At 35.1% G+C, this 144,179-nt stretch overlaps 1 pseudogene; it reads right to left on the reverse strand.

The window, feature by feature from the left end:
- Positions 1–16,871: 16,871 nt before the first annotated feature.
- On the reverse strand, positions 16,872–17,520 carry LOC100049876 (GTP-binding nuclear protein Ran-like; annotated as a pseudogene).
- Between the last annotated feature and the right edge of the window lie 126,659 nt (positions 17,521–144,179).

Here is a 144,179-nt window from a genome sequence, read left to right on the forward strand (position 1 = left end):
ACTATTCAAATTGTTTTAAGAGGAAGAGTTTGCCTAGGGAAACTATCTTGAGAACAAAAGAGTGCATATTCGAATGTTTTATTCTCTTCAGGTAAAGTTCTAATTTGTTTACAAATATTACTTGGATTTGGACCCATTTAATGTAAAAAGCAGACTATAACCAAGGGCAGCCAGTAGGTTAGGTTTAGGAAACAAACATTTTTATAAGTTTCAGTGGCCTTTGTTCCTCAGCACTGATGATGAGGCTTTTGGTGCAGATCAATTCTGTCCAGTCGTATTGCCTAATCCACTCACTAGGGAACACCTTACTTTACGATTAGGTAGTATCCATTGGTTAGAGATTGGAAAACCATTGATAAAGTTTGTAAGTAATAGAAGACCCGAGTGAGACAGTTGCAATCATCCATCCCATCTCCATTTTGGTAACTGACACCTGGAGGGAGCAATAATAATGAATTTGTTTAATTTTCTCATTTCACTTTACGTAAGGTAAAAATAGTTTTTTGGTACTTCTCTGGCCTTAGAAAAAAAAGAATATATATTTTTTAACTACTAGTGTCATCTGTTTAATTAATCCATTAATGTCTCAGTTTTCCTAACTGTAGAATGAGGAATATTCACTCATGGCTACTTTTCTGGAGATTTTGGATGTAAATAATGGAGAAGAAAATGGGATAGTCTACCACCTGCTTTTGGGGAACCCATTTCCATTCTGGTGCTGTGAGTTTTAAAGTTAGAGGAAGACATCTGATAGAACTTGTTGCTGAGTGTATAGATGCTAAGTTATCCCCACCAGTTATACTAAAGGTGTTTTCTCTTTTCAAAGAGCACTCCTTTTCTCTGCTTTCAGGAACAGTGTTTCCAGTTCAATGGAACTCTAGACGTGCTGTGTCTCTGGGTCACATCTTTAACTCTTTCTCTATATTCTAAACCTGTAACAGCAGTGGTGAAGAAAGACTGATCCATGAAGAGAGAAAGTATGCTGCTGAGCAGAGGCAGTGCTGACTGCCTCACATGGAACACCTGCATTATCTTCTCAGGAAGATCTTGGTGAGAAATAAATCTACATCTAAGGATGGATAAGGTGGGGAGTTGGTAATCTACAGCTCTCAGGCCTGACACTGTAGCAGTGCTCCTCTTCGAGGACCAGCCCCCAGCAGCGTGTGGCCCCACACAAAGGCAGTCTACTCCGCCCTCATAGCCAGCATTCTGCTTGATAGTCATACTTGCATTCGCACCATATGGTGTGGAGAAATGGTAAAATAACCTGCTAAAACAGAAACTCGTGGAAGATCAAATTACCCAGGTAAGAAAAATTGGTTTAAGCCCTACAACCTGCAATGCATTCATCCACCGTCATCATTTTAAGCTTCTATTTCTTTCGTTTTGATATCAAAGCCATGATGACTAGGTAGGATGAAATGGGCTGAAAGATTTCTTTTAGAATACATTAGTCTCCATAAGTTTCTTCTTTTCAACAATAAAACTTTACTTTCATTGCAGAAAATAACTTATTTTCAATTTTTCAACAAAGTGTACATGCTCATGCTGTCATTAAATTTGAAGTTATTTAAAACACTGCAACATTGGTTGAGTGAAAGAAATAGAAGAGTAAGTATCATAGATTTGAGGATATTAGATATGACTCTGGCATTCAAGTTGACAAATAAAAATGGCAAGCAATAGGATATATTGGAGAATATGAGGAAGCCATTTGGTATAAACCTAATTCGGCCTGACCTTGTCTTTCCAAAAGGGCCTGACCGTGGCTGTTGAGCATGCATTGTATATCTGCTTTAGATATTCCCCATGGCAAGAAAAAAGGCCCTTGAGATAAAGGTGCAACTTCCCTCCGCCTCCCAACGTTGGCATCTCCTTAAGGATTAAGTGTCTTTCCTCAGGCTAGAAACTGATTGCTGCGCTCACCTGTGACCACCCAGCTTGAGACAATAGACTTGCCTCCTGCTACGCCCACCAAGATAGCAGACCCACTACCTGCTGTGTCCATCAAGTGCTGTGCTGACAGGGCAATCTTGTGACTATTGTGGGAGGGACATTTCAATCATATGTGAAACGTCCTGCTTGGGGGTATATAACCACTCTGTACACCTCACTTGTTTGGTGCCCTTTCTTCCTTTAGGAAGAAAGGCCCCAGGCCATGGTCCTCAGATTTCAGCTCAGAATAAACTCACCCAAATTTTCATTTATAGATTGGTTATGGATTATATTCGTCGACAAAATCATACTGGGTGAATAACATAATCTCATTGTGTCTTGCCTAATTTGAAATACAGAATAAAATGTGTCTAGAGCGGAATGCCCCATTTATACAATTGATTAATTTTAATTATTTCTAGCAAAATAAACTTAAAGGCCTGAATATATATGAATTTTGCAGATCAACACACAAATAAAAATTATTTTTCAGATGGATGATGTCATGTGTTTAGTCAGTAACGAACAGTTAACCAAAAGGAATAGGATATAATCAGTTTTACAAACAGGTATTACAAGCCCACACTTTGCCCTGGTTGATGTCAGTGGGTCACTTATTCCTCTAATAAACTTCCTTCTTGGTAGGAACTGAGCATATGGGAGATGCAGCACAGGGAAGTAGTTAAATGCACAGACCCTGGAGCTAAACAGTCTGGGCGTGAATCTTAGCTCTCCTCCTCACTAGCTGTGTGAACGTGAGCAATCTATGTAATCTTTCCATGCTTCATTTTCCTCTTGCATAATAAAAGTAGTACCTGCCCCATTCACTTGTGAGTATTAAATGAGTTAATAGATATAAAACTTCTAGAAGTGTGTTAGCACTGATTAAATGCTATAAAACATTTGCTGTTATAATATAGGGCAATATGTCATGCTGGTAATTTTTACCAAATTTTAGGCTCAGATAGATGGGTGTTCATATTCTACCTCTGTAGATATCTTTAATATTTTATTTCTTTTTTTTTTTGGATCTTGGGTAAGTAAGGAGACTATGGAGGCTCAATTTTCTTATCTGTAAAGCAGTCATAATGATAGGATCTACCTCATGCTTTGTGAAGATTAAGTTCTGCTACATAATCAATGCTTAATATATATAATCATTATCTTTAATATTTATTTACACATGGAATACTGCTGCCAGCCTAATATAGCTTATTGTCCTTCACCACATTCAGGATACATTAAAATCCCTTTGTTACAGATTTATAGGTTACAAAGAGGTAATGGGATATACTCCAGGTTCAGTGTGAAAAATACATTATTGACCATTTATTTTGCAGTCCAGAGTTCTTCTCCCTTGCCCCAACAAAGTCCTGAATTATATCAGAAAAACAAACATGACAACCTTAATGGAAATGAATTATGTAGACACAGAAAAGCCTTCCTACTGTTAAAAGATATTGGTTTTCTTTGAAAGGAAAGTAATATTTTCCTTGTGACTGACATAATTATATCTAAGTCACAGAGTGATCAGAAACTAGAACTTTATTGAAATTTGAAGATTTACTCTATTTTCAGCTTTTTCTTTTGTGGCCAAATGCACATTACTCTATGAAACAAAACATAAAACCTCACAGCCTAATTTTAATTTCATCATCACCATCATCAAAACAAGTATGAGCAAAGGACAGTGACTAGGGCAATACATATATTCATTCTGAATATGTGGAAGTGAAGGAAGACGTTTTTCTCTCAATTTATAAAATGCAAATTTTGAAATGATATAAATTCAGTGGTTACTGTTGTTCTCTCCTTTGAGCATATTTTATGTTTACTTTTCTCTTACCTACTTTTATATTTTCATATATACTTGGTTCCTCACGAGTTAGGCAACCACTTTTGAGAAATTCAGAAGTGAGGTGGAATCCACTCCCTGCCCACCTGCCCTTTTATTCCTGGGAGCAAAACCGAGACCATATCCTTGACTTCCCTTGCAGACTGCAGTGAACATAACCAAGTATTCTCCGGTGGAATGTGAGAGAAAGTGATATGCACATTTCCAGGCCCATTCCTATAAAAATCACCCATGAGAACTCCTTCATGCTTTTTTTCCTTCCTTCTGCCAAAATAGAAACTCCTAGAGTACCCCTACCCTACCCCATTCTTGATCGTTGACTTGGAACATCCCTAAACACTTGCATGAGAATGACACTATCTTGAATCATTACATGTTTAGCTCCATTGTCTATGGACCAGCTCACCCTAACTAGTAGAAAAATGATGATATCAAAGTGGAGTGCTGCTATAAAAATATAAAATGTTTTATAACACAAATTTTTGCTCTACCAACAAAGAACAAAGAAATAGTAGATGGTGAGAAAAATATATATAGCAAATGGCAAAGTGGAGGTTCGGGCTATGCAGCGGTCCAACATTTTGAAAACTTTCACCTGTAATCACTTGGAAAGTAGAAGTGCCTACTGGACCTGTAGCTATAGGGGAAGTGGTGAGAAAAAGCCGGAATGTTAATAAATGTGTGACTGCTATTTACTGCACTGAGCTATTAGTATGAGAGCTGAGCTGAGGCAAGAATTAGCTGGTTTTAAACAGAGATTTGAAGGGAATAGAGAAAGCCAGATTAAAAGCATCGTAATGTTGGAAAATGCAACTGCTCTGAACCCTGAAGAATAAAAGATAAGACTGAAAAAGCCTCTGAGAACCAAAGGCATATTAAGACAGTATAATCAAAGGGCTTCGGCTTGTACAAAAATCAGCTTAAGAGGGGTTGTCTTCTCATTCACTCCTACTGCTTCAGATGGCCTTAAAGGGATATCAGTGAGAGAGAGAGAGACAGAGACAGAGACACAGAGAGACAGAGAGAAAAAGAAGCATGGACGCGTGCAAGGAATGAAATTTGGCAGCATTTACTGGAACATGGAAATGGCTAGAACATGGAACTTATCAGAAGCAATGTTTAATGGAATTGCATTGCCTTAGAGACCACAAGCGCATAAAATTATTAACAATTTGGGAGTTTCAGTGACATGGATATGGGTATTTTAGCATTATTCTTACAACTTTTCTGTAAGTCTCATATTGTATTAAAATAAAAAGTTAAAAAGAAGCTCTCATCTCCCAATGAGAGAGAGAGTCTGTGATCATCAACCAACCAATGGATGCCAGGAATTTCACCAGCAGGAAAACAGCTGTCCAAACTGTGCAGTTTCCAAGTATGGTATTCTCCACTCCACCCACTTCAGATGTGGCCATTGAAGAAAATCAAAATGGAGGGACTTTTCAAAGGGCAGAGCCAAGGGTCACATGATACACCGAAGAAGTGAGTATCCCCACAGAGAGCAGACTCTGGATAGAATCAAAAACTTTCTCCAGGTCCCTGGGAAGGGCCTTTCGCAGGCAGTCCTGCCTTGCAGGATTTTATCCTGCCATGAACTAGGGCCTGTGATGTGTTTCTCAGTTTTCCCTTTCCTAAACAGGCTTTTTTGCACAACAATCCTGCCCTTGCTGTAATGTTGAGAGTGAAGGGACAGTATCCATAACTTTTTCAATTCGTTAGTCTTTAGCATATGAGGAACCAGATTCAAACCTAACAGACTTTGGGCAGACTTCTGTAACTCGAGGGCCATGAGATTGCTTCCCTTGGGAAGGAGGAAGTATGTTCTCTATGGGAAAAATTGTATCACGGGTGGAGGGACCAACTTGGGGGGTAGTTATTTGCGGTCCTCTAAAAAACGTCTTCTTCTTCTTTCCTGGACTATGTTTCCCAGCTCTCTTTCAGGTAGATATGTCCATGTGACCATATTCTATGAAATATGAACCTGCACCTCTCACACACCCCCAGTCTCCTCAAGGTCCTCCTCCACGCTCATTTCCTGTTCTGACTGACCAGGAATACGGTCCCCAGGGCAACCGTGGAAACTGCATACTGAAGTTTAGAGAAGTTGCCCTCAACTTTTATTCTCAAATGATTTTGGGGAGGAGACATGCCTCATACTCTGAAAAATTGGAATTTCCATGGACTACAGGAGCAAGCAATAACTTTTCATGGTGCTGACCTCTTACAATATTTGGGTCCAGTTGTTTTCTTAGTCTATCCTACGTGAATTAATACAAAGGATAAAATCTATAAAACCTAATTCAAACTGTAAAGATCTAAGAAATATGTTAATCTAAATTTATCTAAATGGGTTTAGGGATTAATTTAAAAATCTCAAATTACCTCCAAAATGTTTCAAAATTTATATGGTAAATGAAAGGAAAAAATTAGGCTAAAACACCTTGAAAAATGATAAGTTGTCTATATTTCCTAGCACTCTAATGATAACTCTTAAAACACATCTTGAGTTTGTCTTTGTCTTAATTTAAAAAAAAAAGAGATAAAAAACTGAAAATCATCCCCAAATTAATCTGTGCCTATATGTAGAATGAGCAGAAAACACTATCACTACTCGTCACCCTGCTATTGTATTCTAGGATACTGAAGTGTTGGTCTATTACGTCTTTTGAAAATAAATTTTTTCACTGTTGAATCTTCATATCCTTGGAAGGAGAGTTTTATTATTGTGATTCAGAATGTATATTAGCAATTTTTTTTTTTTGCAAACCAAGGAAAAAGTAATACAGAGTTTACCATTCATATTTGTTCCAGCTAGAAATTGTCTTTATGAACCTCATTACAGAAAATCAATAGCATGGAAAGGAGGTAAGTGTAACCAAATGTTAGATGTTATTCTAAAATAAAAATAAAAATAAAAATATTTAAAATTAATAGTTTTATGTCAGCAGAATACACTTTTGTAATTTTAATTTTTGACATGCTAAAATTATCTGTTTTCATGGAAACACTTTTTCCATTTCTCATTGTATTTTTAGGTGATCTAAATTAGAGTCTCAGGTGCCAATTTTTTTTAACTCATTTTGTTTTTCTTGATACATCCAGGAAATTGAAAAGTAAAATAGGAAACATAATGCTTGATAAAAAAAACAACAGGTCTTCTTGTGCTGAGGCAAGTGCAAGCAGTAATTCTGCCTTGCAGTTGGTGCTACAGGATCAATAAGGAGAGAACTAGAAAACAAATGGATCTTGCTGGAGGTTTAATCAGCCAGCAATCTCCAGTAGTGCCCTTCTGTGAAATAGTGTCATTTTTATGAAGAATTTATTAACTTACATTTTATCTTTGAATCGGTGCATGCGAGAGCAATGTCATTATTTAATAGTTATACTCTGCTAGTTCCTATATAGATCTAAAGATGTTCTAAAGGTACATCCAGGAGTGAGAGAAGGACAAAATGGAGAAGGGGCCATATTTCCCCCAAATAAAATATTTAGTACAATTTAGAATTAGAGCTGTTGCTCTTTTAAACAATTAAAATGTGATCCATTATGTAATAAAAGGTTTACAGTATATTTTTTAAAAATAATAAAACTAGTACAGATTCATCCTAGGAGGGTAAAAAGAAAACAAAATCTACCCTTAATTGCACCAAGGAATTCTTTCCAACTTCTTCCTCCCTCACTCCTTTCCTTCCTTGCTATCAATCTATCATCTGTCTATCTGTCTATCTATCTATCTATCTATCTCATCTGTCCTTTCAGACTTTCTAAGATTCTGTATGTATACACGTGATATGTATGTTTCTTTGTTTTTCTTTATTTTTACTATATTAGATTATACGGTTTATGCAGTTTTAATTTCTCCCTTAGGCACTCCACATATATTGTGAGCATTTTTTCATATTAAATATTCTTATAAAATAGAATTTTAGATTGCTTTATGGAATTCTTTATATAGGTGTACTACATATTCATCTATTTACCTATAGTCAGACATTTACTATTTCTAATTTTGTCTCTTTCTAATATCTTTTCTGTAAACATCTTTTTTCACAATTAAGTTTTTACTATTTTGTTATTGTAGATTCTTAGAGATGGAATTCCTTGGTCACAATGGAACAGCCTCTTTTAAAGGATCTTGCTGTTAACTGCCAAAGTGATTTCAGATTGTTACCAAACCAAAGTGGGTTCCCTCCTGGTGAGTTAAATCAGACTCTCCACCAGAAGTAGTTGTCTCTGGAAATAAAGCATATTTGCGGCAAAGAGGAGACCATGTGGAATCATTTCCAAAGTCATGGCATCCCTGAACAAAGGGAAGAAGGGACATTTATTTCAGATGGGGAAGGAATACTCAAAAGGGAGGAGTAGGTATTCACTTGTGCAGGCTGAGATGGAAACACGCCTCCACACACACTGCTGGTCATGGTAATAAGGCCTAAGCTCCTCCTGGAGAGCTCTTAGCATTAAAAATAAGGCAAAGGTCATAGGCACAGCTCTCTGGTCTGGCTTGGTCTGGTTCAGGGTGGTTGGCGAGTGCATCTCCTTAACATAAGAAAAGGGAAAATAACAATTTGGAAACAGTTCAATGCTTCCAAACCCACCCTTGAGTTGCCTTTGGGCATCTAGTCAGTGACAAGACCAGATGAAGTGATTGAATTCCAACCTGCAATGCCTAAGAAGACCTGTTCACTGTGCACTAGCCAACATTATTATTCTCATTATTAAAAAGTTTGATAATTGAATACTTAAACTGTATCATTACTATTTAATTGAATTTTTAACTCATAGATGACATTCAGGATATTCACGTGTTTCTCATTTGTATTTTTTCTTTACAATGTACAGTTTTCACATGAATGGTATAAACCAGAGTGATGTTTATAAATAGAAGTCATATGGGACATTTTTTTTACCTTTTGTTTCTGAATTTAATGGAACTGCCCTAAGGTTTAGCTGTAAAGTGTGGTGGTGACTAAAATCATGGGATTATAAACATAGCCTTTAGCTGAAGGGTAAAGGGAAAAAATCATGTGCTTATTTTACCTGTTTTTCTTTTAGTTATTTTGCTCTGCTGTTTCACTGCCTCATGTGTTTTAAAGGAAGCATTTTTAAAGAATAATTTATGTAGAAATTGAAACTGTCTTTGTCTGCAATGTATAACTGTATGGAACAAAGTAGTGTCAGGGATATTTTTCCTCACTAAAAATATGTATTCAGTTTAATATAACAAACATTATCTAAGTTAGACCTCAATAAACTAAGCTATGGAATTAATTACTCAACTACAGGCTAGAGCAAGTTAACATTTCATTACCAATTTTAAAGGTCTGGATATGCAAATTAATTTTGTAAATTTTAAAGAGAGTGATTCTTAAAGTACCTAAAATAAACTATTTTTAAGAATTTTAGAAATACGATTCACTTGCAAATATATTCTGTGCTAAGTTCAGCCATTTCTTGTCCGTTTAATAAGAAAGTCTGACAAAAGAGGCCAACTCAGCAATCCTGTTAGCTGATAGTTTGGTGTGTGCTATCGATTTTATTTCTAAATCAATTATACTTTTAAAAAAAACAACAAACGTGATGGAACATTTTCAAGTAAGTGTTATTTTCTCTTCAATACTATAACCTGAAAGTTTCTGTGCTGACTCTGAATAATACTATTGCTACTTAAAACCTTTTGAAATCTTCTCCTTTGCAACTATCTTCACTTGTCCTAAAATGCTATTTTGAATATTATTAGCTGCAATAGTATTTTGATTTTGCAAATCACAAAACCTTTTGGAGACAAGTAATTGTATTAGGATGTATAAGTGTCGTTCAAACACTGTTTCGCAAAAGATGCCACAAGAGCAATTGACTTTTTGATGAAGAATACTCTCAAGGGACATTCATATAGACTTCCTTAATTTGCATCAAATGTAATCTTCTAAATTCCTCAAAATTTAAAGCTAACAAGCTTGATTGATCATTTGACATCTTTTCAGTTTTTTGGTGGTATAATTGACAAATAGGAATTGTATATATTTAAGGTATACAACTTGATGATTTGATATATGTACATGTTGTGAAATGATCACTACAATCCAGTTAACTGATATATCCACCACCTCACGTAGTTATCCTTTTCTTTTTTGTGTTCAGAACACTTAAGATCAAACCTCTTAGCAAATTTCAAGAGCACAATATCATATTGTTAACTATATTCACCATGCTGTACGTTAAATCTTTGGAACATACTCGTCTTGTATAACTGAAACTTTCTACCCTTTGACCAACATCTCCATATTCCCCACGACCACCTCCTCTGGCAACCACCATTCTGCTCTCTGCTTCTATGAGTTTGACTATTGCAGATTCCACATACAAGCGAGATCATGCAGTGTTTTTCCTGCGTCTGGTTTATTCCAGTCAGTAAATGTCCTCCAGGTTCATCCATGTTGTCATAAATGGAAGAATTTTCTTCTTTTTTAGATTGAATAATTTTCCATTGTATGCATAACTATATAGATCACATTTTATCTATCCATATGTTCCTTATCCATCCATATTTTGGCTGTTATGGGTAATGCTGTTATGAACATGGGAGTACAGATATCTCTTTGTGATCCTGATTTCAATTCATTTGATTATATACCCAGAAGGGTGATTGCTGCATCATATGATAGTTTATTTTTTATTTTTTGAGGAAACTCCATACTGTTTTTCATAATGGCAGCATCATTTTACATTCCCATCAACAGTGTATGAGGGTCCCAATTTCTCCACATCTTCACCAACTCTTGTTATCTTTTGCATTTTTAATAATAGCCATCCTAACATGTGAGGTTATATCTCATTGTAGTTTTGTTTTGTTTTGTTTTGAGGAAGATTAGCCCTGAGCTAAAATCTGCTGCCAATCCTCCTCTTTTTGCTGAGGAAGACTGGCCCTGAGCTAACATCCATGCCCATCTTCCTCCACTTTATATGTAGGACGCCTACCACAGCATGGCTTGCCAAGGGGTGCCATGTCTACACCCAGGATCCGAACGAGAGAACCCCGGGCTGCTGAAGCAGAACGTGCTCAGCCAACTGCTATGCCACTGGCCAGTCCTAATCTTATTGTAGTTTTGATTTGCATATTCAGCATATATGATCCTTAGGGTTTTTGATCTGTGTTCAAAACATATATATCAGAATCTTAGAAGAAGCTGTGTTCTTATTCAAGTAAATTCACTTCCACATGTTTACATTCTGTCATTTCTGCCAAACCTAGTTAAAAAATATAACTGAGCATAGTTTAAAAAGTGAAATAAAATAGGATGTGACTCCTTTTCTAATGTATATGGAAGTATTTGGTTATAGTTAACTAAAGAGGTGTCTTTATGTAATTTAGTGACTTTGGCAGCAACATTGAAAATATACTGATTTAAAAAATGATGAAATTAATGACCAGTTAATTAACAATTACCTGCTCAGACGGATAAGCAGAACTAAAGATTTGAAAAATGACCTTAGGAAGTTGGAAACTAGAAACTTCTGATAAGTCAATAATCTCTTGTTTCTTAGGTTGGATAGACTTTCATGATTGTCATTCATCAGCATGATAAAGCCATGATAGTATGAAAGGGAAGAACACATATTTAGAGTGTTGTACTCATATTTTCCCCACTCTGACTCCAATAGAAAGGTTGTTACTAACATTTGTAAAATATCAAGTGGAATCCTCAAAGACCACTGAGGGTCTTGACTACACTAGAGTAGCAGAGTCTTCAGAGATAAGTCAGAGATTGAAGTTAACTCCCTCAACCAACCATTACAATATCAGTATTTTCCAAGACTCAGTCATAGTTTTTTTTCCCATATTTTCATCTTCCATGCTTTTCATGGATGCTTGACTATGAATACAACCTCTTCCTGAATGTTGTTGACTTCAGAGTTCATCTCAAGAGTTAACCTTTCTTGTGAACTCCAGACTTCTGAACCAAACTTTCTACTGGATATCTTCACAAGAATGTTCCACAAGCACCTTCATAATAATGTGTCTAACACCCAGCATCTTTTTTTTTTTCAAAATGTTTTCTATGGTGATTGCATCTGTTCCAGTCTAGACACTTATCATTACCCATTATCCAAAATTTCTCACTGGGATTGTTGCAATTGTCTCTTAACCAGTTGCCTTGTTTCTTGCTCTCTAATCAATTTAATATCTATATTGAGTTATGTTTCTGACACACAAATAAAACTGTGCCATTTCTGTACTTTAATTAAGTGGCCCCTGGGCTCAATGTAACAAATTAAAAATTCACAATATACTGTAGAGGACTACCTCAACTAGGCACTCTGCGCTCTTACTTTATCAAAATAGATGCTCTGCTCTAAACTTGCCAGCTTGCTCATGCCATTTTGCTTTTGCACATGCCTTTCTCCATGCCTGAAAATCTCTCCAGCATTTGCCTGACAACGAATTCAATAAATATTTTCTACATCTCAGTCAAAACTCATCAGTAAAGTCATCTCTGACTCCTCAAAGTAAACATATGTTCCCCTTCCACACAGCAAGGGTGCCACTAATTGCACTAGAGCAACTACTACCTTAAATTTTTATATCTCAATTTTCCTCTCCCTAGCTTTAAGTTCTCTTGAAGTAAAAGATCATGTTTTGTTATCTTGTACTTGCCTAAATAAGCATAGTGCTTAGCCTACGGGAGAATCTAGTACAATGATTTCCAATCTCTTTGGGGACCACAGTGGAGTTGGATATATTCACATGGGTGCTGGACTCTGATTCACCCATCACAGATTCTATTTGAGAAATTGCCCATTTATCTGCTCTACATGTTGACCTATAGCATAATATAGTTTGGAAGAAAGGCTATTGAAATTTTTAAAAATAATAGAAAAGGCACAAGGTTTGAACAAAGCCAGTTTTACTATAAACCCTTCTCTAGCATGTTTTAATTATTTATCCTTGGACAAGTTACTGAACCTATACACTGCATAATTGCTGTGAAAAGTAAAATGAAATAAGATAATGTTTTTATCATAAACTCATAGTTATATAGCTTATTCTTTTTTTATTAAATGATACTTTAAAACAGAACCAACTTTACAAGTTGGATGAATACATTTACACGTAAGAGATCTGCATTTATAAGTACTAAGAATCCTATATAGGGTGTCTCAGCATTTCTTAAACAGTAATATTACTGGAGAGGTCTAAGAAAAAAGTTAAACATTCTCTCTTTAAATATTTGGGTAACCAAAGTTGAACATACATATTTGCTATAGAATGTTTCAGTGTATTTAAAATATGCTAATGTACAATACTCTGTAACTCTCTTGTGTGTGCCATTGCATGAAGCATTTTCCCCAAGATATTTCACTATAGAAATTTTCCCACATATTTTTCATGGAACCCCATTTCACATTTTCACAGAACATAATTTTTCTGTAAGACTGAGTTTGGAAAGTCATATTTAACATCACAATTTCTCCTTTAGTGAGATATAAAATACAATATTCCATTAGGAGTAGCAAAGAAACAGAAAAGAATTTAGGTAATATTCCTGGTCATTTTACTAGCACTGCACAGTAGAACTTCCTGTGATAATGGAAATGGTCTATAATCTGTGCTGTCCAATACTGCAGCTACTAGTATCATGCAGCTATTAAGGATTTCAAATGTGTGTATTGCAATTGAAGAAGTGAATTTTTATTTTATTCAATTTTAATTGATTTAAATTTAAATTTAAATAGCCACATGTGGCTAGTGACTTTCTATTAGACACCTCAGTTCTAAGCAATTATTCTGTTGTGGACAATTACCACAAGTTACCTGTCATTAAGTGGTATGGATTAATTTTCCTCAATTTAACCTGAAAGTTGAATCATGCCCCAGTTTTTCTTAATAACTTTTTATAGTTCTATCATTCATCAATTTGATGAAAATCATTTTGAATCCAGTTTAATTTCCTGCCACTGCCACTTCTTGGAACAAACAGTTCTTTAAGTTTATTATCCACCATGAATAAGGGCTTCCTGATCTTTATTCCAAGATAACTTTGCCCAGTTTCAGTGCCTTACCTCTTATCTACTCTATCAGGGTTAGGCCAATAAATCCATTGGTAACTTATCTATTTTATTCATGTCTACAAAGATTTTGATCCTCTTTCTTCCATACCTTTACCTTTTTGAATTAAAAGATTACCATCAAGTGAATGTGTTATATGGCTGTGCAGAATGTTCTAGAAGCACATTGCTTTATATTGATTCAGGACAATGCATTTCAGTTTATTTCTACCAGTGTCATTAAAACACATAGGAATTTGTTCAACATTTTGGTTGTGCCAACACAAGAGTTAATAGCCTATGGGTGGGAGAAGGATGGCAAACAGAAACAAACAGCAATAGCAATAAAATCTACTATTATTACCTCTCTTTTTTCTGGATTATAGATAATTACACATAATTTGAATTTTGTGCTTTTATATTCTTTTATTTGGACTTCTCTACTCTAGAGTTTTGGCTTCAAATTTTCTGCTTAGTTGCACTTAATTGTGAGATCTTACAATTTTTTTCATCAGCATCTCCACTTATCAAAAAAGTTTGATGTTATCCAGCAAATTTAAGATTTCAAATCTTAGAGACTTTATGGCTTGAAAAGATTATGATATACCCTGATCTCCATATGTAATCCCAAATAAAAGCAAGGGAAAAATGTTAAATAGCTCTGCCAAAGTTCAAATCTCTTCTGATTTTTTTTCACAATCATTCCATAATCCTGAGCTTATACAATGTATTTAAAAGACTTTTAAAGAATTTTTGTAAAAATTTTAAAAGTTTAAGTAGATTCCATTGACCCCTTCTGCTGTGATCATTCCTTCTCGCCAATAACTATAATAAATTAATCCAACACAGTGTACTCAGATTTTGCCAAGGACTAGATATGTTGCTTTTGTCAGATCCCATAAACACTTCTAACAGTCATCTGGGTCTGGTTCCCTTCTTTTTCTGGGCATATTCCCAGCCCCTTGGAGTTAGATACCAATAAGTGACTCATTACGTTTGAGATGTTTGGGAGTTCGTGTTTTGTTTGTGTCTTGTGGTTACCTCTAATCTTTGAATTATTACTAAATTTTGATACTAGAAAAAGCTCTCATATTTAGAGTTTCATTTAACTAGCCTATCCTTTGTATCATCTCAGGTAAAAACCAGAGTTGAAGTCCATGTTTAAGAGAATAGATATGCTCAGCCTTACTGGATAAAGCCAAACAATTTTCCAAAATAGTTTTGTCAACTCACACTCTCCCCAACAGTCTGTGAAAGTTCCATTTGCTCCACATTCTTAACAACACTTGGTCTTGTCAGTTAAACATTTTAGCTATATTAGTAGATTTGCAGTGGTATAGCATTTTGGGTACAATTTACATTTTTGTAAACTTATCTGTGATTTGGATAGGCTCTTTTGAGAATCACCTAAGTCCTGTCCATTTTTTTTCCTTAATTGTGTTGTTTGTCTTTTTCCAATTAATTTTACAGATTAGTTAAAAATACATACGAATGTAAGTCTATTGTGGGATGCAGGTTTTGAAAGTACTTTCTCCTAGTTTGGGGAGTCCTCTTCTACTCTCTTAATGATATCTTTTGCTAATTTTAATAAAGTCCAATTAAAAATGTTTTACCTTATGGTTAGTGCATTCAGTGCCTTGTTTAAGAAATCTTGAACTACTCCAAAGTCATAAATATTTGTTCCTATAATAAATTATTCTCTTCTAATAGATACATCTAAATTATACTTTAGCTTTATCCCGATTTTGGATATGAATTAGTTTCCATTATCATCCACTTTGTATCATTATCATTCCAATTTAAGTATTACAGTAATTAGGAGTTTAATATAAAAATTAGAACCCACATGGATATGCGAAGAGGTGAGAGAGTGAAAGCACAGAAAGCTACAATTGTGCTATAGAAGAAATAACACTAAATGGCTTCCATGGAATATCTAGATATCTTGCAGAAATTGAAGCTTGAAGGAAATCCAGAAAGCTTCGCATTTAGCTGTTAAGTTAGCACTTTAAAGAGGAGCTCACAGAGAGATCTGTGAATGTTGCTATGAGGACAAAGTGAAGCTCGTGTGCAGGTCTGCAAGAACCCTTATGCATCACAGAACCACTGCACCTTACCACCGCAACCTTTCAAAAATAAGGGTTTCTGCCACATTTTCCCCTTGCCTCTATAAGCACTACAGGTGGTCAGGGTTCTTTAGCTGGGAAAGTGACTCGAAACAAACTTTCTTTTTTATAGAGTCTGAGCCATTAAGAATTCTTTTTGGGACATTAGCACTCCTATTTGTATTGGTCGTTGCAGTTTTACACTAAATTTATCACATGACATCAGAGCACTAAAACACTCCTCAGAGAGTGGGTTCCATTTCTCCCTGCTTGCATCGTGTAGTGGCAACCCAATTTCCTCTTGATATTCCCGTCCAGGACAGACAGTGACTCAGCTGGGAGCCTTTAGCCACCAGGACTCCTAACAAGAGAAAGAATGAGTGCCCCAGTCTAGAAGGAGTGATCTGGATACCGCACACATCATCTACTATTGTCCGCCTCTTATGCTGCTTTGATTTACTTATTTTATATCAGAAGTTCTGTGAGAAGCTCTGCTGTGATTTGGTTGGTCTGTTTTCCCGGGGAATAAGAGGAAGATTACTGAGAAGAACTACAACCCCTGCTGCAGCCGCTCTCAGAAGTGAAATTGATACATAGCATCTTCATTTCCTATTGTACATTTGGAATTGCCTCTTTATTTATTTCTCTATTTATTTTTGTGATGTGACTGTAACAGTCTTATATTTGAAACTGAAATAAGAATCAGTCGCGTTCCAAAATAGCTAAATATGCAGGTCCAAAAAAGAAGCTTATTTTTTTTTAACAGCCACATTCACTCTGAAGCCCTTTCATCTCCTTCAGCATCCCAAAGATTAAGAACATGCTCTGCTTAGCTATATAACAAAGTGGCAAACACACTGCAGCACTGACATCACAGGACAGTTGCCTGTAAAACTAGACTTCTGACACTGGGCTCCAGCTTCATTTTCTTACAGATCATCATCCTCATCCGGGAGACCAGTTGTTTGAGCAACCTCCAGATCATGCTCATACTGTGCTGCCAAACCTGGATCCATGACAACCTCTGGTGGGGCAAGAGCAGGCGTGGTGACAAACTCCAAGATAGGGTCTGCAATGAGTTTCTAGCAAGCCAGAGGAAGGGCTTTTCAAATTCGTAGTTACTTTTGGCAGAAATGTCGTGATACGGAAGATTCTTCTTTTGGTGGAAGACAATAGGTTTTATCGTAATTTTCCTGTCCTAATACCCACTTTATTGCCACACAACACGACAGGGATGTTTTCGCATACTTGTACCAGATTTCTCTGCCAGTTAGGCACATTCTTGTAAGTAACTCTTGATGTTACATCAAACATTATAATGGTACACGGGGCTTGGATACAATAACCAGCTCTCAGTCCACCAGATTTCTCCTGACCAGCTGTATCTCACACATCGAACTTAATAGGTCCTCTGTTGGTATGGAACATAAGGGGATAGACCTCAACACTCAGGGTAGCTACATACTTCTTCTCAAATTCACCCATCAGGTAACTTTTCATAAATGTAGTTTTTCCAGTACCACCATCACCAACCAATACAAGTTTAAACTGGACTTAGGGTTCTCCTTCGGCAGCCATCGTGATATTACTTCCAGAAGCGTCTCCAGGCCAGTCTGATTTGAGAGTCCCTCTTTTTAGATAGCACTTCTTCTGGTATAGGGTACCTACAAAGACCATTATGCCTTAGAATTCCGAACACATGGTCATCCTGACCTTTTCAAGCTGTTGCACTTGTCAATTTACCCCCCAAAATGGGCAAAGGAATATCAACATAAATGTAAATGGATGGCCTAGGTACCAAACATAATCTTTCCCATCTCTACATCTAAAACCCGTCCTACCTCCTCCTGATGATTAGGGTCAATTATATTTTCCAGGCTGATAACTCCTTTCCTTGCCTCCTTGTCTGTTGAAATAAGGAGTCTTAGTTCAGGTGATAACCACAGCTTAAAGTTTAGTATGACTCATCCTGTTCCCCCCAGGGAAACATTTGTCTCTGGGAACCATGGCATCTAAACCCATATTGCCTTGAGGTTGGGAAGTGCAATTTCTCAAAGGAAGACAAACATTGAGTTTGATGCTACTCAAGGCCACTATTACTTTTAACCAAATCCTTAGTAAGCAAATCCATGTTTATCCTACCAATTCAAGATTTGGAAGCATAAAATGGTCACTGATGTAGCATAAACATTGAATATTAAAAAATGTCTCCCCATCTTTGTAAGCTATCATTTCTAAACTGATGTGTCTCAGTTATACCTTCAGAAGACATTTCCATCACTCTGTCAGGTCATCAGCTTCTAAGAGGCAGTGAGATGGATAATAGGACCAATGGATCCTATGGACATATGTTAAATTTCATACCTTCATTTTTGTAAAGAGGACTTATATTATGTGGGATCATGAGTAAGTGGATCAAGCCAGATATGATTCCATCTGAGGTCTTGCAGGGAGTTAAGCATACCTTATTGGATATATGTATTGATTCCACTCAGGGTGAATCACTGCTCCTTCCAATTTGGAAGGGATCCAATGTAATTAACTTGCCATCAAGCAACAAGTTGTCTCTTCAAGGAATGGTATTGTATCAGGAGCTCAGAATTAGTGTCTATTGCTGACTTTGTCAGCAGTAGTAGGTAGGTAAACTTTGGAGATCAGAAGTCCATACAGTTGGATCCATACATAGTCTCTATTGCTGTTCTCATGGCTACTGTATTTTTGAGCCCATTGATATCATTTACAGCCTATTGAGACTATTCTGCCAGTTCTGGGGTGGACAATGACAGAGGCTGGTTGCTACTAACTGACCTGGCTTAGTGTATCTTTTAAAGTGGATGTTCTTTGGTAAGTGTTTTCATGCAAAATGAAGCTCTTCATTCCTTGTGCCCTCGTTTCATAGATCCATCCGTGTGCATCTTCCCCAAACTTCTTTGTTCCCTATCTTCAAATATTTCTTCTTCCAGGCTTCCGTTCAACCAGTCAAGTCCTTTACCATTGCCCAAGAGTCCATAAGTATTCTTCCCTTTCCACACAAAGTGGGTGATCAGTTGCCTTAAGAAAAGCTCTTCACTGGGGGGAGTCCTGAGCTTGGTGGGCTTCACTCACTTCTATCTTTTGGAGCTACTCCAAATGGGATTGTAGTACTGCAGCAGTTCGTTTTTTTCTATCATGCACACCTATCTCTAATCCATATTTGGCCTCAGTCAACTTATCCTAAATTATTGTCCCCCACTCCCATGAGATTATAGTATTAGCTAAGAGGGAAACATCAGTGTAACAGTGTTGGCTGTCACCGAACTCTGGATCACTTTCTGTTGCAATCTGCCTGTGCTCTCTATTTCTGCTTTTACCCAATCCATCTTACAATGGTCCTAGGCCCATTCATCCTTATGACATGGTGGGTCTGAGAGAAATCAAATAATTATGGGAAGATTTTCTGCATAATCTCTTAATGCCATGGTCAAGTTCTCCATCTATACTAGGGCCCATTAGCATGGAGGAGCTGTTTTAAAATTATGTATAATTATTCACTGAAGATAGTATGAGCTTCATCCAGGAACCTAGGAGTCTCCATTCCTCTTATTTCATTTGTGCTGGCTATACGCACCACATGGCACCTATTTCCACCATCAATACCTTAAATACTATAGAGTTTGCAGGGTTCTATGATCCAACAGCCAAGCCACCTCCACCATAGACTGAATCTCCTATAGAGCCCTTTTGTACCCTGTGTCCCATTCAAAACCAGTGGCCTCTTATGACACCAGGTAAATGGATTGACATAGTATTCCCAAGTATGAAATATGCTGCATCTAGAACATGCAGAAGCTGCCTTCTAAGTTGAAGAATGCACAAATATCAATAATTTATTCTTTACTTTAGAGGCATTGTATCAGTATGCCCTAGACCATTGAACACCTCAAAACTTTACTGACGTAGTGGGCCCTAGAATTAAGGTAATTCTTTTCTATCACCCTCTGAAGTTCATGTATCTTACCAAGACCATCAGTGTACTTACCACTTCTTGCTCATCTGGTTTGATTAACATGTTGTCCTCAATATAATGAATCAATGTGATCCTATAGTGTGATCCTATGTTCAATAATCCTTGAAATGTTGGATATTCAATTTTGTCCACTGTATCTGAATTAGTGACTATAGGTTCCTTTTGGAGAAAGAATGGGGAAATCATTATTCTATTCACTTGCCATGGGGTTGTAGATATCTTCCTCATGGAGACTCAGTCTTTCCTGTGGTTGTGGGTTTCAAGTTTAAAACTGACTCAACTCATAAAACTGAGCAAGAGACTGATTTTTGCAGGGGTAGCTGCCTTCAACATCCTAGCTATCCTTAATTTGTCTGAATGTTTAGATTGAGCAGTTTCTTTATTGATAGCCCATTAGTTTCCGCCTAGGGACATAGTGGTCTATTAACCATCTCCTTAACTCTCAAGAGGTCATGTTCCTTTGGTTGCCACTTTGACTTTCATACTCATTTAATCACTGCCATCTGGCTTACATTACTTAGCGTTCCTATAATTCACATTGCTGTCAGGGATCCCTGATCTGAAACAGCATCTCCTATTGTGTCCTACACCAATGAGTCACCTCTGAGCTTCTCAGCCATGGTGGTTCCCCTTTCCCTAGAACATTCCTTATCGCTTTGGTTAAAAAAGAAAGTGTCTTTTGAGCCCCCTATAAAACTTAGACAGTTGATGAGTTTTTTGACCTTAGGTAGCATATCTACTCAAGCATGTTCATTTCTCTGTGAATTTTAATCTCTTCTTCCACAAAAGTTCTGGCATTTCTGTTTATTTATGGTTAGCCATCACTTTCTCCAATTTCCAAGAGCCACCCTAACAGGATATGACTATCATATTCTGGAATTATTTCTAAGATGATAAATCTTGTGTCATGAGTCTCATATATATAAGCTCTCTGTTATTCACCTTTAAGTTCTTCCCCTGTTTATCCAAACTAGGTACGCGCCCGAGGATCTTGCCAGTATAAGATGGCTACATGTTGAATCTCCTTTTAGCTATACTCCCTTTCCTCTTAGTGGGCCCAGTACTTCCCTGGTCAGGTTCTGTTGTAGCTCAATGGTACTCATAGGCCTGCTGGTCCATAGGTGTAGTGAGGGTAGATCCTGAGGAAGGGGCATGCTTTCTTGCAGGTCAGAGGCTTCTATATCATCTTCAAGCAAGGGGGTGCACTCGCCTTTAACAGGGCATAGTAGGCCATTTGTAAGCACCACAGGGTTCAGAAGAGTCTAGAGATTCAAGATTTTTGTGAGTGTTAATCTAGATATCTCCATCTCATTTCTCAATGTCCCTCACCTACCCAATCAATGCCCTGAACTTGGTATTACATACTAAATGAGGTTGAGAATTCACACTCCTTTGTAGCTACTCTTATGAATAAACTTATAGATAATTCCTGGGTCAAATTCTTACCTTTTCATGCCGTCTGGCTGCTCAAGTTGAGAGTCTACTTACATGTTGCCAAGAAAGCCATTTAACTTTCAAACTAAGACTTTCATTGGTAAGTAATAACCTTCAGCCTTTCATTAACTTTCTTCAGTTCACTAGAAGCACCTAGAGAAAGCCATTCAACTCCATAGATACTATAATTTTTACTTACCCAAACTTCTTATATGCTTGTGTATTGCCCCCATCAGTACCTTTCCTTCCCTGGTGTCCCATATCAATTCACCATCAATGAAAGTTTTAAAAATTGCATAGCTACTGTATTCTGTTGGCTCCCAATGTTTCATCTACTCCCAGTAGGTCTTCCTTGCTACTGGTCACACGGCACCAAAATCCCATTTTTGTGTCTGTTTCCTCAGATCACTCCTGGCACCATCTGTCTTATATTGTCTTTCAGAGATTGATACTGGGGTTTTCATTCAATAAATTAATCGGGTAGTGCCCTTTTGGGCCTATGTGGGGGAGAGAAAGAAGTAGGATTGAACAGAAGAGGAATTGAACAGTGATTCTGTCTGAACAAAGGCCTTAGCTATTTCTACAAGAGTGTCTAGAGTTTTTCCAACTTGCAGCAAAGTTTACACCTCCGCATCAATCAGTTACTGGATACTGCCACCAAGGAGGTACTGTAACCTTGAGAAAGGTTGCACACTTTCACTGAGAGAAATTTCTGGAGAGTGATTCAACTGAGAGTTTTCAGCCATAGAAAAGCTCAGCAACTAGGGGAACGAGCTTCAGTCCTCAGAAGGGTACCTGAGGAGCATATCACGGCATCTACTACAAGGCATTTAGGAAGACTAATGGAAGCAGGTAAATAGTTGTGGATTTTTGTATCTTTTCTAATTCTTATGAGAGGGCCTCCACTCCAGAGGAAGTACTCAAATATCAGATAGACAGAATGACTTGTCAGATGGACATAAGGTAGTCTGTCTCCTTAGCCATTACAGTGTTTGCACAATGAAACCATAAACAGAGTGGCAATGGTGGCAAGCAAGGAGCCTATATATACCCAATAGCTTAGGCCCTTTCTTACTAAAACTGATCTAGATACTGTCCTTGGTGAATATCCCCCTGCCATTAGATGGGAACAAATTCCTTCCCACAATATCGCATCATTCTCTAGGGATGACCAGCTGGCTACTTAGTGGCAAATTTATTACATAAGCCACCTTTCACCCTGGAGAAAGTAGTGATTCAGACTTAATGGAATAGACCAACTCCAAAAATGAGTTATTTTCCTAGTCCACAAACTGCTGCCAGCACCACCATCTGAGAACTTAGAGAATGCCAGATTTGCTGACCTAGGATACTCATATACTATTGCCTCAGATAAAGGAAGTATTTTACTGCAAAGGACATGGAATAATAGGCACATGGCCATGATATGAACAGGGTCTACTGTATAGACAATCTTCCAGAAGCAGCCAATATAATAGGATAATTTAATGGTCTATTAAAAGCTCAACAAATGTGCCAACTTGAGGACAACATTTGTGGGAACCTTGTATTCCAGGATGTAGTATATTTGAATCAATGGCAAATATATAGTGAATACTGTGTCTCCAATTCCTAGAATCAAGAATCCATGAATCAAAGAATGAAAGTAGAATTAACTCATCACCAACACTTCCAATAACTCAGTTGTGTTCTGTATGTTTCCTGTCCTTATAAACTTAAGTTTTGATTAATTAGAGATCCTGGATAGAACACTTTGACCAGGTTACATATGCATGCTATTTATACTGGTGTACAAGAAGCCAAATAAAGGAATTAATATATTAATGGGATAATCAACCCTAATTATTTTGAGGAACTGTTTCAAGATTGGAGCATATATAAATATGTCTGGAACTCAGAGGATTCACTGGTATATATTTTGTTTCTTCCTTGTTTAGTAATAACAGTGAATAGGCAATTTCATATATCACAGGATGACAAAGGCAAAAAGAGTAAAGGTTCATATTCCTTAGGCATGGTAGACCATCTAAATCCTGGTCAAGCATGAGGAAATCAGAATTGTGTAAGACGTTGTTTCTATCCCAGAGTTTCTCTGATGACATGGATATCCAAAAATTCATGTGCATCTCACTTTGGAAAAGTGATCAGTTCCGGGGGCAACCCTCAAAAGAGAAGGATAAATCCTCCTTATAATTGATCTTTGAGTAGATTATTCTGAGAGACATTACATATGATTTTTTTCTTCACTCTTGGCTAAGTAAAATCATAGAGGTAGCTAGCTTGGACTCATCTTAGAAGAGACTTCCCAAAAAGGACGTTCTGGGGCAAGTGTTGTGTGAGATGGCAAGCATCGAAGTGAAAGGTGTTATTATTGGCTATTATTGGTTACTATTACAAATACCTATCTAGATTAAGATTCTTTTTCAATGACAACAATTTATGACCCTGTTTGCAATGGAAAGGATCCAATAATTTCAACCTGCTATTAGATGGGTGGAAGATTTTCTAGTGTTGGTGCCATATGGGGAGCTCAGCATTGCTGTCTGCTTAAAACAGAGTATAATAAGGAGAATTCTAACTTGAATTACTCAATGAGAGGAATTCTGTGTTATTAAGCTTGCTCATAACCTCCATTCTTAACACCATAAAATTTTATACTAAAGTCCATTAAGCAAGAAGCAGGGTTCCTGGTAAAAGAGGATGTCATATATAGGATGCATGATCTCATCTACCTGATTATGGACAGCCTCCCCTTCAGTGGATGTCCTATGGTGAATTTCACGTGGGAAACAAATATTTTCACAAGTTGTGTCCATTTTGAACAGTATACCAACATGCCCCTACTCTAGGCTTTCTAGTTTTAATGTTTTAAACTTATTCTCTTCATTTACATGACTAATTTTTTAAAAATGTTAAGTACTACCACAGATCAGTATATCTATACTTTTATTTAATTATCGTTACACCAAGAGTGGACTATCAGGAATATCGCCTTACGTTTTGTCCACTTGTACGATCTCTCTTCACCACTATCCTTCCTGGTCATATGGAAGGTATATGTGGCAGTATATTATGTGTAATCATCTATAAATCAAGCTTGATGTTTTTTCATTCCATAAGGAACTCTCTGTCTTTCTTTGTCACGAAGCCATCAGTGTAAAATGAAGGAAAGTGGCAATACAGTAAAGTCTGAACCACGCGCAACTTCCTAAGTCTTCTGGATCTACTCAAGTCTAATCTCACTTATACACTGTTCTCATAATAATGGATTGCTTCTATACACGCTCAATTTTATGTCCTGTTATGGAATGGAATGCTAGTAGTTCATGATGGACAGCTCCGTTTTCAGGAAAAAAATAATTAAAAAGCAATTTACAGTAAAATGATATTTCAATGTAAATACTCAGGCACAACTGCATTGGAGGACGTAACAAAGTAGAGGCGCTCTCTATGTGTCTGCTACAAATCTAAACTAACGTAGATGCACTATGTTGGTGACTTGAAAATTATGAGCAAAATTGTCATTGATGGAGAAATTTTCTGAAATAGTGAACAACTCGGCACATTCAGAACAAATAATGTGCAGTCTTCTCATGATTTATTTTGGTGATTTTTTTAAAATGTAAAACATAGTTAGGTTTTGTCTCTAGTTTTTAACCTACAGTTGACTCTAGAAGGCTGAAAAGAAGTTAAAAAATAGACAGTGCTGGAGTTGGGAGAAGTCGAAGAAAGGAAATGGAAAACGTGTATCAAGAAATAGGTGTGCCTGAGAAACCAGTGCTTTCAGGCCAGTGTACTGAAGCCTGTTGTTTACCAACCTAATTCTCTCAATGCAAAAATCTCTGCTGTAAAGTCATGTGTTAATAAAACATCATAGTGTCTGGAGCTCAAGGAGCAGATAAATTACTAGTTTAAGCCGCTCATGATCATTCAATTTTCCTCGTCAATAATTAGTTTGAGAAAGCAAATGGGACCAATACGGGCCAATGATAAAGTAGTTAAAATTTGCTAAAGCTGGGAGTTTCCACTGGTGTAAAAAGTAGTTAAGAAGAAATATCTCCTTTTCATTCATTGGATGTTGCTGGATCTCTATGGAATTACAATAGCCATCACGTGATCATGAAGAACACGTCTACACACAAAGGGTGTCAAATCAAAAGGAAGAAACATAGACCTTTGATCCTACAACAAGCATAAATTAAGCAACATTGAAATATTCCTGACATCTGGATTTCTTGTTTCTTGAATATATCCCCTTATTGTTTAAGCCATTTTTATTAGATTTTCTGTACCTTGCAACTTTTATCATTCTACTTGGTACAGTAAATATTGAACAGCTATTTAGCATTATATTTATCTTCAGTATTTAACCTAGAATCTAACATCAAAAGGTATTCAAATTAACCAATAAATGAAATATTTTCACAACTGAACCTAAGCAATTATATTAATAGATATATGAAAGAAGCATTTTTATTTCCTGTGTTCCCAGAAGCACTCAATAATCCATAGGGGAAAGAAGAGGGTGGACTATTCTATTTAATGTCTCTAAGATTAAATACTTTTCTAGTTTAGAGGTGAGTGAAAAATCATCTCTACATGATTCATAATGCATCTGTAATGCTGTTTATAGAATGATATTAATGAAGACGACATATTGGAATTTTATCTAAGGATTTGCACAGTATTAGGTTACATTCCTGGTGATAGTGAAGATTGGTTTTCCAGATTTTCAAGAGGTTTCCTAAAAATAAAATAAAACAAAATAAAAGTTCACATTTCTACCTGAATTTTATTTTGTGGTGAAAAATTAAAGTGTGAAACTTTAAAAATTATCTTAGGTGGTCTTATAATTAATTTTCTGTAGGTGGCCAATCTAAAGAAATCTTTGAGAAAACATGATTATAAATAATAAAGGGATAAGAGCTTTATAAGACTATACTTGCCATTGTCTTTGCTCTTGCCTACCGTAAGATGATCAGCAAGTGTTTTTATCAAAGCAATTAGATGAATATTTACTCTGAACGCTGGAAATTATCATTGGATCTGATGTTTATAAGAAATGCTGAGCAAAGCAAGAAAAAAACTCAAGATTTCCCCCAAAGAAGCTTTCTTACAGAAAAAGTAGAAGAATGGGCTTATCCTGAGTTTAATAACAACGGATGCCCAAGGTGTAAGGAAAAGTTTTTCTGCAATGTATGATTCAGTTCTATGTTTATTCAGAAGTGTTAAAGCTATATAGACAAAAATATGTTTTCATACTGTAATTACTAATGACATGTGTTAAGTGCCAACCCCCTGTCAAATTTGGCATTGTCCCTTCTATTGGATGAATGCAGCTTATTTCTTGGATGCATTTCATGTACTTTGTATTGGATGTAATATTAATGTTCCCAGAAGCACTTGGAAAGAGGTAATTAGTATGACGATTAGGAGAAAACATAAGCATCAGGAGACAGATTTTCCAAACGACTTTTGTTTTTGGTGTGTGAATCAGGCATAAAGTTTTAAATGCACGCTTCTTAAAAACTTAAGAGACTCATCTATGAGAGAAATAACAACAACAAAATTGGCCATCTCTTCCATACGGAGATTGGGATCTAAACCTGAATAGTGCAAGATATCAATGAGCCTTTTAAAAATATATATTATTTTTAAAGCTTAGTGAGCCATTTTGTGTTGGAAATGAAGGTGAGCCATATCTTGTGCATCATTTTTGTTGTTGTTTTTAAAAATAATTTATTATTGTGTCCTTGCATCCTGCTAAAATCTTCTGTCTGTCTCTGCTTCTCCAGTTAAGGTAGTAAATAGCAAATGAGGACATTACCTGAATTAGCATAAAACTCATAGGATAAACTGTACATGAAATTTTTATTTGATTTTTGTTTTGTTCTGTTTAAGAGTTAAGAGTTTGTAACACTTTGTATGACCTTGTGTGATAACTGATTGCTGGGTCAATATAAAATAAGTAGAAATTGACTTATCATACTGGCATTGCCTACATATGTGCATATCATCATTGCTAGTTAGTTCCAATGGGAGGTTGGGAACTTCTATTTTTAATCGAAATCATTATATTTAATGTAATAATTAAAGAATAATTTATGTATATCTAAACTTCTCACTCAGTAAATACTATATAAAAATATATATGATATAGATATAGATATAGATATAGATAGCACCCTTATCCATTTATTTGTTTCTTCACTTTTCATTTGGAATGAAAATGCTTGGAAGTTGAAAATAATTGAATTAATCACTTTCCTTTTCATTTGATCTCATATAATGATATGAAATTAGATTTTAGCACTGCAAAGAAATATCACTATATATCATATAGATATTAAATGGTGATAAGGGAAGCCTTAATACCAATAAATTTGACAGCTGCATGCACTGTACATATTTCTTAAAAATACGACTTGCAAAAACTGACACAAGATGAAATAGAAAGTCAGAATAGTTCCCTATCTATAATAAAAATTGAATTAATTATCAAAAAGCTTTCCACAAAGCGGGCCAGCCTGGTGGCGTAGTGCTTAAGTTCGCACGCTCCACTCGGCGGCCCGGGGTTTGCTGGTTCCGATCCCGAGTGCAGACATGGCACCGCTTGTCAAGCCATGCTGTGGCAGGCGTCCCACATATAAAGTGGAGGAAGATGGGCATGGATGGTAGCTCAGGGCCAGTCTTCCTCTGTGAAAAGAGGAGGATTGGTGGCAGATGTTAGTTCTGGGCTAATTTTCCTCAAAAAAAATAAATTAAATTAAATAAAGCTTTTCAACAAAGAAAACTCCAGGCCTAGATGCTTTCACTGATGAACTCTATCAAATATCTAAGAAATAAATAACAATTTTACACAAGCTTTTTCATTAAATAAGAAGGGAACACTTTCTAATTCATTTTATGAAGTCAGTGGAACTCTAATATCAAAACTTGACAAAGATGTTGCAAATTTAAGACTATACAAAAAAGTAGAGGGCAGCAATCACACTTTCTTGTGTTATTAAAATACTAACTAAAATCAAGTTTTACTAAAAGTGCAGTTCCATGTCCTATGACACGATTAAAATTATTTTTAAAAGCTCCTGAATTCTGTTCTTCAATATGTCAAAAGCTGATGAAGAAGAAAATTGAGAATTTTGATAACCCTGTATAAAAGTACAAATTCTTTGTCTTCTTAGTTCTGCTGCTGTTTTAAATAAGCATTGAACATTGGCAACTCCTTAATCTTAGAAAAAAGGACGAGAGATATATAAAGCGATCACCACATAATATTACCATTTTTATGTTGTAAAGTGTATGTAATCGGGAGCTACTTATCTGGAATTTTAATTGCTGATCACCTTGATCATTCAAAGGATAACATCCACCTTGAAATATGTGAAAAGCCTTTCTAGCAGGAGAGGACCTTTTAGTATAGCTAAGGGAGCTAAAGAAAGCTGCGTAGAATGCCAGCTTCATAGTGTGTTAATTGGTGTCATAATGGGAGAAAAGTTTAGTTCATATCAGTTATTTACTAAGTATACTGAGTGTCTACCATATTCTACAAACTGAAGTTTGGGGAATGAATGGTTGAAAATAATGAAATTGATGTGTTTATTAAAACTTCTAAATCTCCTGTATGCTATTGTGCATTGTGAATCACCAAGAAGGGGATAGGATATGCAGCTAAGGACAATAGATGGTTGTGCAGTGTTCAATGCACAAGATTGTCCAGCGGAGTTTGTAAGTGGGTGCTGAAATCCACTTGTGCTCTACTCAGTAATCTGTATCCTCTGCTCTCTGTGGATAAAAGGGAAAGTCTTTCTCTCTAGCTCATTCAAAGTTGCCTACTTTGCCTGCCTAGAGTGGAGACATTTTTTCTAATTGGTTAATCTGGAGTATTTTTTCCCAGTTTTATTGAGATATAACTGACATATAACATTGTATTGGTTTAAGGTGTACAACACGATTTGATATATGTATATACTGCAAAATGATTACCACGATGTTCAGTTAACATTCACCACCTCACATAGTTACAATGTTTATTTTCTTGTGATGAGATCTTTAAATTCCACTCTCATAGCAACTTTCAAATATACAATACAAATTGTTAACTATAGTAACCATACTGTACATTACATTCCCATAACTTACTCATCTTATAACTGGAAGTCTGTACCTTTTGACCACCTTCACCCTCCTCTCCCTGCCTTGGCAACCACCATTTGTTTTCTGTTTCTATGAGTTCTTTTTTTCTAGAGTCCATATATAAGTGAGATCATGCAGTATTTACCTGTGTCTGACTTATTTCACTTAGCGTAATACCCTCAAGCTCCATCCATGTTGTCACAAATGGTAGGATTTCCTTCTCTATATAAGCGTTAGTGGACACTTAGGTTGTTTCCATGTCTTTGCAATTGTGTATGATTCTGCAATGAACATGGGAGAGGGAATATCTCTTTGATATCTTGTTTTCATTTCCTTTGGGTATATTCCCAGAAGTAGAATTGCTGGATCATATGATAGTTCTAGTTTTAATTTTTTGTGGAACCTCCATACTGTTTTCCTTACTAGCTGCACTAATTTACATTCCCACCCACAAAGTACAAGTGCACTGTTCTCTACATCTTCACCAACACTTGTTATCTCTTGACTTTTTGATAATAGCCATTCTAACAGTTGTGAAGTAATATCTCATCGTGGGTTTGATTTGCATTTTCCCAGTGATTAGTGATGTAGAGCACTTTCTCCTGTACTTGTTGGCCATTTGTATGTCTTCTTTGGGAAAATGTCTGTTCAGTTCCTCTGCCCATTTTTTAATCAGATTTTTTTTTTTGCTATTGAGTTGTATGAGTCTTTACAAATTTTGATATTAGCCCCTTGTCATATATATGGTTTGCAAATATTTTCTCCCATTCAGTAGGCTGTCTTTTCATTTTGTTGATGGTTTTCTTCGCTGTCCAGAAACTTTTTAGTTTGATATAGTTCCATTTGTTTATTTTAGCTTTTGTTGTCCAGAGGTTTTTTTTTTTTTTTTTTTTTTGAGGAAGATTAGCCCTGAGCTAACATCTGCCGTCAATCCTCCTCTTTCTCCTTGAGAAAGAATGGCCCTGAGCTAACATCTGCGCCCATCTTCCTCAATTTTATATGTGGGACGCCTGCCGCAGCATGGCTTGATAAGCGGTGCATATGTCCACACCCAGGATCCCAACAGGTGAACCCGGCCCACCGAAGCAGAGCACACAAACTTAATCACTACGCTGCCAGGCCGGCCCCCAGAGTATTTTTTTAAACCGAAAGTTAACTAGGATATTCTGAGATATTCTCTAGGCCTATATATTTGTGCAATGGTGATTATTTTGATCATGATGATCTGAGTCATCAATAAACGTTGAAATTGTATTAAAACATTTTATTTAACGTAGAGGCGCTACTTGATATGTTTCAGAAAGATATGCCTCCAAATAACGACTATTTTTACCCTTTTGGAACTTAGTAGGACAAACATAAAAAATTCGATACATATATATGTGACAATTTGGGGAAATGGCAAGCAAACGATATATTTGGTTTTTAATTTGCCAGTCAATGTGTGTGTACGATTCCATGTATATACTCATTTTTTTAGCAATATTAACTATTCTTAATTTTCCTAATGATACTCAGAATAGCAACTTATTAAAATCAGCTTAAATATTCTTTGTATTAATTTCTAGCCTGGAAGGATAAGTGAACAGCTTGCTGACTGTCAGACTGTATTTATACTGATTTCTATTTCCAAGATTACAAATAGATACTTGTTAATTTTAACTTTACAAGGAGAATTCCATATTAATCTTACATTCTAATGAATAGTATCCAAAAGAGAGTAATTTTTAAATGTTTTCCATTATGATTCTCCTCTGTTCAAAATTCCCCAGTGCTTCCAAAGAAAGTTTCAAATGCTCTGCAAATTTTTTAAGCCTCTCCCCACATTCTAGCCCCACCCTTCTCAATTATTTTTAATTCTCTCCTTAACACATTTAGAATTATATAAGGACACGAGAATTAAAAATGATATATATAGTCATATCATATGCTAATCCTATTGTGTCTGAATTACCATCCAAAATATATTTACCTTTCAAGTCATTCTTTTACGATTTCATGAAAAATCTCCTGACTCCTACAACCCTCATTAATTAATATTACTCAAACTTTTTTTATGATTATATCTTTTACTTGATAATATGCTATTTTATTAAAATTAAGATAAATATGATGTATTTGCAATTAAAATGTACTGCAATTAAAATGTTCTATTAGAGTATACACAAAAGAACATGCAACGCATATGTAACATGTACAGAATAATGATTTGAAAAATCCTCGTGTCCACACATATTTTTTTAAGGGAAGACACCATTGCAATTATCTTTGAATTCCACTATGTAACCTTTCCCAAGTGTTCCAAGAGGTAATAACTCTGAAATTTTGTATTTCTCATTCCCTTTCTTCACCTTGGAACCACCATCCCAGCTTTATTTTCCCAGTCAGAGGAAAAGCATTCGATGTTTCACCATTAAGAACAACATTTATTAATTATTGACAATATGATTTTTATTTTTCCGTACATATTGTAAAGTATACTATTTGGTTATCTAATTCTATCCCTGCATTTACCATATAATGGTAGCTTTTCTTTATATTTAACTAGTTTTAACTTACTATTAGTATATATGTGGTTTTTACGTATGTATAAATGTATAAGTGAGATTTACCTGTAATTTTTCCTTCTCAGGTTTTGGGATCAAGGTTATACTAGCCTCCTAAAATGAGTGGTGGAGTTTCCTCTTTACATCTCTTACATTTACTCGTGTTTGTGGAATTGAAATTATTTATTCTTTGACTAATTTAATTGTTTTCTATTTAATAGTTTATTTACTCATTGAATTAACAATTATAACTGAAGGCGTGTACCCTTTGATCAGCATCTCCCTATTTCCTTCATCCTTCAGCCCTTGGTAACCACCATTCTACTCTCTTTTTCCATGAGCTTGACTTTTTTTTTTTTTCAGATTCCACATAAAAGTGAGATCATATAGCATGTGTCTTTGTCTGGCACATTTCACTTAGTATAATGTCCTCTAGGTTCACCCATATTGTTGCAAATGGCAGAATTTTCTTCTTCCTTGTGGTTGAATAATATTCTATTGTGTATGTGTGTGTGTGTATATATATATACACCCCACATCTTTTTTATCCATTCATCCGTCAATGAACATTTAGGTTGTTTCCACATTTGGGTTATCGTGAATAATGCTGCAAGGAACATGGGGGTGCAGATATCTCTTTGAGACAGTGATTTCATTTCTTTGGGATACATACTCAGGAGTGGGATTGCAGGATCACGTGGTAGTTGTATTTTTAATTTTTGAGAAGCCTCCATATTGTTTTCCACAGTGGCTGTACCAATTTCCATTCCCACACAGTGTACCAGGATTCCCTTTTCTCTACATCCTCCCCAAGACGTGTTACCTCTTATCTTTTGATAATAGCCATCCTAAGAGGTGTGAAGTGATATCTCATTGTGGTTTTGATTTGCATTTCCCCGATGGTCTCAATAAAACTTGAAGAAAAAAAAAGTTACATATTTTTGTCAGGCTCACAGCTGTGGAAAAGGTAAACAAAATAGACATTGCATCCACCCTTAGGGAGTTCCAATCTATATATCAGTTATCCTAGAATAAAATTTAAGGTAGTTGAGCATTAGAACACAAAAAATTATTTATAAATATTTTGACTGAAAGGACAAACCCGATAAATATTACGTGAGTGAATTTTACCTGAAGAGAAATTGCATTTTCTTTTTCTTTTTGACTGAATCACATATAGATTTACCCATCTTTTGAAGGGTAGACAGTCTAATGGACATAGAATCAATCTATGATGAGTACTTTCACCGAGACAGGAGCGTAATCATTCTCTCTCCTTTCATTAAATTATACTAGATAGCTATAGACTGGGGTGAGTAGAAGTGGGAGATATTACTTATACTAAAGAAGAAAAGTCATGTGGAGGATTTATTTCTCTGCAGCTTTGTCAGATTTGTGATTACACTGATTATCTCGTCCTCAGCTATAACATTTTCTTCTGTGGGTGTGAATTTTCATTATTTTATTACGAACCAATCATTGTCTTATTTAGAAACTGGTAGAATGTGCCTGTGTTTTTCTTAAAGTTATCTGGAAGTCTGAACAGTCTTGTAATCACAAAATTATCTGGTGTTATTTAAATATTGTTGTCGATTTTCATAGTGGTTACAATTTAACTTATCGATTCTTCATAAATGGTTTTCATAGTAAGAGGTGAGTTCGCATATTTACATAAGCAATTTTCATTTTTCTCGTTTTTCTCAAAATATGTTTTTAATGACCACAGACATCTTTATTAGCTCTCCCTTTCCATTCCTTTCATTTTGCAGTTACCATTCTTTTTCATTTTCCATGTTAAATTGCGTGAATAATTAAAGTTGGACTTTTAATTTTATTTTCTGGGCCTGATTCCATTGTTTTATTTTATGAATGCTCCTAGTGGTAAATATGAGCAAACTATCCCTAGAGTCTAAAAATTAAAATCAGACAAATTCTATCCATCTCATGCTCTAATCAATCATTGCATTCTGGCAATTTGCTCCCTCCTAGTAGCAGCTTGCTGTGTGTCAGTGTGTTATAAATTTGCTCTCTCCCTTTTCAACTTTGATGACTCTGTTTTGACGGATAACCAAACTGTGTATTTATGTTTTCAGCAAATGATGTACCTTCATGAGAGCCTCTCAAAAATTGACAGTGTTGGGTCACATGATGATAATTTCTACCTAAAGCGTAAACACAATACAACTGTTTAAATAAACTCAAACCATTTAATTCTATATACAGTTTTTCAAAACACTATAAAGTATTCCAAATGTAATATTATCCAGTTTGAACTCACCAAAATGGTTTACATACTACCTTTTGAATATTGATATTGATAGCACTATTTGTAATCGTTAACCACAGCTGAAGTACATTTAAATTTAGTTGAAAGGTCATAAAACTCTCTCTATGATATCTATACATGAAAATCAGTGCAGGCCTCCCACGGGGCAGTGAAATACTGAACACCAATGGATATCCAGGGGAAATTAATAATTTGATCTGAATGTGAAGCCATTGTAAAGGTGTGGAACATTTTTAGAGGTAGTAAGCAGATGACTTGAGTGACAAGTCACATATAAAATACAACTTTTAAAACTATTTAGTAAAGATCATTTACTGCAGTCTTAGCAGCAAGAGTCTTCAATTATATCCGGTGATCTGAAATATAATCACCAGCCTTGATTTTTTTCTTTCTAATAGACTTTTTTTTTACTCTTGATGTTGTACATTCTGAGTTTTAACAAATGTATAATGACACGTATCCACAATTATACTACCATACAGAATAGTTTCTCAACTCTACAAAATCCCATGTGCTCTGCCGGTTCATCGCTCCTTCCCTCCTAAGCCCTGTCATCCACTGATCTTTACCGTGCTTTTGCAGTTTTGCCTTTTCCAGAATGTCATATACTTGGAATTGTACAGTATGTAGCCTTTTCAGATTGGCTTCTCTCACTCAGTGATACGCATTTAAGATTCTTCCATGTCTTTTCATGGCTTGAAAACTCATTTTTTTTAGGCACTGAAAAACATCCATTGTCTGGATGTACCACAATTTATTTATTCGTTCACTTGCTGAAGGATATCTTGGTTTGTTCACGTTTTGTCAGTTATTAATACAGCTGCCACAAGCACCCTTGTGCAGGTTTTTGTATGGACATAAATTTTGAACTCCTTTGGGTAACACATGGCGACAGTATGTTGAGTTTTGTAAGAAACAGCCAAACTGTCTTTCAAAATGGCTCCACCATTTTGCATTTCCATTATCAATGAGTGAGAGTTTCTGGTGCTTCACATCCTCATCAGCATTTGGCGTTGTCAGTGTTTTTGTATTTTCACCTTTCTAATAAGTGTGTAATGGTATGTCATTGGTGTTTTAATTTGCATTTCCCTGATGACATAGGATGTGGAGCATCTTTTCATATAGTAATTTGCCATCTCTGTATGTTCTTTGGTGAAGAATTTGTTAAAATCTTTGCCTCATTTTCTTATTTATTTACTTATTTATTTTTGAGGAAGATTAGCCCTGACCTAACATCTGCCACCAATCCTCCTCTTTTTGCTGAGGAATACTGGTCCTGAGCTAACATCCATGCTCATCTTTCTCTACTTTATACGTGGGACGCCTACCACAGCATGGCTTGACAAGTGGTGCCGTGTCTGCACCCGGGATCCGAACCGGCGAACCTCAGGCCACCAATGCGGAATGTGCACACTTAACTCCTGTGCCGCTGGGCCGGCCCCTGTCTCATTTTCTAATCAAGGATTTTGATTTCTTATTTTTGAGTTTTAAGAGTTCTTTGTATATTTTCAATAACAGTCATTTATCAAATGTGTCTTTTGCAAATACTTTCTCCCAGTTTGTGGCTTGTGTTTTCATTCTCTTGGAAGTCTTTCACAGAGTAGAAAATTTTAATTTTAACAATCAACCTCAAATTTAAGTGGAAGCATAAGGAAGGTTCAAACTCAACAAGTCAATACAATTTAACATATTTTTACCTTATTTCCATGTGTTATTTGAAAGTATTATTGGTAGGAGTGAATCCTCAATTACCTATTTTTAGTCCTGCTTTAAAATTAACTGCTTCTTTTTTAACTTTTGGAAAAAGGTAAAAAGCATAAAATTAGTCAATATCACCTATGTATTTTTTACAAATCAATTTTACTGGTATAGTTTGCATATAATAAAATGCACCCATTTTTAAGTGTATAGTTCAATCAATGTTGAGATATATATGTATACACTGGTTTAATCACCACCTCACCCAATATCTAGATAATTTCTACCATCCCAAAAAGCTTCCTCTTGTCCCTTACCTGTCTCTCTCACCCTCTTTCTTTACTCCCTTCTGTTCCAGACAATCATTCATTAGATTTCTATCACTACAGATTAGTTTTACCTATTCTAAATAATCACATAAGTGAAATCATAATATTTTGTTTTGTCTCTGGCTACTTTTCCTTAGAATAACGTTTTGAAGATTCATCCATGTTTTTGCCTGCACTAAATATTTGCTCCTTTTAATTGCTGAGTAGCATAAATATACCATAATTGGTCTGCCATGCTTCTGTTCTTTCATATCGTTTTTTTCCTCAACTTCCTCATGTCTTCTTGGTATCTCAACGTGAACATGTTTTCAACTAGATTTCTAATCTTTCCGAAATTTCAAAAATTTCTATCCCATTTCTCATGCCAAAATATTTAAATTTATTCTTGATTCTTCTTGCTCTTTCACTCTTCTGATGAATCACCAAGTGCCTAGAGTCAACCCTTTAAATCTGTCTTAAACATGTGCACTATTTCTCCATATCCACTGATGCAATTCTAATTTTTAACTACCAGCATTTCTTGCCTAAGATTTTATAATTTTTGCATAACCAGTCTCCTCAGATATAGTCTTGGGGTTTCCAACCAATTTTTTCCCCATCTGTCAGTGTGTATTTTTCAACAGAAAATCCTTCCCTGCTTACGGTCTTTCAGATACTTCTTTCAATTAGAGAAGAAAGTGAATATCATGAATAGGGTGTACATGACTCTTGATCACCTCAGTAGCCTAGTGGATTCTCATCTTTCTTCACTAAACTGTAGTGCCAATACCTTCATTCAGTACTTTCCTCAGGGCCTTTGGACAAGTTTCCTGCCCTATTCGTACACTACTCACATTTCAAATTACAGCTAAAAATTACTTCATCAGGGAGACCTTTCTTGAATTTAATGGTTAGATGAACCTCTCTTATTAAAGGTCACGTATCATCCTGCATTCTGCTTTTTTTCCATCCTGCCTTTTGACCATTGTTTCATTATTAATGAATTTGCTTAATGCCAACGTCTCTATATAAATGCCTTTATCTATAAGAAGAGATGCCAAGTTCATTTCATTCATAGCATTTAATAAAGTGCTTGAGTATTTTAGGTTCTTAACAACTGATGAATGAACTGTGATGAAAATGAGTATTTGCAATTGGGTATATCAGTGATCTGGACTGAGAGACCCTGGGAAAAGAGAAAGAAGGCAAGACATGCAGAAACATGGAAAGAAATATAGAGAGACTAGAACTTGTGGACGTGGAGAAGAAAACGTTCTTCTGCCTTTAAAAAGGAATTTCACGCTCATTTGTTACTAGAGTCAGAGGAGGAGATGCTCCAAAGCAACTACATGGAGGCTTTTCTAGAATCTTTGTCCTAATAAAGATAAACTAATACTTTTTATATGATATTTAAAGAACAATGATATAGGACTTTGTAATTAGAAAATTATGAAATAATAATTTATGTCCTGAATAGAACATAGACATTATCCTATTTTGAACAGTAAAACTAGAGAGGACCTGAACATGGGCTACTGTTCAAGTATAAGTCTGAAGAGTAGCGTTACTTGAGAAGCATCTAAGTTTTTAAGCTGGTAGTCACTAACTACGTGATCTAGGACAGTTATTTAAACATCTCCCAGCCTCGGTTTCCTGATTTGTATAAGACAATGTTTATTTCATAGCTTTGTTATCAGGATTAGATGAGGTAACATATCACCATTAAGCCCACAGTACAGGGATTTTTGCTTGGAAACTCAAGACTATTAATATTGCTATTGTATTATGGTAGATGTTCTTACTTCATTATCATCACTGACATCGTCACTAGAAGAACACTTGGCTAAGGGTAAGGAAATTGTGTTCTTTCTCAATAATGGAAAGAAGAATCTCTGGGCAAATGCATTAACTTCAAATTGAATGCTATTATCTCAAAAAATAGGACAGTGGTATTCACCTTGTCAACAGGAAAGTGGTCTTGTGAGACCCAAATGAGTAAATGAATGTGAAGGCAATTCAAACATTGTAAATTACTATTGTTAAGATTAGACCATGACTTGGAAGCACTGCTTTGAAGCAAAGTTCTAATCAGGACAAGTTTATACATTGAATTCCTTTATGCTAAAGTTGTGTTCAATGGACTGGAAGGGTTTTCTCTACTTTGGACTAGCTAATGTGCGTATGTTTTCTCTAGATTACAAAGCAAAGGTGATAATTAAAAAATGCATTGTTTGGCTAGCTAAATATACAACCATTTTGAGCAAAAACAATGTCCTAATTAGAGATCTGAAAGAATTTAGTCTCTTTGGCTTTAACATGCTAACTTGACCACCTACCTTATTTTCTGTGAATTGCCTTGTGCTGCCTTGTGCATTCATTCTGTGAGAGGATTCTCCAGTCTTTGCTGGCCCATAACCACTGTTTGGTTGCCTTCCTGATCGATACCTTTGAAAATGTGTCAACAGTGATTGTATTTTACATTTTGACATATTATTCAACATAGTATAACATTTAGACTCCTTGTACATAGAGTTTTTTTCTGTGGGAAAAAAAATCTGGTTTATTTAAGACCTGTGCAGAATTCAGTCAGTTTCACACAGAACCTCTTTACTTATTCATGAGAGACAATGTAAAGTGGTGGAAAAATCTGGACCATGAAGTCAATGGAACCTGGATTTGAGTACCAGCTCTGTCTCTTAATGGTTTTGTGACCTTGAGGAAATTATTTATTCTTTTTAAGCTTCTGATCCTTTTTCTGTAGTATGGGGATAATAAAAGCCACTTTACACATGGATATTGTGAAATAAATGAGTTCATATGAGACACTCAAACATTAGTGCCACACAGAAACCAAGACTACTCAGAGAAACAGAGTATTAGGTTCCATTTTATCCTCGCTCCAAGTTAAATGCCTCAGAAGTTATATTCCCTCAGAAGGGAATGCTAGGCCTAATTTCAACACTCCCACTCGCCCCTCCCCCCCCCCCCCCCCCATTTAATTATACAGCAGTTAAAGGCAAGCACAATGGGGTTTTGCTATCTAGTCTGGGGATAAGGGAATGACATATCACTTTACAGGGCACAGCTGAATCCACAGTGCAGGAAGAGAGAAGAGGTGTTAACTGTCATGCATACAAGTGAACGTAAGCCAGACAATTGGACTGCTCAATCTATGTAAATTAATTTTCATAAAGAGATTATTATTAGGCGTGTGGGGTCTCGGAGTTTGAGTCTGCATTTTAAAAGATACTGGCAACTTACTACCTCTAAACAGGAAGGATGTAATCACTTTTAGAGCAGTACCTTCTTGTTGTGACAAGACCCACCTGCTCATTGTAGTTACACAGATGTTAGGAAAATTCCTGCCCACTATGAGGGAGTCGTGAAAAGAAGCCTATTCTGTAGATCGGTGTGGGTCAGGGCTAGGGTTATAGATACTTTTGGAGGATATATTTAAAACTTCATATGTGGTGATGATTTTACCTCCAGTCTCAGAAAACTTCTGGGAGTAAGGGTATCAATATTCCCACTATTTATTAATAAAGCGCACAGAATGTGCCATGGGCTGTACTAAGATGTTTCATGAATTTTATGATTCATAAAACTTATGAAGCATTATTATATCATTTTTACAGAAATATATATGGAGAGCTAGATAAGTTCAATAATTTGCCCAAAGTTCACATGGTGAAAAACTGATGAAGCCAGATTTGAACTCGAGCAAGCAACTTTAGGTGAGACCCCTTTTTTGTGCATGGCTGGCAGGATAGCACTCAAGAGGCCCTAAAAGAAAATTCACCATAAGCAAGAACAGAAGTGCACTGGGACCAACATCAGGATCCAGTTGTTTCTGGACACGTCGTTAAGTGACAATTCCAATAAATTACAGAACATTTGCATAATAGAATAACATACCAGCTCTATATGTATTGATATGAACCAAAATGTAAACTATGGTTTTCAAGAAAAAAATTCAAGATGTAGTTAAAATTTTTATAAAGCAATCTTTGTGTAGCGTGGAATATTTCTGGAAGTTCATGCATGAAACTGATGTGGTTACCTGTATGGAGCAGGGCTGAGTAGGTCGTACTGATGGGGTAGGGCACACTGACTCTTCTCAGATGATTTTTTTGTATTTAAAATAGTTTAGCAAAGAATATTATATCTTAAGATTGAGAGAGCACTTTAAACTTGATCTCAAAGTGGTCTGCATTTTTTTTTAAAACTTTATGTTTTATGTCTGAAAGAAGATTAGTAATATAGGTAGAGGCAGTATTGATTTATGCATACTGCTATCCCCTTAGTATTCTGGATAATCTCCTGGTTTATTCTATCTTTGTCAGCAGAAAGTATGATTAGCGTTTTGTCAAGGTATTATTTTTCATCTAGAAATTGAAAATGTGAATTCTTTAAAAAGGGAAAGGACAGAGCGTTCACCTATTTTCCTCAAGCAATTTGCACTTTCAAAGTGGTGAAGAGGCCAGATTGATAACACTGAACCGGTACCTCAAAATAATTAAGCTTTAATCTCCTATTCAAAGACTTCAGCTTAAGGGTCACAAGGAATCAAGAAAACTTTTTCTTTTTAATCAGTTTGGGATGATTAGTGACTTTGTTTGTAGAATGATCATTTTCCAAGTACAGCAGTGCAGTGTTAGACTAAAACAGGGGGAAAGATTAAGGAGTTTAATTTACTTGGCATGTTATAACTATGTTTATTAAAACACTAAGAATTATAGCAAAACTTTATCATTTGTTAATATTACTTTTGCCTCAATGGGGGTTATATTGAGAAAGCAATATTCTAGACATAAAGGCCACTGCCAAGTTGTAGTTTTTAAAAAAATATTTTTATATTGTCTTGTAAAATAAACCCCTGGGTACTTAAAATGAAATCTATTTCTTTGTTGGAATGTAATTTCTCCCCCTCCCTCAATAAGCTTTCCATCTCTGGTTTATTATTGCAGTGTTGTTCAAATGAAAAGACATGTTTGGAATACTGATATATTAATCAGCATGCTTTATACCAAAAGAAAGAGGATAAAAGGGGCTGTGTATTATTTCTTAACAAATGTATTGTTTGGATAATGCCACACTTGGGATTTGCCTTCTGGTTTTATTGTGAAATTAATTGAATTCAGGAAATATATGCAGAAACTGTATTAAATGTAGAAAGTCCGTGTCAAATAAAAAGAAAAAGTACCTTTCCCAAAATAGAATTGAAGCTTTTATAAAGAGCTAATGATTTTAGTTTCCCAGGTCTTATAACTTTTGCCTGTTTTTGTAGTCAGAGCTATCTTTTTCAGAATCACTAGGTAATACTTGGTTTCCAAGCATGAAAGTCGACAGAAAGTTGGTTTCTATAAGATTGAGACGTGCAAAATAAATACCAAGGAAATATAGGCAGTTTTCTAAGCATTTGTCATGAGAGTAGTATATTATTTAATAATACCTTATGATGCAAACCATCTTTGCAATGAGAAAAATGGTATTGTATTTAGGAATGACAAGAGCATATTTATCAGGTCCAGAGTAATACTTGGTAGGGTTTCCTGGGAATTTAAAGAAAAAAAATGTACTAAGAAAGTTGGGCGAAGACATATTATGTGCTTCCAAAAGGCAGCTTCTCCTACCAGCCTGCTCTTAATCTATGCCCTGCGTAGTAGGATCCAGAATGTTTTTGCTGTACTGAGAATTTTATGTCATGTGCAAAGTCTATGATATACACATCTTTTAGTGGATTAATTACTATTTGTTAGAACTTTTATAATTCCCAAAGCACCCACATAGACTACTATACAGACTGCAAAGAAGCATGCAGCACAAACTGACGAAAACAAGGCGAAGATATGGGTTTAGGGAATGCTGCTTAAACTGTTTGTTTATTTACAAGGTTCAGAAATGATTGTGATTTGAGGTCTAACAGAGCCAGAAATCAACTTTAAACCAAGAAACAAACAAAATGGCTTCTTCATAAAATGTAAATACTACATAGCTCATTTTTATTCAAAGATAGATATACATATGCATATACACTTAAAAAATTCAGTTACGACTGATGGGGTTAAGTATAAAACTCTCCCATAACACCTTCTCAGGGATAACCATTTTCCCTATTTAATTCTCTTGATTACTTCAATATCTCCACATAATGTAGTTATATTACTATTTCTCTTTCTAAATCAAATACAAACTCTGTTGACTCCTTATTATTGTACTATTTCCACAGCAGTTTTCCTGCTTTCCAATTCTATCATTAATAATGTTTAATAATTTAAGTAATATATTTTAAAATTTCCCTGTTTTAATTTTTACTTACACATTTTAAATTTACATACAGTAAAATTCACTCTGTCTGGTATTCATTTCTTCTATGGGTTTGACAACGCATGGAGTTGCGTAACTACCACAATGAGTGAGATATGGGGCAATTTCATCACCCCGAATATTCCCCAGTGCTGCCCCTTTATAATCAACCCCTTTCCCCAACCCCAAAACCTGGCATCTACCATCTGTTCTTATTTTCTATAATTTTGCCTTTTCCATACATGCTTCCATCATGAAGCATGTAGTCTTTTGAACCTGGCTTCTTTCCTTTATAATGATGCATTGAAACGTGTACATATTGTTGTTTGTATCAGTAATTTGCTCCTTCTTATGGCTGAGCAGTATTACATCGCATGGATTCACCATGGTCTGTTTATCCTTTCACTGCTGAAGAGCATGTAGGTTATTTCCAGTTTATGGAGCATATGAATAAGACTACTATACACATCCATGTACAGGATTTTTATGATCATAAGTTTTATTTCTCTTGGGGTTTTTAAATGCCAAGGAGGGAGACTGATGGGTCATAGGGTAAGTATATGTTTAATTTTATAAGAAAATGCCAAACTCGTGGCTACGCCATTTTTGCATTACTACCAGCAATGCATGAAATTTATGGTGGCTCTGCAAACTAGCCAGCACAAGTGGCTTTATCAGGTTGTGGTGGTTGTAGTCGTTGTTTGCCAATCCAATAGATGTGCAGTGGTATCTCTTTATGTTTTAATTCACATTGCCCCGAATGACTAATGATATTGAACATCTTTTCATATACTTATTTGCCACGTGTATATCTTCTTTGGTGAAGTGTCTTTTCAAATATTTTCCTCATTTTTTAACTTGGGTTGTTTTCCTATTTTTGAGTTTTGAGAGTTCTTTATATTCTATGGGTTCAAGTTCTTTTAGAGACATCACCTTTGCAAATATCTTTTCCCAGTGTATAGGTTGTCTTTTAATTCTCTTAACGGTGTCATTCTCAGAAAAAATATTTTTAGTTTAGACGTATAATCTATTAATACTTTTTTTGGGGGGGTCATTCTTTTGATATCATATCTAAAAGCCTTTTGACTGTTCCAAGGGTCCCCAAAATTATCTCCTATGTTATCCTTTAGAAGTTTTACATTTCCCATTTGGGTTTATTATTTGTTTTGAGTTAATTATTATATACTATGAGAAGTCTAATCAAAACTTCATGTTTTTTGCATGTGGATATGAAAATGTTCCAGCAGTGTTTGTTAAAAAGCTTATTTTCTCCATTGACTTACCTTTGTATATTTGACAAAAATCAGTTGACCATAGTTGTATTTCTCTATTTCTGTATATTTTATTCTGTCCCATTGATCTATGTGTCTATCCTTTCACTGATACCACATTGTTTTGATTATTGCAGCTTTATATCAGATAGTATGGCTTTTCCAACTTTGCTCTTCTTTTCAAGACTGTTTTTGTGATTTTAATTCCTTTTCCTTACCATACAAAGTTTAGAATCATCTTGTCAATATTCAGAATAATCCTGTTGTGGTTTAGTTTGGATTATATTAAGTCTATAGATGAATTTGAAAAAAAAATAACATGTTAAACACACTGAGCCTTCTGATCCATGAACATAGTATAACTCTCTTTTTATTTAGATCTTCTTTGCTTTCTTTATTGATATTTTGTAGTTTTCAGGTTACAAATCCTACACATATTTTGTTAAATTTATACCTAACTACTTTATTATTTTGGAGTGCTATTTTAAATGGCTTTTAAAAAATTTTGACTATGACTAGTATTACTTAATATTATTTATTACTAGTAGGTAAAAATACAATTGATCTTTGTATATTGACTTTGTATCCAGTGACAATTATTTATACTACAATATACTATAGTATATTATCTTATATACTCATTTACTGGTTCTAAGAACTTTTACTGTAAAGTCTAAAGGATTTACTGCATAGACAATCAGTTTGTCTGAGAATAAAGACACTTGAAACAATTCCTGAGAAGAGCGCATTGGCAAAGAAACTACAAGCCCACACTAAAAGCCAAGACTAAGACAATCTCAAAGCTACAAAATTGCACAGGAAGGAGTAGATGAGAACAGGTTTAAAAAGAGGCGCATACTACCCAACATTTACTTCAAATATGGCCATGCAGGATAAGGAAAAAGCAATAATCACATAGAATGAGGTTCTTCTTAGGAAGCACAGTGAGAGTCTGATCCAGATTTACCTCATAGTCAGAGTAGGGAGAAAATACAATGCCTGCCCTACAGGATTTTATTGTGTTCTGGTCTAGGCTTGCTATTTTTCCCATTTATGTTTTCTTGTGTGAATGACAACCTAGAGGGGAGAAATTTCTTAATCATCACATTTGTTAATGTATCTTCTCTTTCATCTTGAAGACATTCAATATACCAAGCAGAGTTCTTGGTTGAAAACCAAAGAAACTGACTGTGGTTAACTTAAGCTCGAATAGAAATATTGGGTAAATATGGCTCAGAGAATTAATTGAATGATTAATAACTCATAGTCTGAAACCATGCAGGAAGCAAAAGGGAACTAGGCAGCCAGAAACACAGCCAATGCCTCTAGAATGCATTGTACTACTGCACGATAGCTCTAATTGGACATTGCTACTGGCCCAACCACTGCTGGACAATGTACATCACTGATGACATTGTTGCCACTGGATATTGGATACCATATCACCACCAGTGGAAAGACTTGTAGAGCTGTTGACTTGTTACTGCATTTCCCCAATGGTAACATATTAACGAATTCCCAAATGACACAGAGGTTCAGATGCTGGAAAAAAAGAATGGACAAATGTACACTAAATTTTTTCTGTTTACCCTCTGTCATGCTTCCAATTTAAACTGTTTTCTTTTTAAGCTGCACTATTGTCATCATGGAATTCTTTTCATTATGCTTTTATTACGCTTATAGTTTAGGCCTGCTCTTTCTCTCATATTATGTCATACACATTCTTTGGTTACTTTTAATGGTTGACTGAGGCACATCTTCAAATATTTCTTGTATTATACATGGCTGATCCTAGTTTCCTCTACTTTTCTGTAGGTCAGTTCCCCAAATTGTTTCGTCTTTTGATGGGAGAGCTGACTCTCAGCATTTTCTTGACTGACATGTGGGTAGGGAGCAGATAGAAAAGCTAGTTTTTACTGTAGTTTCCAAAAATCAATAAATAAATTTGAATTAAAATAAAAAGTGGAAAAATTCTGGCATGCTAATACCTACGCTAGAATCCCTAATCCTCCCTGATAGATTGTTGAGTTTCTTTAGAGAGAAGTTCTTTAGTTTTGGTCTGGCTGTAACCAGCATCTCTCGCAATGCAGGGCTTGCATGTGGACAGTGAGGGTGCCCTAGTCCTGCGATTGCATGGAAAGGCTTTAATTATTAAAATGATTCCTGTCCTGTTCAGACTCCCATATCATGTGATCACTGTCACTAGGCTTTTACCCTGCTTGAATCTCTTGTTTTCCACTGGAGAGTCATGTTCCCACATCGATTGTTGTCTTCACTTGCCCCTTTTTGTAGTCTGTGGTTTTGTTCACTGTTTCATCTGTTAGTAAGATCATATCTACTGGTCTTCCTATTCACATGGCTTGTATGTATGTGTTTGCTTTGTCTTTAAAATATGTATCTGCCATTTCAGTGGGCTTTAGGTAAGGAGGAGAAAAAAACATATGTGCTAAGTTCACTGTCTTGAAGTAGGAATATATAGAGGAGTTCTGATACGGATTTGTAACTATTCATTAATAACAAATTCATGAAAATCCTTGGCCAGGTTTGGCAAATGAATCATCCCTGGTGGGTGAAATTTCCTAAATTTTTATATTAATTTTTTCCTTTGTCTCACATTTTTGAAATTTCCCACCTGTCAGAACTAGTATGTTGATTATATTCATTTCTCCTATTGGAATTCCTTTTACTGATTCATTTAATACTTTTTCTAGTTATCATTTCTTAATGTTCTCATTTCAAATAACAAATTTGCATGTTAATTATTTCAAAATATTCTCTTATATAGAATGGATCTTTGAGCAGTAACGTTAGTCAAACTACTTCAGGCAGAAATTTAACACAGGGCAGGAAGATAGACTTGGAGCGTGCATTATTAACCAACATTGTAGACAGTTTTTCTTTAAATGTTTTTAAAGTTTTAAAGGAGTTAATTTTTCTGCCAAGTTGCCTGTCTTACAGTTGGATAATAGTTTAAGGACAGAAGCAACACACTTCAATGCATAGACTCCTATATTTTCAGAGCTAGGAAGCAAAATGGGCCAGCTCTAGCTCAGCCTCACCTTTTCGCACACGCTAAACAAAATCCTAGAGCTCAAATGCTAAGTTGATAGTTTAACAAATAGAAGAACTACGACTAGGTCCCACTTCCCTCATTCTCATGCCCTTTGTTTTCCTCAAACTTCTATTTTCTTTTTCTTCCTTTAGAATACCACCACCACCAAAATAAACAAACAAACAGAAACACAAAAATCCATACACTGTTAGCCTCACCTGTCCATTGCTGTATTCTGTGTTGATATACGAATGCTGGATCCACTAACCCTCTGAGGGAAGATGGCTAAATTCAGGCCCATATCACATGCAGCTTGGCTAGTAGTATATAAAATGTTAATTTATGTTTACATAAAATATTCCTGATCATGTGGTTTTCTGAACAGCATTAGAATCTGTGTCACGTTTACATGTTTTAGACTTTATGAATATGTTATTTGCAAATGTTTGAGCAATAAAATAAAATTATCAAAGACTTTCTGTCAGGATGCTCAAAGCACTATGTATATATAATAATTACAACATTATAAAAATATAATGAGCAATCACCCACTAAGATAAGTTGAGGGAGAAAAAGTTTAGAATAGTGATACATAAATGTAAAGAGGATTAACTGTAAATTCTGAAAGAGACTGCAAACACGATTAAAGGCAAAGACAAACACAAATCAACCTGAACACATTTGTATTTGGCAAAGGAATTATAAAAATGTTTGGCAGTAAAATGAAACTGCTTATAAGTCATTTCAAAATAATGATATACCCAGGATGATTTTATTGGTTTTATAACTTTAAAACTGTGACCTGGTGCCTTGTATGTGCTTTCTTGTAAAGTTATAATCTAATTATGAAGTGACCAAATATTAAGGAGCTGCTGTGAGACTGCTGCTGCCTCCAAATGTTGCTTCTGATGTTTAAAACTCTTCTAATGAAAGCTGCATGCACTAACTATCAATAGAGAAAGATTAAATACTATGGCGCAGTGAAGTGAAACAGAAATTGGTTTTTCTCCCTGTTAAGGCTATGATTGGATTACTGTGAACTCAATATTTGTTCCAAAAGCAAATTATTTCTTTCTTTAAATATACATTAAGATAATTGAATAGACAAGGTTATTCCTGGAAGTTAAGGCATATTTTGAAACCATTAGAAATAGTTGCATATTGTATCTTCCCTTCCACTCTAAATGCCCGTTTACCTCAACCCCAAATCTATTGTTATTTTGTGAAAACACTGTACAATGCTGCAGGAGAAAGAAAGTTTCTCAACTCCAGCCACTTATTAGAATGTTTTCTTGTACCTCTATTTCTACATAGGCACTTTCGTGTACGTGTGTATGTGTGTGCTATTTGCGTAATTGATGGAGGAAGAGGGAAATCTAAGATCTGGTGAATTTCTCTAGCTCATCACTATAATTTACAGCCCAGAGGAAAGCTGTTTTATGGTTCTTCATTGTCTCTGTCCCACTCATTCTTCTACTTTCTAGCATCCCTTCCCAGAATGCCACACTTTAGTATTCCACTCAGGCTGCTCTTTAGTTTACACCTTGGAAATACCTGTCCATGCTATAAAATTATGCCATCATCTTATATTTTCCTTTCCATCTCTACAATTCTTATTTCTTACATGCAAATATCAGTTTTTTAAAGTCACAATTCCAATTAAACTAATTCACAATGAAATGTAAATGTGAATAATGACTATATAGTCATGTTTAGGAATAGCAATCCAATAAAAGTCTACTTACGTACTCAAATAAATATATATTAGATGATGAAATTTCAAGCAAGATGGGTATGGGAGGTGAGTTATGGCTCCCAAGAATATTACACACTCTGATCTCCAGATGTTAATATGTTGTTTAACATGTCAAAAGGAACTTTGTAGATGTAATTAAACTTACTAATTAGTTGAAAACTAAAACAGGAAGATTACTCTGGATTATCCAGCAATAGGGGCCCAGTATAATCACATGACTACTTAAAAGCAGAAGGTAAGGAAGAAAGGGAATTCAGAGAAATTCAAGGCACACGAAGGATGCAACGCTCTTTTGTTTGCTTGAATTTGAAGGGAGTAATGTGTCAAGAAAACAGGCACCTCAGTTCCACAACCACAAGAAAGTGAATTCTGTCAACAACCCAGTGGTTGTTAGAAGTGGTTATTAGAAGAAGCTAACACGGAGCCCTGATGAGAATCATAGCCCTCACAGATATCCTAATGCTTTAATACTACTCATCACTCATCCATTTAAAAACATTGCTTATTAAAATACTAACCATTTAAACAATAAATAAGATAAAACTTCTGCCCTTAAAACATGCCAGAGGAATGGAAAAAAATAAAGTACATGCTGAATTATATAGAATGGTTGAAAGACTTTTTTTTTTTTGCATAAATCAGGTATGAGTAAATTCCTCTGAGACTTCAGAAAAGTGAATTATAACTTAAAATTTGGATATATTGGAAGGCTTCTTGGAGTAATTGGCATCAAGGCTGAGTTGACTCAAATTTAACCATTTTATTTTGAGAAGCAATAGAAAGCGTTAATTTCTACAGCATTGCCTCATCCAAGATCAGCTTTATACTTGACAACTGTACACTTGTTATGTTTATTATTTTTATTTTTTGTATATATTAAGTTTTATTTTTGTCCTAAAATGAGATTACAAAGCTGTTATTATTAACGTGTACATGTGTTTAAAATAATATACCATACAGTAAAGTTCTAGGGGAAAGTGGTGAGGTACATATGTCTCTATAATATTATTAGCACTGAATTGGTAGAACAAGACATTTCAATATATTAGCATTCCATAATATTTTGCATTAAAAATGTTAACAATAAAGAAAAGGTGATATCATTAACTAAGTAATACTATTGAAAAAGAAAACCTGTTCATGGCATATGAACTGAGAAAGAAAACTGGTTCATGGTATATCCCTAAGCGTTTTTTATGACTTGATGGTCTCTCCAAGGGAGATAGTGCAATACAAGTTATTATTCAGTAACTGGGACTTAACTATCCGTTAAAATCTCATATCTCATCCATTCTTTTAACTACGTACAATAGTGCTGATTGAAAACGTGCACAGAAGAAGACACATTACAAATTCATAATTTTCATTCCTTGTTTTCTTAGAGAGCAAATCTGCACAGCACCTCAGGTCCAAAGACAAGCAGAGCCAGCTGAACCTCCAGGACGGTCCTCCCCACATTTCTAACTCCCACTTTACCTTCCGAGGAAGATAGGAGTAGACATCTTTATCTTTTCTGAATTTGTCCCTCACTTGTTTTCATGTGTCTAACTTCATATTTGTGTTTTATATTTTCTAGCATTATCCTGGCCAATGTGTTTATTCAATTCTGTTATGTGTAGTGAAAGATCTAAATATTGAGCATTTATTTATGCCAACTCGTGTTAGCTAATCTATTCCTTTTTCAGCATCCTCATAGACTCTTTCAGAACTTTGTCACTCTTCTATGTAGCTGGAAGGTCTTATGAACAAAATCTGAAGACTGACGTTTACACAACAAAGAGTTTTCATACTAGCCATCTCCTTGGCTGCATATTTTTAAATTTTATGCCGCATCTGCTAAAATCTCTCTCAACACAAACGCCAACTATGCAGCTGTGTAAATCACGTAGTCCTGTGACCAGGTGTGCCAAGGATGACTGTGGAGATACCCCTGTTAAGTAATCCTCCCACTAGAAGAGACACTGATAACATTGACTTTCAGATGTTCACAGGCTGGCTGGCTTAGGAGCCAGATAGTTCAAGATTGTTCCAGAATGTTTTCATTTGAAGTATGATGGCTAACAGTGTGTTATAAGCTTTAGGAACAGTAGGAGCGCCTTCTTTGCGCTAATAATTACTAGGAAGCATTGTCCTTTGCAGACTTCCGGAATCCTTACTATGTAGGCTGCTCCTACTTTGCTAAAATTTTCCTATTTTCTTTCTGCTGATGCTGAAAAAATAATAATCCAAATCGTAGATTTTGTCTAACAAACATCAATTACTCAACATAATGAAAGGAAAATATTTTTTTATTTACTCATTTTATGTATTTATTTATCTCTTCATTTACTTAATGTGGAGCTACCCTGAGGCCATCAACCATTATACACGTTGTGTTATTGATTTATTTTTATTCAGTTTTACAACATGATTCCTAAGAAACGGCTACCTGTGATGGCCACATTGAAGCAAAGTAACAATGCCTTACTGCCTTGAGTTGAGAGAAAACTACTGGCTTTCATTGTAAAAAGAGTGATTTATGTTAGTGTCCTCTTTCACTTAAAATCTAATATGAAAAGTAGTGCTAGGGAACTATTTTAAATCATTGTCACAGATCAGTACATATTATTCCATCAGTGTGATGTTTAGACGTATATTACGTATTTGCTTTTCAAAAGAGTTGAGAAGTAATATGTCCTGTTTTGTTTTGCTTTCTGAATGATCCTAGCTTATGAAAAGAGCATCCTTGTTTATGTCTTTTTTATAATGTTGTTTACTCTGAAGTCCTCAGAAATTAAAGAGAAATAATGTTTTTCACCGGCAACTAATCATCTGTTCAAAAATAACAAACTGATACTAGCAAATCATGAAGTGTTCAGCCAGTTGAATAGGGAAAGAAATTTAAAACCTTTCATATTGTTGATGCAAGACAGGAAATGGATTAGTAAACTAAAATTTGTGATTGCTTAGATTCTGATTTTACTGGGAAAGTCACTGAATTGCTGTGTGACATTTAGCAGCTTTTAGCAACTGTTAATCAGGAATAATACCATTTGTTTTCAATCCATATCAGAGACCAATTGTTGTGTGGATTAATGCAATAATTTCTACCAAGACATCTGGTACATACAAAATGGGCTGCTATTGTTTGTCATGAAATTGTGAGCTTTTATTTTTTTTAGTTTCATTGTATTCAATTTCTTTCGAATCTCTCTCATTTTCCTCAAGTTAGCTCTTCATTGTCTCTTTGACTCAGTGGTAGCCTAGATTCTTCTGCCATGTCTATTTCTGTTTTTCTACCCACCATCTCTTGTTGAAACAGATCTCATTTTATAGGCATCAAAGTGTCCCATCTGGAGCCTTAGAGAAACTTTCGCCTGCAATTCTAACACAATGAAGAGCACAGAGAATTTCAGTCATGTCCAACACATTACATAGAAATTTACAATTAAACTTGTATTAATAGAAGCTGTTGGTAATTTCTGAAGGTATAATCTCTCAAGTTTTATTCTGAGAAATAATTCTAGTGTAATAGCTAAAGCCTGTACTTTCTGCTTGATATTTCTCAACTGTCTTATTTGGCCTATTTATACTCTTGATCATAATTCAGCTTGACAAATAATGATTTTTCCTGTTTTAATGTTTTGTTCTTATTGTTCATATGCCTAAAACTGGAAATTACAGACCACTTCCAGAGCTGTAACTAAGATTTTGTACACTGTAATTAGTATAGTTACATTAAACAATTTATTGTTTTCTACACCTGTGTGTCTGTCCACTAATTTTGAGAGTTGGCTAGAGGAGATTGCAATTTATTTTGTATACTCTTTCAGTCAACAAAGCAAGAGGTAAATATCATCCATTCTTTCAAAAATATTTATTAAGTACCCTTCGTGTATCTTTTACATTTGAGAAAATAATTTTATAATATAAAAGGTAATATTTATATTTTATATTAGGATTTATGATATAAACCAGATGTTATGCTAGTAACCAGATGTCTTGATTTGGTCCTTTTATTCAAAAATAAGGAGATTGCTTGTTAGGCAGAATATTAAGAAATTTTATTGATCATGTGGGTTCCCATTTAAGCCTGTCTCAGAAGAAATTATTTAGAATTTTTATAAGCCAAATTTCTCCAGTCTTCTCCTGATTCATAACACTGTAACACTCCATTCATCCCACTGTAACACTAGAACCACTCATTTGTAAGGGATGTAATTATCGTGGAGGTGCTGACGCTGGTGGTGTTTCTTTGGGTAGGAGGGGAGAGATGAACAGGAGATAATCATATACAACATTTGCTCTTTCTTGTGAGAGGTTCCTATGTATCATTTTATTAATTAAAACAGGTGACAAGCACATGGCTTGTTAAACCATGTGATACACTAAAAATCTCAAGTTATCTAGATTTTATATAAACATTAAGGGTGATATAATCGCATCATCCTTTTGCCGTCATTTATATTTCCATGAGCTCTGACTGACTTTAAAGCCTAGACTTGTTTGCTTAACAGATATGTAATTAGACAAAAATGAAAGAAGCAAAGAACTGAGGCATTGAAAGTTATCCATTGCTAAAGAGCTGATTCTGAGACTGAAACAAAGCAGCCTATTTGAGTTTTCTGCCTAAAAGTATACATATTAATTTTTAACATGGCCATGGCATATAATAAATATGCTTCCTTATGATAATAAGGATGACAATGACAATGATGATTTCTTAGCACTTGGTAGTGCTAAAATTTGGAAGGTACCTTAGGGTTCCTCTATTCCGACCTCTCAGGGGCTGCAAACTGTCTCTCTCCAACATCTCAGACAGCCAGCTTTTTCTTGGCCACTTCTATAAATAGAAACTCACTATCTGCAGAGAAAAAAAAGTTATTTAAAAAATATACATATTATAAGAAAAAGCATGCCCTTGCATCTTCGCAACACTTTTTAAAAATTCTTCCCATTGGGAAAAATTTACATTTATGATATACACATAAAGCGTTTAAACTAAAAAGAACTTAAACTGCTAGGATAATATTTGTCTGTCTTATTCATTTTCTCTTTCGCATGAGACCCAAAATGCAGTGAATAAAGACTCTTGGTGATTCTGCGATTATAACACTTTTCTTTTCAGTTCTCTGTTATCTAAGTAACCACGGCATAGATCTAGAAACTAAGTACTAAAGTGATCTTTTACTGTGTTTTTCTCTATCTTGAAATTGTCTATTTTTCAGGTTTGTTTTGGTCTTTTCAGGGTAAAGTTCATTTGTTGAATACACGTAAATTTATCCTTTCTTTGTTCTTGTACTGAAAAGAGCTAAGATATGCCTTTTGTGGCCCTAGCTTTTCAAAGACTTGTTGACTTGCTCTGTTAACATAAAAACTCATTCCAGCTTCTGATTTTGCGCCTGGGATGACTTGAAATGACTTCAGAAGTTTTAGATTCTCCCCAAGATGGGCCTGTCCCTGGTGGTGCCAGTTGTGGAGAGCTACTTTTATTTCTCTTTTCTGTGACATGTGCTTCTATTTATCAATAACTGGACCCAGATTTCTATTGTTGACTTCTATCTAAAATGGGCTGTCTACAGCCTGGCAAGATTTGTTAGTGCCACTTAAAATATTGTGCATTGACTTTATGCACATGTCTTAATTATCAAAGCAGAAATTATATGAGAAGAAAGCAAAATTATGAGACCCCATTCCTGGGCACTATTGTAGATGTCCCTAGTCATTATACTGTCTTTGACTTATGATAAGTTCTTGGTCTCCATTGGTTGCCACACCTCAACATTCTTCAATTTTCTTTTCCCTCACAAGTACAGGATCACATTAGGTATAAATGGTTGAGCCTCAGCCCCATTCTTTCCTTTTTATGCGTGGCAGTGTTTCCTTGTTTGTATTCTTCATCTGCCAATGACTTCAAGCCTCACTATTAATCTCTGATTTCATTTATTATAATAACCATGTTTTGGAAATGGCCTGCAACTCTTTAATGTTCATTTTACACACGTAAAAATTTCTCAACAAGGTCTGCTAAGGAGCAAAGAAGGCCCAAAATTATGTAAACACTGTAGCTTTCTTTTTTTTTCCCCCTCAGAATATTCTTTTCAGACTTTTGTGCATAATTTCTTCTATCATGTTAAAATCTCTTCATTCTCCATAATAAACCAAAGAATAGAACATTGTCCCTTTAACCTGTTCACCTCCTGCAATGAGAGCGACCAGCTTGTATTTATAGCACACATCATTGGGACCTACCTCAGGCAGGAAAGACCGAAGAGTAGATACCGTGAAGGTCACTGGAATAATAATTTCAGTTTCCCTACAGGTAACATCAAAAATACAGTCCTTTGTGGCTCCTCCTGGAGTTCCCAGGGAACATTTTTCCCTAAATCTTGTCATAGCAACCTACTTATTCACTTCAGCTGTTGACTGGAGGCTCTTTGGCTTGCTGCTTTTATTCTGCCTTGGTCATTTTTTTTTGCCTCTTCCTACTAACTCTATAACCCCATATGTCTTAGAGGTTTGCAGCCATTTGCTTAGCCAGACATTATGACAGTTCTTTAACATACACGGAACCCAAAAAGAATACAGATTGAACTATAACCTTTTCTTTGTGCTGAGTGACACTGGATTAAAGTTCTGTGTATGTTACCCTGGTCATGACTCTTACTATTTCTTAGCCTCAAGTTCCTTATCTGGTAAGATGAGTTAGTGAAACTGTACAATTCCTAGGTATGTGCTATAATGGAAGTGCAAATGCTTTGGATATATCTGCCTGTATATCACTTCTTGGTGCCATTTATGAATTGTGTGGTCAAAGGAAACTTAATTGACTATTCTCTGTTTTAGAGACAGTAATATTTATGTTATAAATAATACAATTAAGCAGAATAATATTTTCAAAGTATGTAGCAACTGGCTTAGAGTATCCATTTAGAAAATAGTAGTAGAATTATCCTTACTCTCCTTCATTCTCAGTATGTTCCTGAGTATTCATTTATTCACGCATTTGAGAGCCGACTATATGTCAGCCACTGTGCCAAGAGTTGTTCATACAAATCCATTCCATAGGAGGTTATAGGTATGTTTAAGTAAAGTAATCGTGATAAATGTATTATAGAGGTAAATATTGATACACATGGCAGTATATATGTTTTCTACTTTAATGATTGACAATTATATGGGTTTCTAAAGAATCAATGTGGTTTATTAAAGCTAGTCTGAGGGTAAACCTCCTAATGTTGAATCTCCACAGCTTAATAACACACTTTGCTTCTAACCATTGGCAGCCTTAATGAATTACAATCAATGTATTGTCTTTGTTCTTGTTCTCCTTTCCTTTTGTAGCATAATTTATTTTGTAGTAGGACATGTATCTCTTTAAAAATTTTATTTAAAACTTACCCTAACCTTCAACTAAATGTGCCCAAAGCTAACTCTTTATATAAATATCTTACAAAAACTTCAATTTCTCTATGTCATCGCTTTTTGAAAAAATGTATCGTTATGTTCTTCTGCTTTACTTCTTAAAAACTAGACTTTTTGAGGGCAGTTTTATATTCACATCAACACTGAGTAGAAAGCATAGAGAGGTCCCTATACTTCCTGTCCCTTCCCCCAGACTTCTTCACCATCGCCATTCCCCACCAGAGTGCGACATCTGTTACAAATGATGAACTACAGTGACACATCATCATTATCCAAAGTCCATAATTTACATTAGGGTTCACTCTTGGGGTTGTGCATTCCACGGGTATTAACAAATCTATAACGACATGTGTCCACCATTATAGTAACATACAGGATAGTTTCTCTGCCCTAAAAATTCTGTGTTCTGCCTATTCATCCCTCCTTCTCCCCTAACTCCTGGAAACCAGTGATCCTTTTACTATCTCCATAGTTTTGTCTTTTCCAGAATATCATATATTTGGAATCATATAGTACGTAGCCTTTTCAGATTGGCTTCTTTCACTTAGTAATATTCATTTAAGTTTCCTCCATGTCTTTTTATGGCTTGATAGCTCATTTATTTTTAGCACTGACTATTTTTCAATTGTCTGGATATAGTCTGGTTTATTTACTTACCTAAGGACATTTTGGTTGCTTCCTGTTTTTGGCAATTATGAATAAAGCTACCATAAACATCTGTGTACAGATTACTGTGTTGACATAAGTTTCAGCTCATTTGAGTAAATACCAAGGAGTATGATTGCTGGATTGTATAGTACGAGTATGTCTAGTTTTGTAAGAAACTGCCAAACTATCTTCCAGAATGGATTTACCATTTTGCATTCCCACTGCCAATGAATTAGAGTTCCTGTTGCTCTATGCTCTTTCCAGAATTTGGTGTTAGTATTTTGGATTTTCATTATTCTAAGTGTGCAGTGGTATCTCAATATTGTTTTAATTTGCATTTCCCTGATGACGTGTGATTAACTTATTTTCATGTACTTATTTGTCATTTGTGTATCTTCCTTGCAGAGGTGTCTGTTAAGATCTTTGACCCATTTTTTAAGCAGGTTGTTTGTTTTCTTATTGTTGAGTTTTAAGAGTTCTTTGTATATTTAGGATAACATTCTTTTATCAAATGTATTTTTTGCAAATATTTCCTCCCAGTCTGTGACTTGTCTTCTCATTCTCTTCATAGTGTCTCTCACAGAGCAGAAGTTTTTTATTTTAATTAAATCCAACTTATCAATTATTTATTTTACTGCTCATGCTTTAGATGTCATATCTAAAATGTCATGGCCAAAGCTACAGTTATCTATATTTTCTCCGATCTTATCTTTTAGAAGTTTTATAGTTTGGGTTTTACGTCTTGATCTATATTGTGAAAGGTGTAAGGTCTGTGTCTAGATTCATTTTTTACATGTGGTTATCCACTTGTTCCAGCACCATTTGTTAAAAAGATTGTATTTTCTCTATTGTATTGCCTTTGCTCTTTTGTCAAAGATCAGTATTTTACTTTCCATTGTGTCTTTTATTTGTTCTCTATATCCAAAATACTACTGTGTCCTGCATATTTTCTTATAATTTAAACGTGCTGCTTCATTAGCAGTAACTAGGCAAACAGAAGCAATCCTGCTCTTTAGCTTTCCCTCTCACTCTGAATTCACTGATCATTTAGGTTCAACAGAGCAGCTAACTAATGGAAGAAGAAGTGCATGGAGAAGCCAACCATGCCTAACAGGAGAAGAGTATTATTTTTCAATGAAGATTCAGATATTGGTTACTATTTTGAAGTAGCACTTAATATTTCTGAATTGAAACTGTAAGCTATAACGTGAAGTGACTTGAATGTCTGATACTGTGGAATGAACCGAAAAATGATGAGGGTTGCTGAATTTTCATGCCATCATAGGGGGGAAGCCTATTCCACTACACATATTTTCAAGCGGCAGTGGGAGACCAAACAAATTTGTATTTTGATATCGTCCAATGTGAAATGCATGTTCAACATTGCACTAGTCAATTAGATGTGGTACTTTCAGTCAAAGTTAACACAGTCAGATAAGGAATCAGGAATAGAGAAAGTGACAGAGAGAGAATGCATTTTCAAGATTGGTCAAAATAAAACTATGTGAAATATGATGTGGAAAAAAGATGGGTCTGGGAGTCAAAAGGCTTAGATTCTAGAACCAGTTCTCTCTCACTTAAAGTTAGAGTTATTTATGCTTCATTTCTTTAACTCTAAAATGGCAAATGAATAAATATTTATTTTTGGTCTTCTTCAACTTTAAAATTCTAAGCTGCTAGTAGAAGACAGTCAACCGCAATTCTCGGTTAATCCGGTTCAACTAGAAGGCTTTACTGAATAAATTAAACACATGTTTACTTAAGATTAAATGCATTCTAATAAAAACATACATAAGAAATTTAAACCCTAAGTGGACTATAAAAGCTGACTTTTCCCACTGTTTAATTTTTCTTTAAAAAAAAACATACAAGAGATTGCAATGATTTGAACATCATTCTTCTACAACTTTGTGATTTTATATTCTGCATTTATTTTTGAAATCGAACTCAAGTACTAAGAATTATAGGCAGTTCGATTTAATAGAGGCATTTTAGTTCCATGCCCTTCCCAACTTTAATTTAGGAAAGAGTAAACTGAGGTCCAGAGAACTTAAATGATTTGTATAGGGTCACACAGCTGATTTATGGCAGAGCTGGAAGAACAAGCTAGATTTTTTTGATCCTCAGCCCAGTGACCTTTCCACAATAAGCTTAAAGTCCTTAGCAATTAGTATTACTTCCACAATCCATTGATAAGACATTAATGTTTTGTTTGACAGAAATAAGTTTTGACACCCATTAATTCATTTTCTCCTTTCAACATTCCTTCAAGGTTATTATCGTTCTCATTTTTATACACACACTAGAAGAGATTAAGTAATATGCCTAAGGTGATATAACTAATAAGGAATGAAGTGGGAATTTGAAGCATCACTTTTGCCTGACTCCAGATCCCAACCTCTTTTAAGGCAGTATGTTAACTTCTCCAAGTTTCCAATGAGCGTTAGTATTATAGCTATTCTGGAGGGCACCTTAGTTAAGTCTTTGACATTAGTCTTTATTAGGGCTTAGTAGAAAAGATCATCCAAATTTATGAAGATTTTCTGGTACTGCCCATCATGAGGCTTTCCTTAAAGTGAGGCTCACGTTAGGATATGTGCAATAATAAATGTTTGAGGCACACAACTAACCTTTGTATGATTGGTTACTTTAGAAGTGATCTGCTCATTATTTTATGCTGTGAACATATTTTTATTATACTTGAGTGTATGCTTACACATATGAGAACTGTACTGAGCGTCTCTTTTTACCCTACCAAGCCAATCCAAGGTTCAACGTATAACTTTCCCAGAAATCTTACCATCAACTTTCAGAATAAAAAGTTGTCACTAGAGGTTTCTCAATGCCTATCTAGTGCATTTCTGAGTTAACAACAAATGCAGATTTGTCTTTGATGGCTCTTTTATAGCTGCATGCAGCTGGAGAAAAACCAACTGCCAAGGGAACTCAATTTTCTTTATCATCAATTTGACATTGGTTAACAGATGGCTTCTGGATACCATGGTAGTCTTCTTAATTTGTCTTTGTATATAGTACTGCAAATACCCTTGCTTAATTGCCTGATTATTACATCTAATTCTTTGTCAACAATATACCTCATTGTTTTGGAACATATCCTGGGAGATAGGTTATAAAAGGCAGATATCTGCATGTTGAGCTGCTACCATGCTTTGGAAACATAAAGTGAAACACCTAAAGGTAGGCAAGTGTGTTAATATATCCCCATCTTAAAAACCAGTTGGCTTCCTCTGAAGCATGGCATTTCTCCAGAATACAGTGGAATCTCGAGAGCTAATGTTACACAAAAGATAGAAGAAAGGAGGCTACCAAAAAAATCTGGAAACATACAAAGACACTTTAAGGTAAAACATCTTTCCAGTTGAATATTAATCTAAGAGTAACGGCAACTGAAGTCTTTTTTTCTTTTCTTTGAATTTAAGTAAGTAGAATTTAAATACTACACTTGGGAGAGTGAAAATTTTTCCACCATTTCAAAGGGTGTGTAAAAATAAGCTTATAATTGATCGAATCTTTTGACATTCCTTAAAATGCAAATGTGAACCCTTTCTCTGACTGCTTTGGAATTGCAAAGAAATGAGAAAACTTTGAAAATATGTAGCGTTTGAGAAAGCTGATTCAGTCAGACAATACTGCATACAATATTACACATACACACATATACTTGTATGTGTCCAAAAAGGAGAATTCAATGCATGATAAAGAGAGTTCATTAATCATTATAAAATCACCTGATGTTGTCAACTCTGATGGTGGTAAACTGACCACCCAAACATGTCAGTTAAAACAAGTATTAATTTTAGCTTTTAATCTTAGTTCTTTTTCATTTACTCATTGTTAAATGGTAAGGCTGTCTCAAAAAATGATGGAAAATTATACTTGTATTTTGACTTTTACTTACAATTATACTCGTACTTTAACAAAGTAAATTACTCTCCACTTTATGCCTTTTAAATAGTTTCAAAAGATGGACTCTAGAATCAGAAAATCCTTAAAATAGGACTTTGTCATTATGATAGAAAAAGATCTGAACTAATATTGATAGCAATGAATATTCTATTGAAGTTTATGCTGCCACCTATGGGAAATGAAAATTCTTAGTAATTAATCTAAAATGGAGAAATTATTGTTGCCAATTATAAAAGAAAATTGAAACTTCTAAGTGGATTTCATTACTATTTAACTGTCAAAGAACGGTCCATTTGGAGAAAGCTATAAGTTCTTCAATTGTTCCTTAGAAAACCCAGATTTGATATGTGCCCATGGAAACTGAGCTACATAATCCACAAGGCTCACTTCTAAGAAACGTCTTAAGTTTCAAAGTTTTATATTTGCAATCAAGCAATTAAAAATAGTATAAACTGGATTAACTCTATTTATTGTGAGATTGTATGTAAGTTGATTTAATAATACTTCTGTCCATTTTCTGCATATCCCTTTCTTTTCACTTCTGCCCTTTTAACATATACTATCTTTGCAAACTGGGGAACAGATGAAACTGTTTTTTAGCCTCTAGTCTGCCAATATAGCAAATGTAGTAAAATGGAAAAAGAAAAAGCTTTTATTAAGGAAAGTCTTTGGTTGAAATTCATGCTCTTAACACTTGCTACTGGTATCACACAGGAAAGTGACCCAATCCCCATCAGAAAATGGAACTGGTAGTATCTATCTCATAGGAGGCCATAAGAAATAAATGCAGTATCTTATAACGCTTACCAGAGTTCCTGACACAAAACAGAGTCTCAATAAATTATCGTTTCCTTTTCTTCCAAAATGTAGCCTCTGTTATGTCGACAAGATGCAGAAAAAGTCATAACTCATCCTGTGACTTTCTTTTAATCAATAGAGTGTTGTAAAGGTAATAAGATGTCACTCCTATGTTTATGTTATGTAAGATTCCCCTTCTGCCTGTGAAGAAGTTAACAACCATGTTGGGAGGCCCAGATGGCAAGGAACTGAGGGAACCCTTTAGGAGCTGAAGGCAGCTTCCAGCCAACAAGTGGCAAGAAGTTAGGGCCCTCAGTCTACAATCACAAGGAAATGAATTCTTCCATCAATCTGAGTGAGTCTGGAAGTGAACTCTTCCCTTGTCTATCCTCCACGTGAGAACCCAGCCTTGGCCCTTACATTAATTGCATTCTTGCAGAGGACCCTGTTAAGACGTGCCTAGATTCCTGACCCACAGAAACTGTGAGATAATAAATATGTTCTTTTAAGCTGCTAAGTTAATGCTAATTTGTTATGCAGCAATAGAAAAACTAAGCTAGTGGGTTTTCTTGGATAAGTTATATTTTCTTTCCTTTTTTTCTGTACACCTTTAAAAATATGAAACTCTAATTTATGAATCTTAATTTTTGAAAAAATTAAATTAAAAAACTTTATACAATTTAAATAAGTATTCCTCCCACTCTACACACCTGTATCACCTTCATCACACTCCCCAGAGGCAACCGTCATCTACTGTTTCATGTTTAACTCTGGTGAAATGGTTTTCCAAATTCATAAATAAATAAGGAAATCTAAAAGTGATTTATTTAAAAAATTTTTTTTAATATTTATCATCATATACAAAATGAAATGTTTTATCGGGCCTTGATTTTAAAGCTAATGAGATAAATTGTCCTGTCCCCTGTAATGTTAAGTTTGAAATTTCATGGTCTATCTGTGGGAATTGAAGGAAAAAAGAAACAATGAGCTCAGCTAATAGAAGACCATTTTTAATAAACCTAGGTTCTTATGCAGTATTTCTGCTAACTGGCCATATATCATTGTGGAAATCACTTTCTCTCTATATGCCCTTAATTTACACATTTCAGATTTCAAATTACATGTTTTTAGGTATATGCACTTTGTTGTTTGTGTGTGTTTTGTCTTTCATAATGGTGTCCGGTGATTTGCAAACTTAACTGATCACAAAAATCCTACGCAAAGTTTTTTATCATCATCATTATTATCATTATCATCATCATCAATAACTAGTCACCTTCCCCAAATATTCTGATTCAGTAATTTTGGGATGTGGTTACAGGATTTATATGTTAAAACATCTTCACAGGTTATTCTAGTCAACTTTATGGGGAAACAATAAGTTAGATATTTTATTCGCACACATGTAACACTGTGTTTTTGTAATACTTACTGTTTGTAAGATAGTGGTCTGAAATTCACTGTAAGCTACATGACAGGGAAAGTAATCACTCCAGTTATGGTCTACATGAAAAGGCAATTGCAAATGAAAACAGTTTAGGAAATCGTTATTTAACTTTTGATCCTCCTTTCTCATTTGTTCTATATTTATTCATCCTTGCTCTGGAGGTTACTTTTGTATCCTTAATAAAGCACATCTCCTTGTCTCATAGCCAAAAATCCTCCTAATTCCCTTAGAAGTCCTGATGCTGGACAGACATGAGAGTTCTCTGGAACTGTTTAAAGTCACCAGCCAAAGTTGGAGCATGCAAGTAAGCATTTCCAATCTTCCTCTGCTTCCTTTGGATTCCTTTTCTCCTTGATGGATCAAACCTAGAGCTAGCTGACAGCTTCATCTGGTCCCTTGATGTAATTAAGATCTTTAGCAGTGTTTCTTATTCAAAAATTTCTTTTGGCTTATACGTTGTTAACTGAGGTTAATTTTTTCAACAACGCATTCTTCAAACATATCAGAGTGCCTGTACTTTGTTATTAAGATGCAATTTGTTGGCTATACATCACCAGGAAATTAAAGAGGTAGTGTCTGTTCTGTAGTTTTGGAGACTGAAACAGTCATAGGAGGACCTAACCTCAAGTATAAGAGGACCGCAGCTGCCTTCCTCTCAGCTTTCCTAATTCTCTTAAATAGGGCCTGGCTAGCTAACTAGAATTCACATACCAGAAAATTCACCCTTTTCATGTGCACAACTCATTGGTTTTTTAGTGGTATAGTCACAGAATTTTGCAACTATCACCACTATCTAATTTTAGAACATTTTTATCACCCCCCAAAATGAACCCCAAAATCATTAGCACTCACCATCTCTCTCCTCCAGCCTCTGACCACTAATCTGCTTACTGTCTGCATAGGTTTGCCTATTCTAGAAATCTCATATAAATTGAATCATACAATCTATGATCTTTTGTGACTGGCTTATTTCACTTAAGAGTTTTCAAGGTTCATCTATATTGTAGCACATATCAGTACTTCATTCCTTTTTATGGCTGAATAAAGTTACGTTGTCTGGGTATGCCACATTTTGTTTATTTATTCATTAGTTGATAGATTTTGAGTTGTTTCCATTTCTTTACCATTATGAATAATGCCACTATGAACAGTCATGTATGTGGTGTTGTAGGGACATATTCTTTCTTTTATCTTAGGTATATGCCTAAGAGTGGAATTGCTGGGTTATATGGTCACTCCATGTCTAACATTTTGAGGAAATGTCAAACTGTTTTCCAACATGGCTGCACCATTTTACATTCCAACCAGCAAGGTATGAGTATTGCAATTTCTTCACATCCTTGTTAACACTTGTTTTTGCCTGTCTTCTTTTATTTTAACCATTTTAGTGGGTATCATATTGTGGTTCTGATTTGCAATTCCCTAATGACTAAAGATATTAATCATCTTTTTATGCAGTCATTGGCCATTTGTCTATCTTCTCTGAAGGAACATCTATTCAAAACCCTTGCCCATTTTTCAATTGGGTTGTCTTTGCATTGTTGATTTATAAGTTCTTTATACACTATGGATACAAATCTTTTCTTTTTTTATATCCTTGACGGTGTCCTTTGAGTCAGAAAAGTTTTCAGTTTTGATAAAATTTATTTATATTTTCTTTTGCTACTTGTGCTTTTGGTATTGCATCTAAGAAGCCATTACCTAATCCAAAGTTACGAAGAGATATGCCTATGGATTCTTCTAAGAGTTTTATAGTTTCAGCTCTTTTTTTTAGACCTGTGGTCAACTTTTAGTTAATATTTTACATGGTGCATGGTAGGTGGTCCAGGCTCATGACTTTGCATGTTGGTATGCAGTTTTCCTCACACAGTTTGTTGAAAGGACTGTTTTTTCCCCCATTGAATTGTCCCAGCACCTATGTCAAAAGTCAGTTGACCATAAATTAATCTATGTGTTATCTTTTCTATATTTACTATCTATACGTACCTTTCTCCTATACGTACCACACTCTCTTGATCACTTGACCTTTGCAGTGTTTTAAAATTAGAAGGAATAAGTCTGCAAACTTTGTTGTTCTTTTTCAAGATGATTTTGACTATTCTGTGTGTAAAATTTCCATATAAATATTAGGATCAATTTGTCAATTTCTACAAAAAATGCAACTGGGATTTTGATAAAGAGAGCTTTGAATGTATAGATGAACTTGAGAAGAATTGATTTATCAATATTGAGTCATTTAATTTGTGAACGTGGATTATCTATCAGTTTATTTAAATCTTCTTCATTTCTGTTCTCAGGGTGCCGTCGTTTTCTGCACACAGATACTGCACATATTTTCTTAGATTTACACCTAAGTATTTCACTTTTTGTATGGTATTGTGGTTGATATATACTTTTTTTCAGTTTCGACTTCCAATTACTCATTGCTGGCATATTTATGAAAGCAATAGAGTTTTGTATATGGATCTTGTATCCTGGGACCTTGCTATATTCACTTATTAGTTCTAAGAGCTGTTTTCAGATTCTTTGGAATTTTCTACATAGGCAAACATTATTTGCAAATAAAGACTGTTTTATTTCTTCCTTTTCAATCTGTCTATTTTTCTATTTCTTTTTATAATCTTATTGCAATAGCTTAGACTTCCAGCACAATACTAAATAGGAATGGAGAGAGAAGTGGCCGTCGCATTGTTCTCAGTCTTAAGGGGAAAGTCTCTTATCGTTAGGTAAAATGTAAGCTGTAGTTTTGTTGCCAATGTTATAATTAGTTTCATATGTTGCTGAACTTTGTTTGCTAGTATTGTTTTGAGAATTTTTGCGTGCATGTTCACGCAATACAGTAGTATTGGTGTGCAGTTTTCCTTTCTTGCAATGTCTCTGTCTAGTTTTGTTATGATCATATTGACCTAATAGAATGCGTAAAGAAATATTTCTTCCTCTTCTTTTATTTGGAAGATTATGTGAGGAATTGGTGATTTTTCTTTAACTGTTTCATAAGATTCGCCAGCCCCTTGGCCTGGGCTTTTCTCTGTAGAAAGTTGTTTAATTCAAAATTTAATTTCTTTACTGGTTACTGTTTTATTCAGATTTTACATTTTTTCTTGAATCATTTCAGTAGTATTTCTCTTTCTAGGAAATTTTCTGTTCTACTTGGTTGGCACACAGTTGATCATAGTATTCTTATATATTTTTTGGCTTTTATAAAGTTAGTAGTGATGATTACTTCCTAATTAATTGTTTTATTAATTTGATTATTCTCTCTTTTTTTTCTTTTGGTTCAGTTTAATGAAAGACTAGTGAACCAACTTTTGATTCTGTTGATTTTTCTCTATTTTTTCCTATTCTTTATTTAATATATTTCCACTCTAATTTCTATTATTTCCTCCTTGTCCTTGCTTTGGGAATATTTTGCTCTTTTTATTAGTTTCTTAATGTGAAAAGTTAAGTTGGTTGGATATCTTTCCTTTTTATTCATAGGTAGTCACAAAGATAAATTCCTTTCAGTGCACAGTTTTTACTGCATTCTTTAAGTTTTGGCATGTTGTGTATTCATCTTTATACATCTCAAAGTATTTTCTAAGTTTTCTTTTGATTTCTTCTTTCACCCATTGGAAATTTAAGAGTGCATTGTTTAATTTCCACATATTTGTGAAATTCTCTAATTTGCTTCTGTCATTAATTTCATCACATTGTGGTAAGAGAATATGCTTTTCATGATTTCTACCATTTTAAATTTGTACGATTTATACCATCTTACATTTATTGAGGCTTGCTTTATGGCCATATGATCTATATTGAAGAATGCATTTTGCTCTGTTGTTTGGCAAAGTGTTTTATAGATGTCTGTTAGGTCCACTTAGTTTATTGTGTTCTTCAAGTCTCCTATTTCTTTCTCAATCTTATGCTTAGTCTTTCTATCCATTATTCAAAGTGGGGTATTGAAGTTTCCAGCTATTATTGTTGAATTAGCTATTTATCCTTTCACTTATGTCAATCTTTGCCTTATGCAGTTTAGAGGCTCTGTTACTAAGTTGCATGTATGCTCATAATTGTTATGTCTTCTTGATAACTTGCCCCCTTTTCCACTGTAAACTGTTTTTCTTTTTCTCTAGTAACAATTTTTGTCTTAAAGTCTATTGGATCTGATATTAATATAAACACCTCAGCTCTCTTTTGGTTATTGTTTTCATAGTATAACTTTTTAATTCTTTTACTTTCAATCTTTTTGTGTCTTTGTATGTAAAGTACATCCCCTGTAGACAGGACAAAGTTGGATCTTTTTTTTTTAATTCATTCTGCCAATTCCTCCTCTTTGAATAGAGTATTTAATCCATTTATGTTTAATGTAATTACTGATAAAGCAAGGTTCAGATCTATCATTTTGTAATTTATTTTCTGCGTGTGTTATGTCTTCTTTGGTCCTCTGTTCTTCTATTACTGCCTTCTTTAGTGCTAAATAGATATTTTTTCTAGGGTATCATATTAATTTCCTTATTGTTTATTTTATTATACTTTTGAGATATCTTTTAAAATTGTTGCCCTGGGGATTACAAATAACATCTTAATTTAAAACAATCAAGTTTAGATTAATGTCAAATTAATTTCAATAATATGCAAAAATGTTGTGTCTAGAAGTTGGATGTAGAATTCTTGGATGACAGTGTCTTTTAGCACTTTGAATATATCATCCCATGGCCTTCTGGCCTCCACTATATCTGATGCAAAATCAGCTCTTAATCTTATTAAGGATCCCTTATATATGATGAATTTTTTTCTCTTACTTACTTCAGGATCCTCTCTCTGTCATTGACCTTTTCCAGTTTGAGTAGGATGTATTTGGGTATGGATAGTTTTAAGTTTAAGCTATTTGGAGTTGATTGAGCTTCTCAGATATATAAATTCATATTCTTCATCAAATTTGGGAAGTTTTCAGCCAGTGTTTCTTTCTAGTGTTCTTTCTACTCCTCTTTTCTCTCTTTCTTGACTACCATCATGCAAACTTTGGTATATTTGAAGGTGTCCAATGGTTCTCTAAGACTTGGTTAATTTTTGGCATTTTTTTTTTCTTTCTGTTTCTCAAAATTAATTGAAAAAGCTCAAGTGATCTATCTTCAAGTTTGTTGATTCTTTCTCCTGTCAACTCAAATGTGCTTTTGAGCATTTCTATTGAAGTTTCACGGCAGTAATTTTACTTTTCAACCAAACAATGTCAATTTGGTACTTTATTATTTTTGTCTCTTCACTGGTATTCTCTATACAGTGATATATAGTTCTCATACTTTTATATGATAGAACTTTGTAGATGATTCAGAGTAAGCCTTATTCTCAGGGTTGAGCAGCAGAATAAACCTATTCATGTACTAGGCTAGTTTAGGATGACTATAATTGCTCTGTGATTTCACAACTCCACAGATCAAACTGTACCACATAAGAACTGCACTGAATATTCAAAGTTTATAAATGGTAGTTCTGATCTTTTGGTAGAATTTTTTTAGCCCCATCATTTTGATGCTTTATACTATGGACTTGTGTTTATCTAAATGGATTACATAGACCTGTATTTTATTCTCATTATTAATTAGTTTGATAAGCTTTTGGCATCTCCGAGCTCTTCCATTAACTATAATTTCTCAAGGGCTGAGACTTCAGTGTATTCAATTTTTAATACCTCATGTCTTGTAAAGTGTCTTGTACTTTTTGTTAATTATTCAATGCAGAAAGTATATTATGAACTGAGAACATACCAATTACTGTGAATTATACCAGGGATATAAGATGAAAAGAGCCTACTTTTTTTTTTTTTTTTTTGGTGAGTAAGATTGGCCCTGGTCTAACATACGTTGCCAATCTTCCTCTTTTTTTGTTTTTGTTTCTCCCAAAAGCCACAGTACATAGTTGTATATCCTAGTTGTAGGTCACTCTAGTTCCTTTACGTGGGATGGCACCGCAGCATGGCTTGATGAACAGTGTGTAGGTCTGCACCCAGGATCTGAACCAGCAAAACCCTGGGCCACTGAAGCAGAGCGCATGAACTTAACCACTCAGCCACAGGGCCAGTACCTGAAAAAAGTCTACTCTTGAAGCCCTCATGTCTCTTAGAAATTTAATGAATATTCTTCATTTATGTCATTAACACATCATATTCTTGCAGGTATTCAATTTTCCTGCACCTTACTGAGTACTATGGGTGAGAAAGACTGAGACCATAACAGAACCCCGAACGTAAGTTATCACAGCGTGCTTAATTTGTACATTTATGAAAATTTATACAGTGCTTAGAGATCCACACAGAGACTGGTTTCAGGTATTAAAATTATTACTATCCTCCACTGAAATGATCCAGTTAATTTGTTATTTCATCAATAATAATAGTTTCACTCCTTTTAATATTTGAAATATTATAGACATTTAAATATAAATAAAGAAAATAACATGCTTGGGAAATTAAATATAAATTAAGAAAAAATTTGGTATTATCCAAAAAATTTGGTTATAAAAAACACCTCACATGTAAATTATTATGTTCTGCAGTTGAAAGAGACAGAAAACTTTATGGCATTTTGTACTGACCTTACATCTTTTCTACAAGAGTTGGGTATAGAATATGGTATCAGAATTAGCATTCCATGAGAATAGGCATATTCCATATCCCATCCCCATGGGTATAAAAAGGAAGTATAGTTGAGTGCATGAAATGGATGTCATTTGAAGGAAAGCATAATGGCTAAAAACTGATGATTTTTATGTTTAAAGATCAAGAATGTCTTAGTCAGGGACAGCCCTGCTGGCCTAATGGTTAAGTTTGGTGCACTCCACTTCAGCAGCCCAGGTTTGGTTCCTGGGCGTGCACCTACAACATTCATCTGTTAGTGGCCATGCTCTGGTGGTGGTTCATATACAAAAAGAGGAAGACTGGCAATGGATGTTAGGTCAGAGCGAATCTTCCTCAGCAAAAACAAACAAACACAAAAAAATGTCTTAGCTCAGGCTGCTACAACAACATACCATAGACTAGGGGGCTTAAATAACAGACATTTATTTCTCACAGTTCTGGAGCCTGGGAAGTCCAAGATCAAGGTCCTGACAGATTCAGTTCCTGGTGAGGCCTTCTCACTGTATCCTCACATGGCAGAGAGAAAGGGAACTCTGGTCTCTTCCTCTTCTTCTAAGGACACAATTCCACAATAGGTCCCTACCTTCATGATTTCATCTAAACCTAACTACCTCCCAAAGGCTCCATCTCCAAATACCATTACAGTGGGGTTTTAGGGCTTCAAGATATGAATCTGGGAGGACACAAAGCATACAGGAAATGAACGTCTAGTTTTATACTGAATGCAGAGGATAATTCTTGAGCTTCACCATGACACTGATGGAAACAGAGAAAATGACCAGACAAGCAAATGAAAGACACTGTGTTGGTCCTTGAGTTTAGTTTCCTGTTTAGTCTGGAAAGATAAAACAATCAAAAAACACAGTATCATATACCTACGATAATATCAATATTGTAATGTTTATGATGTGGATATAGCAGAGCCCATTTTTGCAGTCGACCATCGATATGCTGAGGGACTGTTTTCTGACTACTCTCCCCTCCCATACAAACGTACCATCACTTAAAAATAAATTCTTCAGTCTAGGAGAACATATTATGCAAAATGAATTAGCAGATACTTTCCAAATGCCAAGGCTAAGGAGTGTTTGTTTGCAGTCTTGTTTTGTGTAGAATTTTAATAATTTTTTATAACTACAAAACTGCTTAATTTGACTTTTTATTACTATATCACCCTCGTGTTCTCTAAATAATATCATAAAATACAAAACCACATTTGTGAATTAATAAAATATACCTCCCCTTTGTTATTTAACATATGCTTTGTTGTAGGTTTCTCATGGTATCTCTCCACGTATTTATGTTTATGCAACCTTTACACAAAGGGAATTTCTCGAAGAACCCTTGGAATACAGACTCTCAATAAAATTCCTCCTGCATTGACTCCCTTTTGAGGCAATAGAAAACATAATATTATAAGTAGATCAGTTTAAAATCTCACAGTTTGTTCATATTAGGATTTCCTTTGATGTGATCCCTCTACATTTGGCTTTTCATGTAAATGAATACAAGCCAAAGATTGATGATACGCCTCTGGGTTTTCTGGATGCAAATTCATAGAATATTTAAGATGTTTAAGACCACACTTGTTGTTTAACTAATTATTGAGTCCATCTTTTGAAACCAAGTTAGCTATGAAATATACATATCTCTCCAACTCCATCTTTCAACCCTGAGAAAATCTGGGACATGCTGGGAGCACCTTCGTTTCACATGATTGCTTTGAAATGAACACTACAGCCTTCTATTAAAGAGGAATTGTGGAAAGAACAGTTTAGGGAATTATAGTGGGGAGAAGTCATGGAATTTGATAAACTATTTGTTAACTGCTCTAGGTGATGAGTGTGAAACTTAATTTGTGTTAATCAATGGGAGGTGAAGACAGCACAAATTAATTTGACATGCAGATTTTGTGCTCTGGTAATGATACTGAAAGTATTCTGAGCCCGAGAAAAAACAGCATATCCATCTCATAGGTCAGTGGACTGTGCTATGTCCTGCCTGTAGCAACATTATGCACATCTTTAAGGCTGATTTGGGTAAAATCTCTAATCTAGTCCTTTTGGTCTTCTTGATTACAAACTGATGGAGCAAAACTGACCTCTCGCCCACAGTCATTTTGGTTGAGCACATCACACCACGGTGTGGGGTGGGGGAAGCAACACATTTCATCTGGAAATAAACTTTACAAAAAGTCATTGCACTTGGCTAGCGATAGTGCTCAAAATTAAAGGAAACTTTGAGCCATTTCTCAGTACCTTCTGAGTCCTTAGTGAAAGCAAAGACATCATTGACTTCTGCAATTCTGGTGTCTGCAAATATGACAAGCCTACGATAAAACTGTTGCTTTTCCACCAGGAACAGACTGCTACGTTAGTAATTATGTGTGTGTGTGTTTCTGTTAAGAAAAAGTTATTGTGAACTGTCTTCAGAGAGCTCAGTGTTTTGAAATCTGTACTCCCTTACAAAATATTGCAGCTATTTTATTAATGTCTCTGATTCAATTTTCCCTTTCAGAAAAGTATAGAGAGCTAAAAATAAATAAGGGAGAAAAACAGACCTGCCTAAGATAATGCCTGCTCAGTTAACAACTATTTACCATAATAGCTCTTGAATATTTTTACTAAGTTTTCAACAAAATCTCCTTTTGTTTCAGTATGATGACTTTTCAGTTAAAGGCACACTAATATGCTGTGAAAAGTGATACTTTGACATTTTAATTTCAGGCAAAGACACACTCAATAATTTACTTGACAAAACAGTTCCTAGAAAAATTATAGAAAAAATTTGAATTGTGTCCCATGTTTGGATGAACCCAAAATGTTTCTTTTGTGTGTATGCCAAGTGAAAGGATGAAGAAATAGCATCTTTTTTTCACTCTTGCATCTCTTGTGCACAGGAACAATTTCCATGTATTTCAAAGTGCTGTTATGATTGATTAGCTTTTCTATTTTGCTCTAAATGTATTAAGTGAAGTTTGAGTGCAGAATCACCACAAGTCACAGAAAGGGTAAGAATTGGTGATGAAAATGGTGCAGTAAAAGAGTACACCAACCAAAAAATGATTGCTTCTCATATCTTTTCCACCACTACCATCAAGTCTTTTCCTCTAAAAACTATATTTTCCTTTGTTTGTTTTTTTTTTTTTCTGAAGAAGATTGGCCCTGAGCTAACATCTGTTGCCAATCTTGCTCTTTTGGCTAGAGTAAGATTCACCCTGAGCTAACATCCATGCCACTCTTCCTCTGTTTTGTATGTGGGTCACTGCCTCACCAAGGCCACTGACTGATGAGTGGTAAAGGTCCTCACCCAGGAACCAAACCCAGGCCACTGAAGCAGAGTGAACCAAACTTAACCACTACGCCATGGGGCCAGCCCAAAACTACTTTCTTTTGCAAATTGTTGTTTCCTTATGTCATATTTTATTGTCAATTGGTATGTTTTTCTATCTATGAATATATTTGTGTGTGTGTGTGTATACAATTTTCTTAAACTTTTCACTTAGTGTTGAGGTTTCCAGCAATGAATTAAGGCCATCAAGCAAGGGATGGGTGAATTTTCAACAGTCATAGTGGAGAATTTTTTTATTCCTTTTTATCTAGAATTGTACTTTGATTCACAGTCGGAAACACCCTTTAGGAAGAACTTGTGAATGTACCTGCATACATGCCTTTTTCACATAGAATTATTTAGCTACAACATTTTTGATTGGCCAAACAGAAGGCAGAATACAATTTAAACATATTTTAGATGGTACTTTTGCTTTTTAATGTCAGAATAGTTTATAAGAAGCTAAAGAGGAAGCTTAAGTTGAAAATTTGCATTCAGCCGTTAAAGTTTGATGCTCATACTTTGTCCTCTGGAGACCAGTACTTGTCCTTTCAATACAGCAGCCCTTACAGGAGGCAATTTCAGGAGGCAGGACATCATCTCTTTGCATATAATGGCTGTAAGCATGTTGCAAAAGATATTAACGCTATACGATGTTCTACATGTGACGAGATACATCAGAGTTCAAAGATGCAGAGTTATCTCTTCAGAAGCTTTTTATGAACTTGTTGGTATGATTAAACTTTGTCACCGACAGTGTCAGTACCTCATGGGCTCTGTAGTGCAAAATTCATCTTTACATACAATGCACAATCAGTTGGGCCTATCAAGATCATTCTCATGGTGATTTGCTCCTTGATGAAAATAGTAGGAGATACATTATTAATGCTCAGTGGGCACAATTGCTTGACTTATAGAGCTGGCAAATTATTAAACTTACTTGGGATTTTTAATGTCTTGGTAGTATTACATTAAAAGGGGGTATACACTCATCACAGTGATTTGGGGAGCATTTAAAAATATCTAACATACAATGAACATTCCTATATACCAGATATAAGGCATATGTGTATTATTATCCAATTTTATTCTCACAAAAATGTTATGAAGGTGTTATACACTTTCTATGAATGAGAAAATGAGGGCTTACAAGGATTAAGATTACTGCACAATGTCCTACTGCTGATGCATTGTGGAGCCAGCATGAAATCCATTGTTTTAAATTAATTCCAGAGGCCTAGCTGTAAACGGATACAACACACCATGTCTTTTAAGAACGAGATACTCCATCCAACTCTGCCATCAATGTTTCCCATTTAATTCTCTCAGGTGAAGGCTTCTTACTTTTGCAAATCCTTTCATCCTATTCATCACCCACACCAAGATGAGAGCATCTTCTTTATACCACCTATGACATCTTACTTCCAGCAATTATTGACATTCAAAAATAATTATTGAACACTCTTGCTGTGCCAGTAGCCACTCTAGGTAGTGGGGATACATCGATAAATGAGACAAACAAGATCCCAGTGTTCAAGAAGAAAGAAAATACCAAGTATTAATAGGTGCTGAGAACAACACGACGGTGAGATCCAGAATAACTGCGTGTGTGAGAAGTTAATTTCTAATCCTACTTTATTCTTGCAACTTTCTCACTTCTTTATTTGTATCACTTTGATAGCATCAGGATTTTCATTTCCTAGATATTTTCATTTTCACATAGTCTAGCCCTACACTCTTTATCTAGTTTCAATTATTTTTTTAATCTAGTAGAGCTGCTACAATTCAATATGTCAACCACTTTCTGGCCAACTTTTTTATTTCTCATATTATTTTTCTTTCTTTTTCCTTTGCCTTACTCACACCTAACCTTGGGCTGAAACTAGCAACTGCTTTCTAGAGAAGAATTATACCATGCTGATTGAGCCATTAAAGTGCGTTATTTCTATCTTCAGTTCAGCCGTTAGCATTCCTCAACCATCTTTGTATTTGTCTCTGATCAGCTTTTCCTTCCTTGTTCCCATAAAGCTATTGAACAACATGATTACTTTTCTCACAGTCCCTACCCCTACTTCTCAAAGTAACTGGTCATTTTCCTACTTCACTTATAAAAAAAAAAGATATATAAACTTTCTCAGCAGTGTGCTCTAACATCAATGGCGTTTTCAGTTTTTTTCGTTTCCTTTGTTCTGCCTGCTCCAAAATTTTAGAGGAAGCATTGTCCTTCCTTCCATATACTTATACTATGGATCCATGACCTTCTTTCTCCCCACCGGCCTTGGCCTTTCCCCATCCATTACACAACTTTCGCAACTTTTTCTTCTAAGCAAGTACATATGCCTGTGCCACTCTCAAAAAATAAATAATAATGATAATAAAATCTTTCACATTTATTGCTATCTTATTTGGGTCTTTTTCTTTCTTCATTTTTCTCTCGAATTAAGTGGAACTGGGAGGAGTGTTTGTTGAGTAACCTTAGTGCCTGAGGCTATGGAGTGCTGCAAGCCAGATACTTCTGTGGTCGCTGCAGGGTGGAGTATGTTAGGCTGACCAGAAACTTGTGTCTGCTGGCCAGCGCCCCCCTCCCCTGGGCAATGCTGGAGGAAAACAGAGTCACCCATGCTTTTTGGCTGAATCTTTTATGACCCCACCCGTTCTTCAGATAGCATAAACTTGCATAGCTTGAAACTTCACTAAACTAACGGGTATTCCTAAATGTCCAGGATCATATATTTATAGATAATCACCTTATTTACATTTATGAATACCTATAATTCTGCATAAAAATGATTATTATTATGTTGATATATTTAGCTCTCATTTTTTTCATTTTTACAGCTCTATGGTGTGAGATTAAATGTGTATCCAAATATTTATTTAGTAAACTTCCTGAGGATGGATATTTAGGATATCTCCCTTTTTTTGGAAATAAAAAACCACTCAATTGTAAAGATCCTTGCTCATGAACACTTGTATTCATCTGCTTTCACTGTAGTTTCCATTTGTTTATAGATAATCTGTCTTTTCCTTTCGGCTACTTTCAAAATTTGTCATTGTCTTTGATTTCTGTAGCTGTGTTAATATCTGTCTAGATATCCATCCTGTTTGTGTGCTTGTCTCTCAAATTCAAGAATTTGTGTTTTTCTTTAATTATGGGAAATTCTTAGCCATTATTTTTAAAAACAATTATTTTATCTCAGCCTTTTTTTCTCCAACACCTCTCTTTATATCTTCTGAATATTTGCCATGTTTCTTAATCTTCTGTTTGGTTAGTTTATATCTTATTGTTAGATTCTAGAAAATTTCTTCAGATTTATCTTTTACTTTATGATTTCTATTTTTAGTTATCTCTAAACTGATGTTTCACCCAGTTATCTACTTTTACATTTTTACAGTAATGTTTTTCATGTCTAGATTAATATTTTCTTCTCCTGAAAGTTCTGAAACTGAAGGTTCTCTTCCTCCCTATCTTCCTTCTCTACACCATGAGCTTTCTTGATTTGTGGAAATCCATCTTCATTTTAAAATCTCTGATATAACTTTGATTATTTTCGCCCTTGTACTCCCTCTGAATCATAGCTGGCAGATGGAATTTCTGGAACTATTCTCTTTGAATCTCAATTTTTTTTTTAGTTATGTTAACCATTTGGGGGTTATCCATCTTGTTTTTCTAGAAACTGCCATTTAAATGTCCTAATTTACTAATCTTTTTCAGCTGTACCTAAGGTATTTATATGAAAATGATTTTATGTTTTTAGTTCTAAAGTTCATGATATTTTCGTTTATAATTACAGTATCATGGATTTAATTCTCTCTTTAACCCATTAGATGTATTATTTACAGTTTCTTTACATTTTTATTATTGTTCTAATAACTGTTTTCTCCGTTAGTTCTTCTGATTTTGTTGGGTTTGGTGCTTCTCTAATAATAAATATTTTTAAACTTTGGTTGTATGCTCATCTATGTTTTTGAGTTTTCCACTAGTTGTTCTGTGATGTTCTGCTCGTTTCTCGAATCCTGTCTTAATGGGTCCTGGATAATGCTGAGATGTGCTTCCAGACACCAGAATTTTGACTGCTGGGCATGAGACCTTATTGCTCTTCCAGAGTCTTGCCAGTGGTCCCTTCTGTGCAAATTGCTATAACCATTGCTCCAGTGTCAAGAGCAAGTGTTTCTGTTGCCAACAACACTTATGTACCATGTTCAGACAAGGGGCTGAGCTACTTAACTCATAGGGCTTTCTCAAACTCTCTAGTCTTCTGATAGTACTTTGTTTATTTGTATTTCAGGGTTATTATAGATTTGTGTCTTTTAATTAAAAAAATATGTACTTTTGAAACTAGAGATTGAAGACTGTTAACGCTTTTGTAATCATTTTGCCATTTTAATCTGTTCTCTTTTTGTGTGTTTTCATCACAATATTGCTAAGGATAATTAAACAATACTTTTTTCTATAACATCATTGATTTTGTTGATGGTAAGGTCTCTTAATTTCCAAAACTTCCTTTGCCCTTATTTCGTTTCTTTGATCCATGTGATTTTTGAATGCTCCCTCCTCAATTCTTTCTTGGTTAGTTAGTTAGTTTTACTTTTAGTTCTGACACAATTCTCTCTCTCTCCTTTTTTTTTTTTTTCTAATAATGTTTATTTTATTTATTTATTTGACATCTAAAAAGCTGAATATACTTAGTATATCCAACTTGTTATGTTTGGGGATAAGTATACACACATGAAACCATCATCACCATCAAGGCCATAGATATATTCATCAACTCCCAAAGTTTCCTCTCACCCCTTTATTATTACCATTATTACCTTTTGGGGAAATAACACTTAATGTAAGGTCTACCTTATAAGAAAATTTTAAGTATACAATATGTTATTGTTAGCTATAGGGACTATGATATATGGTAGCTCCTCAGACTTATTTATTTGCATAATTGAAATTCTCCAAATCAAAAGGGAAGATGTAAAATTGTCTATTTTTGCAGCTGGCATGGTCATATATCGAAAATCCTAAATATTGCACTAAAAAACTGTTTAAACTGATAAATGAATTCAGCAAAGTCACAGGATAAAATCAACATACAAAAATCAGTTGTGTTTTTATATACTAACAATTAACTATCCAAAAAAGTAAGAAAACAATTCCATTTACAATAGCAAGAAAAAGAACAAAATACATAAGAGTAAAGTTAACCAAGGAAATGAAAGATCTGTATGCTGAAAACGGTAAAACTATGTTGAAAGATATTGAAGAAGGCACAAACAAATGGAAAGGTAAATATACTCCATGTTCACGAATTGGAAGAATTAATATTGTTAAAATGTCTATACTACCCAAAGTGACTTACAGACCTAATATAATGCCTATCAAAATTCCAATGGCATTTTTCAGAGAGATAGACAAAGCAAAGCAAAGTTGAACCACAAAAGACCCTGAATAGACAAATCACTCTTGGGCAAGAAGAATAAAGCTGGAGGCAAGACACTTCCTGATTTCAAATTATATTATAAAGCTATAGTAATAAAAACAGTATGGTACTGGCATAAAAGCTGTCACATAGACAAATGGAACAGAATAGAGGCCAGAAATAAACCAACACATATAAACAGCCAACTAATCTTCAACAAGGGCTCCAAGAATACAAAATGGGGAAAGAGTAGTTTCTTCAATAAATAGTGTTGGTAAACTAAATATCCACTTGTAAAGAATAAAATTGGATCCATATCTTATACCATACACAAAAGTCAACTCAAAATGAATTAAAGACTTAAAAGTAAGACCTGACAGCATAAAACTCCTAGAGGAAAACATACGGGAAAAGCTCCTTGACATTGATCTTGGTGACGATTTTTTGGATATGACACTAAAAGCACCAGTAAGAAAAGCAAAAATAAACAAGTGGGACTACATCAAACTAAGAAGCTTCTGCACAACAAAGGAAACAATCAACAAAACAAATAGGAAATCTACAGAATGGGAGAAAATATTTGCAAACCATATATCTGACGAGGAGTTAATATCCGAAATATATAAGAATCTCCTACAACTCAATAGCAAAAAAATCAATTAACCTAATAAAAACTGGGCAAAGGACTTGCATAGATATTTCTCCAAGGAAAACAGATAAATGGCCAACCAGTGTATGAAAATATGCTCAACATCAATAATTATTAGAGAAATGCAAAACAAAACCAAAATGAGATTTCACTTCATGCTTGTTAACATGGCTATTATTAATAATAAAAACAAAAGATTATAATTGTTGGAGAAGATGTGGAGCAAAAGGAACCCTGGTGCACTGTTGATGGGAATGTAAATTGGTGCAGCCATTATGAAAAACAGTATGGAGATTCTTTGAAAAATTAAAAATAGAACTACCACATGATCCAGAAATCCCACTTCTGGGTATACATCCAAAGGGAATGAAATCAGGATCCTGAAGAGACATCTGTATTTCCATGTTCATAGCAGCATTATTCACAATAGCCAAGATATGGAAACAGACTAAGTTTCCATCAATGGATGAATGGATAAATAAAATGTGGTATATTCCTATAAGGGAATATTATTTGGCCTTTAAAAGAGAAGAAAATCCTTCCATTTGTAACAACATGGATGGATCTGAAGGACATGCTGAGTGAAATAAGCCAGACACAGACAGACAAATACTGTATGATCTCACTTGTATATGGAATCTAAAGTGGTCAAACTCATAGAAACTCAGAGTAGAATAGTGACTCCCAGGGTTTGGGGGGAGGGAGAAATGGGGAGGTGATGGTCAAAGGATACAAAGTGACACACTCTTTCGAATTGGCTAATTTTTTCTTGGGAGTTTTTCTCATCATTTTTCTCCATGTTAACAAATGGTAAAAATTCCCACTTTTATTCCTCAATTAGCCGTCATTGCTTTTCATGCTCAACAACTACCTATGTGATTTGCTCAATACACAGAATTACCACCTAAACCGAGATCTTACTGTCTAGTACACCTCCAACCCAGTATACACTCTAGATTACTATCCATTAATCCTGAGCATTCATTTTAAAGGTATGATCATTTGAGAACTTTCCAATTTCTAAATTACTTTTTCTATTTTAGATTCTTAGATTGTGAGAATTCCTCTATAAATAGCAATAACATAACAACAAAGTAACAGAAACAAAATGATAAAAACATACTGTTAAAGCAGTTAATGACTGAGGAGATGATGACATCTGAGTTTTGTCTAGGGACGGAAACTGACTTACTGCATAGCATAGAAAATCACTAAATATTTCTGTTCTTCAGTTTCTATAATGGAAACTACTCATAATATTTCAGGCATAAAACATCTGCACAAAGCCATGGTTATCAATGACAAATATTATTCTAAATGTCAAATGCCATGCCATATGTTGTCCAACTATCTGAACTTTACCTGAAGGAAACAATAGCTTGGGAACACTGGCGTAATGCAGGTGGTACTCTGCCAGGCATGTCTGTGTATAGCAAATTGTGCCTCCTTGATGGTGCTGTTCTCTCATCCAAAATGCCATGCAAAATATTCGTCACTAATGGCCATGTATTCCTTGCATACAATTCCTGCAACTGAGTAGATTACTCTGGGTGGGGTTTTCAGGAACTGAACATTTATATTCTTTATATGAGGGACAGTCTCCTTTCATTTCTGAGCCTCTGTGCTTTTCTCTTCTCTCATCATAAGCTGTTGGCAATTTCTTTGGGCATTGAGCCATTCTGCTATGGTGTGTAATTTGTTTTGTTCAGTGGTTTCTTATCATGCACAGATGAAATGCCTTTTTTATCACTCATTTAAATTATTGTTTTCCTCTGGTGATGGCTTTTTGCAGCTTCTGTATTTACTTTATTACTTGTGACTACGGCATGTTTTCCTATCGCGAATCCAGCCGAGGTTTGTTTAGCATTACTTCATCATCATTCAGCACTACACTCTCAGCAATATCTCTACGCAGAGAAAGAGGCAAGGAGTCTATAGGTTAAATGGTTTCAGTGAAATAACTCCTGCCTTCCTCATAGCCTCAGCCTGCATTGCAAATAATTTTAGACTTTTACAACCTATATTAACATAGTTAATATATTTCCTGTGTCCTATATTTCATAAGGTTATGTTTTTACCTCGAACAGAAAGGAGGAAGCGATAAAATGACATGAGCTGTTTTCTTCCCATCCTTTCTTTCCAAACTCAAATATGGATGTAAAATGTTTATGGAATGTCAAATTTATCTCGGAAGATTTAAGGGAGTGAATAAACTGTAGCCAGACTTTTAGAAATCTCTCTAAATCAACTGAGGCTCTTACATCACTCATCCAAAAAAAAAAAAAAAGAAACCAAAGAAACCACAAAAATGTTGAGATTTGTTCTTAATAGCTGTATTTCTTCTAAATTTCCTGCTTAGTTAACTCCAATGAACCAAAATTCCTTCATTCATTCATAAAGTTAAATAATTGGAAAGCAGTTTGGGCGGTTTTAAATCTCATCCTCTTTTTCAGATAGAACCACTTGGAAATTGTCACAGAAAATAAAAAGCTATCCTATTTGTTAACATTTTCAGAGGAGGAAATCTACTTCCTCCTTAGTAACTATTCTACATCACTTATCTCTTACTGTAATATTTTCTAAGGCCTGACTAAAATCCTGATAATAATTTGTCTATTTCATTTGTCCATTCAGAACCAAATATAGCAATTCTTTTCAGCAAGTCACAGTGCTAGTGTCTGTAAAGCATGCATATTTTGTTAGACACTAATATTGCTGTTATAAGATCTCTTATCTCTTCTAAAAGAAATAAACTGAGTAATTAATCAACTATGGAAAGTAACTAATGACCAAAAAATATGCACATAGTGGTCTATTGTTCAAAGAAATGTTCAGTTTCTTTGAGTTGGAGAACAAGGACACACTCTTGAGAAGAGCTGAGTTGAAGATATGTCAATGCTTGAAGAAAAGCTGTTTGAAATCCAGAGCATTGGGACATATTATTTAAGATTTTAGGTGCCAGAAGAACGAGCTTGGAGTTTATTCTGGTAGGAGCAGAGCAAAAGCTTGTTTGAATGTGTAGGGCAGGAAGACATTTCCTCTTCCCAAATGTGGGTTCGTCTGGCCGGAGAAGGAATTAAATTCACATGAGACAGATTAGCAAGAGAAAATTAAACAAAGCTTTATGAGGAACCATGGCCCAGGGCCTTTCTTCCCGAAGGAAGAAAGGGCACCAAAGAAGTGGGGTGCGCAGAGTGGTTATATACCCCCAAACAGGGTGTTTCACATATGATTGAAATGTCCCTTTTACAATAGTCATGAGGCTGCTCTGTCAGCACAGCTCTTGATGGAAACGGCAGATAGGTCTGCTGTCTCAGTGAACGCCCCAGGGTGGCAGGTGTGTTGCCTTGGGCTGGGGGGTCACAGATGAGCGCTGCAATTGGTTCCCAGCCTAAAGAAAGATGCTTAATCTTTAAGGAGATGCCAACGTTGGGAGGGGGAGGGAAGTCAGTTACAGGAGGTTACCAGAGAAGCACAATAAAATGCAGATTTTAAGTCCTTGCCTTTGGTATTGATTAAGAGTTTCTAGAGAGAAGGTCATCTCTTTTCTTCTTCCTGGTACAGAGAGGGAGGCACCTTTTACAGATAGAGATTTACCTTACAAATGTAAATGTGTCCTAACAAAGGGCAAGTTCCATTCCTCGGAGCCTCCTTCCCTGTCCCAGTTTATCAAAAGCAATCAGCCTCAAATAATCCCGATGCCAAAGAGACATATTTTGGGGTGGCCAATTTCAGGTCCCTACAAATGCAAGCTCCGTCTTAAATGGCTTTGGGCAATCTACAAGAAACATCTCTTCCCTCAGTTTCCCATCTATGTGATAATGATAATAATATAGAGATTTCAACATATTTGTAAGGATAAAGTGAGATAGAATGTACAAAGTGTTTACCATAGTTCTTGGCGCATAGATAGTGCTTGGTAAAAGAAAAGAAAGCTGATATCAATAAATATAATAATTATAGTAATATTTTATGGTGGAAGAGGAAACCTTCAAGAAATTTTGAGCTGTGGAGTGTGATTATAACCATATTTCAAGAAAATTAACTCAAGAATAGTATGTAAATATAACTAAACAATGGCGATATTGGAAGTAAGGAGATTGGTTTTATGAAAAATAAATATCCTAGATATTTTTTAAAAGGCTCAATTAAGGATAGTGACAATAAAGAAGAATGGGTATGGGAGATTATAAAGACAATATTAAGTCAAAGAGAAAAGATTTTCATTCTAAGTATAGTAAAGTTTTATATTTTTAGACTTTCATTTGTTAAAAAAAAATCCTGTTCCTTTTGCTTATTGCTTATATTTTACAAAATATGTGGTCACCCCTATAACTCTTACCATGTCTCTCTTGTGCTATGCATTGCAGTAATTAAAACTTTCATCTCAATCAATTTCCATAAGGCTTTTCAAAGGTTGGCAGGTGGCAAGTAATAATCCTATCAATTGAATAATTGAGTTTCACAAAATTTAATTTAGGACACATATTAAACTAGTAAATAGATCATAAATTATAATTTTACTCTCCTTTCTTTCCTTGAATAAATAGTCATTTCTAGCCCCTGAATGGCAGGAGGAATTTGTCCCATAAAATTCCTCTACATCAGAGAAGTGTTAACTTTATTGGATTTTGGTAAATGTATTTCATAGTGGTTGAGAATTTGTACTCAGGAGTCAAAAGAACCCATGTTCAATTCAGAAACTGTCATTTACTGTATATGTGACCTTGGGCAAATTACCTTTTCATCTAAATCTTAGCTTGTTTATTTGTAAGTTAGGGGTAATAGAAGTACTCAACTCATAAGGTTGATTTGAAGATTAAATAAAATCAAATATATATTTATCACATTGCCTGGTACACAAAAAGTAGGCAATCTTATCTACTATTATCATTATCGTTGGCTTCAATCAATGGTAGATAATCTCCATTTGTTGTGTTCATGGTCCTATTTTGCTCCATTTACTTTAATTCTTAACCGCCAATTTATAAAGGAACAAGAAATAAACTGGTTTTATGTGTTCAAGTTTGTTTTAAAAGGCACAAATTCAAAGGTATATGTTACGTGTTGTCAAGATCCAAGATCTGTTGAAGAATTGCTCAGATAATCTAGAGTTCGTGAATCACATTTCTTCCATATTGGTGGCAAGGGAAGGAGTTAACTTCCAAATAATGTTGGATACTACAGTAAAGAAATTAACTTTTAAAAACTCAGCTAATTTTGGATTCAACTCCTATTCTGTTTCCTGAGGGCAAATTATGAAATCATTGTTATTGTTTTGAAATCTATTGATTTTCTTCCTCCTCTGACTACTTAAATTTTACTGCTAGTTTGGTTTCTAGGTAATCTCCTCCCAAGAAATCTTGATTCCAATGTTGTATACAAATAATCAGAGAGATATAAGTCAGGAGGGACCCTCAAACAGATCTATACCTAAATAGTATCAGACAGATGTCAGAGACTGCATAATTTCCTTTGGTAGTCTGCTGTTGTGCTTATCTTCCCTTATCTTCTGAAAGTTATGTCTATCCTTGATCTCTCTTGCTGCACTTTAAGCTGATTTAATCTTGCTCTTTCCACTGTAGACATCCAGAACATCTGGTTACCATCTCCTCCTTACTAATCCTTTAGACATTTGAAGACTATTAATGTTACCACTAAATTTTCTCTTCTGCAAGCTAAATTATATCAATTCTTTCAATCTTATCCTTACTCAAAAGACCAATAGCCAACTCCATAAACATTTTTGTGCCTTACACATAGCCTCTTGTTTACTTCTTCAAACTCACTTAAAATTAGGAACTTTAAAAGGATATAGTTTTCTAAAAATGATGGTCATTATTGATGGACAAGTGGAGAAATTATGCATTCCAGAGTCTATGCTCTGGAAAAATTTTAAACTGTGACCTAAAATATGTTGCATACATTCCAGGATAAGTCTTTCCAGCATGGGCTTAAAAACATAATCCCTACTTCTACTATTTGTACCCTCCTTCTAAAGTCCATAAGCTTCAATCCATGCACAGTCTTTAGAATGAATTACACACTTCGAGGCAAGACTGTTTTAGCTGGAAATCTAAGTTGTTCATATCAATGTATAAGCTTTATAATATTAAATCCCAGAGTATGAAATAGAAAACACCAGATGTGCACATTAAGTGGAAGTTTTGGTAAAAGAAAATAATGGTATCCCTGTATTAAGTGCAAAAACATTTATGAGTAAATCTTTCTCTGTTCTTCTGTTCCCCAAAAAGTCTCACCTTTAAGATTGTGCATAGAAGTCTAGGCTTTACATTGATAGAATTTACCACAGTTTAGAATGTTATATTTCCTTGTGTTGTTAACCCCTAGTCTCCCACCACACTTTAAGCTCCATGAGGGCAGGAGCCTTGTCTATTTTTCTTGAAATTGTACTTCTGGTGTTTGGCATGTTATCTGGAAATATTTGTCAATTGCATAAATGATTAATGTGTTATTTGCAATTGCACCATGCCATTTCTACTTTCCTATTAAGTCTGAAATCCCATTTTGTTTATTCCATTAAAATACATGATTAAAAGGAAATACTCTCTAGGAGAGGATAAGATATTATGTCATTATTGAAAGTAGGCATTTTAACTAAAATTTATTGACCCATTCTCAAAAAGAAAGCAAAGACCTAAGGAAATAGGATATAGCAGAGGTCAGTTTTGATGAGTGTGAGGTGGACATGGGATTTGAGGCAGATGGCAAATCAGTGATCTTTTGCTACTTTAGTTGGATTCTGTAGCAGGAAGTCCTAGATAGCCAGATATGTCTTCTGTGAAATATCTTCTCTCTTTGGAGTAAATGGATCTAGAAGTTTAGAGATGGGGAGAGCACTATGAATGATGAATACAGGTAAAAGTTTGGTAAAATAAATACTATAAAAGTGAGTGGCTTTTTATAGAAGAACCAACACCATAACTTTTCAAATAAACCCTCTATAGTAATTTGTCTGCTTATAGCAACGTTTCTATGATAAATATGCAAATAGAATATTCTCAATCTATATCAGTACAGGATAATTCTCTTCACTTTCCAATCTTTTACAGGATGCCTGTGCATCTTATCTTGTTTACTTCTTGTTTCTGCAGGCTAGAAATGTAATTTCCAGCAATATTCTTATAATAGAGTAGCAGAAGTACACTATAACTATTTTGTAATATAAGAAATAGTAATAAAAATAATCAGAAATTTACTAGACTTTAGATTCCTAATCTTCATGTAACTCCAAAGAATTTACTATATCTATAAAATAGAAATTCTTATTAAAGTTTATATATTTTTATATAAATATATATATAATACACTAAAATCCATCATGGAAATGATATATGAAAATGGCATAGTATTGGAGTAAGAATTAGGATGTGAGTTTGGTCAGGGCTGTGTCACTGATGCTTTGTAACATTGAACACAATACTGACATTTCCTATGTTTTAGTTTTCAAATCAGGAAAGTGGTTTTACAAGTATTTTTTAAAACTTTCACAGGCTGGAAATTGTGTAGTCTTTACTTTTCCCTGTCCTTCAACACCTGTGTGAAACGGCATTCTCTTCTGATATGGAGATATCTCCTCCACTATTTCCCCATTTCTAATGTCCATACACAGACACAGGCTCGCGTTACATTTTGCATGAGACTGCAGCATGGTTCTAGGTCCTTCTTCTTCCTCCTTCTGTGATTGCCTCTCTTTTTTTCTATCGCTCTTCTCAAACTCAGTTTTATGAAGCACTGGTTCTCTGCCAAAGTGCCTTGTTCAGGAACTTATCATAGTTCATTACTATCTATCATGTTGCAGCTTTTCTATTTTTATTTTTTTGAAACTGTTGGACCTATCTTAAGCAGAAACTGCACGCTGCTTTCCCAGTATACATTTTCCCCTTATTTCTTCTTCTCTGGTGCATAAGTATGCCACTGTGGTCAATTAAATATAAAATAAAACAGAACATGATTTCCCAGGTCCCTTGTACATGGAGGTGACCATGTGACACGATTTTGGATAAACGGGAGGTCATCTCTAGGTTTCTTGGCCCTTCATCTGCCTGGAACACAGAGGCTCTGCTTGCGGTGCAGGAACTGTGTTGTAACCAGCAGGCTACAGATGGTAAGACTGGCACAACAGAAAGACAGAAGGATTAGAATCTCAAGGTGTCGTAGAGCTCCCACACTATCCCTGAGCTGTCCACCTCCAGATTCCTTGTATTGTGGGAAAAATAATCTGCTCTTAGGTTAAGTCACTACAGTCAAGTCTCTGTTACATGCAACTGGACATAACACTAAACTGATATATGCTCCACCAACTCAGCCTTATTTCCCGCTAGCTCCCCTAACTCATTTTTGACTTATGTCCTGGGATATCCTCCTGTCCATTTCTACATTTGGGTTATGTACTTTCACCCATTACTGCCCACTCTGAAGAAAGGTTCTTTCTGTTGACATTAGCCTTCCCACATCTTAGATATTCTTCAAGCCAACTCAAGTCTCACCTTCTCCTTAAAGCCTCCTCTAACATACCAACCAGTCTTTGACTTTCTATAGCACATATGCTTTCCACTACAAACACTGAACTGGTATTTGTCCTGTAATTTTGTTCACTTGTGTTAAGTTTAACACTCTAACTAGATTATATACTCATTACGGGCTGGGACTATTCCTAAATTCATTAGGATACAAGTTCTTCAAAGGCAGAGGCAAGTTTTACATCCAACTGTATTCACCACTTTTCTCTTCCTTTGGCACCACTGTATGTCACAAGGGCTCAAAAATATGCTTTGGGTACATGTAAATACACATGAAGAGACTTACGAGATTTTATTTTAATTGACTCAGTGATTAATGATTAATGAGATTTATTCTAAATTTACCTCTCTAATCGAGAAATTTATCCTTTAGTAGTATCCTTCATTAGGGATCTTCCCATCCCAAAATGTTGAGCAGATAATTAAAACAAAACAAAACAAAATCTGTGTGCTCAACTTCCTCCAATTCAGCTTATTGTGATTGCACAGGAATTTCGTGAGGGGCTATTCATAAGATTGAAAAAAAATTAACCTCTGTGTCTAGTTATTGCCCAAAGTTAGGAAAAACATAATGCAAAAATAATAAATTACCTGTTTGTTTACATTTCTATCCTCAATCAATCACATTTGAATAAAGGGATACTTAGAGTACAAACCTTTGGAGAGTGAAAAAGCTGCAATTTAAAGATTTTCTGACAATCTTAAATCTTTCTAACAAAGAATCTTGTATATTATTTTAAAACTCTAATCACTCCCTCTCCTAGGTCTGGGTGAACAGATTGTGTTAGTATTAAAATCACAGCAGTCATCCTAACATAAAAATCACCAAGGGAAAAATGAAGATATCAATGCAATAGGATTTTTTCACACTCTATAAAATTTTCCTCTTGTTAAGCTTTAAAGATTTTCTAGTGTTTGCCCATATTAGCACTATTTGTAAAATATCCAACAGTTGTTAGACTGCCTACAATAAATGAAGTAGTATTGAAGATAAAGAATGCGCCTTCACTAGCCATTCGAAATGAAGTACCCTGGAGAAAGCAGAATTGTTTCCATTCTAAGGAAGCATTTACAGTCCATATAGGCACTTACTGTTTTACGTGCTTTGTATTTTGCAAGTTTTGAATATGTTCTTTCCATTGTCTTAACTTGTTTTGTGTGTGTGTGCTGAGGAAGATTGGCTCTGACCTAATACCTGTTACCAATCTTCATCTTTTTTGCTTGAGGAAGATTGTCACTGAGCTAACATCTGTGCCAATCTTCCTCTATTTTGTATGTGGGATGCTGCCATGGCATGGCTTGATGAGTGGTGTATAGGTCTGCACCTGGGATTTGAACCTGTGAACCCTGGGCCACCAAAGTGGAGTGCGTGAACCTAACCACTACGCCACCAGGCTGGCCCCAGTCTTAAATTTTTGAAGCACACTCCTGCTCTTGTTGGAAGAGAGTGGTTTGAAGTCCATGGCAGTGCTTACATAAGCTTGCATCGCACTACATGAGCCTTACCTCGTTTTCTGGCTAATTACCTGTGAATGTCAACTCACAAATTCCTTCCCTACACCACTGTCTGTCTTCTCTGCTTCACCTTTCCTGTTTGTGCTGGGTTAGGTCCACACTACAAAGGTTATATTGATACATTATCAACTGAAATTTAAGCTTGTATCTTTCTGGAAAAACGTCTTCCTGGTTCTGTAGGTGGGTAGTACTCTGAGAAATTACGAGGACTTTTCCATGGCACGGTATACTAAGGGAAGGCAGGGGCAAAGACAAGGAAGCGTTGATGCTTCCCTCATAGAGCTGGGTATATGCGGTATTTCCATGGCTCCATGGCTTTATGGTCTCCACGGGGACCAGGAGGCAGAACTGTCCAGATGAGCCTCATCAATTTGTACAGCAGCTCTGATTGGTTGAAGCCTCTTATTAAGTGCCTTTGCTTTGGAATACTGAACTGAATCATTCAACTATTACTTCAGATCTTAAGTTGTATCCCTTTTAAAGCAATCTACTCTTCTATATAAAAAAGAAAAGCTTGTATAGATAGTGCAAGAGTATGAGTTTAGGAAATAACCTTTAGGTTATGTAAATTTCCTAAATTTAAAATACTTGAAAGTCCATATGATTTTACTGTTTCCCTTGGCCACTGGTGATCAGTAAGTAAATGAGTTATTAAGAATCTCACAGCAAGCGATAGTCACAGATCCTTACAGAATTAAAAAGATTTGGACCATTAAAGAAGTTCTGGCCACAGAACCCAGATTCAGATGCAGGCCTCCCATCCTCGAAGTGGCCTTGTTTTAAGAACAAATACTCCATCGCAGAAAGACTTGGTTTTTCGTTGGTTACGAAGTTAAATACTCAGGCAGGAGAACTTGAGACACCAGAAGGGGATTTTTTCAATTGTGAGCCCAGAGAATAAAGTCAGGACCAGATTAGCAGCAAGGAGACTTCAGTTTTGAAGTAGAGCTAAATAAATTCATCCATATGTAAACATGACTGATTTGTGAGTAGATATTTGGGATCAACATGATGAGAGATTCAATGGCTAAAACTAGGCATATATATGTGTGTTTTTATGTCCATGTGAGGAAATATTATGTCCACATGTGGAAATATTGCACATGCATGGGCTTTGGGGTATTTATACTCCCCACCAAATATGCACCTTGGATAATAGATGTATATTTTACAAAGATATGTACATTTTGCCTGTGACCTCTACTTGATAGCATTATATTTGAAATAACCTTAATTTTCTGAAAACACAAACTATATGTGTGAAACTCATAAGCTTTTCTCTGATTTTTAAGTGTATATAAATCATTGTTATTATCTCTGAAAGGAGGTTCTTAAGGTCAAACTTGACCAGCAGAACAGCGACAAAAATGGAGCGCATGGTAAGTCCAGCTTCCATCATGAAGCTGCACAGATCTTTACTGCTTTCCTTTGCACTCTTTGTTGGTGACCAGCGTTTAGGGAAAGTGATTGCTTTCTCTCTTTTATCAGTTTCTATTTGTGTGGTAAACCTTGCTTTCTTATCTTTCCTAATTTACTAGCCACAATGAGTTTATCTTACTTGCTGATGACTGCACAATTTCCTTACTCCCAATAATGCTATCTTTGACAACAGGGACAGTCATGAAGATCTGCAGGTGCTTTCTGCAATTGAAAAACAAAAACAATTCTTAGTTGCTCTGTTAATTTAGAGTTTTGCAACTCATCAAGCTTTCTCCTACTTTACTTTTTCCACATCCGTTAAGTCTGTACAATGCCATCCACATTGTTTAAATTTTTTTTAATTTTATTTGTTTTACACGAGAGACTCATTGTTAAACTGTAAACATCATCTTAATGTTTTTGATGTGAGAGGGGTAAGTAAGATGATATCCACATACCTTGGCGTTTTAAGACCTTGACCTAACCCTATCAAAAGGAAGTAAACAGGAGGGATACCAAAAGGTTTTGAGATATCAAAAGTCAGATAAACTTGCTATCTTCATTGTTTACTGCTGTTTGATAATTACACTGTCTGTTGCTGAAATATAAGTCAAAAAGCATTTCTTCACGACTAAACTAATCATCCTGTTTTCCACATCCATGCGTAGAACATAGACCCATGGACTAAAGTTCACATCCCTGCCTGTTGACTTTAGACAGTATAAACTGTCTCTTTGAAAACCAAATAAAAGCAATGATGAGTTGTCACTTTTGTTTTCCTAACAAATTAGCAAAATTAAAAAGAAAAGTTTAATGACATTTATTTTTGGAAAGAATGGGCGGAAATAGGTACTCCAATATTGTTTTGATAAAAGTATATATTGGAATAATATTTTTAAAGGCAATTTTTATCTATAAAAATTTCCCAAACTTTATGACCTAACAATACTAACTGTTCTACGAAACTAATAGCATGAAAAATAAAAATATAGAAAAATATATATGTCACAGCATTTGTTGCAGTCTTTTCTTTAATAAAAATTGGAATCTGCTTAAATTGACTTCAGTAGGAAATGGCTGAATAAAGTATGATATGTATATGCAATATACTATATCAAGTAAAAGGAATGAATCTAAGTATATACACTCATCTGGAAAGATGTACGTGAAAAGTTTTTAGCTTTAAAAAGCATTAAGGAATACAGTTTGATTCTACTGTGTTATAAAACTTTGAAAAAGTATATGAATATACGTGCAAATATGCATGTGTATGACTTTATTTGTAAATATACAAGAAATATAAGTTTTGCAGACCTAAAGAGAAATACAGAATACTGTATATCAAAAACTTAGAAATGCTTCCTTTGGTGAAGAAACACCAACGCAAATTCACTTTATTTATTTGCAGTGGGTAATTTCGACTTTTGGATGCATTTTAGTGTGTTGGGTGGGTGCATTTTCAATTAATAATAATAAATACTACCAATTTTGTACTCCTTAAAAATAGGGGTAAAGATACCTCTCAGTATTTGTACGAGTAAAAGCAATTACATATGTAAAATGCATGGTATATATTTGGCTTTCAAATTCACAAACTGCATTATCATCAAGCTGTTGTACTAAATTATTGTTATAATGAGGACAATTTTATAATCAGTTTGCTGTTCAAACAGTTCATAATCATTCTCAAAACCCACAGTACAAAATTCTTTTGTAATTCTTAAGATTATTAGAATCTTCCCTCATTTTTCCCAGAATTTCAGGAGTTTATAAGATCTGTGGTTATGAGAGTATGTGCTGAGCCTATACGGGAAAATGATCGTGTATCTGTTCCAACCCTTTGACCTCCTGATTCCCACTGGCAACCTTAATATACACTTCTGAGAGTGTCTATTAAGTATTACAAATTCAATTGACGTTAGCAATATTCAATTTGTAACAATTGCTTGGTGAAATTTCAAGGCTCTGTTTTTCTTTGTGGAAATTAATAAAAAGCAACCTCATTAAAATGGAGTGGAGAGATCTAAAGGGGGAGCTCTCATGCCTGAACACCCATAGCAGAGCCCAACAGGAAAAAGAGACTTCCTCTTCTTGACTGGCAAGAAGCTCAGCCCATGAGAGACTGTTACAACTCAGCCAATGAAAAGCCACTACACTTAGAACTCCCAGTCTCCTCCAATGGACTCTTTGTTTACAATAGTCCTCGCAACTTCCCCTTCCCCTCTAGAAAAGAGTTCTCCTCCCCTTGCTGCTAGGGATATGCATGTGGCTCACCATGGTTGTAGATCCTGAATTGCAATTCTTTGCTGATCCTGAAAAAAACACTTTTTTGCTGGAGAAATAACTGGCTATGTATTTAAGGCCAATGTTTTGAACTTCATCTCTCAAAGAATACAAATGCTCACCAAACACTCATTGCATTCACTCAATCAATTATTCCTACAATCATTCATTTTGTCATTTGTATCTTTATTCCTTCACCAATGAATGATAAGGTATAATTGCAAAACTATACTAAAAAGAGGAAGACAATAGAATCGAAGTATAATTCAAAGATGGGGAAATCATAGCGAAGAGTAATTTAGAAACTAAACTCAAGGTACACAATCTGTTTCTATATAAAAGTTGCATTTTCTCAGTGTTCATATATTTTTGAAAAGTTGTCACACCTACCTTTAGTATATACACCATTAAAGATCCATTATTTCAGCTTACGTAAAAATAGGCCAGGGACTTTTTTTTTTTAAATGCTCTGCTACACCCATTAACCAGGTTCAGTCATCGTGGTCAAAGAGCCAATGTAGATACTTTGATAGAAAGAAAGCATTAACCTGAATCATTGGAATAGTGTGCAGGAAGCTGCTTTTATAAATTAAGACTAGAACAACTTTAATAAGAAAGGCTAAACCATAGCAGATTACTGGTAGAATTTTTTAATTGAGAACTATTTCCTTGTTTAATCTGATTTTCCTTTACTGATTTTTTTTTATGCTTGTGGATCCAGAGTAGCACTTGTTTGCCAAAATTATTGACAAAATATTATACAGTACTTAGTTCAACCATATGTTCACATAATCTTTATGTTCATTGAACCATTGTTGACAGATGACGTTTAACATGCTAAAGGTCTTAAGCCCATGGAGCCATTTGAATAAGATCCCTTTACTTGACTGAGCTCCCAGTCATCATCTAGTTGCAGACTTGGAATATCAGAGAGCGGAGCATCCCCTTAGGTAGCCTATCGCATCCTTGGAACGCGCAAACTGTGCCCACTGCTTGGAACCACACTTTAAGTTGCATATAAATAAACTGAAATGTCTGTATAGAAACTTAACTGAGCTGGTTGGGAATAAGAGTAAGAGCTGAAGATATAAGTGATGATTAACCTGGAAAAGACTGAAAGTGGATGTGATATTAATCTTCAAATGTTCTAACAGATGTCACCTAGAAGAAACATTGAAAGTATTGTACATCTCTAGATGATCAAACTAGGACCAAAAGATAAGTTACAGAAAAACCTCTTGGTAAGGAAATTCTTCCTAGCTGGTAATGCTGTATTCCCTTCCTGAGATCATAGATATTCTAGTAGTAATGCCTATGTCATCATCTAGGTTTCTTATGCAATCCTAAAATAGGGTGGCAGATGTCTGTAGCATATCACTGGAGAAAACCTCTTAATTTGGCATTATTACCAATTGCCAGAGTTATATAGCCACACGAATTTATTATTCCCTAATACATGTTTCCCCCAGTTATGCACAAGGATGGCATTGCAGAATTTTGAATGCCCTATGGAAATCCAGAAATCTGTCCTTGGCAATTTTAGAATATGATAGGAAAATAGTTAAATCTGGCTACATCTGTTATTAATGAACAGATGCTAATTACTAGTGATTATTTTTTTCTTATAAGTGAAATTTAATATATTTAGAAACGTATTGTATAATTTTGCAGGAGGATCTATGCAACATTTATTCATCTTTAGTTTTCAGAACAGAATATATTTTTATTTGTGAAAGGCAGGACTTTTTTTCACTTTTCCTTTTCTGACTCCTTTCCAGTTCTCTGCTAATACCCTTTGCATAGGAAGAACAATGCTGAGGAAAAGTAATTCTCCAGTAAGAAGGTTCCAAGATTAGCAAATATTTCTTATGCTTTTCTTCTCTCCCTCCCTCTTTCCTTCCTTCCTTCCTTCCTCCCTTCCTGTCAGTTCATACAATGTCTGGCTCCTTCTTTTCCTTGAGATTTCAGCTTAGAGACTTGCTTCCTCAGGAAGTTTTCCTAACTCCAAGCCAGGTATCCAGTTACCTCCCTACCCCATTTATTGCTTTCATTGAATTTATCAAAAGTCATGATTGTTTTCTAAATGTGTTGACCATTTTTCATCTTCCCTAGAATGTATGTTCCATGACAGCTAAGATAATGTCTATCTCATTCATCGTTGTGTTCTCTGCATTTAGCACAGCTCCTGATGTATGTGTAGGCATGTATTTGAGTGTTTATGGATAGTAGGATAAATACTGGGTAAAAATTTCAAAAATTAATTAACTTTTTCATTTATTCATTAAACACATGTTTAATTGAGGACGCTGATTTGCCTGGCCTTGTATTTGATGCTGGAGATTCAAAATCTACACTAGATCCAAGTAGGGTGGCCACTTAAATATAGTGAGAAATGGAGTTATTGATAGATTATGCCAAAGTTGGACTGAATATTCTACTATCAGATCGAACTCATTGCTTTCTCCCCACAGCTACTTGAGGTATTCTTTTTATTCTCAGCTTGAGATTTAGTATAGAAAGTCCAAAGCCTAGGTAGTAATTTTCTTTTGTTTTTTGTTTTTATCACTTAGGGATATTATTTAGGAAACAGTGGTACACTAAGTTAAATTATCTGCTTGAAGCAAAGAGAAAACATCTATGAAAGATCTGTAAGTAATAAATACAATCTTTAAAGAGAGCATAAGGATTTTCTATATGAACCTCAAATCAGTTAATTACCTGTCTCAAATGCTTGTTTTATGTTAAAGCTTCAAAAATGAAAAGGAATAACTGTTAGAAGGTGACTGACTGTGAGAATTTTTCTTGTTTCTAAGCCATTTTCTTTAAAATAATAGGCTTAGGGGAAATCTCTCTTGCTACCATTAGAGAAAAACTGACTTCTGTCTAGATTAGAGTCAATAAAACAGATTAAAAAGAAACCCTTCAAGTCCCACAAATATTTTATTTGGGCGACATATCTTACATAGCCTGGAAATTTTTCTCTCCTTCCAAAAGAGCCTAAATTGAAAGGGAAATAGATGCCTACTGACTAATGCAGGAAGAATACCTTAGGCATATATTTCATGTGATAATTGCTTTTCTTTTGCATTTAGGAACTACAGGCAAAAGCAAGAGAAATGAGGCTGGTTTTATTACCCAGAGGAAAAGCAATCACTATCAGGTCTGTGAACATTTGGCCATCCTGGGAAATCTTTGAAAAATAAAATCATGTTGGTGGCTATCTTGCAGTGCGCTCAATTAAAGTTAAGTTGTTAGATTTTTCCCTAAGAAATGTCAGGCACTGCCATTACCAAGTATCTAACCAGGTCACAGGGACACTAAACCCGTTCACACTATACTATTTGCATTTGTCAGGGACTGAGCTAAAAAGAAAGACTGATGACTATCTCATGGATATTCATTCTAGTTTCACTTGGGGCAAATTATATTCATCCTGAAAATGATTCGGCCACAAACGATTCTCTTTTGTTGCTTTATTTGCCTCAAAATTTTAACACAGTACAGAATTTTTTAATTTAAAATTGTACATCAAATGCAACTTGTTTGTGCACAGGCTGGATGGAAATTTGAAGAAATCTGCTTCATCAAACATTAATGGAAAATGGATACAATTAGAGACTGGCTGCTCTGTTGAGACTATAACTAAACTTCTGATTTTAGTTACTGTAAAGAAGAGAGCGGTAAAGAGAGAAAGAATCAGTGCCTAAGATGGTAATTGGATTTCTTAGATTGTTCTATTTGGAAAATGTCACATTTCAGAGATTTTGCTGCCTTTCTTTTCAGGATAGAAGGGTAGATTCAAGAAAGCTTTTGAGGATATAGAAAGGGCAAATTGCCTCATCAGTCATCCACTCCATCTTCAACTACTCTAATAACTCTCATTCCCGGACTCAGCTGAGGTACAGATCCAATGCCGAAGTCAACTCCTGAGATATACAAAGAGGAGCATATGTATTTCAGACCAAAGAACTCGGGAAAAATTTAAACAAAACTACAGTTTTAGCCTAATGCATGTTTTCAGAATCAGTTTCTCATATTTTCTTAATGCAAATTATCTGTTTGCCAATGCTTGCCTTTTGTGATTGAGTTATCTCTAATTTGGCCATTTGTACCATATGATCTTGTTTCCAGTTATTTCAAAGAGCTATGAAAATTGCCAATGCTCTCCAAGGAACATTTCTTACAGACTATATAACTTTATTTGCCCTGCCTCTAAATTTTTATTGAAGAGTGATCATGTAACCCGAGAGTGATTCCAATTCCGGTACTTTCTCTGAGATTTTTGCTAAAGACATCTGTTTGATTCCTAGAGAGATGCAACTATGATTAATTCCATGAATATTCATTGAAGATTTGTTATTAAATTTTTACATTACTAAAATTCATCTCCCATGAAGGAACTATTCTATCACTATTTTGTCCGTTTATGTTTTCAAAGGACTCCCAGCTCAACAAATATGCAGCATAATTAGTTTTACAATTATTTAAATTATATTCAACTTTTACAATATTTTATATTAGGCTGGCTGTATTTCATTTTTTTTACAATATTTTGCTTACTGCAGGTTTCATATATATGAGAGACACAAAGAAGTTTGAACAAATCACATCTTTGTCATATGTGATTATATTAAATTCATTGAGCAGAGAAAGCAGTAGTGACTATAAACAGAGGAAGGATGGAAACAAGGAGAAGCTCTTCATGATTTTCCTCTTCTTTCTTAAATGAGTAAGCCTATTTGTCTTACATTTTATTTGTTACTTGAGATATTTTAAAGCTCCATATATGAATGCATGTTATGTGGAGCTACTTGTTTCACTGTGACTGGAAAAATCACTTATCTCAGCAAGGTGATATAGCATCAATGTCAAGATAACATGAACACATAGACTCTTCAAGCAGGAACTAGCTTAGCAAAAGAGTCTCATAATAAAGGCACACATATAAATTATTTAACAAAACAGAATTTGTTTAGCTCAGAAGGCTTTCCATTGGAAATACTGAATATAATCAATACAAATGTTTGTGTAAAAAATGTGAAGCTTTGGACTCCAGATGAGAAGTGGAAACATTCCTTAGTAAAGATTAATTTCTTGGCAGTAATGGCTGAAATTAATAGTATGGAGTAAACAGCTAAAGTGTTTAATCGTGAACTATATCTTCCAGAACTTTGGATTCAAAAGATTAACCACAAATTATGGTGACTTTAGGCTTTGATTATTATTCTTTGCTTATAAATTTCTTTGCATTTTAAAAATACATAATCAGAGAATTAGAAAATTAGAGCTGAAATTGTACTAGGAGCTATCAAATCCAATGTGTTTATTCTAGAGGTAAACACACTGATACTTCACCTGTGTTTACTTTAATTCTTCAAATGTCAAATATGATTTCAAACACTCTTCAAATACATGTTTATTTGTCCATTAAATATATATAATTCTGTTTCAAACTTACACTGCACGTATCTTTCTAACAAGGTAGTGTTCATTTATTTGTTTTATCCTAAAGGCAATCTCCAAATATTTTCATTGTTCTTGTTAAATAGAGACATGACTACATATGGGGAAAAAGATGAACAGTGTGGTTAAATAACTTGCCTTCAAAATAGGTAAACGTTAATTTCCAGATCCCACACAGAGCCTACACCCCTCTTCAAGTAATATTTTATTGGAATATCATAAAGAATTTGCCTAAGACAGAAATCCATTTAGATAACTGTCTACACACACTGCCAGCTTGAAGTAGGGCCATTTGGGGTAACTGATTATGTGGAGGTGGTAAGAGCTGGAGAGAATACATTATATTTTCACACAGGATTTATTTTGCTGTTTGAGTTGTGCAAAAGAGGAAAAGAAATTGGTAAGCAAAGGCGCCAAAAATGCTTTTGATTTTATTTTTATTACTCTTCCTTTTTTTTTCAGACTCTATCTTGAAAGAGTTTAAATCTGTATTTCATACCTGTATTGCATATATCAAGTAATTGGTATATAAATATTCCATGGTATGAATTAAGGTGGAAAGGCTCACTAGTCCATTCAGATCTTTTTTTCACCAATAGAACACATGGCTCTGTCCCTGAGCACAGGTGGCTGGGCAGATTTATTTTGGCTACTATTGTACAGTCTTAGAGTTCAACATGAAAAAAAAAAAAAAGGTGAGTTACCGCTGGTGATTGGAATGGGAATATAGAGATAAACCTAGTTTATAGTCAGTGAAAAAGCAGAATATCAGTTTAAGGTCCTTTTATTCCAAAAGGCCAGAGAACATACTCCTTAATTAGAATACGAATTCCACTATCTCCAGTATATTTTTAAAAGTTTAAGCTGGTTTATTGAAAACTGTTAATGTCTTGCATTTGTATGTTTCTGTGTATGCGGAGAAGTAGCACAGAACTGCAGGCATAAACACAAGATTTCAGGGATTCTGGAATGCCAGAGTATTTTTGTCTCTAATCTTTCCTACTGCAGATAACTACTTCTATTTCTTTTTAATAAAGTCATGTGGTAAATTAGTATAAAGCAAGATATAATAAAACACTTATGCCAACTTCACGCATCTAAGTCCTTTGTAATCCATGTAAAAGCAGACTTGTCTCCCTTTACTTCTAAGAAGGTTAATTCACTGAAATCTCTATAGGACATTTTTAAACCTGCAATTCTTGATGGAGAAAGACTTGTAGCCCTTTAAATATTAGAGCTGTGCCAGAATGTCCATAAATAATTCCTACTCTCCCACAAACCAGAGTGCTAGGAAATGTGCACACACTGCAGATTTTTACTGTTTTCTCCGCTTGCATTCATATTACAATAAATGAGAATAGATTTCTAATATCCATTTCTATTACATGCATTAACTGAAGCTGTAGGGGTAAAACGAAAAATTTCCTATGATTTGAGACACTGGGGAGGCCCATATGCTTATGTGTGGGCAGAACATTCAGTATTTCTGCTTTTTTTTTTTTAGAGTAGCTTAAAATGTTCTTGGGCTTGCTAAAGGTTACAGAGCCTTCAAGCAACAATTTGTTAGTTTAATTGTAGCCTTTCTGTTAATATTTTTGGAAGGATGAGCTAGTTTCCATTAAAAAGTCTGAACTGAGAGAAAAATTAAACCAAACTAAAATGTACATGAACAGGGTTAGAGCGTGCACTTTTGGCATTATTTTCTTTACAATGGATCATAAACATGAAAATGCACTGTAAAACTGAATTATAAAGAAGTCGTTTCTCTATTCACAATTGAAATTAAAATAAATCTGATATTTAGGACTACAATTTTTTTTATAAGTGTTGATTTGGCTGTGTCTAAATGGATTTCTTTACTGTGGAGGAGTTTATAGATGTAACTTGCTACAGTATATACTTTTAGGTGGAAGATGTACCTGTGTATCCCCAATATTTGGCAATATACATTACAGACACTTGCCAAAAAGAAATTCAAAAATCAACTGCAAAGTTGGAATGTGGTCTCTGAGGGACTTAAATTAACGGAATTCTGCTAAAGACATAAAAGTTGTTTGCCTGCTGTTCACATCTGTTGCATCTTAGAAAAAAAGAAAATGTGATGTGAAGAGCTGATGCCTGCATCGCTGACTCTTCCTGATTTGTGCTGATGGTAGCGGAGGCTGCAAGCCTGGCATCTTTCACTGCACATTGTCATCAGCAAGGTGAGAACACATCGCTGAATTAAATTAGAATTCAATGCAAAGATCTGATTTGTTTGACAGAAATTCACTTTCTAGTCTACTCTGTAGAAATGCAACTGTTTTAAAAGTACTACAAGAATATTTGCAAATATTACTAAAGGTCATCTATCTGCAAAAAAAAAAAAAGTAGTTTTTGAAAAGTTTCCTCAATGAGAGGAAAAGAGATCACAAATATCATGTGAAAATTAAGGCCAGAGTCAACGTGAGGAAAATTCCTGGACCTGGCCATAAAGGCATGATGAAGGTACAGAATCAAATGTTCTATAAACCTTGAGTTTACAACCAGCTCTAACTCACACTAATATTTTTCTTTCCTTATCTCTTTTCCTTCTTTTTACTCTTATTTTTCATTTCACAAAGATCTTTGCTAGTCTTCTACCTCCTTAAGAATAAAAGTAGTATTAGTGTCAGGAAATGTGCTAAAAGCATTTACATTTATTATATCAATTAACACTTTATCCTATGACTTAGATACTATTGTTACCTCCATTTTACAGATGAAGAAACTGAGACTTAAAGAGATTACATAAATTTCTGAAGTATTCCACTAATTGGAGTAGAGCTGAGATACCAAGAATAACTCTCTCAATACAGAACCTTAAAGCATCTGCTGCAGGAATGGAAAAAGTGGATATAGAGAAAAGATAAGAGTAAGTCTTGATAGCATGTAGGGACCATGTTAAGAAGTATGTGAGAATAAAAGAGCAAATCAGAATGATTCCCAACTCTAGAGATTTCTGTAACAGGATAAAGAGCATAGAAGGAGGAAAAGTTTGGGTAAAATGATGAATTAAGAATGAGGATTCTGTAAGACCGCCAAATCCTCACCTGGTGGTCATGGTAGACCCCTGGCCTTGAGACGCAGACAAGAGAGTAAATAAAATGCAGGTGGCAGTTAGAGCTGTGGAAATAAGGAAGATCATTTAGCAAAAATATAAAGGTAAAAGGGTTAAGCAAAGAAGAGAAAGAGCCTGCAAAGATACTGAGAATAGATAAGTATAGTGGCAGGAAAAGAATCAGTGTCTCGGAAATTATGAAGTGAGAATTTAAAGTAAAAGGGAATGGTTACCAGTGTTAAACGCCACAGAAAAATTGAATTGAGTAAAGGTTAGGGTTGAAAAGTGGCTATATGATTTGGATATTACCAGCTTATTAGATAATTATTGGGGAGCAAAGTGAGTTAGAAGGAGATTTTTAGGATATAAGAAGAAATAAGTGAACATTAATTGAGCAGTTTAAAATACTAGTGAGGCCAGGCTCTTGCAAATCTGGACATAGAGAGGTGACCATAAGGATGATAGATTGAATGATGAGCTATCTGAATGTATCTGGTTTATAGCCTGCTTGTAAGGAAATATGGAGGAGGGATGTGAAATCTTGAACCCCAGAACGAATGTGCAACAAGCATTCATTTCAATGACTTGAAATATAGATGCTTTGTTTTCATTTCTGCTTGAGATTGTTAGCCATTAGTGGACTTGGGAGGAAGCTTGTCTTGATACAAAACAAATTTAACAAGTAACAAGTAAAGTTCCTAGACTGGATACAAAAATAATTCAGGATAGAATCAGCAAGAATGCTATGTTAAAAAACTTAATGATGGGGCCGGCCCAGTGGTGCAGCGGTTAAGTGCGCACGTTTCACTTCGGCGGCCCAGGGTTCGCCGATTTGGATCTCGAGTGTGGACATGGCACCACTTGGCAGACCATGCTGTGGTAGGTGTCCCACATATAAAGTAGAGGAAGATGGGCATGGAAGTTAGCTCAGGGCCAGTCTTCCTCAGCAAAAAGAGGAGGACTGGCAGTAGTTAGCTCAGGGCTAGTCTTCCTCAAAAAAAAAAAAATGATAATCCTCAGCAGAATGATAGATGAAAATTATAGGAAAAGACACAAAGAAAAGAGTCAAGGAGTAGTATAGATTCCTCACAACTTTTAGGAAGTTTTCAAAATTCAAAAGATCTAGCTCTTCAATTTCTAATGGAACAATAATGGGGTTTTGAAGTCACAACCTTCAACAAGGATGTTGAAAGAATCATGTTGTTAACCTCAGGAAGAAAAGATAACTAGTGGTGTTGGTTGCAAAAGGAAGATGGATGTAGACACTTTCCTGGGGTGGGAGAGAGGGTAGGGGCATGTGCCTCACAAACAGAGGCCACCCTCAAGTCCACGAACTCTCTTTTATTTATTTGCTTATTTGTTTTTACTTTTATCAGTTATACTTGCACATAGTAAAGAGTGTCAAATATTTCTACAGGTTTATTTTGAAAAACAGCATCCCACTGCAATTCTTTCTCAGCAGCAATTGCTTCCATTTCTTTTAGCTGATTATTTTGAAAATCAACTCAATGTCTCTAGATAATGGCCTTTTACTATTAGTTCTTGTTTTTGTTTTTTTGTTTTTGTTCCCCAGTTTTAGAGCATTATGTTATGACTTCCAATTATGGAAAATAAGGGCTTAGCTCTTTTTTCTTTCCTGTTTTCCCTACTCCTTTATTTTTCTTCCAGAGTTAATTTTGCTTTCTTGTTTGGTTTTCATATATGCATGTCTTTAATTCAACCCAAATTTTGGTCTATTACTATTACCTATGTCATTTCTGAAGACAATTTGGTGCATCGTGTATTCTATTGATTTAATCTGTATGAAAAAGTCTGTTTTAGAATCACCTCACCTATAACAATCTCGATTGCATGCCGCCTGTACACGAGTACAGCTATCATCCTGGATTCTCTCCTCCACATCATCCTGAGGAATCTTTCATCACTTTCCTGTATCTTGTCTTTCATGCATCTATTATTTAATCTATTCATAGTTATTGGCTGCATGTGTAATTTGTTAAGCACTGTTTCAGGTGCTGGCTAGCTATAAGGGGGAAAAAAGAAACACAATTCATTGCTTTCATTAGCCTTATATTACAGTGATAATCAAAAGAGAATTCCCTTCAATAATATTCTCCAGCTCTACATGGAAGTCTGATATCAAGTACAAGAAAAAATAAAGGAGACTCATATTCATGGTATTTCATGGAGAAATAATTGTTTCATTGTAATCATATCTCATCATGCACTGTCTAAAAACAATTTGAGAAATCCAACGGAACTTCTTTCTTTCCCTCTTACTAGTCTGTTCTGTAGTTTACTCCACTGTCTAAATAGTGTTTGGGAGGTGCTCAAGGTGAAACCTCTTTCAGAAACTTTGAAACTGACTACGTAAGATTCTACTACAAAAAGCATTAATGAATTGTTCCAATTTTTACCACTAAGGGAGTTATGTGAACCTTGAGGACTTGAGGACTCGGGAGAACATATATTTATTTAAATACTTTTATTTAAATGTATTTACTGAAGTGAAAAAAAAGTTACTAATAAGGTAAATAGAAAAAGAATAACACAAAAAAGCAAAGGTGCTGTTAATAGTCTTCACCGTCAATTATCCTTGAATCAAAAACAAAACCCTGAAAGCTAGATATAAATTTGTGTTAAAGAGAATGGTAATATATCTTACATATTGAGTTTTTTACTAAAAGAATTCTGAATTATAATATTAGCAATTGACTCTTGTTTCTCATGTAGTTCTTTGGTTCTTTTTGAAAAAGGTTATTTACAGGTAAGTTTTTGTGACTTCGTACCTATTAAAATATCTTTGTTCTCCAGACACACTTAATTGATAAGTTGGGTCATTATGTAATTTTAGGTAGGGAACACTTTCTAATTCAGAAATCATTTCCAGTGTTGTAGAAGAGTAATGCCATTTTGATTCCTGATCTTTTGCATATGACTTATTTTCTTTCTCTAGAATCTTTTAGAATCTTCTCTTTGCCCCAGTTTCAGAAATTTCAGAATGGTGTGTGTTGGTGTGAGTCTGTCTTCCTTGTGCAAAACAGTTGGTGGGCACCTTCAATTTGGACCTTGTGCCCTAGAGTTCTGTGAAATTGTCTTTATGAATGTTAATAAGGTACTCCCTTACATTTTCTTTCTTTTTCTTCTATCCAGAAGTCCAGTTATTTGGGTGTTATTTGGGCCTTTGGAAAGGCCCTCTAATGTTTCGCTCTTTTCTCTCCTACAAGTCATCTCCTTGTCTCTTTGCCATAATATCTAGGAGATATCTTCAGCATTTTCTTCTAACACTTATTATTGAGTTCTTTTTAGCACTGATACCAAAATATTAACGTCCAAAAGTTCCATTTAAATTTGCTGAATGTTCCTATGCCAGTGAACCCCCTTCTTGCTTCACACTTCCTGTGTCTTCTCTTATCTTCCTGGTAGATTTGGGGTTTTTTTCTTTCCTCCACATGTAGTGATTTTTCCTTTTGTTTGTTTTGGTCACTTCTTTCATATTAGTAGTTTTCCAGTCTTTCTAGTTATGGTTTGTTGGTGGCTCATATTGAAGACTGCAACACCGCCTGTGAAAGCCCTGAGCCTGAGTGTCTGAGTGGAAAGTGCAGATCTGAGCTTTACTATGGGGCGATCCAACTGGAGTTTTAACAGAGGATGTGGTATCGTGGGCTTTCTTTTCTTTTTCTTTCTCTCCCATCCCCTCCTCTTTCCCTCTTTCTCTCTTTTCCTCCCTTTCTTTCTTCCTTTCTTTCTTTTCTTTTCACTCTCTCTCTGTCTCTTTCTTTCTTCTTTGTCTCTTCTCTTAGGCTACTAAAATTCCTGATAGAAGACTATTCAAATATTTTTCCTGGCAAGTGGAGACCTTGCTCTAGTGTTTTGGTTATCCAAGGAACCCAGGGAAGGAAAGGTGCTGAGTATACATACATCAGCACTCTATTTGCATGCTCATACTCTTCTTCAGTCTGAAGTATTGTGCCTGGTTTGCCTATAATGAGATTCTATTATTCCTTGTTTTTTTAATATTTTCGTCCACAGAATAAATGGGGGAGGAGAAATCACCTTGTTGAACAAAGCGGAAGAAGGGGTTTGAATACTAGAGCGATTCTTGACTAGGTTTTCTGCTGGTCCTCCTTAGAGAAGCCTTTTCAACCTTCGCCCCACACCCAGGATTGCCTAGCACCTTTGAGGATTCTATAGAAAACTTAAGTTGGTTCTGAATTGTCCCTTTATGGATTTATGTATGTGATTTCTTGGCTATGTTAGGCATTTCCACTTATTCATGTGCTTTCCAGCTTCCACGGTTGTGATGCTATTATCTTTTTCTCTTTCTTTTTGCTTTAGTGGGTTAATGACTTAAAAATTCACATGACTGTTGGTTTGGTAGAATTTCCTGAGATAACAAAATACATGTGTGGTTTCAATCAACTATCTTTACCTTAATTTCCACTCACCTTCAGCTTTTTTTGAAATATATTGGGAAGATTATACTAACCAATACCAACACAATGTCTGGCACAGAGTTAATGCTCAATACACATTTGCTAAAATAACTAATACGTGAAAAATGAATAAAGAAAACTTGACTATCTTTCTAGTGATATTGATGAGCAAATTAGTAAATATAATAGTAAATAGAAGCATTTGGGAACATATGTGGAATATTCAACACTTGCTTTGAAGGTTAAAATTTGAAAGAACATGTATTTATAAGCAGTGAACAGATGGCTGTGGATATGAAGTTAAAAATAGGATTTTAAAACTCTCATTGTCAAAGACACTGGATCTGACAGTACTCAGAATAACGTACTTAGCAAAACATCCCTATCTGATGAAAATAATTTAAACTGAAAAATCAGAGGAGGGAATTCTCAAACAAAACACAAACTAGATTTTGTAAAAGAAGGAGATGTTTCACATAAATAATCATTGTCGTGAGGATGCATAGAAAGCACATATAAAGATATAAAGATATTGATATACAGAGCTTTAGTAACTACCAAAACTATGCAAATAAAGTGACTACCTAATATTTTAATAAAAGTAGGTTAATATGTTGTCATGGTTATACTAGAAATTCAATGGAATAAGATTCATAATTGGAATATGGCTGTTGCTTTTAAGAAACAATTCTAGTCAAAGGAGTTGGACGTGAGAAAGTACACATATGCGAAGTAATCCACAAACCCAGGTAGGGATAAGGGTACTCACCAAATATCCCATTTACATCCCAATTCTTACATATAAACAGGAGTATATGCCTGGTTCTTGGCCATGAATTACAGGCAGAAGTAATGTGTAACATTTCTGAGACACAGCATTGAACGTATACACATGATTTTTTAGCTGGCACACAGTCAATTGTGGCATTCCAGGTAGTAGAGATCCTGTCAGCCTGGGACCTTGAATGACCACATGGAGCAGAAGACTCTCTTTACTGGCAAGCCTACTTGAGCATATATAAGAAGTAAGAAATAAAGTTCCATATTGTTGTTTTTAAGCAATTTATATGTCATGGTTAATTTACTAGTGAAGCATAACCACCTAATAAAGATAAATACCTTAGTGAACTTAGCCATGATTATTAGAGTGATAGACGGCACAGTTTAGCAAACTTTTAGCAAAGAAGAAAAACGTGTGAAATGAGAAAATCTTATCCACACTTTGACTGGAAATTTAACTCAATAAAAGCAGAAGAATTGATCCTTTTTATTTTCCTGGCTGAAAAGTCAAGAGCTTGAAAATCTGGTCTGTCTTATTAATGAACAATTACCAAAGAGTGGCATATACCCAGTGGCATAGTGATTAAGTTTGCGTGCTCCACTTCGGCAGCCTGGGGTTCACTGGTTCAGATCCTGGGCGCAGACCTACACAGCACTTATCAAGCCATGCTGTGGCAGCATCCCACATGGAAGAACTAGAAGGACTCACAACTAGGATATTCAACTATGTACTGGGGCTTTGGGGAGAAAAAAAAGAGGAGGATTGGCAACAGATGTTAGCTCAAGGTCAACCTTCTTCACCAAAAAATAAAAAAATAAAGAGTAGATAGAGCATGGAACTATATTACTGTCACAAAGTGATCATGATTTAAAAACATAAATAGGAATTAGAATGTACAATCAAATATGTGAACTTCAGGAAAATTGTTAAGGAATTCACAGAAATGATAGGCACCATATCATCGATTGAAATAATAAAAAGAGATACATGATAGGAAAATGTTTATTAGAAAAACAAAGTAAAAAAATAAAATATTAAAAAATCTAAGAAATATCAAAAGGAAAAAAAAAATAGCTAAAAAATTACCATAACCATGTAGATTGCTATCCTACTGGTTCAGATTTTAAAAGAAGGAGCAAGAAACATACAAGCAAATAAAGAACACTGAATTAAACCTGTAAGGATATTGAAAATGAAATTAGACCCAGAAGTGAGCCAATGGCACCAGAAACAGAGAATGCTTTCAGATTTTGTTTTCTGTTTTTTGTTTGTTTGTTTATTTTGTTTTGTTTTTTGAAGAAGGTTAGTCTTGAGCTAACATCTGCTGCCAGTCTTCCTCTTTCTGCTGAGGAAAACTGACCCTGAGCTAACATCTGTGCCCATCTTCCTCTATTTTATATGTGAGATGCCTGCCACAGCATGGCTTGATAAGCAGTGCATAGGTCTGCATCCTGGACCTGAACCGGCAAACCCTGGGTCACCGAAGTGGAATGTGCGAACTTAACCACTGCACCACTGGGCTAGCCCCTCAAATTTTGTTTTGATCATAAAAAAGGGAGATCCACAATTGAGGCAATGTTTACAGAAGACAAAATTAAATAGAACTCAGTTTTATTTTGCTATATTAAAGAAGACAGTCTTAGAGCCGGCCCTGTGGCCAGGTGGTTAAGTTCATGTGCTCCACTTCAGCAGCCCAGGGTTTCACTGGTTCAGATCCTGAGCATGGACCTAGCACCGCTCATCAAGCCATGCTGTAGCAGGCTTGATGTGGCATCACGAGGTGGTGTCCTACATAGCAGAACCAGAAGGACCTACAACAAGAATATACAACTATGTACTGAAGGGCTTTGGGAAGAAGAAGAAGAAGAAAAAACAGATTGCCAACAGATGTTAGCTTAGGTGTCAATCTTTAAAAAAAAAGGAAGATAGTCTTGAAATTGAGAAACAGATATCTTGCTTTAATGAGAAAAATAAATGAGACAGGTAAGAGTATATGAAGAGGCTACCTATAAAGCTTAATTTCATCATAAACAACAGGCTTGTATAAATTCACTAATAGAATAGTGTAAGAAATATATGTTTAGGAGCTGGCCCAGTGGTGTAATGGTTAAGTTCATTTGCTCCCTTTCAGCAGCCCAGGATTCACAGGTTTGGATCCTGGGCAGGGACCTACACACTGCTCATCAAGCCATGATGTGGCAGCATCCCACATACAAAATAGAGGAAGATTGGCACAGATGTTAGCTCAGCAACAATCTTCCTCAAGCAAAAAGAGGAAGATTGGGAACAGATGTTAGCTCAGGGCCAATCTTCCTCACCAAAAAACAAAAACAAAAACAAAAACAAAAACAAAGGTATGTTTATATCTGTATCTGTATCCCTCTCTCATAGTACAGAACAGTTGTTGCAAATATTAGAGAAATCATGGAGAATGAGAATAGAACAAAAAAATGAAGATGGGATAAGATTGCAGTTTTCAAAACACATGGACTCTGAGAATTATAAACTATAATCAGCATCTCCAGAAAAAGTTTTTAGGAAATCCACTGTTAAACACAAGGTATTGGAGTAATCACAAAGGGATAGTAGGGGTAGTAGGAACCAGCACTAACTCAATAATTCAAGCCTTGTTAAACTAGTTTTACTTATTTATTTGGATTATATTTCTGTGTTTTAGAAAAATTTTAATATATTCTCATATAATATATATAATGGTACAACTAAAATAAAAACAATGATGAGCAGATAGGATCACATGGATTCTGACTTGTTTTCCAAATACTGGTGAAAGTGTAATGGATACATGTCTACTGTCTCATTGTTCCACAATTTGCCCCTTCAAAATTTTTATCATGATTTTGCTGAAGCAGAAAAAAGCATGTCTATTGAATTTGATAATGACACAGCTCAGAAATCAGGCTAACACCCTGAAATACTGAATACTTTATTTGAATAAATTTGGCTTGACTGGAATAAAGTTGAGCAAGGAAAAATCCAAGGTTTTTCAGATGACCCAAACTCAAATTTACAACATAGAAGCTTAGTGAGCACAGAAAGGAGATTTTACTTCCATTCTACATTATCTGAAGAAGCTGTGAATCATCTGAGAAATACTTGTTAATTGTCTACTGAGGGGGAGCAGAATAGGTGACCCAAAATATACCACTTTGGCATGTGGATTATTTTGAGCTGAAGGCAATCAAGATCCAACAGACTCAAGAAAAATTTTTGAAGTTATTGAAGAAAAACCTCTTCCTTAATTACCAAAAAGAATTTAGATCAGGGGGCTGGCTCAGAGAGAGAGCTATTACCAGAGATATCTAAATGACCTATCTGCACGACAGGGCAAATATCTAATTACCAAACATCTCCTGTTAATCTGTCATGTCAATTTGATTATTAGATCAGTTAAAGAACCTAGAAGAGTAGAGGAAAAGTTTTGCGTCCCCTATACTACTCTGTTCCAGGAACTTTGTCCACTGAGGATCTGTCATATAATAAACAAGAGATCTTAAGCCTGGAGAAGAAAGAAACCTACAGAAACTTAAAATATTTCAAGATCTGTAGTTCAGAAGAGAAATTATACTTTTCTGTTTAGTTCTAAGAGGTAATAACGAGTGGCCAAAGGCACAAGAAGTATTTGATATAAAGAAATAATTTCTATTCATTTAAACTGCTCATCAACAAAGTGGGATGCCTGGTGACATTTGGGTCCCACCTCTTTCTGATCAAACAGGTCAGATTCTCATCTGGTGTGAATGTTGATCTGGTGTGGAAGATGCTGCTTGAGTTTCTCAAAAGATGATCTCTATTATCCCTCCCAAGACACGATAGTTACATTATTCTTAGCAGGCATGTACTGAAATACGTAGCATGGATGCTTTCATTGCTTTAAAAATATTGGCTCATGTCTAGCAGAAAATTGGGGAGGCAGGGTAATGGTGAATACAGTAAATTTAAGTAACTTGGGCTTCAATTACAAAAAAAGAGAGGAGTTTTTGTGAGAAATAAAGCAAGCAGCGCATAAGAATATTAAAATTAGCATACTTTTATACAACACTGAGGTGTGACTGTCACATTTTGTTTTTGCTGCAAGGTGTGCAATTAAAGAAGACACATAAATTCAGCTAAGCTTAAGGTGCAGGGTTTTCAATTTTTATATTTTCTCTCAAAAATACTGTCTCTCTAAATGGGAGTCTATCGGGACATGAATAAGTTGCTTGTTTTAGTTAAGGGAGAAATCTGCCATAGGAAGGGAGTTAGATGTATGATTTTGATTCCCTGCAGGATGGAAAAAATGATATCATTAGTATTAAAAACCCATCAACACCCAGCATGTTATTGAGGCTGTGGTTGGAAATGCTAAGTGATACTGACACGAATATTTTCAGGGTCATTTGCAGAAAGACTGTAGAATCAGAACTAGACACTTTTAGACTTGCTGAACAAAAAAGAAATTTGAAAAACAAAATAGTTGAGTTTGCAGAGTTATAGTCCTATTTCAAGGTTACTGTTAGTTAAAGAATTGACACTTACTCTACACCTTTCCCCACACAAACAGCACGGGAGAGTTACGGTTGCTCTTCTAAAGGTGTAGCCAATTGATTCCATAGTGATTCTGGCTTAAAGGGTTAGAAAAACCTTGCTCCTCTCATTCTTATTTCCCAGAGTGACCCCTTGAAGATTAAGGTGAAAAAGAGCAATACTGAAAAAGAGAGCATGGAAAATCTGAGCAATAATTCCACTTTAATTAGACAAGCTTATATTTGAAACAGAAAATCCAATGGGAGAACACAATTCACTCTACAACAGTTTATAATATTTTTAAGTTCATACATTTTAATTGTAACTCCTTTACAAAACATGCTAATGGTGATTAATTAATTTAATCCCAGGTCATTTAAAGGGAAGATTCTTAGATCAATATTTTGGATGCTTTGACTTAATATGTTAATATCTTACTTTTATACTTTTCTTTGTCATTTTCCAGCCCCCAAAACTGTGAAGGGAGCAGAATGTGCCACCCCAAAGTACACCTCTTTGGCATATGGATTATTTGGGGCTGTTTATTTTTAAAAAACAGCAGACATGGGAGAAACTGAAAATGAAGTAGAAGTTACTCTTTTTAAAGAGACGTTTACATTTGTAAGGGAAATCTCCATTTGTAAGGGTGTCTTCCTACCTGTAAGAGGAAGAAGAGGATGACTAAATCTCTAGAAACTCTTATCAATGGAGAAGGCATTGACTTAAATCTGAATAACAAGCATATGCTTGTTTATCGTGCTTTTCCTGGAAACCTCCTAACTGGCTCCCCCACCTCCAGCATCTTTTGTTTTTAGCTGTAGATGGTAGTTCATTCCAGCTACCAGCTGTAGATGGTATATCATTAAGGTGATAGCTTGGGTCATTTTGGGGAATTAGTTTTCCTGGGTCTCTGCCACGTATACAGGGGCTATACATGTTATTAAACTTATGTTTGCTTTTCTCTTGTTAATTTGTCTTTTATTAGAGGGCAGTTTCAGGCAAGAACCTAGAAGGGTAGAGGGAAAATTATTTTTCCTCCCCTGCAACTGTCTTTAGCTCTCCTTGTTTTGTCTCATTCATGAAAAGAATAGGGAACCTAAATGGAATACACTTTTGAACTTGCTAACTGCCAATGCCGTTCAATGACATGTGTTACCCAAAAGTAGGGTAACTTAACTTCCTTCCTTTCGTTCATTTCTTTGGAGATAAGGATGGTAAGTGTTTGCCAAGTAACTTAATAAAACTTTAAAGTTTGAAATTGAGGACTCATCCCTGTACTTAACTTTCAAGGCATAAATGTTATTTATTTTACTAATCACAAACTTTACAAATAAAAAAAAAGGAAACATTTAAATAGCTCAGAAGTAAGTTTATCAGCTTAGCTTCTCATTCTTCTTTTCTTTCCAAGCTAATCCAGTAGGACTACTGTAGCCATAACTCATGCAGAAGAGAATGAAGAAAGTTAAAGATGCTAAATTGAGTATATACATATATGTAAGTAAGTTTTCATTTCTGTCTTCTGTCATCTAAGAGTGGTTTTTTCCTCAATCGTTAATATGCATAGGAATCACCTGAGGATTCTGTTAAAATGTAAATTCTGATTCAGTAAGTCTGGGCTGGGGGCCTGAGATTTTCATATCTAATTAACTCCCAGGTTATGGTGATGTTGCTGGGTCCAGATCACAGTTTTAATAACCAGGGTTTGCAATCTTAATTTCTTTATTCTTCTCTTGGTGTCATCCTAACATTGTTGTTTAAGTTGTTCTCATTTGAGTCTTCTAAGAAATGGCCAGTTTATCTTGGGGTCCTACATTAGATTTATTTATGTTTTTGCAAAGAACTATCTACTCTTTAAGTTTTTTTAAAGGTTTAATAGTGGTATTAATGGGGAGGGGTCGAGAGTGTCATACAAGGTGATGGTCATTGTGAGTAAAGCCTATAAGTGGATGTAGCATGAGGTTTGGAGGAAGCTCCAGAGCAGAGTGCAGAAGGGAAGGACACTGCTGAATTTCAGCTCTCTCCCTCTGTATTTTGGGTACCAGATCACTATAAATAGCTCTGGCTTCCATTCATTGAGCATCTTCTCTATTATATTCTTTTTTAAGACTATTTACTTTTAAATATTTTCATTAACTTAAGAGTTTATTATCCCTGTTTTACAGGTAAAGAAAGATCATTAACCCCATTTAAAACATGTGGGTTAATGAGTCTGTAAAAAGTGAAATAAACGTTTCTCAACTCAACTTCTGAAGCTAGTGCAACCACAGGCCCTCCAGGATTCCATCTTATCAACAGAATAATTAAGAAATTGTCTTTCAGAAAATTTGCAAAGTCATGTAGCCAGAGCACGCACAGAAGAAATCTTTACCTGAAATGACAGTGGAACCAAAGATTCTCCTCCCCATGAAAACAAAAAGACCAAGACATGAATGGAACTTAAAAGTTGGACTCAACAGAAATGTGGGGTCCATCATTCAGGAAGATCAGATGTTAAAATTGCTTCCCCACCTTTCCATAAATGTTTAGAACATTACATTGCTTGAAACCCACCAATCAAAACCTGTCCCAGGGCCAGCCCAGTGGCACAGTGGTTAACGTCATATGCTTTGCTTCAGCAGCCTGGTTCAGATCCCAGGTGCAGACCTACACACTGCTTATCAAGCCATGTGGCAGGTGTCCCACATGTAAAATAGAGGAAGATGCCCACAGATGTTAGCTCAGGGGCCAATCTTCCTCAGCAAAAAGAGGAGGATTGTTGGCAGATGTTAGCTCAGGGCTAATCTTCCTCAAAAGAAAAGAAAAGAAAAACACCTGTCCCACTAGAGTTTCTGTCTGCCAGCCTGTTCTCCATAACCTCTTAAATTTCACCCCAAATCCTGAATCAGGGAGGCAGATCTGAGGGCACATACCCTGTCTCACCCCGGCAGATTGATCTTGCAGAATAAAGTTGATTTCTTTTACCAAAAGCCGATGATGTAATAAATTGGCTTTTTTAATGCACATTGAGCAAAAGAACCCTAATTTTGTGCAGTAACACCAGCATTACCCTAATTCCAAAAGCAGGTAAGAGTACAAAAAAGAAAGAAAAAGAAAATTGCAGACCAATATCTCTCATAAACCTAGATGTAAAAATCATCAACAAAATATTAGCAAATTGAACCCAGCAATATAGAGAAAAAGTCATACACAACAATGAAGTGAAATTTATTCTAGTTATATAAGACTGGTTCAACATATGAAAACCAATTCATGTAATCTACCATATCGATAGGATAAGGAAGAAAATTGCATGATCGTATCAATTGAGGTAGAGAAAGTATTTGACAGAAAACAATGTCATTAATGATAAAAACTATCAGCAAACTTTAAGGAGAGGGAAATTTCCCTAACTTGACAAATATATCTACAAACAAAATCTGCTGCTGACATCATACTTAATGGTGAAAGACTGACTGCTTCCCCTCTAAGACTGTGAAGATTGCAAGGATGTCCACTCTCACTGCTCTTATTCAACATGGTACTGAAAGTTCCAGCCTATATAATAAGCCAAAAAATGGGTGAAAAAACAGAAAATCACACAGATTGGAAAGGAAGAAACACAACTCTCCCTATGTGCAGATGACATGATTGCCTAGATAGAAAATCTCAAGAATCTCCAAGATAAACTAGAATAAGTTGGTTCAGCAAGATTGCTAAATACAAGATCAACACAAAAAAACAAATTGCATTTCTGTATACTAATAAGGAACAGATTAAACCTATATCAAAAATGTAGTACCATTTACAAATTCTCCAAAGAATGTGAAATGCTTAGGCATAAATCTACCAAAACATAAACAAGATCCATATTCTACAATTACAAATTGTTGATGAAGGAAATAAAAGAAGACCTGAGTAAATGGAAAGATACATCATGCTCATGGATTGGAGAATTCCACAGAAGAAACATAAGTTTAATACAATTACTATCAAATTCCAAGCAAAGTTTTTGTAGACATAGATAAGCTTATTCTAAAACGTATATGTAAAAGAACAGGCCCTGGAAAACCCAAAGCAATTTTGAAAAAGAAGAATAAATTGGGAGAAATCACTCTTTCTAGTGTTGTCTTATTATATAGTTATAGTAGTTATGGGATATAGTATAGTGAAATAGACATTGTAATATCATTACAGAGAAAGTTATATAGATCAATGGAACAGAATAGAATAACCAGAAATAGATCCACACAAGTCTACTCAATTGATTTTTGACAAAGCTACAAAAGCAATTCAATGGAGGAAGGAATTGTGTTGGAGCAATTTTATATACAAAGAATTTAAAAAAAAAAAGGACCTCTACTTAAGTCTCATACCTTAATAAAATATTAACTCAATATAGATAACAGATTTAAATTTAAAATATGAAAGTACAGATTTAGGAAAAAAAGGAGAAAATCTCTTTCTTTTTTCCTAAGAAAAAGGACTTAGGACTAAGTGAAGAGTTCTCAAATTTGACACCAAAAACACATCGGTAAAGAAAAATTAATAAGTTGGGCATCAGCAAATATAGAAATATTTGCTCTGCTAATGATCCTCTTAAGAGGATGAAAAGAAAAATTACAGACTGGGAGAAAATATTTGTAAATTAACATATCCAGCAGAGGACTTTCATCTAGAATATATAAAGAACTCTCAAAAGACAACATTTAAAAAACAAACAATCCAATTAGAAAATAGACAGAAGACATAAACATTTCACTGAAGAAGATCTACAGACATCAAATAATCAAATGAAATCATTGTTCAACTTCATTAGCCACTAGGGAAATGCAGTTAAAACCACAATGACATAACACTGCACGCCCATCCAAAGACTAAAATAAAAAAAAAAAAAATTAAAAAGAAAAACACTGATAACATCAAATACAGGTAAGGATGTGGAGAAACTGGATTATTCATACTTTGCTGGTGGGAATGGAAAACAGAAAATAATTTGGCAGTTTCTTTCACTGCATAGAACTCAGAAGTTGCACTCTTGGGTGTTTATCCCAGAAAAATGAAAACTTATAGTCACACAGAAACTTGTATACAAATGTCCATAGCAGCTTCATTTGTAATAGGCCCAACTTGGAAATTACCCAAATATCTTTCAGTGGGTGAATGGTTAAACAATCTGTGATAAATCCATACCATGGAATACTGCTCAGCAGTGAAAAGGAACAAGCTATTGATACATGCAACAACTTGGATAGACCTCAAAGAAATTATGCTGAGTGAAAAAAATCTAACCTCAAATCCAACTCATATTTATCAAATATATTTAATATATGTATATATATTATAGATTTATAAAATCTCTAACATGTATATGATACCATTTATATAACATTCTTGAAATAATGAAATAACAGAGATGAAGAAAAGATCAGCAGTAGGCAAGGATTATGGATGGAGTGAAAGGGGGTGGGTGTGGCTATAAACAGTAACACTAGGGAGCCCTGTGTGATGGTACAGTTCTGCATCTTGATTGTGATGGTAGTTACATGAAAATACACATCATAAAATTGCATAGAAATTTGCAAACACACACAAATGAGTGCATGTATAATTGTTAAAATAAGGATGAACTCTCAATTGTACTAATGATAATTGCCTGATTTTGATGTTGTGCTATTGGTATACAAGATGTCAACATTGGGAGAGGCTGGATATGTGGTGATCTGGATCTCTGTTTACATTCCTCTGCAACTTTCTGTGAATTTATTATCTCAAAATACAAATTCATAAAGTTGTCAGTAGCTCATTTAAGATCGTACACAGCTTGAAGAACATGCTGCTGACTTACCAGCTTCTCCAGAGCTGGAGCTCTCCTGGTCTGCTCCATACTATTGTGCGGGACTGGAATTGGCCACCCTAAGATATGCCTCTTTGGTATGAGAATTATTTTGGGCTGGTTACTTTTAAAAACTGCAGACATGAGAGAAACTCTGAAAAGAAGAATTTACTTACTCTTTGTTAAGAGACATTTACATTTGTAAAGGAAATCTCCATCTGTCTGCAAAGGTGTCTCCCTCTCTGTACCAGGAAGAAGGGAGGATGACCTTATCTCTAGAAAATCTTATCAGTGCAGAAGGCAAGGACTTAAATCTGCATAATAACCTTACTCTTGTTTGCTGTGCTTTTCTGGGAATCTCCCATAACTGACTCCCCCAACCCCCAACATCCTCCTTTGCCTTTAGCTGAGGAGGGTATTTAAGATAAGAACATCTGCCATTTTGGGGGGTTACTCAGTTTTTCTGGGTCTCTCCCATGTATACATGTTATAAAGCTTTGTTTGATTTTCTCCTGTTATTCTGTCTCGTGAATTTAATTTGTTGTCTGGCCAGAACAGAGCGGGTAGAGGAAATGTCTTCCTCCCCTACACTACACTCTCCTAACTTCTGGCAAGTGAAGTTCTGGGGTTGGGATAGGAGGACAATGCCACGTTATAACAGTTAGTATAAGGTATAAGAAATCTATAACTTCAGATATATCCTGATCTGCTATGTCATGTGAAACCCTATCTTATGTGAAAGTTGGATTTATAACTTCAGCAAAACACCAATTCCTCCTCTTTTTCCTGACTCACATTTCTGTGCTCCCTAAGTATAACTTGTGTTAAAATGGTGTTCTAGGGGAAAATCTCCAATGTACCTATTCACATATCTTCTTTCTTAGGGGTTACATTATACCCTCCTGAAAGGCTTGTAAAAGACAACTTTATTTTCCTGACTCTAATTACAATTTTAAACAATTGCTATTGTAAAGGCCTTTCTGGGCTTAGTTTCAGTTATTTTCCATTCTAAAGTGTTTAAAGTTGGTTCTTCTTCTGTAAGTGAATTTTTTCTGAATTGCTAGTTCTGTTTTTTTTTTTCTTTCTTTCTCTCTGTTTTAGGCATATAGAATCACATCTGCTTAACTCAGGGATTGCTGAGATTTCACGGGGATTTGGGGAGTAGGAGGCATCTTGGCACAGAGATCATTATTACTTTTTGATCTGCCTCTGGTAAGCGTTCTGACAATTCCTCCCACACCTTCTACTAAAAGTTTTCTCCTCAGGCTAATTGACTGTTAATGGAAGATAAGTAAGGCATTTAAACATCCGCATCTTCTCAGTATACATGATTTATGTCACCTTCTTAAAAAACAGGATTTAAGCAGCAGTAGCCCTGTTTTTCCTCCGTCACATCAGAAACTGGGGTAGCGGAGTGGATGGAGAAACATTTTATTTTCTACTTGAGTTCTTTGAGAGCCAGTAGTGAACTGCTAAACTTAAAGATAGACGGGTATAAGGAGCACCAGTTTTTTATGTAACTAATATATATTCTGATTTTATTTGAAAAATATTGCATTTTCACCTGAAACTAGAGTGTTAGCAACATAAATCTTTTATTTCTTTTTTGTGAAAATGTGCTTGTGGATTGAGTTGGTAGATTAGGAGTCCGTAGGCATAATCATCTACTCTGAACCAGCTTTTGGCCTCAAGACAACAACAATTTCAAAGTTAGAAATTACACCCTTTAGTTTTCCTGGCTAAATAAATAAAGATAAGGTCATTTAATTAAACTTCTTTCAGACTTGCTGTGGAAATAGGTAGTCATTACTGAAAAATGAAGTGGACTCTCTGGACTAGAATGTGCTCTGACTGTCCTGTCTTACATCGTTCTCTCCCTGATGGCGATTGTTACAAGATGGACCAAGAAGTGAAGGAGTACATTCTATGCTCATAATTATCTGAGCAAGTTGTTTGAAAATAAGCATTTTATAAAATATAAATAAGTCAGTTAATTCCAGGAAGCAGTCTGTTGTCCTGTAAACTCTCTCAAAGCTGTTCCTTCTCTCAAGTTACACTGTTATTGTTCAAACGTCTATCATCTCTTACAATAACCTTTGGGCCTTTCCTAATTTCCCCAATTGCAGGAAAATTTATTACCCCCAGAGTTAACTTTCTCAGAGCAAATCTTACTACAATACCTTCTTTAAAAATATTTATTTTTAAATATTTTTTTAAATAAAAATATTATTTTTAAATAAAAATATTTCGAGGGGCTGGCCCCGTGGCCGAGTGTTTAGGTTCGCGTGCTCCGCTGCTGCAGGCGGCCTGGGGTTTCGTTGGTTGGGGTCCTGGGCGCGGACATGGCACTGCTCATTGGGCCACGCTGAGGCAGCGTCCCACATGCCACAACTAGAGGACCCACAACGAAGAATATACAACTATGTACTGGGGGGCTTTGGGGAGAAAAAGGAAAAAATAAAATCTTTAAAAAAAAAATTTCGATATGTTTCAGCACTGCCGACTGTGCCATGGATTGCATCTTTACTGTGGATGGCTCAAATATTATTGGACAGCATGTGACCTGTATGTGACACCAGAGCATAATCAATTGGACCTATTCCAAGGGTGGCAATTTTATTTAAGGGTTAGGTAAACTTTTTAAATTAAAAACTACTGGTTTATTATAGAATAGTATGAAATGCCATATGAATTTTACAATAAAATAGAAAAGCTCAAAGAAATGTCATGCTTGTAAACACAATCTTCTTTGGAGTTTGTGTTCAAACTCCTTGTCATACTACATAATTCTCTTAACAACTGGACACCAGTTAACACTGCATCCTGTGACTCCCTACTACTTATATTCTTATGAGATCTCTCTCATGGACTACTAATGCGATTCCCTAAACTGCCCATGCTCTTCATGCATCTCTGAATTCTCTCACCCTGTCTCCTTTGTCTAGAATACCACTTTCCAGTTTCTCTGAATTGTGAATTTCTATTCATCCTTAAAGTTTACACACTCATCCAAACTGCATCAATATATTATTCCTTCCTCTGTATCTAAAAAATATTTTGCATAAATCTATTCAAGTATATTTTATATTGTATCATGCTTATTTATGTATTTGTTACTTTTACTAGTTATGAAAGCCTTCAAGTAAAAGGATATGTCTTATTCATTTTTTTCTTCCTGCGGTGTTTTATAATATGGCCACAAATCAAATATTTTGACACTATTGCCTCTGAAGAGTGAGTTTAGATCACCTTCCCTTGAGTGTGGGCCGTACTTTATAACTTTTTTTCTAAAAAATAGAATGTAGTGGAAATTACAGAGTGTAACTTCCAGGGCTAGGTCATAATCAATACAAATTTTAGTACCTGCAAGTGGTTCATCATGATGCCATGACAGCGATGTAAAATCTCTTTGGAACCAGACAGTGCATAAAACTGGTAGGATTTTGAAAAGGAAAGTATCACAGGCTTTAAAAGCTTTGAAACTCTATGTAGAAGAATGATGACAATTTTTGAGGCTGTGCATGAGGGCTGAAAATAATTTATCAAAATCTTACTGAAACCTGGAGGAAGGAGGGTCTTTGATGTAGTAGTAAAAAAGTTAAGCAACAATGACGTTTGCAAAAACATAAAAAGTAGACAATGTGCCTAATGAACTAGGAGATCTAGTTATTGAGCTTTTCAGACCAAATGTTGAAGTTGCCATTTGATTTCTTCTTGATGCTTATGGTAAAATGTGAGAAGAGAGAGATGAACTAAAACAGGTATTGTTAAACACAGAGGAGCAAGGATTTGATTGCTTTGAAATCTCTCGACCACTCCAGGTAGTAAACACTGCCAAGAATACATACTCTACAGATGAAATCAAGGTTGGGACTGTAAAATCTTTAAGACCTCATAAAGCATTAAGGTGATATAGGAGAGGAAGCAACTTTCCTCCACCTTTCTAGGTTCTTGTGGCTGGACCAAGAATTAAACTGACATGAGACAGAATAACAGGAGAAAATCAAACAAAGTTTAATCCCATGTATACATGGGAGAAACTCAGGAAAACTCAATCATTTGCCAAAATGGCTGAAGCCGCCAGTTTAAATACTATCTTCAGCTAAAGACAAAAGAGGATAGTGGGGGTTGTAGTAAGGGACTTCAAAGGGGAGGAAGGCAATTCACATGGAGATAGAAAAGCAAATGTCTGATAAACAAATGTTTGCCATGCCTTGCAAAGACAATGGGATATCGAAAGAACTTTGATCAAATGGGTCTTGCTAGGTTCCTCCTTGTCTACCACACCTAGTTCATTATATACTATAGCTATCTATGGTGACAGCTCCTTCCTGGAACAAGCCTTCTATCTTAAATTTTTTTAGGCAGTTAGGGGGAAGGTCAAAGTTTCATCTTGAATCTTTTGTTCTTAAAAACAATCAAGCCAAAGATAAACATGTTGGGGTCGCAAATTCTGCTCCCCTACAGTGATGTCTCAGAGTATCATCCAGGCAGAAAAAAACACCCTCTAAAGTCTTTAAGGGTATGCCTAACAGATCCTCTAAATCAAATAGTAGAGACACTACAAAGATTAAAGAAACTGCCCATTAGCAAAAGTCTAAAGCAGAAAAGGGCATATATCAGAGACACCAGTGTGACTTTTGGCACATTAAGATCAGCAGGAGATCCAAACAGTTTTGAAAGAATTAGATTGGTGGAAACAATGCCAGCTTGGATTCAAAAGGAACTGTCTAAACTGGTGGTAATTTTGCCAATATAATTTTGATTCTCAAAGTTCTTGCATGCATTGGATAAACTACCTAGCATGTTGTAAAGTCATTCCAGTAACTATATGAAGTCCACATTTTGAGAAACTGAGATCTCCTACCAATAACGAGTGAGAAGCTGGTCTCTAGCCAACAGCTCTGTGATTGAACCAACTTTGTAGTAATATTATGTAGTCCAGATAAGTCTTAAAGCGACTGAAGCTTCAGCTAATATCTTGACTCTAACCTCAAGAGATACCCCAAACCAGAAGTACCCAGTAAGTTACTCTTTTATTTCTGACTCTCATAAACACTAATAAATATTGATTGTTATATGACATTAAGTTTGTGTTAATTTGTTACACAGCAGACATAATTAGTACAGTTTCTTTTGTCATCTATTATATTGTCTGATGTGTGGTTGTCACTTATCAAATTTTTGCTAGGAGACAAAAGGAGAGAAAAAAATGAAGACATAGTGGGTGGAATACACAATAGAAAAAATGTGGAGAGAAATCATAATATTTAAACTACTTTAAAATTTTCTCCACGAAAGTTTTCATCATAGTATACATTAAAGGTCATTTGGCTTTAAATGTAAAATGTTTGAATTTACATTAACAAATTAATACAAAGGTGGGGGCACTGATATTTATTGACTTTTTCTGCACATTAAACAGGCATTCTATTAAGATCTTAACTAAAATTTGTCATTTAATCTTAGAAAAAATTTTGGGAGTTTGGTATTACCCCCAATTTATATATGAAGAAACAGGCTTAAAGATATAAAATAACTTGTCTACAGTTATAAATCCAGTAAGTGGCAGAGGCAGAATCTGATTCCACATCTATCTGATTCCAATTTTTCTAATGTTTGTGCTATACTATGAAACATATATTATTAAAGATGCTGAAAAATAATAATTCAGCCTGTTGTTCTAGAATAGCAAGGAGTGTTTTCTTTTTCATGTATGTGTTATTAATTCTAGTTATTTACTAAGTTAAATTATTTATTAGCAGAATATTTAGGGACATTCTGGAGTCAACTATGTTCAACCTTATTTGCACATCAGGTTTGCCTGAGGAAATTGTTTAAAAAAAATACAAATGTGGGGAGTCAACATAAGTAGCCCTAGGAATCTGTATTTTGACAATCTCTATTGGAAACAAAATAGGAAAAACTGTGGTTTAGACATTAAACCCAGAAAATTCTAACTTTTCTTTTCTTCAAATTCAAGTTGCTTTTCAACTTTCTTCTCTCCTACCTTCTTTCTTACAAAAAGAGTTATTGACTGTCTCTTGAATGTTTAATACTTTAATAATAAATATAACTAGGAAGTAGATGAATTAGATCATATATTGAATAGAATTCTGGAATCCTTTATTGAAAATAATACTGACTGTTGTCTCTGTGATGATACTGGGAATAAAAGGTTGAATTGGTTGTAATGCACATATGAACCAATCTGAGAATAATGCATATTAATGGAGAACACAGAGGACATGAGAATAAGTGGGCTATCTCTTATGGGTACATTGGATAGTTTATGAATACTATAAAATATAAAATATGTGTATTCAAATTCAAAAACAAAAAGGTCATTAACCAGTGAAGTCACAGAAACAAAAGTTAGCATAGGGCAGTTAGGGGACTTGTTGACCAAAACAAGGCATTCATGTTGAAGAGATATGAGGTAAAAAGAGCCTCGCAAGCCAGGTTAATTAGGTCCACAGACTAATCCAGTACTACGTGTGGTTTGCAAAAGGCAGATTGAAGCACGAGGGATCACTTAGGATCCTGCTGTAGTATTCTAGAAAAGAGGGCTGAGAACCTGAATTCAGGAGTTTTCTTAGGAAATAATAAGAACCAATGAGTTTGACCAATATTGGTAAAGAAACTACAGAAAACCTGGGTAAATAAAACACAGAAACAAAAGATATCATCAAAGTATATAGTTTAGGTAGAGTACAGAATGATACCACTCCTAACCATCTTTGAGAGTCTGGGATGACAAATTGTTTTGGGAGTAATATTAACATTATTCAGAAGAGACCACTATAATAATTCCAAAAATCTTGATGTCTTAAATAAAACATTCCTTCTACAGATAGAAAGTGTAATGTGAGGGGCCAGCCCAGTGGCGCGGCAGCTAAGTGCGCATGTTTCGCTTCGGCGGCCCTGGGTTCGCGGGTTCGGATCCTGGTGTGGACATGGCACCACTTGGCAAGCCATGCTGTGGTAGGCATCCCACATATAAGGTAGAGGAAGATGGGCAAGGATGTTAGCTCAGGGCCGGTCTTCCTCAGAGAAAAGAGGAGGATTGGCAGCAGTTAGCTCAGGGCTAATCTTCCTCAAAAAAAAAAAAAAAAGAAAAGAAAGTCCATATACATGTTATAAAAAAAAAAAAAAAAGAAAGTGTAACGTGAATGTTCCTTGTCTGATTTCTCTTCAGAGCAGTTCTACTCTATACGGTGACTCAAGAATCCAGGATATTTGTCATGTGACGTCCCCAAATTCTAAGGCCTTAGAGTCCTTTCCTTCCAGCTGCGTGGGTGGGTAAAAAGAAATAACATGACAGTTCGTGTAGGAAGGTTTAGGGCCAAACCCTACATGGCATAAATCACTTCCACTTCTATTCCCCTGGACAATCAGATCAGAAAATAGGAAATCAGTCAGAAGGTTCCAATTACATAACTGCATGCATGGGAACTAGGACATGCAGTGTGCTCAGGAAGAGGAAACAAGATATTGGTGGACATGAGCAGTCTCTGTTAGAGTTACCAAATAAAAAGATTTTAAAGGAGACATTCAGAAGGGTAGAAGTCTATAATTCAGAGACAGGGAGTTAATTGGCAACATTAAAACATTTCTTCTATGTCTCAGATTATATTTGCAAATATTTGTATTTATGAGACTCCTTTTAAACCAATTAACATGTTATGGACCAAAGTGAAGATAGAAAATCACTCATTTAAGTTGTGAGCACATATCTTTAATAGGTTATTGTTCTGGTCTAATTATTATGTTTCCCGTCTATTTCTTACCTTATCCTGATAATATTCGTGAACTTAAATGGAAGGGTTCTTTGACTATTTGCTTCTTACTTGATTAGAGTTTCTCCTAGTTTCAGCCCTTTGGTATAACTCACAAAATTTATGTCCAATAAAATTATTTTTTTCATATTCCTGTATGCTTTCAGAATCTCTAAACAAATACTAAATTTATCTGTAACATTTATAACTTTGTGATTTAAGTATCAGCCTCCAGAATATTGTACCTATTTACTCATTCACACAAAAACATGATAATTTTACTTTCTGGACTTTTATCAGTTGTGGAGTTTTGGGGGTTTGTTTGTGTGTGAACTTTACAAATTTATTTTATAAGTTCAAAAAGTTCTTTCAGGTCACCCAAGTAATTGCTGATTATGTGAATCTGGCCAGTGGAATTGTGAAAGCATGTTGATGATATCAAAACAAGAAAAATAATCACTTCTATTCCTAGAGCCCTGATAATGTTACTTTGTCCTTCTCCTGACATTCTCCATGACTGTTCTGACTCCATGGTGTACACTTGAGCTATTCTCACTGTGGAGAGAGCCCTGGATTCCCTTAAGTCTCATAGAGTTCAATTAAGGACGGCTAGTTCCTGAGCTGCATACCCTAAGGACACATGTTAATGATGAGTTTAAAACGGTGTCCTATTACAGGCTCATAGAGTGCCAGCCACCTTAGCACTTCATTTTAGAAATGAGTGATAATTGGTAAGACTTTAACATTCCTATTTAAGAGATAAGGAAGTACAGATCCAGGGAACTTTAGAGGCTTCATCAAGGTTACCCAGACAGGCCACACTTAAAACTTCTTAGATTCTGAGTAGATTAAATAATTGAATAACAGAGTTAAGATACATTTCAGCATGGCCCACGTTTTTTTATATTTGGATTTTGCGAACACGATGCTTTCAGTTTTACCTTCATTTTTAAAGATCTTTCTGGATTTTTATGAAATGGAACTCACCAGAATACTGACAAAAATTCCCTTCTGTTCTATGGAAGAGTGCGGCAAAAATTTGAGGCTTAGTGCTACGTTTTGTAGCTATCATGAAGATTGTCCTTCACGTATCTTTTGATTTGCCACATTATCTAGGAGAAAGAGTGAACTATGTGATCACCATTACCCCATTTTTGGAAATGAAATTTGCAGCTTGTACATTTGACACCTCACGCCCTTCTCCCACACCCTGTCTCTATGGAGTCTTTTTCATATGTGTAATAATACATGAATGGGCCCCAAATTAGAACAGCTAACCTCTTCTTTATTCCAGGCTACTAAATCTTCCATTAGCACAATTCTTATTTAAGCAGAGAAAGAAAATGCCCTGGAAAACGTCTTGGTGATTGCATTTTTCCTTATACAATCTGAAACTAGGTATCATTTAGATGGACACCATAAGATTATATAGGAAAAATCTAAATATCACAGGAAGGCTTTCATTAATTCAAAGCATTAAAGGATAGAAAGAGATCTTAAAATGTATCCAGCAAAACTATTATCATATATATTTAGTTTTTATTTAAAATATGGAAAATCAGCTAGACTCTTATAAACAAGAGAACATCCTAAATAACAAAATATAAATAAAAATATGATAAAGAATAATATTATTTACATTATTTATTGAGTTTATAACAGTTTACATCATTATGAAATTTCAGTTGTACATTATTTCTTGTCCATCACCATATACGTGCTCCCCTTCACCTCCTGTGCCCACCCCTCCCCTCCTCTGGTAACCACTGAACTGCTTTCTTTGTCCATGTGTTTATTTATATTCCACATGAGTGAAATCACATGGTGTTTGTCTTTCTCAGTCTGGTTTATTTCACTTAGCATAATACCCTCCAGGTCCATCCATGTTGTTGCAAATGAGATGATTTTGTCTTTTTTTATGGCTGAGTAGTATTCCGCTATATATATATACCCCACATCTTTTCAGGATAATATTATTTTTATTTGGCAAAATTGGAAGAAATGTATGTCTGATGATAATACAGTAATGGGAAGGGGCACTCTCCAAAGAAACAAACCAAGGGAAAGTGAAAAAACATTATCATAATGAGAAATGAAACAGAGATTACACACCAGAGATTGCAAGCAGACATTAACTCTTAAACATACACACACACACACGTAAAACAACTCCAAAAATAATTCATATGACAGCATACGTGCTTAAGTGTATAAAAAGTTCCCTAACTCCTATCTGTGCTCAGGTTAGCCTTGAAGATAGAGCAGTCAGAAAAGGATAGCTGTAGTGGCATTAGCTTCCAAGGACCCATGGAGGTTTTTAGCAGATGTTCTTCACTTTGGGGCCACAGTTATAGGTCACAGGGAAATGCTTCCCAGAAATAGAGCTTAACAATTTGGCCGAGGACGAGATAGTTTGGCAGGTTTCCTCTTTGGGGCATAAAATATTTAGAACATTTCTAAAATTGCTGTAAATATTTGAATTTTATTCCATTTTCCTATATGTTTATAACCATTCTCTCCTCCATCCCAAAATTATCCCAAAAATGGCGCCAGAAGGAAATGCAATCCAAGTCCTATGGTAAGTAGTAGATCTTAGTCAAGAAGAATCAACAGGAAAGTACCCACTGGTGGTCTCTTAAGTATATTATTTTTTTTTGTGGAATTTTTGGTTTTTTCCCCAAGTTATTATGTCATATCTGTATTCTGTAAATCCCACAATGCCAAATACAAAACCATGTGTTCAGTTATTCATTCAATAAATGGCACCGACAGTGAGGTTTATCAGTTCCCTGATGTACAATGCTCCAGCAGCTGCTTTGAAGTTGCAAAACAATCGGTAGGATCTCAAAATCACTCCTCTGCCTGACTTCCACTTAGGGAAAAACAATAGATGATGCAAATTAAAAATTTAGAGGGTAAATTCGGTCTCCTATATAATTTTTGGGACATCTTAAGGTGATTTGAAGCTCAATTATTTCTGTGATAACTCCTCTTCCATTCGTGGTTTTCTAGATACAACTGGAATAGCTTTATGAAAGAAAGTTAAAAAGTAAGAAATTAAAGAAAGAAACTTGTGCCATATTTTTATCCACACCAGATTTCAATTATTCTTGGAATAAATGCACAATTTGTTCAGGCTTTTCCTCATTATTCAGCTCTTTTTAAGGAATATTTCCTAGAACTGTGATATTTTTAGAGATGTTACTTTTGCTATTTGTGTGTTACTTTACAAAAGATAGATATTTCATGAAAATAGGAAATTTGAATTATTCACTCTAAAGTTTTACCCTGGAAAGTATTTTGTGTGATAATAATACTATAAACTATATTGTTCATTTTACAACAATTAATATTCTCACATCTATGGTTTACTTCTCTGGTACTGGAATGGAATGTATCCTCTGTTAGACAAAGCGTATATGACTCTTTATTCCAATTTAGAAGCTTGAAGAGTTTCCACAATTTGTTGACTAAGATGTTTTCATAATGATCAGTTTCCAGAAGACATCAATACTAAGGTTCAGATCTTCACATTAAAATTAAGAAAGAAAACCAAAACCCTTACATTTAGAATGATGACACTTTAAACTTGTCACTCCAATGTACTAGGAGTGCTGCCTGAATCTTCCAAAAGCAAGCAATATTGAGAAAGCAGATATGGTTAAGGGGTTGAATGAAGTATTTTAAAAATAAGGATAGAGGCCAGCCCGGTGGCACAGTCGTTAAGTGTACACGTTCCACCTCGGCAGCCCAGGGTTCGCAGGTTCGGATCCTGGTTGTGGACATGGCACCACTTGGCAAGCCATGCTGTGGTAGGCATCCCACATATAAGGAAGATGGGCACGGATGTTAGCTCAGAGCCAGTCTTCCTCAGCAAAAAAAGAGGAGGATTGGCAGCAGATGTTAGCTCAGGGCTAATCTTCCTCAGAATAAATAAATAAATAATAAATAAATAAATAAATAAATAAAATAAAGTTATCAAAAAAAATAAGGATAAAGAAGGGAGGGTCTTCTTCTGACTCTCTGTTGCCTCATGGACTTCTGTTTCTGTTTTATGCCATGCAATGCTTACCACTGCTGTGAGTTAACATAAGGCACGTGTTTAAATGTTTCTACTGTTATCCAACGAAACTGTCAAGTGCTTCAGGAGGTAAATGGGTATGATTTTATTTTGGTGAATACTATTGTACTAACAAGATGTCTAGCTAGGCCAAAGCGTGTTTATCAAGATCTACCACAATGTCCATAATTAAATTCATGCCATAGAGAAGCAAGTTTGTTTATTCTGAAATTTATCTGCTCATGTGAAATTGCTGTACATCTTTTCCAGTTTGGTCCTGGATGGCAACTTTAGTCTTTTTTGTGCTACAGTGAGGTCAGTTTCAATAGTTGGCATGAGATAAAAGAGTTTGAATATTTAATAATTATGAGAATTCCCACAAGATCATTCTCCCGTGACTCCACCTCTTTGTTTTGGGTTTTGTTTGTGGCTCTGTGCATGGTGTTTTTTCTAACGGACAATGTCAGAACAGGATTATTCCTCACTCTTAATCCTCCTGAGTGTGAGTCACAATATAAGAGAACTGGTAATCCATTACCAAATTTTTCTAACAATTAGAAAAATAACTCTGGTAAGCCTCCAACTGTCTATGTTCTCTCTCTCTCCTTCCTCACCAAGGATACATTATAGCAACTGGAAAGAACAGTTTGTCTCCTTGAAAGCAGAGGACAAACAAGGATACCAGCTCCTATATTCCTATCTTTTAGCTTAAAACTGGACAGGTATGAAGAAATAAAGATGATAAAGAGCATTAAATGTGAGTGTGTACCTTAATATAAAATAATATTTTACCAAATGATAAAGTGGCTTTTTCCTGAAGATGGCACTTTGTTTCTGTGCCTTTATCATATTTATTGTTGCAACATCTTTTAGAGAAAACAGAAACATGATATTATTTGCACCCCATTGCCCACATGAGGAAACAGAGGCACCCACTGATAAGGAACTCTTTCAAGAGTACGCATATGACAGTGACAAAAGAGAGATTCAGATCTTTGGACTTCTAGCTTGCTTGTCTTCACACTAAGCCATTTTACCTCCTAATATATATTTTTTCACAATCCAGGAAAACTAGCAATGTCTTCAGTGAGCTAGTAATTTAATAAGTTAATAAAGGTCTAAAAAGGCTAAATTGCAGTAGTGGCACAGAATGGAATATCTAACTTAACCTTTGTCGGCATATTTCCAAAGGCAGAGACACGCTTTACAAACTACAACAACCGTGCATACAGAGGAGTGACTTTAATTCATCTCACTGTAGATGGAAATATAATCTGCTGGCATTTTCTGTAATATATTTGTATTTTCTAGTTATAAACTCAGCTTTAAGATCTTGTTACAGAAACACTAAAATATATCGAAAATTTATGAGATGTATATATTTGACTATCAAATCTATGCACGTGAAAATAACCATAATCTGAGTGATGGAATTAACGTAAATGGTTTCTTCTGAGAAGAACATGGGGACATATTTAGAGCCATCCAGTTTAAATTTTATATACAAAAGCAAACTTAAAGATCTAGTATAAACATTTCATTTTTTCTTTTCCTCCCCAAAGCCCCAGTGCATGTTGTATATCCTTGTTGTAAGTCCTTTTAGTTCTTCTACGTGAGCCACCACCACAGCATGGCAACTGACAGACAGGTGGTGTGGTTCTGTGGCCAGGAAATGAACCTGGGCTGCCTAAGCGGTGAGAGCACTGAACTTTAACCACTAGGCCATCAGGATTGGCTCTAAACATTTTGTTTTTCAGAGGAGAAAAATAAGGCCCAGAAAAATAAAGTGAGTAAGCAAAGACTGTATCACATCTATCTATCTATCTATCTATCACGGATGTAACTTATAATAGAAATTAGCTAAGTACTGCATCTCTATTTTAAAGGTTAGAAGACCTGAGCATCTGAGAAGACCTGATAAACAGCGATGTGAAAATTTCCCATTCAGTACTATTTTTGCTGGGGATTTCTTCTAGAAAATGTTTTTCTTTGTAAGTAGCAAAACAAACAGAGCTCATAATCTCTCTTTTTCTGTGTAAGCCTGAGTGCATATATGTGTTTGTATGGGTAGATATATAGATAGATAGCATACATAAGAGCCTTGGAAGCCATAGGAAAGTTGTCTTGGAGGAAAAAAACATTTTAATTACTTACTGAGGGGTAAATAGATGATTCCAAGTGCAATAATAAAGAGGAGAAATGTGAACATGGGACTATAATATGTACAAAGAAACAAACATACAACAGCACTAGTTTATTCTCAGTATTCAAAACAAAAAGCTATTGTTTGAAATATCAGGTATAAGTAAGAGACAATGAGATTGAAGTAGTATCAAGGCAGATAACGAAGGGTCTTTTATAAGAAGTGATGGATTGGAAATTTATAGCTCACAGTGCCTTTAAGTGGGGAAGTTAGATTAGGTTTTTAATAAAGATTATTTTAGCAGCAGGTAGGGTGAAGACGAGGAAGGGGAAATATTGACAACAGGAAGCCCGAAAAGAAAGTTGCTATGATGATTCAGACAAGAAATGATGAGAATCTGAACAAAGGCGGTAGCAGTGACAATGGAGGGGGGTAAACAGAAATAAGAGATGTTTTAATGGTTGAATGTATAAGACTTGTTTGCTGATGTTATGTCATCTATGAAAAGCATAGAGGCTTCAAAGATGATACCCTCGAGTCTAGCTGGACATCTAAACACCAATAACTGAGATCATAAATATAGGAGAAACAGATAGAAGTGAGTATGAAGATACTGAGTGCTATATTTGATATGTTGTTTTGGTTGCAAGTGGTTTATTGAATCGGAGATGTCCAGATGGTGACTGCATTGGGAGCTCAGGAGAGAGAACAAGAGGAGATAAAGATTTGAAAGTCACCAATCATACTTTGGTGGAAGCAATTTTATGAAATTATCCCAGCGAATGCGTATAGAAAAATGTACGAGGACCAAAGACAAAATCTCAGAGAATACTAAACTGTGGTAATGAATGTTGAAAGTGGAGCCAATAAATAAAACAGAAATAGTATTTTCAGATAGATAGGAAGTAAGCTAGGCAAACTTGATGTCCAAGATTCATAAGGAGGAGAGAATTTCAAAAAGTTAAAATGGTAAACCGGGGCAATTGTGTTAACAAGAGTCAAATAGATTAAGGACTGAATATAGAGCATCGGATTTGGCCATTTGGGGATCATCCTAAGTTAGTAAAAGCATTTCCAGAGTGACAGGAAGGAAAAAAGGATTGTAATGGATTAAAACATATAAACATATAATGTATATAAACTAAAGCTAGATTTTCAATAATATTAGTAAAAATGTAAAAATAATGAGTAGCAATTAAATTTTCTTTTCATTTACTTTAGGAATTATTGTATGAATGAGGCAACAGATCAAGAAAAAAATAGTGATTAAAAGATATTCCCACAATTTATTTTTATATGCAAAGTTGGATTTTATAAATTAGGGAGAATTAGCTGACAACATTGTTGGTGGCTTGAAAACTGAATATTATGTCAAAAATAGAAGACAACATCAAAGTTATGGAAAAAAAGCAAAGAGTTCTCCTTAGGGAGAAGGTGATAATTGTTTCTAAGAGTCTATAAATGAAGTGATACCTCTACAGAAAGTGCTTAACACCAATCTTTTCAATCAACTCAGTCATTTTGCCTCATTTTGTGTATCTTTGAGGGCTGTGTGTTCCTTGTGAATAGTAAGAAAAATAAGGATTTGCATTTATGACAATGAGACAAGGTGACTTGGGTGCTTTCTGTCTGGGTCAACTTTGGCACAGGAGGACGGGTCAGGGAGTGGGCCAAATCGGGGGTTAATGCTCCATGCTTGGGGTGGAACTCATTTTCTTTGCTTTCACAAAAATCTACTCAGCTTTCAGAAAATTGGCAACTTTCTAAAAATAAGAAAAAAAACATGTAAGGAGATAGAACAAACCACAATGAACCATTTTGTTTCTAGTGCATGAATACTTGTTATAGTAAAACATTGATAATTAAGCATTTCCTATCCTTAACAGGGCTCATTTGTCACAGGACCACACTGCATCATTGAGATGACACTAGATAATGATGAAAGAAGCTGGACTTTAGACCCAACTGTGTTAAAAACTCCGAATAGAGATGTGATTTTAACATTTTAAGGATTTACTTGTCCTTCTTTGTATATTAAAAGCTTAGGATGCAATAACACCTGTGCAAGAATCTAACTCTAAAATTTTGCAAGTTAAAAGCTAAGCTAGTGATTGTGTTTTCTGGAGGCAATAGCATTAGACTAGATTAGTTGTTTTTTTTCCTTTTTCAACAAAATTTACTGGAATGTAATATACATAAAATGCACACATTATAAATGTACAGTTTGATAAATTTTGGCGATGTGCACACCCATATAGCCAGAACCCAATCACGACAAGAAATCACTCCAGAAAGCTTCTTTTTCCTCTTTAGGGCCAAATGTTACTACCTACCTCCCATCCTACCTCAAGCAGTCACTTATCTTATTGATTATCATTTGAGGATAATTATTGATTAATTTTGGCTGTTCCAGAACTTACATAAATGGAAAAATATCATTTGTATTCTTCTGTTTCTGGCTTCTTAACTATTTTTGAGATTCATTCATCCTTATTACTGCATTTATCAGCACTTTGTCCCTTAATGCTGAGTAGCACACTGTTGAAAGAATGCACCACAATTTGTTTTCCATTCTCCTGTTGATGGAAACCAGAACTGATTCTAGTTTAAGTTTCTTCTTTTTTTGAACTTATATTTTCATTACTCTTGTAAATGTAAACTCTTGTAAAATATCTAGGGTTAAAATTACAAAAATACTTTCCAGCATTAATGAATATTCCAGTTGTACTACATGCTTGCCAGCACTTAATTTTAAATTGCCATTAAATTATCAAGCAATTGCCATTATTTTACATTTAACCATTCTAGTGAGTGTGAAAAAATATTCTCAATATGAATTTAATTTACATTTCTTTGATGACTGTGGTTGAGCATATTTGCATGTGCTTAATTAATACTGTTAATGAAATGGATATTCAAATATTTTCCCCATTGTTTTATTTGGCTGTCTTCTTATTATTGAGTTTTTAACTATTCCTTACAAATTCTAAGTACAGTCCTTTATAAGTGCGTGTGGTGTATACATATATTATATATGTGCACAATAAAAGTGTTTTCTTCCACTCTTTGGCTTGTATTTTTAATTTCATAATGGTATCTTTAAAAGACCAATAGCTAAAAACTATAAATAAAATATATTTAACACTCTTATGGTTATTACTAACTGTATTTGTCTCCTGTCTATGCGACATTTACCTGCCGTAAGTTTGTGAAGATTTTCTCCTTTCTTATTGACTCATTTCGAATTAAGGTTGACAATAGTCGTTAGGGATTGAGGTTCATTCTTTTTTTTTCAACGTAGATATTCAGTTGATCTAGAGCCACTCTCCAAAAGACTATTCTTTCCACCTTGAATTACTTTGTAGCCATTGTGAAAAATCAATTGGCCGTATATCATTAATTGCCAATATTTCTATACTGTTTAATTGACCTATACTTCTGATGGAACACAAAGTCCAGACTGTCTTATTTTTTGTAACTTTAGAATAAGTCCGAAAATCAGACTTCAATTTTGTCCTTCTTTCTCAAAATGCTTGTTATTCTATGTCCTTTGCATTTCTGTATATATTTTAGAATTAGTTTGTCAATTTCTGTAATATCTGATATTTTGATTGCTATCTTGTTGAATTCATAGAAAAATCTGGGTCTAATGAATATAAAAATAATAAACCCTCAATACATGAATATGGTACATCTTTCAGTTTATTTAGATCTTCTTTAATTTCTCTCAGCAATGTTTAGTCATTTTCAGTGTTAAGATCTTCTATATATTAGTTAATTTTTCCCATAACAATTGATATATTTGAGGATATTGATGTTTCAGAATTTTATTTTCCAATTTCTTTTTCTTAGTATTCAGAAGTAAAATTGATTATTGTATTTGACCTTTAACCCTGTGGTATTGCTAAATTCAAGGAATATTTTGGTATATTCCCTAAGATATCCTAGCCAGACAAATATGGTGTCTCTACAAATACAGACAATTTTCATTCCTCCTTTCTAATTTTTAAAAATCTAAATTTTTCTTGCCTTATCAAACTAGCTAATATTCCAATTCAATGCGGAATAGAAGAGGTGAGAATGAACGTTCTTGTATGATCACATGATGTTTCTCTTTTATTCTGCTAATCTGATGAATTGCAATGATTGATTTTCAAATATTGAATCAATCTTGTAATCCAGGGAACATGATTACTTGTTCATGACGGATTGTCCTTTTCATCTTTTTCTAACTTGAGTTGTTAATATTTTGTTGAAGATTTATGTGTCTATTCTAATGAGAGATATTGGTCAATCATTTCTTTTCTTTTAACCTCTTTGTCAGGCATCAAGATTATGCTGGTCTCATAAAATGAAATGTAAAGCCATCTATTCTCTTCTGTTTTCTGGTAAAGTTTGTGAAAGCTTGGAATTAAACCATTTAAGAATCCAACAGTAAAATTATCTGACCTCAGAGTTTTATTTATAGGATGACTTTTATTTTAAATTTAATTTATTTAATAGTTTTGTTAAGTTGATTTTCAAAATTTGTTATTTTGTCTATCAAATTTATTAGCATAAAATTATTCTTAATATTCTCTTTTTATTTTTAATATGTGTAGGATCTTTTGTGATATCTCCTCTTGCATTCCTAATATAGATAATTTATGTTTACTCTTTTTTTTTCTTGATTAGCATTGCTGGGGCTTTATAAATCTTATTACTGTTTTCAATGATTGGCTCTTTTATAAGTTAGTTTTCTCTGTTGCCTGACTTCTATTTTGTTGGATTTTATTTATAGAAAATTACATCACTTATCTTGGCTAATATAGGCATTAAAAGCTCTAAATTTCCCTCCAAGTACCACTTTAGCTACATCCCAGATATTTTGATATATTTTGTTTACATTATTATTTTTTCTAAATATTTTCTAATTTACCTTAAGATTTCTTCTTTGATCCATAGGTTATTGGGAACTGTGCTGTTGTTTAATTCCCAAATATCTCTTTGTTATTGTTTGCTAATAAAATTTGGTTGCATTGAGAAGGGATATTTCATAGGATGTAACCTTTAAAGTATATTTAGACTAATTCCTCGGCCTAGCACAGGTTCTATCTTGGTGAATGTTCCATGTGTACTTGAGTGTTATTCTCTGGAGGTGCAGTGTTCTGTAAACGTCAATTAATTCCACTGAGTTGTTAATGATGTTCAGATCTTATATGTACCCACTAATTTTGGGGTAGAGTAGTGTGGGCAAAAAGGTTTTTGTGTTAGGCTACCCTTTTCCCTGTCTTTTGGCTGGGGGAGAGGCTCTTTGGAGTGTTTCGTTTGTTCCTATTGGCAGTTCCAGGTTAGAGGCTTCTCCTTCCCCCAGCTAGGATGTATGGGAAGCAAGAAGGAAACTCAGAGAATGCACCACCATGTTGTTCCTAAAATCCTGGGTCCTGGGAAGCCTATCTTCTTCTTTTACCATTCAAAGTGTCCTTATGTTTATTTGCTCTGTTTTTATGCCATAGATTTTTTTCTGCAAAACCTAAAAGGCCAGAACTTCCCTCCACACCCCACATGGTTTTGGTGGGCAAGCAGGGAGCTTATTTTCCATCCCCAACACAGAATAAGTAGGCAGTGCTCCTATGTCTCTGCCAACGTAGTGTTTGCACTGCTGAGCATGGAGGTAATCTTCCATCCTCTACTCTGAGGAAGCAGGTTGTGTCCCAGTTTACCCATCAAGGTAGGGTCAATAGGGTCTAACAGTGATCTGAGCTTCCACTCTCACCTGGCATAATAGGACTAAGTAAGGCAACTGGAAGCAGGGCTGTTGGCACTCTGACCTCCTACCCCTGCTGTTTGCATGCCCAGTAGGAGCTGATCCTCAATAGGTGGATGGTGAACCAAATTGGTACACGTGATAAAATGACATAGAACTAAAACACACATACACATACATACACACACACGAGTGCATGCAAACTAGTGAAAGCTGAGTAAGGTGTGTGGATTGTATCCATGTCAATTCCTTGGTTGTGGCATTGTACTACAGCTATAACCGAAAGGGAAACTGGTAAAGAGTTTTCAGAATCTCTGTATTATTTTTTACAACTGTAAATGGATGTATAATTATGCAAAAATAAAAAAGTAAAAGAATGAATAAGACTGTGATCATGTCCAACAACCACAACAATGAAAGTATCACAAAAATCTCTCTACTCTCTCTGAGTTGGAATTCCAACATCTCTCAGCAATGCTTGATCTCTAGTATCTCTGCTCTGTTCTCAACTCTGTAGCCTCTGCCTTCTGGTAACCTTTCTATAGTCTCACCCTATGTGTTCATATCCAGCCCACAACCCAGGATTCCCAGGAGGTCTCTTCACATGGATCTCTGTGACTCCATTACTGTACCTCTCTCCTCTTCCAGAAATAAAGCCTGAGATCTGTGGTGTCACCTCTGAGTCTCGTTTGCTCAGAGACCACAGCATTCTGCTGCCTGCAATCTAATGCCTAAAAACAACTGGCTCATAATTTTTTCCCCCACTTCTATGGTTGTTTTTAGTAATAGGGCTAGTTTAGTAGGAGTTAGCACTTATAGATGGTAGCAGAAAATTCCAGGTTAGTTCTTAAACAATTTTCTAGCACCAGTTAATATTATAAGTTTGGGCACATCACGTGAGTCTCAGTGTCTTCATTTATAAAATGATCCAAAAATCCCTTTGAAAATCAATTTCTATTATCATCTAAATGAGCTACCCTTCCTACTAAATACTACCTTTCTAACTTTTTGTCTGTGGCATCAGCATTTTATAGAAGAAGAATAAACTATTTTTGGAATTTGAGCAACTCTACACTGGAGGTTAAGATAGCGTACATGTGAGTCATAACATCTATGTTTTCAAAAAGTGTCATGAACTTCCCTAACGCATGGATTTATTCTCTTAATAGCAATAATATTTCACAAAGTTAGACTGTCATTAAGAAAAGTTAAAACAGGACCACATATTATAATGTTATAATTTAACAAACAGAACTGTGAAGTCCTCCATTATAATGACACATCTGACAGAAACTTCATTTTGATATGAATCATCCCACCAACACAAAGGAAGTTCTATAAACAAAGATTACCTCTCTTGTTCTTCTGTGAGAAATTAATACAAATTTGAAGGAAAATTATTAGTTTGCTCTGACAGTCTAAATACATATTTCTCCAGGAAAAAAAATAGGGCTTAACCAATGCTTTTCTCAAATCAAATTTGTTTCAAATACAATTAATCAGCTAGGGTTATTTGGGATCATTAAATTCCTGCTTCAAAGTTACAGATCAAAAGGAAAAAAAAATCTCAGAGACAAACAAATCCTAAATTATACATTATCAGGTTGAGAACCCGAATATATTGAATTTCAGTGGGATGAAAATGCTTCATTCTTAGATGATTGATGTGTAGTTCACCTTGATTTTCCAGAATCCAGTGGGGGTACTGGGCTAAGCACCATAATAGATACAAGAAGTATAGTAATTAGTACCTGTCCTTAGGTAGTTATAATATCATTAATGACAACAACAAAAAAAGATCTGCTTACCTAAAAACTGACATTTTAGACAGTAAATATCCCAGAGAAAAAAAACAGGTTTAATGTCAAGTATGTTGTAGAGGCAGCAAGTGCTGTATCTTCAACATTTATATCTACAGCTATTACCTTGACCTGAAATTTTCTCAAACTATTTAACCCTATGACCTGTGTTCCTTTTCAGTTTAGTCACTTAGGAGTAGATTCACACTGGCAGCATATCAACACTTGGAACTGTTCAACTCACAACATTTTGAATCTGCAAGGCCTTTATTCTGTTTTTGTCCTTATCATAACTATACTCTCTCTCTAACTCATCTGCCTTTTCCAGACCGCATGCATTTCTCTGCTGACCCCGGATCTCATAGTCAGTAAATAAGTCTACTCGAAAGCAAATTTGCTAGTCACTGATGAGGGGCCAGAAACATGTTCTTTTTACTTTGTATGACTTAGTTACTTCACCAAAAAAACATAGATTCACAAACTATGGTTAAACTACCAACAAGGCCCTCAGACCCTGGGCTACCCAGATAGGAGTCACTCAACATATTAAACATCAAGTTAAAAGCCAATGACATAGTATTGAGGCCTAAATGCAAATGTCTTCATCCTAACTGTGGTATAGCCTGTTTAATATCTAACACCTACAGGGTTCACCTACCTTAGAGGACAGCCTAAGACAATGGAAAAAAAAATTCACCTCTAAGTGGCATTCACTGGGGAGTCTCAGACAGCGGAAAGGAGATTGATTATTGCACGATCTCCTTACCAGCTCAGTCAGCTGTGTCATTCATTCAGCTATTCAACAAAATTTCTTTGACCTTCTTTTGGGTGTCAGTCGCCATGTAAATCACTAGAGATTACAAAACCTACAAAACTATTGTCAAAACCCTAAAATAAATGGCTGCTGTTTATTGAAAAGTTGAACAATCACATGTGGATTTAGAAGGGACTATCAGCTCTGGGATCAGAATAGCTGAATTCAAGCCCCAACCCTACCTTGGCCAAATTAATAAAGCTGTTTGTACCTCTGCTTCTTCATCTCTATATATTGATAATAAGCTTATCTACCTCATAACGTTTCACAGATAAAATGAGAACATAAGTTATTAGAATAGTACCTGTTCTATATACAGGCTTATTATTAATGTATTTTGACTGTAATTAACGTCATCACCATTATTTTTTCTAATAAAATATTACGCTAATAACAATTTACTAGATACAAGGAGAAATAGATATATTTCCTCCTAAGTCAGATAAGCTTCTCAGAGAACACAGCACTAGAGCTGAGACTTGAAAGATGTATAGGAGATTTTCAAATGGATAATGGAGAGGAGATAAGTACACGCCAAAAGAGCAGTAGGAGCCTATCACAACATTTGTAAGGGCAAGGTGATGTGTACCTAAAATAAAGAGAGGGGGAGATAAATTAGAGAAAATGTATGATGTATATTGATATGTTGTAGAGTTGATATGATATTGGAGTAGGTAAATGGGATAAAAATGTATCGTTGGTTTAGTAGTAAGTGTATCAATGGAAGCCTTAGAGAAAACAGTTCCATAAAAATAAGGAGGACAGAAGCCATATTCTAGTGATTGGAGAATGAATGGAACATAGAGAAGTGGACATGATGAGTATAGTTTATTATTTCTAGAAGCTTGACTAGGAAAGAAATCACAGAAATAGTGCAGTAGGTAGTTAGTTAAAGGAAGAATATTTTATTAAGATGTGAGGACTCAAGCATGTTTTATACAAAGTCAGTGAAAAGAGAAGGATAATGATACAACAAAGTAAGGGAAAAACACTCATGAAGTAGAATTCCAGAAGAGACTGTACTTTCTAGCAACCAAGAAACTCCTTTCCCTTGAATCTTCTCTGTGACCACCAATTTTAGCTTCCTGGGTGCTTTATACTGTCCTACTCTTAATTATTGCTTCTGGAACTACTCAATTTCACTCAAGAAAGTTGAAAACATATGTATATCATGCCCCAATGTATATAGTATGTCACTAGGAGATAGGTATGATTATGGATATTTTACAGATGAGGAAACAGAGGTTATGTAACCTGCCCCATTGCAAGCTGCTCAGAAGCCAACTGGGGAGACACACACAGGTTTATAAAATTTTATCTGAGTTTTTAACCATCAAATTACACCTCAGTTTCAGTCTGTATGTGATCACAGTACCAAGAAAATATCACTCGTGAGGTGTTGTTTGAGCAGCCAGCTGGACATTTTCAGTGTATCATCCTATCCATGCATCCATCCAAAAAACACTTTTTGAGGACTTTCTCTGCCTGCCTCTGAGTTGGGAGGTGATTGAATACAGACATGACTAGGATCCACCTACAACAAGCTGTTGTGACAGCAAATCCAAACACCTCATTTCACCACTGAATTGGGAGATGTCTTATTATTAATGTATTTTGGCTGGATGTGTATAAGATATGTATAAGAATATGGATATGTCTAAGAATTTGGATATGTATAAGAATCATACCTTATTTATATTTCTGTATGCAATAGCTGGCATATAATAAGCCTTAGGTGAATTTCTTTTTGATGTATGATCTGTCTCCTGTCTTCCTCTCCAACTTTATTTCTTACTACTCTACCTCTTAACAACTAGTGTTCAGTTCCCTGGATCTCCATCTGCTTCTGGAACATGCCAAGCCTTGCCCTAGTATCTCAGTAATTGTTCTTCCCCTTGACTCTGATATTCTTCCCCAGAAATTCTATTCGTTGGCTAATTCATATCCATTACTTCTTAGCTCCAATATCACTCCTCAGAATGGCCTTTCCTGACCACACTATTTAAAAGGAGACACCCTTCCACTCTCTAAGATATTACCTTGTTTATTCCTCAAAAATTCCCGTATAAATTGCAAACTCATCCTGTACCCTCTTCAAGTTTCAATGCATCTCCAGAATCTGCCTGCCATTGTTTACTCTCTAGGGCCTTAAGATAGACTTGTATTGTTTGCATAATTTTGTGCTAAGTTTATAATCATTATCTGCAGACAGGTTAGTGTTCTGGAAGCTTATTATTAACATGTTTTGACTTTTTAAAAACTTCTGAAAAGAATCTGAACCACTAAAAAATGCATGTTTCTTTAGGTATTGTCTTTAAAATAACAGATGAAAAGTGTACACTTTTAATAATAATAAAGAGTGTTCAAAATAAAAAGCCAAAAATGTTGAGATCTACTTCCTGTACTTCATAACACTCTGCTTCTAGGCTGCTGTTACATTTTTAACAAATTGCTATTTCTGGCTCAACTCAACTAACAAAACTCTTAAAGATGGCTAAGGAACTTATAAGGAGAGGCTTAAGCATTAGGAGTATCTGACTCATTGACTAAAAGACCGCAAAGACTCTGCAGTAGCAATACAGGTCCCGTATTTTCAGAAAATATTCGAGTTAAAAGTCACAATTTTCTCAATCAAGAAAACGATCCTGTCCATAATCCATTTTTCTTTTTCTTAATTACATTTTTATATTCCAAACTTACAAAAATGATTAATGCACGTTATGAGCTAATTACTTTTTTACTTCGTTTTAATTAAGAACGCTATTTTAGAGATACCAGAGCAGTGACACACATAACTCACATAGCTTGGATACTTACATTTTTGTTACTCTCTAACTCAAATGACTATTTTATTCCTTTCAAATTTATCAAAATCAGGGCTCCCCTGGGCTCCAACTTAGTATGCTAAGCGTTATTTTAGAGCAAATTTTTGTAGTGGAGAGCATTAGGGGTTTATAATGGCTAAGTCAGCAGACCTTTAACTATAGTTATAATAAAGGGCATCTCAAGCGGAGAGATCATGCTCTCACAAAAACCTCCACAGTAATATCTTCAAGCTAAGGAGGAACAAGAGCCCCTGATTGGCACTTTGTTACTTGAATGGTCCCCCACTGATGAGGCAGAAAGGACATTAAGGATGATTTTAGCACAATCTAAAATCTCGCTGATGCCAAACTTAAAGCAGTGAAAGCCATAATGCCATTTCTAAAATATGCTCTGAAATCATGAAAGCTTTGCTTTCCAAGACACCCAGGACTTATTCTTCTTCCTACTTATTACTTGTAAAAGGCCCTCTTCATCATTATGTCTCCTGTCTTCCACTGCTCAAGATAAACTAGGGAATCATCTTCATTTATATGCAGTACATTCTTTCTGCTGCTGGTGCCACAATATAAATGTGTTTTATTAAAAATTAAAAATATTGGTTTTACTTTCCATCAAGATGAAAAGTGAAGTCTCATTCTCATTTTCAGTTCTGTTTTCTCACTCCCATCCTTCTTGCATTGTAGCCCAGGACACTGCTATTAACAGATAGGCCACATTCCCAGAGAGCTTAAATTATGTCAGCCTTTCCCGAACTCTCAGTCATGAGACAATAACAGAAGGCAAAGGACTTTTCAAAGGATAGGTAAGGAGACGCCATGCTCCACTGGGAATAAACCTTTTTCTTGATCTTGTGTCAGAATGATGCTGAGAAAAATATATGTGGTGTCTTATCATCTTACAGCACATGGTTCTTAAAAGTCGAAACAGCTATTATACATTGAGGGAAGTTAAAGGCCCAGAGAATTACTCTACAGTATTCAACTCTTTTTAAAAAATAAAAATAACAAGGTTGGCGTTCCCCTGGACGTTTGTGTGGTACATTGCATGCTTGTTTCCCTTTTGTAATGTTAACTTTCAGGCTCCTGTTAGTATTTTTGGAAAGCAGAGAAGCATGTATTTTGTTAGTTGCCAAAACTGGCTCCACAGAGCAGCATGCTTTGCAATTTGAAGGTTAAATTCCTTTCAAAGAGACTTGTTGGAACTGCTCTTCTCACTCCTGTTAACTAGTGGAACTGTCTGACCTTTCTAAGTGCAAGTCAATATTCACACTGTCAGAGGAGTATCAGTGGGAGTAATCTTTTCAGTCCCAGAGAGAAACAGTTTGCCACAGGCAGATCATGACTAGTGAAGGCGAGTTGGTGAGCATGACATAAAATGCTTTTAAGTGAATTCAAACAATGTCTTTGACACAGCTTGGAATTTTATTCAGTTTTAGTTATAACAGTGCCTACTGGTCCCTCTGAAGTGCAAAGGTGTCATTTTGAAATAATAAAGAAACAGAAGTGAAATGAAGCCTGTTGAATGGGCTTATCCCTTTATATCTAGACCTTTGAGAACACAGGGGGCTTTTTTCCTCAAAAATATACAACTCTGAAAACCATTAGGAAATGAACACTCTTATTTTTAATGAGCACCAGTAATCCTTTTCTCCCTGGATGCACGATGTAATACTGGGGTGACATTTTAATAAACTTTGGAGAGGGAATTCTGGTTTTTTGCCTTTTGTGCCCCAAATTGCCATCAGAGTTTAACTTCAAAGCAATTCTTTCAAGTAAGTCATTTTCCAGTGTGACAGTCACAAAATAAGAGTAAGGAAGGGAGCACTATAACATTGGTTTAAATTTGGGTTGGCTTTCTCTTCATTAATATATCATTACAATTACATTTGTAATCAACTATGCTATTATAGGGCTTCTTTTAATAAAGACATCTAGCAATAGGCTTATTTTTTAAAGAGTGAGTGAATTATTGAGTTGCTATTCCTAGCAATAGATAGAAAATATTTTAAGAACAAAAAGAAATTTTGAATATTACTTAAGTGTCTTATTGGCAGTAGTGCAGTCAGTCAGAAACTGTTTCATTTGTATAAAAGAATTGAGCAAATGATTTAATATATTGATATTGTTGTGAATTAAGTTCCTTATTGTGGAAAAAGAGAAATGTGATAGGAAATGGAAGAAGGAGAA

This window comes from Equus caballus, chromosome 1 (genome assembly GCF_041296265.1).
Source record: "Equus caballus isolate H_3958 breed thoroughbred chromosome 1, TB-T2T, whole genome shotgun sequence".
Lineage (NCBI taxonomy): Eukaryota > Metazoa > Chordata > Mammalia > Perissodactyla > Equidae > Equus > Equus caballus.